Source organism: Diaporthe citri (genome assembly GCF_014595645.1).
Source record: "Diaporthe citri strain NFHF-8-4 chromosome Unknown scaffold_3, whole genome shotgun sequence".
In the NCBI taxonomy this organism is placed as follows: domain Eukaryota; kingdom Fungi; phylum Ascomycota; class Sordariomycetes; order Diaporthales; family Diaporthaceae; genus Diaporthe; species Diaporthe citri.
In genome coordinates this window covers 4569185-4686471 of record NW_025064848.1, presented here as the reverse complement: position 1 = coordinate 4686471, position 117287 = coordinate 4569185, and the positions used below count along the sequence as shown (strand labels likewise).

The 117287-nt window shown below is 40.4% G+C and overlaps 13 protein-coding genes and 1 non-coding gene across 14 annotated transcripts; 5 read left to right on the top strand and 9 right to left on the bottom strand.

The window, feature by feature from the left end:
• Positions 1-40458: 40458 nt before the first annotated feature.
• On the bottom strand, positions 40459-41349 carry INS49_008822 (uncharacterized protein; the record flags this gene model as incomplete). The annotated part of the gene is made up of 3 exons (XM_043169559.1): positions 40459-40726; positions 40810-41144; positions 41296-41349. The coding sequence occupies 3 exons, from the start codon at positions 41347-41349 to the stop codon at positions 40459-40461; spliced, it is 657 nt and encodes a 218-aa protein (XP_043027239.1).
• Positions 41350-42138: 789 nt separating this feature from the next.
• Positions 42139-42871, top strand: INS49_008821 (uncharacterized protein; the record flags this gene model as incomplete). The annotated part of the gene is made up of 3 exons (XM_043169558.1): positions 42139-42335; positions 42372-42473; positions 42544-42871. 3 exons carry the CDS (start codon positions 42139-42141, stop codon positions 42869-42871), a joined length of 627 nt encoding a protein of 208 aa, XP_043027238.1.
• A 1324-nt stretch (positions 42872-44195) lies between these two features.
• INS49_008820 (uncharacterized protein) lies at positions 44196-44704 on the bottom strand (the record flags this gene model as incomplete). The annotated part of the gene is made up of 3 exons (XM_043169557.1): positions 44196-44365; positions 44464-44490; positions 44542-44704. 3 exons carry the CDS (start codon positions 44702-44704, stop codon positions 44196-44198), a joined length of 360 nt encoding a protein of 119 aa, XP_043027237.1.
• A 2777-nt stretch (positions 44705-47481) lies between these two features.
• On the bottom strand, positions 47482-56482 carry INS49_008819 (uncharacterized protein; the record flags this gene model as incomplete). The annotated part of the gene is made up of 6 exons (XM_043169556.1): positions 47482-47517; positions 47586-53272; positions 53338-53512; positions 53576-54710; positions 54785-56191; positions 56247-56482. The coding sequence occupies 6 exons, from the start codon at positions 56480-56482 to the stop codon at positions 47482-47484; spliced, it is 8676 nt and encodes a 2891-aa protein (XP_043027236.1).
• A 6895-nt stretch (positions 56483-63377) lies between these two features.
• INS49_008818 (uncharacterized protein) lies at positions 63378-64872 on the top strand (the record flags this gene model as incomplete). The annotated part of the gene is made up of 2 exons (XM_043169555.1): positions 63378-63636; positions 63716-64872. The coding sequence occupies 2 exons, from the start codon at positions 63378-63380 to the stop codon at positions 64870-64872; spliced, it is 1416 nt and encodes a 471-aa protein (XP_043027235.1).
• A 1352-nt stretch (positions 64873-66224) lies between these two features.
• On the bottom strand, positions 66225-66674 carry INS49_008817 (uncharacterized protein; the record flags this gene model as incomplete). Its single annotated transcript, XM_043169554.1, has 3 exons — positions 66225-66233; positions 66316-66393; positions 66465-66674. 3 exons carry the CDS (start codon positions 66672-66674, stop codon positions 66225-66227), a joined length of 297 nt encoding a protein of 98 aa, XP_043027234.1.
• Positions 66675-70188: 3514 nt separating this feature from the next.
• Positions 70189-71335, bottom strand: INS49_008816 (uncharacterized protein; the record flags this gene model as incomplete). The annotated part of the gene is made up of 2 exons (XM_043169553.1): positions 70189-70812; positions 70973-71335. 2 exons carry the CDS (start codon positions 71333-71335, stop codon positions 70189-70191), a joined length of 987 nt encoding a protein of 328 aa, XP_043027233.1.
• Positions 71336-72325: 990 nt separating this feature from the next.
• Positions 72326-73393, bottom strand: INS49_008815 (uncharacterized protein; the record flags this gene model as incomplete). The annotated part of the gene is made up of 1 exon (XM_043169552.1): positions 72326-73393. The coding sequence occupies one exon, from the start codon at positions 73391-73393 to the stop codon at positions 72326-72328; it is 1068 nt and encodes a 355-aa protein (XP_043027232.1).
• A 4049-nt stretch (positions 73394-77442) lies between these two features.
• Positions 77443-79652, top strand: INS49_008814 (uncharacterized protein; the record flags this gene model as incomplete). Its single annotated transcript, XM_043169551.1, has 3 exons — positions 77443-77824; positions 77904-79344; positions 79418-79652. The coding sequence occupies 3 exons, from the start codon at positions 77443-77445 to the stop codon at positions 79650-79652; spliced, it is 2058 nt and encodes a 685-aa protein (XP_043027231.1).
• Positions 79653-82845: 3193 nt separating this feature from the next.
• Positions 82846-84872, bottom strand: INS49_008813 (uncharacterized protein; the record flags this gene model as incomplete). Its single annotated transcript, XM_043169550.1, has 5 exons — positions 82846-82853; positions 83369-84059; positions 84129-84514; positions 84585-84591; positions 84795-84872. The coding sequence occupies 5 exons, from the start codon at positions 84870-84872 to the stop codon at positions 82846-82848; spliced, it is 1170 nt and encodes a 389-aa protein (XP_043027230.1).
• A 6542-nt stretch (positions 84873-91414) lies between these two features.
• Positions 91415-94246, top strand: INS49_008812 (uncharacterized protein; the record flags this gene model as incomplete). The annotated part of the gene is made up of 1 exon (XM_043169549.1): positions 91415-94246. One exon carries the CDS (start codon positions 91415-91417, stop codon positions 94244-94246), a length of 2832 nt encoding a protein of 943 aa, XP_043027229.1.
• A 1545-nt stretch (positions 94247-95791) lies between these two features.
• INS49_008811 (uncharacterized protein) lies at positions 95792-98689 on the bottom strand (the record flags this gene model as incomplete). Its single annotated transcript, XM_043169548.1, has 2 exons — positions 95792-96633; positions 97165-98689. 2 exons carry the CDS (start codon positions 98687-98689, stop codon positions 95792-95794), a joined length of 2367 nt encoding a protein of 788 aa, XP_043027228.1.
• An 8745-nt stretch (positions 98690-107434) lies between these two features.
• Positions 107435-109540, bottom strand: INS49_008810 (uncharacterized protein; the record flags this gene model as incomplete). The annotated part of the gene is made up of 3 exons (XM_043169547.1): positions 107435-107683; positions 107829-108478; positions 108739-109540. 3 exons carry the CDS (start codon positions 109538-109540, stop codon positions 107435-107437), a joined length of 1701 nt encoding a protein of 566 aa, XP_043027227.1.
• Positions 109541-112153: 2613 nt separating this feature from the next.
• Positions 112154-112257, top strand: INS49_008809. Its single transcript has one exon. It is a non-coding gene; the product is annotated as a tRNA-Ser (tRNA).
• The last annotated feature ends 5030 nt before the right edge of the window (positions 112258-117287 follow it).

The following is a 117287-nucleotide window of genomic DNA, read 5'->3' as shown; positions in this document are numbered from 1 at the left end:
TTAATGCATACCATAAGAGGAATTATTGTAATGTTTAGATGTATAGTAATTTGGCGCAGAGTAGCCATTAATATTATAGCTATATTAAAGCTGTTAATTATGTTATAGATTTTTAAAGCTAAAACGTTTTGGGTTACTTTTTGGTATTTAGTTAAGGATTAATAAATGATATTGCCTTTAATGTTTTACTTAAAAGCTTATTAAGTTTATATCTTATTTATAAGTATAATAATAAAGTTAATTTATAAGCTAAGGTTCTTATTATTAGCAAATAAGCTATTAATAAAGATTATTAATTTAGCTTAAAATAGATTTAAGGGTATATATTAAAGTTTATATTTTAGGTTATTAGCTTGCTATTATAGCTAGCGATTTAGCTTATTATAGTTTTTATGGGAAGGCTTTTAAATTTAAGCTACTATTAATAAGTTAAATGTTGCCTTAGGTTAATAAATAAAAGCAAGGTATGCTCCTTATGCATATTGCTTTATATATTGTTAAGTATAATTATTAGCTTTGCCGTTAATAGGTATAATCTTCTTATCTTAGCCCTTTTAATGGAAATATAAAGTACCTTTATTAAAGATGCTTATAATTATGTTATTAAAGATAAGTAACTTATTAAGAGTAAGTGTTTTTTTTGGCTTGCATTAAATGTTTGCTTTCTTAATCTTTTATTTTTTTAGCTTTAAAAATGCTGGAGTGTTAAGGGATGAAGTATTGTTAGTTTATATAATAATAATAGTAAAAATATTTTTTTCTTAGTTTGTAATTAAAAGGCATGGGTTATATGCTAAGATAATTATACTTAAATTATTATAATGAAACTTATAATAAGTTGCCTATTAATATATATTAAATTTAGCAATGCTATAAAGCAGTTTAATAACTTATATAATAATTTTAGGAGGGTATTTATCTTAAATCTTAAGAGATAAGTAATATAAAATAAATTGCTTAAGCTTAAACTTTAATTAAGGGTATGCCTAAGTAATATTTTAAAGCTTTAATTAAAAGCTAAATATTAAAAGAAATGGAGCTAAAGTAATTAAAAGCCTTTGGTTAGCTTTTTAAATAGTTAAAAACTATATAAAGATGTTATGCTTATCTTTATTATTATATTTAGTAATGATAAGCTATAATTTCTTATATAGCTTTTTAATCTTGCCCTTAATCTTATAAATAATGCATAACTTAAAGAGCTAAATACCTTTATATATTTTAAAATTAAAGCATTTAAAGTAGAAGATATTATTGCTAATTAACTTTGTAATTTCCTTATAATTAAACTCCTTAAATAGGTTACTCAAAGTATTAATTATATTATTATATTAAAGCTTTAAAGAGAAATTATAATTCTTAACCTCTTGCTAAGTAAGATATATTTCTTTTGGCTTATTCTTTAATCCCTTAGGCTATTTATATTATTAAGGTTATGGCGGTTTAAGTATTGTTGAGATTGATTTTAATTTAAATTAAATGGGCTTATTAGGAGCATTATTTAGGTTAGAAATTAGCTAAACATTGCCTTTATTATTTTTATTTTAATAATATAGCTAAATTAGTATTAATTGAAAGATTATTAAGCTGTTTAAAAGGTTTAATATAAGGTTGTATTTATTAATACTAAGCAACTTATATAGTTCTTGCTAATTATGCTTTTTTCGCTATACTTATACATTACTTTATAATAAAAAACTTAATACTTTTGTAATATTTAGGCTATTGTAAGTATTTAAAGCCGTATTAACTTATTGTTTAATATAAACCTTATATAGCTTTCTTATAGCTTTTTAAATAGCTGCTGCTTTTTTAAGAGTTAAGGGAGTTAATGCAGAGTCTTTTATAAGTTTTGGATATATATTAAAGATAAGGAGTATTAAAATAATGCTATTAGGGTTAATTATATTATTTATTATCTTAATAGTTATTTATAAAATGGCTTTCTTAATATAAGTTTCTAAAAGTTTAGCATAAAGGATATTAAAAGCTTATTAAAGCAGAGCATAATACTTTTTAACCTTGTTAATAATTTAATATGCCTTTATTAATACTTACTTATAAGTAATGCCTATAATTTATGCAATACTTTGGAATTTTGCTAAGGCGAAATTAATTTTAGCGTTATAAACAATATGGTTTAAAGGTTTTAAATAGGTGTTTATTTAGCACTATTAAATAGCCTTTTATATATCCTTTGTAAAAAGAGAAACTAAAAAATATCCGGCTTAAAAAGAAGTTGCTAAATTAATAACTTGCAAAATGAGCAAAGCAAGTAGATATATAATATTTATAATAATTTCATAATTAAAGTTAACGTTATTTCAAAGGTTAAACTTAAAATATTATAATGCCGTGAAATAAAGTTAATAATAATAACAAAACTTAAAAATTGCTTTTAAAATAAAAAAATTAATATTGCTATAATTAGCATTAATAAAAAGGCGTAAAAAACGGTTAACTAAAGAGTATTTAAACCTATGGTAAAGTTATTAAAGCTTTATTTTTATTAAAAACATTGCTAGCATATTATTGCTTTCTATATTAAAGAAAATCCATAAGTATCCCTACTTTTAAGTAATTAAGAAGGTTTTCTTTAAATACCTATCTTTTTATTAAACTACCTTATTAATAGCGTTTTAAAGAAAGAGAAAGTTCTTATTTATATCCTAAATATAAAGAAGGAAGGGAGTAAGCTTATTCATAATATAAAACGTTAATAGCTCTGCTAAAGTGTTAACTTATATTATACTAAGTAACTTAATAAGTAAGCCTAAGCTAAATTATACTTATGCTTTGCTAGCTTATATAACGTTTAAATATATAAAAAACACTTAATATTATAAAGCTTGGAATTACTTATATTTAATTATTAAGAATATTGCTGCACTTATATTTAGCATAATGCTTTAATATTATTAATAAAAGTATTAATCTTAAATAATAAATATCTTTGCTAATAAATAGTCTTTAAAGTTAATATAAATATTAAAGCTGCTTATGCCGTTAAAGAAGTTATAAAGGAAGGCTTAGTTTATTAAAAAAGTATAATAAATATACCCCTTCTTGCCATTACTAATAGCCAAAGTTATTATAATGCCAATAGCTTTAAAGTTAAGACCCTTAAAGCTAATAAGAAATATATTAAACTTATTATTGCCAACTTATTATTTAATATCCTTATATATATAAATATATATAGCTTTAATACGCTATTAATCTTTAAGTAAATAATTTATTAACTAATATCCTTCTTTATAATATATAAAATACTTCTTCTTCCTGCATTATATATTGCTATTATTGCCTTTATTAAGCTAATATCCGCTATTATAGCCACCTTTATAAGGTCCTCCATTATAGCCACTGCCTTTAAATTAATAGGGCTAACTTAGGCGGAAGTTTAATTAAAAGCCATTACCCTTAAAAGAAGGTTAAAAGTACCTTAAGCGCCAATCATTATTATTATACTGCCTATTAAGATAATATTACTCTTTAATATTTATAATAGCTAAATTATTATTATCCTAGTTATTATAATTATTAACATAGCCTTATTTATAAGCTTATTAATTATCTCCCGCAATTATATACTATAATATAAGGTTTTAAGCCTTTAATGCCTTAATACATTATTATAAGATAAAGTAAAGTTGCTTAATATCTATTAGCGCTATTAAGATAGCATAATGGAATTTAGAAATGCTTTATATTGCTTATAAAATTATATCTTACAAAGGGCTATTCTTATGGGTAGTATACTTAAGTGCTTTATAGCATAGCTGCATCTTATTAATAAGCATTTAAAGAATATCCGCATAACTCTTATTTAAGTTTCTTTATTAAAGAGTAAAGAAAATTAAAGTATTCCAATCTATAAAATAGTTATAATAATTATTATTTATATTAAATTAATTCTTAAGTTTCTTATATATTTAAGCAAATAAATCTTCTTAGTTAATAACTTAAGTATAGTATATCTTTGCTAATCCTTTAAGCATATATAAAAGAGCTGCTTTAAATTATTAAAGCTAAATCCATAGGTTACCATAAGCCTTATAAACAAGGAGGATCTTATTATTAAGAATATTATATAATTTTTTAATAAATATTTTATCTTTATAATAATATTTACTTAAATTAGCTGCTATATTTAAGTTAAGTAGGAAGTTCTTTATCTTTATTAAAGGCAAAAGGATATAATAATTATATGCTATATAAAAGTTATTAGCTAAAGAAAGGTTGCCGCCTTTTCTTAATAAATTAAGAGGTCCTAAAAGGCCATTATTGCCTTCGCCATTACCGCTAAGTGGGCTGGGCGGTTTAGGTAATTTAGGATTAAGAGAATTATTATTATTAAGTAATTCCTTAGCTTTTATTAGGGCATAATTAAAGTTAAGAATAACGTAGGTATTTAAATCATGGCTTTAGATTTAATTAGTCTTAAATGTAATGCGATATTTTTGCTTTTAATTTGCTGGTTATTTAGGATAATTTAGTACTTTAAGGATATATATTAATTCCCTTAAGGTATTCGCTCTTTAAGTATAAATGCCCTTAACTTAAAGAGTCTTCTTAATAATGTGCAATAAATCTTTATTAACTTGCGTAAATATTAGCTTAATTTAGCCATAGAAGTCCTTAATAAATACTTTATATACCTCGTTACTTAATATATATGCTATAGCTTGGATTTAGCTCTAAACATAGATATTTAAGTATTATTTACTGCTAAGAAATCCCGAGGGATTTATTTATATTAAAGGATTAAGTATCTTAATAATGCTTCTAGGTATAGGAGTACAATTTATTATAGTTAATATTGATGGACCATTTTGGCTGGCAGTATTGCTTATTATATCTATTATATTATCATTATTTCTTATTATTTTAATGAAGTAATGATAAAGGTGTGTCTAATTTAGAAAAGAAAGTAATGGAAAGGGGAAATAAATGGTATTAAGGGAAAATAAAAAAGTTAAGGGTTACTTTTATAACTTAGCTATTAAAAGGTAAATTAATTCCTTTCTTTACATTTATTTATATAATGAAATATAAGTAAATATATTATTAATAAGAGTAAATATTAATTCGGTTCTTTTAGTTATAGCTATTAAATTTGGAAGTTATTATTAAGGTTATTTAAGGCGTGATAAATACGCGTATGTTAAGGGTAGGGGAGTTTGCCGTGGTTTCTTGCCATAATAACTACCTTTTTATACGTTAGGTATTATTATTATTATAAACTGCATTATGTAGATTTGCAATGTTAATAATGCTAATTAGCATAATTAAAAGGTTATTTCTTTAGGCCTTGCTAATTTATAATCGCCCTTGCAACTATTAATTAATGTTGGCTAGGTTACGTATTGCAATATAACGTTTAGTTAGTATAATAGTTAATTGTTATTAACTATAAAAGGAAGGAAGGCAGAAGGCCTGACTGTGCTAGCTATTTTGTATGCAGCGCTAGGGCTGCTGCCTGCCGGGCATCCTGACGGGCCAAAGCTGCCTAGTCCCAAACAGTCCTTCATACAAACAACACCCATTATTTCCACATATTAAAAAATATTAAATATAATATATAAGTAAAAATTTTAAAGATTATTATAAAGTTTTATTAATATTATTAAGTTTATAATTTTACTTTATAAAAATTTAAATTTATTTTAAAAGATAATTAAAATTTTAATTATAAAATTATTATTAATATTATATATTTTTTTAAAAATAATCTTATTTTTTATATTATTAATTTAATAATAATATTTTAAATAATTTAATTTTTTATATTACTTTTAATTAAAAATATATAAAAAATATTTTATAAAATATTAAAATAATATTTATTTTAATTTATTTAATTAAATCTTTTATAATATTAATATAAACTTTATACTTATTAAATTTTAAAAAATAATATAAATAATAAATATTATTAATAAATAAATTTTAATTAAAAGTTATTAATTTATTAATAAAATTAAATATTATTATGCTTTTTTAATAAATATTTTATATATTATATATTAAGTTAATTATTATTTATATAAAAAAGGTTATTTTTAAAATAATAATAAAGGCTTTAAATAATACTTATAATCTTTAAAGGATTATTTTTATATTATTTATTTTTAAAGCTTATTTAAATTTTATAAAAAATTTAACTTTTATTTTTTTAATATAAAAATAAATTAAAATAATTAAGTTAATAATAAAGTTTTTAAAAAGAAATATTAAATAATAAATAAATATAGCTTTTAATATTTATAATAAATTTAATATTATAAAAATTCTTAATTTATTATATAAAGTAATATAAAAATATAATAAAAAAAAGAATAAGTAATATAGCTTATATAAACTTTTTATTATTAATAATTATAACTTTATATTAAATCTTTTTAATAATTTAATAATTATTTAATTTATAATAATATAATTACATTATTATAATAAAATAAAAAATATTATAATTTAAACTTTATAATTAAATAATAAGTTTTAATATATTATATATTTTAAGTTAAATCTTTTAAATACATATTTAAATCTTTTAAAATTAACGTAATAAAAATAATTATTAAAAGTAAAAAATAAGCTAAGGATTTTTATTAAAATATATTTAATATAAATATTTATTATATAATATAAAAAAATAATTATAAGTTTATATTAAAACTTTAATAAAATAATATAATTATTATATTTAAAAACTTATATAAGGAATTTAATTATAATAAAATATTAAATTTAATTAAATATAATATTTTTAAGTTTATATTTTATAATAAAAAGATATATAATAATATATAACTTTCTATGTTTTAAATAATATATAAAATTAAGGATAAAATTAAAAAGCTTTATAAAAAGTTATACTTTATAATAATTAATTATAATAATTATAATAAAAATAAAATATTTACTTAATCCTTTATTATTTAATAATTAAATTAATAACTTTTAATTACTTTAATATTATTTCTTTTTTAAAAAGAAATATTTATTAATCTTTAAGATATTATTTAAGTTTATTTATAATTAAAGTTAAAGCTTAAGCATATAATATTTATAAAAAGAAAAAAAAAGAAATTACTTATATTATTTTAAGCTATTTTAAAGCTAAAAAACCATATAATATATAGTTTTTCTACTTATAACCTATATTAAAAAAACTATATCTTAAAAAAGCTAAATAAAAACTAATGCATTATATATTCCTTTATTTAAAGCTACTTTCTTTACATTTTTAATTAAATAATAAGTTAATTTTTACTTTATCCTTATTATTCTTATTTCTTATAAATACCTTTTTTATAAAGGCTATTTTTTAAAAGTAAATCCTTTATAATTACTTAATAAGGAATTATTAATTCCTTTTTAAGGGGTTATAATAGCTTTAATACAATATTGCAAAGCTACCTTTATTAATATAAGGCCTTATTATTAGTTAAATAAAGCTATATTAAAGCCTTATGTATTTATTTATTTCTTTTTACCCTTTATAATAAAGCATTTAATGCTTTTAAGTTAAAATATATTAGCTTATAGCTTATTATTTATTAACTTTAATAAGGTTTTCTAAGCATTTTATATATAGCTTTTTAGCTAGCAGGGTTATAAGAGAGCTAGAATAATTAAGGGGAAAATTCTTAAAAATGGTCTTGGCAGCTATAATAAGGTTTAAACCTATGCCCTTTATAAAGAAAAGCTAAACGCATAATTAATATATTACATAATTTAATATTTTTAAGGTTATTATAAAAGATTTATAATAAATATTCTTTTTATATAACTATATATATTATTAAACTTTTATATAATATTATTAAATTTAATATATATTAATAAATAATATATTATAAATATTATTATAAGGAATTAAATATAATTATTTTTATTTATAACTTTAATATTATAATTATATAAATAAATAATATTTAATTTATTATTACTTTAATATTTTTAATAATAAAAAAGAAAAAGATTAAAATAATAAACATTTAATATAAGCTAAAGATTATATTTATTTATAATATAATACTTAACTTTAATAAAATAAATATTATTATTATAAATAATAATAATATTAATATATATTAAAAGACATAAAATATAAAGATTACTTTTATATAAATAATATTCCTTAATTAAAAATATTAATATATTAAGTAATAAGTATATAATATTTATTTAGCCTTTATTTATTAATTAAAGGTTGCATTTAATTTCTTTATAGCTATTTAAATTATTAATTTAAATAAAGAAGATTATATTAAATTAAATATTAAACTTTAATAATAAATTAATTTTTTTAAATATAATATATAATATATATTACTTAACTTAATTATAATTAAGTTATTTATTTTTATTAATATGCTTTTATTAATAATTAAGATTTTAATTTATAAATTAACTTTATTATTACTTTAATTAATAAAACTTAAAATAAAAGCATTATAAATTAAATATATATAATAATATTATTTATTAATCTTTTATTAAATATAAGAAAGTAATTTAAAGCATTTTTATTTTTAAGATTTATAATATAATTTATAATTTTAATATAAACATTATTTTAATAATTACTTTATATTAAATTATTACTTATTTTTATATTAATCTTATGTTCTTAATAATTTATATTTATTTATATTTATTATATAAATATTTAATTAAGCTTAATATAATTAAAAAGAAATGTTTTATAATTAATTTAATAATATTTTAATAATTATATAAGAAGTATAAAAAGTTAGAAAAATTAATAAATTATTAATAATTATAACTTAATAAATGCCTTTATAATAAAAATGCTAAATAAAACTTAAGTATTTAATAATATTTTAAATTTTTACTTTTTAAAAAAAATAAAAAAAGATTATCTTAAAGTTTATAAATAATTATTAAACTTAAAAATAATAAAATTAAGATTTTAAAGAAAAAGTTTTAATTTTTTTAAATATAAATTTAATATTTTTTATTATAAAAATTTATTATAAGGTATTTTAAATATAAAAATAATTTAAATTTAATAATATAATTAATTAAAGCTTATATAGAAAGATTAATTTTATTATTATATATATATTTTAAAAGTAAATATAATATAATATTTAATAATTAAAGTAAGTAAAATAAATATAATAATATATTAATTAAATTTAATTAATATATAACTTTTATAATTATTTATAATTAATATATAATAATTAACATTTTTCTTTAACTTAATATATTTATTAAGCTGCATAATATATTAATTATATATTTAGCTTTTCTTTATAAAGGGTATAAATTTAAACCTTGCTATAGTTATTAAAACCTTATTTAAGAATTTTCCCCTTAACTAAGTTAATTACCTATAACCTTATTAACTAAAAGGCTATATATAAAGTACTTAAAAAACCTTATTAAAGCTAATAAATAATAAGTTATAAGCTAGTAAGTCTTAATATTAAATTATTAAATACCTTATTATAAGAGGTAAAAAGAGCTAAATTAATAAATTAAAAGGCTTTAAATAACCCTTAATTAACTTATATTAAGGCCTTATATTAATAAGAATAGCTTTATAATATTATATTAAAGCAGCTGCGGCCCTTTAGCGAAAATTAATAACCCTTAATTTAAGTTATTATAAGAACTTACTTATTAAAAAAAGTAATCTTTAAAGAAGTTAATAATAAAGGAGAATTTATTATAAAATTTAAAAGTAATTAGCTTTATATACCTTAATAATAAGTAAGGTAAAAGCTTTTAATTAAAGAAAAGAAAATATATTAATTTTTATTTAACCTTAAGCATAGTTTTTTAAATATTAATAATAATTAAAGAAATTATATATTATTTAATAAGCTTTTTATATATATATATATTATATATATTAATAGCTTTATATAAATTAAATTATTATTATTAATATATTTATTAAAGTATTAAATTTAATTTAAATTAAAGTTATTATTTATTTATTTATTAAAAATAAGCTTAATAATTTAATTACTTAAGAAACTTAACTTTATTATTTAATTAATAAAATAATAAGCATTTTAATTAATTATAAATAATAAAATTTATAACTTACTTATATTAATATATTTAATAATTAATATTTATTTTAAATTATTAAGTTAAATTAATATAATCTTTTTATATTTATTAATATATATAATAATTATTAATATAATTATTATGCTTATTATAAAGTTAATTTTATTAAAGTTATAAAAGTTATTATTATTAATTTAATACTTTATTAATATATTATAAAATAACTTAAATTAATTAACGTAATTTACTAATAAATAGTAAATATTAATAAGTAATGGATTTTTATAACTTTACTTAACTTTAATTAATAATAACATTACCTTAAGGCTAATAAATAAATAAAAAGTTAATATTAATTAATATTAATTACTTTTAATTCCTTATTTTTAATTAATTTAATTAATTTAAAGTAATTAAAAGTAGTTATATTAAAGTTTAAAGTAATTAACTTTTAATAAAGGGGTTTTATTTTAATATTAATTATATCTTAATTTTTTATATTAATTTTACTTTAATTCACTTACTTAAATATTTAATATGTTAAAAATTAAAAACTATTAATATATTCTTTACTTAAAAAAAATAAAATCCTTTTAATTATTTAAGCAATTTAAAAATCTAAAAAAATAATATAAAATTCTTACTTATAACTTAAGTTATTAAAATCTTTTATATTCTTAAAATTATACTTTATTATAAGATAAATTAACATTATACTTATAAAGTATTATATATTAATATATATAAACTTAATTAAATTAAAAAATAAATGCTTATTTAATATATTATTAAATAAAATGCTTAAAAATTCCCCTTATAACTTTTTAATATAAAAAATATAGTTAATTTCTTATTAATATTATATAATGCTAAACTTATTAATAAATATTAAGCTTAATACTTTATAAATTTATAACTTACCTTTAAAACTAAATTTAATTATCTTTATAATTATTAAAAGGCTCTTTATAAAGATTTTAAAATTATTAAAAATTAATTTAAGCTACTTTATAATATAATAGCTAAATATAAGATTATAAATAATAATTTTTATAATTTTAATAAAATTAATATTATAATAAATATAATTATTATATTAATAATAATTATATATATTTATAAGCATAAGAAAATTAATTTAATTTAGCTTAATAATTAAAAACTAAGCTATACTTATTAAATATATTAATATAAAGAGCTAATATATTTAATTATTTAAAATTATTTAAGGTACTTACTACCTTATAAGCTAAGCTATAAAGTTAAGTTTCTTAAATAATTAAGTTATTAAACTTACTTTAAATAAATAAATAAATAATAAAATTAATTTAAAATAAATTTAACATTTTAATAAGTATATTATATAATAAATAAAGGATATATATTAAATATTAATATTAAATAATTATAAAAGCTATATATTAATTAAGTTTAATTAATATTATAAAAATAATAATATTATCTTTATAAATATATTATTATATTCTTTTTATTTACTTTAGCTATTAAATATTATATTATATTTACCTTTAAAGTATATATATAGTAATTAAATTAATCTTTTTATTTAAGTATTTATTAATTATATTATTAAGTTTAAGTTCTTTCTTATATTTATAATAGCTTATAATAAGATCTTTAAAAAGAATAATATTAAGATAGCGTTTAAATGAATTAAAATTTTACCTTAAGACTTAGATTTTATTATTTTTAAGCTTAATATATGCTTATAAACTTTTATATAAACCCTTTTTATTTTTTCTTAATATTAAAAGTTTTAAATATTATTTAATACTTAGTAAATTATTAAGTAATTAAGCTTTATTAAAAGTAAAATCTCTGCTTATTAAGAAAGCTTCCTTATATTAATTATAAAGATTATTAATTAAATAATAAAAAATATATAAGTAATAATATATAAATTTAATTTTAAAAAATTAAGTTTATATTCTTAAGAATATTAATATAGCATTTATTAAATGCTAAAGGGCTAAAAAAACCTAAGTGTAGCTTAAAAAAGCACTTATTATTAAGGAATCTTAAGCTTTTATTTAAAAAAAATAAAAGAAAAAGCAATTAATTAATTAAATAAATAATAATGCTAAGGAAGCAATTCATAGCAAGCTAATTAAATAATAATATAATAATTATAATAAGATTAAGCATAATATAAGAACTTATAAAAAAAATAAAAAAAAATTAAATTAATTAAATTTTAACTATATTATAGTAAATCCAGCTTAATTAATATTAAATAATATAAATATATTTATTTTAATAATTCATAGTAAATTGCGTTTTTAATAATATAATTAATACTATTTAATATAAAATGCAAGTTTCTATTAAAAGTTGCTTATTTTAAACCTATATTATACCTATATTAATTACTTTAAATTAATTAAATTAATTAAAAATAAAGAATTAAAAGTAGTTAGTATTAATTAATGCTAACTTTTTATTTATTTATTAACCTTAAGGTAATATTAATATTAGCTAAAGTTAAGTAAAGTTATAAAAATCCGCTACTTATTAATATCCGCTACTTACTAATAAACTATGTTATTAATAATTTTTAAATCTATTTAAAAAACCTTTTAATAATTATAAGAATAATTAAATTTAATTTTTAAGCTAAATTATAAATTTATAAAGCATTAAGCTTAATGCTTATTAATAAATTTTATATTTTATAATATTAATAATAAGTTAATTATATTTTTTATATTAAAAAGTTATATAAAAAGTCCTTAAATATTTTATTTAATAATATAATAAATAAATATTTATTCTTTAATTAAATTAAGTTTATAATTATTAATATATAATTTATTATAATAATGTTTTTAATTTATTTTTTTATATAAAGTTAATTTTAAAATATAAAAAGTTTATATTATTTAAGGAATATTAAAGGGTTTTATATTATTTTTTTAAAAATTTATTAATTACTTAAATAATTAAAAAGGTTTTATTTTCTTTTAAGAAAAAATATATAAGAATAATATATATAAGTATTATATATAGCATGTTTATATAATAAGTGCGTTATAAGTAATGTATAAATTTAAAGATATAAGGTTTTAATTAATTTTATTAATAATAATTGCTAATTAACGCTAATTAGCTGCTTATTAATGGTTATATACTTTATGCATAAATTATTATAACTAGCTTATAGCTAAATAAAGAAAGGCTATAACTTTATTATAACTTACTCTTTATATAATAATTAAATTAATTATATACTTTATTTATTTATTATTAATTATATAAAAGCTAAATTAATATTAATTAATGCTTATTTTATAAATATAAATAATTAAGTATTAAAGAAATAAATTTCGTATTTTAAAAGCTTATTTATTTATAATAATTTTATTAAGGGATTTTATATTAATAATAATATTATAAGCTATTAAAAGCTTAATTAAGCATTAAAAGTTAATTTATAATAATAATACTTAATTTTTAATTATATTTATTAATATAAATTAATAATAATAATAATAATAATTATAATAAGCCTTAATTATAAAGCATTTCTTAATATATTTTTAAGTAATTATAACCTTTTTTAATTATTAAAAGCCTTATTATAATACCTTTAATTATAAATTAAATTAATAATAAGCATTACTTAATTTTATTTAATTTATAATAAATATTTAACTTTTAAGTAAGATTAATTAATTTATAATAAATACTTAACTTTTAATTATATTACTTTTATACCCCTAACCTTTCTTATAATACCCTTAAAAAGCCCTTACTTAACACCCTTAAAAAGCTTTTACTTTTAATTAACACTCTTAAAAAGCCCTTATTTCCAACCAACGCTCCTTAAGGTATGCATTTAATGCCCTTAAGCTCTTTAATTTTTTAAAAAATCCTTAAATACTTAATAAAATATAAGCTACTTAAATATTTTAAAGTATTAATAAAAAATATTTTTTTAAGTAATTTATATATTTAATTAATATGTTTAATTAAATATTTAAAAGCTTTTAAGTATTAATAAATAAATAATTAATATAACCCTTTTATTTACTTAATTAACTTAAAATTATTAAGGAAACTAGCTAAGAATTACTATTAATTTAATTATATAAATAACTTAATTAAACCTTTAAAATATTTATCTTTTAATAAAAATTAACTTATATATTTAATAAGCATAACTTTCCTTTTTATAATATCCTTTTTATTTTTTTTTATTAATGCTCTTTAATAAAACTTTAAATATAAATTATTTTAAAGTTAATAAAAGTTAATTTATTAAGTAATAATAATATTTAAATATTATTACTTATAAGTAAATAGTTTAAAAGCTAGTTATTAATTTATAAGCATAATATAAGAATATTTTTTCCTTTCCTTTTGCTTTATAATTAATTATTATAAGATTTACTTTAATAATAATAATTTTTATATTAATAATAGCTCCTTTCTTTAATAAAAAAGAAGTTATTAATATATTTAAAATTTATAAGGGGTATTTAGCTTATAATTAAGATTTTTTAAGAATTTTTAATATAAGTTAAATAAATAAATAAAGAAATGCTTTTAAAGAATTAATTAATAGCTTTTTTATAAGCTTAAATAAATGCTTTATCATTATAAAGTTTATATAAAATATAAATAATAATAATTAAGGTATTAATTACTTTATTAATTAATAATAAAGGTAATTAATTAAATATATTTAAATAGCTTTAAAAGGAGTTTATAATAATAACTTTTTACTTTTAATAAAAGTTTTTTAAGAAAAAGAAGCTTAAATTAATTAAGATAAAGCTAATTATTATAAAGCAACTTCCTTTTCCTTTTTATTAATTATAACCTCCTTTTTAATTAATAATGCCCTTAATATAAGCCTTATAATAATAACTTTTTTTATAATAATAACTTTCTTTTTATTAAAAAATATAATAATAATAATATAAAAAGTTATTAAAGTAATAATTAATTAATTAAAACATAGCATATAAATATTTTAAAGCTTTAAACTATTAATAATTAAATAATTTAACTAAGCAATTTTAATATTTAAATTATTTAAATATACTTATATTTAAATATTTATACTTAACTTATTAAAGTAATAATTATAAAGCATTTAATTATTTATAAGCCTTTAAAAAATAAGATATTTATATTAATTAAGCAATTTAATTAACTAAGTAATAATTTAAAGGAAAGCATAATTTTAATATATATATATATATATATAAATAAAAGACTGCTAATATAAGAATAATATATATAGGCATTATATACAGCATGCCTATATAATAAGTGCGCTGCAAGCAATGCATAAATTTAAAGATATAAGGTTTAAACTAATCTTATTAATAACAGCTATTAGCTAGCGCTAACCAACTGCTAGCTAATAGTTATATGCCTTGCACATAAATCACTATAACTAACCTATAATTAAATAAAGAAAGGCTATAACTTTATTATAACCTACCCTTTATATAATAACTAAATTAATTACATACTTTATTTATTTATTATTAATTATTTAAATAAATAAATTAAAGCAAGATTAATATAAAAAATAAGATATAATTAATATTAAAAAAAGCTATTTTATATAAACTTTAATAATTTTTAATTATAATATATTATTATTAATTTCTTTAAATTAATAAAATTAATTAAAAATAAGAAATTTAAAGGATAATTAATAATAATTAATATTAATGTTTATTAATTTATTTATATTAAATAAATATTAAGGTTAGCTAAAGTTAAATATAGTTAAAAGAATTAACTATTTATTAATATTAATTATTTATTAATAAATTATATTAAAGTTATAATAATAATTATTAATATTATTAAAGTTTTAATAATAATAATATTTTATATTAATATTATATTTAATTAAATAATATATAAAAGTATTTTTATTAATATATTTAATAAACTTATTAAAAAGGGATTTATTAATAAGCTTAATAATAAGGTTATTAAAAAGGAAAAACTTATTAATAAGATTATTTAAAAACTTTTTAATAATAAAATTAATAAAAAGAAATTAAATAAAAAAAAACTTATTAAAAAGAAATATTAAAATTATTAATATTATTAATATTAATTATTAACTTATTATAATAAGTAATAAAGATATATACTTTTAACTTATGCTTTAATATAAATATTAATTAATATTATTAATAACTAATGTTTTTATATTATATATTTATAATTTTTATAAATAACTTTATTATTATAATTTAAAAATTATAAATACTTATAAATAATGCTTAAAGATAATTATTTTTAAAGGGGTTTTAAGAAAAATTTAAATAATTAAAGAGTAAAGACTTTCTTATAATTAATAATAAGCATATTATTATTATTATTATTAAGGAAAAGGTAAAAAGCATTAAAAAGAAGAAAGGTTATGCTTATTAATTAAATAAGTTAATTTTTATTAAAAAGTAAATATTTTAAAAATTTAATTAAGTTATTTATATAATTAAATTAATAATAAATTTTAATTAATTCTTTTAATAATTTTAAGTTAATTAAAAAAATAAAAACTTTATATTAACTATTTATTTATTAATATTTAAAAGTATTAAATTAAGTATATTAATTAAATATATAAATTACTTAAAAGAAATATTATTTTATTAATATATTAAAGTTTTTAAATATTTAATTTTATTAAGTATTAAAAGGTTTTTTAATGGGTTATAAGCCTTAAAAATAATATATAAATACCTTAAAAGGTTTTAAAGAATATTAATTATAAGCACGGGCTTTTAATAGCTTAAAAAAGATATTAATTATAAATAAAGGCTTTTAAAAACTTAAAAATATTATTAAAAAAGCTTTTAAAAACCTTTTATAATTATATAAAGGTTTTATATAATTATATTTAGCTTAAAAAAACTTATAAGAAACTAAAAACATTGTAATAAAATCTTTTAATATAATACTTTTAAATATGCTTATTAAAATAATTAAATTAATTAATTATATATTTATTATAAAAATAATATATATTAATATAATATATTAATATAATAAGTATGCTTATATAATATATAAATTTAAAAGTGCATAATTTAAATTAATTTTATTAATAATAGCTATTAATTAATATTAATTAATTAATAATTAATAATTATATATAGCTATATATATAAATTATTTAAGCTAGCTTATAATTAAATAATTATAAGTTATAACTTTATTATAACTTATATTTTAATATTATAATTAAATTAATTATATACTTTATTTATTTATTATTAATTATATAAAAGCTAAATTAATATTTATTAATACTTATTTAATAAATATAAATAATTAAATATTAAAGAAAAAAATTTTATTTCTTAAAGGCTTATTTATTTATAATAATTTTATTAAGGGATTTTATATTAATAATAATATTATAGGCTATTAAAAAACTTAATTAAATATTAAAAATTAATTTATAATTATAATACTTAATCTTTAATTATATTTATTAATATAAATTATTTATAATAATAATAATAATTATAATAAGCCTTAATTAAAAAGCCTTTCTTAATATACTTTTAAGTAATTATAATTTTTCTTAATTATTAAAAACCTTTTTATAATACCCTTAATTATTAACTAAATTAATAATAAGCTTTATTTAATTTTTTTTAATTTATAATAAATATTTAACTTTTAATTATATTATTTTTATATCTTTAACTCTTTTCATAATACTTTTAATTATTAATGCTTTTACTTATAATTAATATATTAAAAAGCTTTCCTTATAATATCTTAAAAAAGCCCTTATAATACCTTTAAAAAGCCCTTACTTAACACCCTTAAGAAGCCCTTGCTTAGCATCCTTAAAAAGCCCTTATTTAATACCCTTAAAAAGCCTTTTTTTATAATTAATACCTTTTAAAGTACTTATTTAATATTTTAAGCATTTTAACTATTTAAAAAACCTTTAAATACTTAAATACTTTAAAATATTAATAAATAATACTTTTTTTAAATAATTTATATACTTAATTAATATACTTAATTTAATACTTTAAAATATTAATAAAAAAAGTAATTTTTTTAATTAATTTAAAATTATTAAGGAGATTAATTAAAATTTATTATTAATTTATTATATAAATGATTTAATTAAACTTTTAAAATATTTACTTTTTAATAAAAGTTAATTTATTTAATTAATAAGCATAACCTTTCTTTTTATAATACCCTTTTTATCATTTTTATTAATATTATTTAATAAGATTTTAAATATAAATTACTTAAAAATTAATAAAAGTTAATTTATTAAATAATAATAATATTTAAGCATTATTACTTATAAATAAATAGTTTAAAAGCTAATTATTAATTTATAAATATAATATAAAAATATTTTTCCCTTTTCTTTTACCTTATAATTAATTATTATAAAATTTACTTTAATAATAATAATCTTTATATTAATAATAACTTTATTTTTAATAAAAAAGAAATTATTAATATATTAAATAGCTATAAGAAATACTTAACTTATAATTAAGATTTTTTTAAGGATTTTTAATATAAGTTTAATAAATAAATAAAGAAATGCTTTTAAAGAAGTAATTAATAGCTTTTTTATAAGCTTAAATAAATACTTTATTATTATAAAGTTTATATAAAATATAATTATATATTAATAATTAAGGCATTAATTATTTTATTAATTAATAATAAAGATAATTAACTAAATATATTTAAATAACCTTAAAAGAAATTTATAATAATAACTTTTTACTTATAATTAAAAGTTATTATAAGCTAGCCTTAAGTTATTTATTATAAGGTATTTAAATAAAGTTTATATTTAAAGTATAAAGAAAGAAATTCACTCCCTATTTATTTTTACATTAAAGCTTATTCTTATAAGGTTAAAGCCCATTAATTAATTATAATAAGCAAAGCTTAAACCATAATATATCTTCTTTTTTTAAATTTTTATAATAAGCCTTAAAAAATAATTATATAATAAAAAATAAAGGATATTATAATTTAATTATAAATTAAATATTTAAGTTTTTATTATTTATAAATATTTATAAATAACTTTTAAAAACTTAATTATTTTTAATTATTATATAATTATTAATTAATATTCATTTAACTTTAATATAATTAATAATAATTAAATAAAGTATATAATTAATTTAATTATAATAATTAAATAAAGTATATAATTAATTTAATTATAATAATTAAATATAAGTTATAATAAAGTTATAACTTATATTTATTTAATTATATATTAATTAAAATAATTTATATATTATTAACGTAGTTTATTAATAAGTAATAAATATTAATAAGTAGCGGATTTTTATAACTTTACTTAACTTTAGCTAATATTAGCATTATCTTAAAGTTAATAAATAAATAAAAAGTTGGTATTAATTAATACTAATTACTTTTAATTCCTTATTTTTAATTAATTTAATTAATTTAAAGTAATTAATATAAGTATAATGTAAATTTAAGATAGGCAACTTTTAATAAAAAACTTATATTTTATATTAAATAATGCTAATTATATTATTAAAAACGTAATTCGCTATAAATTATTAAAATAAATATATTTATATTATTTAATGCTAATTAAGCTAAATTTACTATAATGTAATTAAAATTTAATTAACTTAACCCTTCTTTATCTTTCTTATAAATTCTTATATTATACTTAATCTTGCTATAATTACTATATTATTATTTAATTAATTTACTATAAATCGCCTTTTTAATACTATTACTTATTTCATTAATTAGCCGCTTTTCCTTTTATTTCTCTTAAATAAAAGCTTAAAATTCCTTAATAATAAGTACTTTTTTAAGCTATATTTAAGTTTTTTTAACCCTTTAATATTTAATAAGTATTATATTAACATCCTTAAAAATATAAACCTAATCCTTTAAAATAATAAGTTTATACGCTATTATTTATGCACTTTTTATTATTTAATTAATAATCTTTATAATTAATATAAGGAAGCTTTCTTAATAAGTAGAGATTTTACTTTTAATAAAGCTTAATTACTTAATAATTTATTAAGTATTAAATAATATTTAAAACTTTTAATATTAAGAAAAAATAAAAAGGGTTTATATAAAAGTTTATAAGCATATATTAAGCTTAAAAATAATAAAATCTAGGTTTTAAGGTAAAATTTTAATTTATTTAAACGCTATCTTAATATTATTCTTTTTAAAGATCTTATTATAAGCTATTATAAATATAAGAAAGAACTTAAACTTAATAATATAATTAATAAATACTTAAATAAAAAGATTAATTTAATTATTATATATATACTTTAAAGGTAAATATAATATAATATTTAATAACTAAAGTAAATAAAAAGAATATAATAATATATTAATAAAGATAATATTATTATTTTTATAATATTAATTAAACTTAATTAATATATAGCTTTTATAATTATTTAATATTAATATTTAATATATATCCTTTATTTATTATATAATATACTTATTAAAATGCTAAATTTATTTTAAATTAATTTTATTATTTATTTATTTATTTAAAGTAAGTTTAATAATTTAATTATTTAAAAAACTTAATTTTATAGCTTAGCTTATAAGGTAATAAGCGCTTTAAATAATTATAAATAATAAAATATACTAGCTCTTTATATTAATATATTTAATAATTATAGCTTATTCCTAATTATTAAGTTAAATTAATTTAACCTTTTTATATTTATTAATGCATATAATTATTATTAATATAATAATTATACTTATTATAAAGTTAATTTTATTAAAGTTATAAAAATTATTATTTATAATCCTATACTTAGCTATTATATTATAAAGTAGCTTAAATTAATTCTTAATAATTTTTAAATCTTTATAAAGAGCTTTTTAATAATTATAAAGATAATTAAACTTAATCTTAAGGATAGGTTATAAGTTTATAAAGCATTAAGCTTAATATTTATTAATAAGTTTAGCATTATATAATGCTAATAAAAGGTTAGCTATATTTTTTATATTAAAAAGTTATAAGGAAAATCCTTAAGTATTTTACTTAATAATATATTAAATAAATATTTACTTTTTAATTTAATTAAGTTTATATATATTAATATATAATTCTTTATAAAAGCATTATTAATTTATCTTATAATAAAGTATAATTTTAAGAATATAAAAGATCTTAATAACTTAAGTTATAAGTAAGGGTTTTGCATTATTTTTATTAAATTTTTAAATTATTTAAATAGTTAAATGGATTTTATTTTCTTTAAATAAAAGATATATTAATAATTATTAATTTTTAACGTATTTAATATTTAAATAGGTAAATTAAAGCAAGATTAATATAAAAAACTAAGACGTAATTAGCATTAAAATAAAACTTCTTTATTAAAAGTTAATTACTTTAAACTTTAATGCAACTACCCTTAATTACTTTAAATTAATTAGATTAATTAAAAATAAGGAATTAAAAGCAATTAGCATTAATTAATGCTAACTTTTTATTTATTTATTAGCTTTAAAATAATGTTAATATTAGCTAAAGTTAAGTAAAGTTGCGAAAATCCGCTACTTATTAATATCCACTACTTATTAATATCCGCTACTTATTAGTAAACTACGTTATATATAATTATTAATTAATAATTATTAATAATAAAATTAACTTAAATTATTATATCTTTAAATTTATATATTATATATATATATTTATTATATATATTATTTTTATATTAAGCTTAATAAGTTTAATATTATATAATATTAATAAAAAATTAATTATATTTTTTATATTAAAAAATTATATAAAGAATTTTTAAATATTTTATTTAATAATATATTAAATAAATATTTACTTTTTAATTTAATTTAACTTATATATATATTAATATATAATTTTTTATAAAAGCATTATTATTTTATTTTATAATATAATTTAATTATAATAATATTAAAGATTTATATAACTTTATATAAGTTAAGGAATTTAATGTAATCTTTTTTAAACTTTTTAATTACTTAAATAATTAAAATAATTTTATCTTTTTTAAAAGAATTTAATATTATAATTATTAATTTTTATTATATTAAATATTTATAAAATAAATTAAAAGGAAATTAATATAAAAACATTAAAATAACTTTTATTAAAAAATAATCCCATTATTAAAACTTAATTACTTTTACTTAAATTATAATTATTTATATTATTTTAAATTAATTAAATTAATTATAAATAAAGAATTAAATATAATTAATATTAATTAATATTATATTTACTTATTTTCTTTATATTAAGTAAGTATTAAAGTTAATTAAAATTAATAAATATTTTAAAAATATATTATTTATTAATAAATTATATTATAAAATAATTAATTTATTAAAAAGTATTAAAAATAAATTCATTTTTTAAGTTTAAGTTTACATTATAAAAGAATATATAATTAATTTATAAAATATTTTAAGAAATAAATTTAAATTTATTTTAAAATTATTATAAATAATAATATATAATTTCTTATTAATTAAGCTTATTTTAAGCTTAAAGGGGGCGTAAAGCCGTTTATAAGCAGGAGAAAAAAGGCATTAGCTGGAATTAAACCCGCGCCCTTTTACGTTTATTATTATGCAAAAGCCACCTAGGATATTTACCAGCTACATTATAATACATAACTTGTTTTTATAAAGTTTTATATTTTTTAATTTTATATAATTTAATATATTAATAAAAAGAAATTAAATATAAAAAGTTATTTAAATATAAATTAATAATTAAATTAATATCGTTTTTAATTCTTTAATTTATATTTTTATAAAAGCTTTTTTTAAAAAAAACTATAAAGTTATAAATATATTATATAACTTATAATTATTTAATATTTAAATATAAATAATTAACTTTATTATTAAGTTAAGCTTTTATTATAATAATTAACTTATTAATTATAAATAATATTTTATAATTATTAAGTTAAATTTAAATCCTTATTATATAAGTTATTTAATTAAATTAAATAAGAAAATTAATTATTTCTTTTTTATAATATTATTATAATATAATTAAGTTAAATTTAACTTATTATTATTTAAATAAATTATTATATATAAAATTAATTTTTTAAAAAAAAACTTTTAAATAATTTTTATATAATTAAATTAAATTAATATAAAGTAAAATTATTTATAAAAAAGTTTTAATTAATTAAAAAATATATAAAATAATTTAAGTCTTATATTTTTAATTAGTTTTTATTAATTAAACATTTAACTTTAATTTTAATTATAAATTATTAAAGAATTTTATAATATAAGTTTTTTAATTAAAATAAAGCTTATTAAATTATTATTATTTTATTATTATCTTTATTTATTAAACTTTATATAATTATATTATAAATTTATAAAAATAAAGAAATTTTAAATATATATTATAAGTTAACTTTATATTATTTTAATTAAATATATTTAAGAAAAGTTAATATTTAAAATAAAAAAAAGGTTTATCCTTTTTTATAATTATATTAAAACTTATTTTTATAAGGTTAAAGCTTATTAATTAATTATAATAAATATAAAATTAAATTATAATATATATAAATTATTAATATAATTTTAAATAAAAGTATTAATTAATTTAAAATAAAACATTATTAAATTTAAATTATATTATAATAAAATTTTAAATTAAAAATAATATATTTTAAATTCATATTTTATAATAATATAATATAATTAAATTAATTTTTTAATTTTTATGCTTTAAAACTTTAAATTTAAAATTTACTTAAAAAGCTTTTTTTAAATTATATATAATATGTTTTATTAATAAGTAATTTTTATTAATAAATATTTTTTTAAATAAGGTTTATAAACTTTTATTAATTTTAATACTTATTTATTATAAAGAATTTAATAAAAGTTAATATTAATTAATATTAATTATATTAAATTCCTTATTTTTAATTAATTTTATTAATTTAAAAACATTAATATAAATATAATTTTATTTTAAATTAATTAACTTTTAATAAGAAATATATATTTAATATTAAATATTATTAATTATATTATTAAAAATATATATATTAATATTAATTATTAGGGCCGTGTAGTTAATTATGCATAAGGGCCCTTTGGGCCCGTTTGGTTAGCTTATCTTATCAGCTTAACTAGCCTTTAAAACTACTTTAATTTACTCTTTTAATAATTCTTTCTTTTCTTTTCTTTTTTCTTAAGTAAACTTAATTATAAATTAACTATTCTTTATTATTATATTATGCCTTTGTTATTATTTAAATATAATAATTATCTTAATTTATAACTTTTTAACTTTATAACTTAAAATAGCAATAGAAATATTTATTTATTTATTATAATTATAATAAATAAACTATTTATCTTAATTAATTTAATTAATAATGGTTTAATAAATAAGATTTTATTATTAAGCAACCCCTTTAAAATAAATATAAATAATAATAAGTCCCTTTTTAATATTAATAATATTTTAATTAAGGATATAAAACCTAGCTTAATAAATATCTTTTCTTAAAAAAACTTATATATTTAATTTAATATAATTAATATTAATAAAGTTGTATTTTATAAAAATAAGTTATTTAAAACTTTATTATATTAATTATTAATAAGGGTATATTATATTATAATAATAATAAGGATATAAATATTAATAAAGTGCTTATATAAGTTAATAATTATTTTAAGGAATTTTAAGTAGCTTTGCAAGACTTTATTTACTTTTAAGTTATTATTAATACTTTTAATAATAATATTAATAATAAAGTTACTTACTTTAATAAGATTTATCTTAAAAAGCTTTCTTAAGCCATATTAATTAAAAATTAAAAATTAAAAATTAAAGGTCTTATTTTAATAAAGATTTTTAAAAAATATTTAAAGGTTAATATAAAGATAATATAAAATAAGTTTTAGCTTTTAAGCCTTTAAAGCTTTATAGCTTACGCCTTATTTATTAAGTTTTTAATAATCTTGTAATAAATTAATGCTAATTTTATTACCTTTAAGTTTTAAATAAATACCCTTATTAAATTAATAATTAATCTTTATAAGGTTATAATTAAGATATAAAAAAGTAAGAAAGAAATACTTATCTTATATAATAATATAAAAACTTATAATAGCAATTTAATAAAGTTTATTTTAATTATAAAAATCTTTAAGCAATTCTTAATAATAAAATATAAAAATATAATATTATCTTAAAATACTTAATTATTATAATTACTTAAGATTAAAAATAAAAAGCTATAATTAATAAACTTTAATTAAAACTTATATTTCGCCCTTAAAGCTAAGATTAGCAAGCCATTATTTAAGCCCTTTATAAAGAAATTATTATTTTTTAAGCAAAGTTAATCCTTATTAACTTTAATAATAATACTTAGCCTTGTATGTAATGCTTTATTAAGGTAAAGTTTCCCTTAATTTAGCATAAAAAAACAATAAGGATATTATTACTTTTAAGATATAATTATACAAGCTATAAAATAAGCTAAAAATAAATATTAATTATTATTTAAGTAATTATAATAAAGTTATTATTATTAAAAGCTTTCTTAATAAATAAGCTGTTAATATTATTGATGCCTTTTTTAATCTTAGCTATCTTAAGTATATTAAAACCTAATCTTAATTTATTTAATAGCTTTTTAATAAATATAATAATTTAAATTAAAAGTAAAAGGTAAAGATTATATTTATTAAGTTAGTAATAAAGAAAATAAATATTTTTATAAATTTTTATAATAAATTTATTTAAAAAGCTATCGTTTATTAATTATTAAATAATAAATAGAAAAATAAAATTTATAATAAGTTAGCCTTAATTTCTTAGCTTTAAAATAACTTATTTAAAAAGGCTTAAAATAATAAGGTAACTTTTAAGAAATATTATTATGCAGCTTAATAAATTAACTTTAATTATTAATGCATTAAATAAATTAAAATTAATATAAAAAGCTTATTAATATTAATTTTAACGGTTTTAATATATATAATATTAATTATAATAATAATATTAAAAGTAATAATTGCGGCGAAAGTACTTTTATTTATATAAAAAGCAGCTTTAAAAACTATATTAATAGCTTAATTAATAGCTTTTCTTTTAATAATATTATTAATTATGTTAAATAAAGTAAATTAAGTAAGAAGGAGGTATTAAAGCTCTTTTATAAGAATACTTATTTTTATTATAAAATGCTTAATTATATAAGTTATAAATATCTTATTAACTTAAACCATTTTATAATTAATATTAATTATAATGCTTAGCAAAAAGCTAATATTACTTATAATGCTTAGCTTAACTTTATAAAGCTAAATAATAAGCTAAATAATTTAAAAAATGCTTAACCTTAAGGTAAATAAACTCCCTCTTAAGAAATATATATATTTTTTTAAAAAAGGTTTATGTTAATGAAAAGATAAATAGCTTATTAAAGAATATTCCTTATAACTTCCTTATTTATACGGTTAATAAGGAGCCTTAAATAACCCCTTATATAATAATGCATAATAAAAATAATATAAATACTTAAAGACTTATAAATATAAGAGTAAATAATATAATATTTATTAATATAACCTTTATAATAAAGTTTATTTAAAACTTTAATGCTTAATATATCTTAAAGTTCCTCTTATATTTAATTAAAGGATTTAAAGGAGAAATATCTTAAGTAATTAATATAGCCTTAATAATTAATTTAATTATTAAGAGTTATTAATATTTATAATTATTTATAATTATAATAAATATAATATATAATATAATTATTAATTATAAATAATTATATAAGTTTAATATATATTTAAATATACGTTAATAAATAATAATATTTAAGGATAAAATGCTTATTATGCTTATAAGGGTACCTTCTTTAAATAAAAAAGGAAATATAATAATAGCTATATATAAAAATATAATAATGGCTATATATAAGAAATTTTATAAGCTTAAATTATATTAATTAATTATATTTAACTTATTAAGGTAACCTTTTATATTATTAAGTTATTTAAGCTTAATATATAAATATATAAGCCTTTATATAATAATAACTTATAAAAGATAAACAATGTTTTGCATAGCATAATTCTTTAAACTCTTAAAGCATAATAATTTAAATTAATTATTAAGAATTATAAGAAATAATAATAATAATTAAATAATTAATAATGCCTTAGTAAAATTAATAGCAATAATATTTATTCTTTAAGGAAGGATAATATTAGCTGGGTTTATTATTATAAAGTTAATATTAATATAATTTAAATAAAAACTTTATTCACCTTATTTAAATAAAAAAACTTCCCAGCCTTTACTACTTCTTTATATAAGATTAATTATTATATTTATAATTAACATAAAAAGGTAAAAGTAATGCTATATAATAATAAAGCCCTTTATTAATAAGCTTTAACTAAGATTTTTAAGTAATATTATTATTTATTATAAACCTTTAATAAAGCAAAGTTTAATTATTTAATATTATATTATAAGTATAATTTTAAGATTAAGCTTAAGCTTAAAATAAACCTTATTATAACTATTAAATATAAGCCTTTAAGGTAAATATTTTTAAAGAAAGCGAAAGTAATTAAAGCTTATATTATAAAGAATTTAAAAAAGGGGTTTATAAAATTAATGATAATGCTATAAGCATTTCCCGTCCTTATAGCCGCTAAATTAAATAAAGAATTATAATTTTATATTAATTTTAAGAAGTTAAATAATATTATAAAGAAAAAATAAGGTTTCCCGCCCTTAATTAAAGAAACGTTAAATTATTTACGCTAAGCTAAGATCTTTATAAAGATTAATATATAATAAGCATTTTATTATATTTAATTATTTAAAAAAAGTAAGTATATAATTATTTTTTAAATTAAATAAGGTTTTTTTAAGTATAAAATTATTTTATTTAACTTAATTAATAAATTATTTATATTTTAATAATATATAAATAACATTATAATACATTATTATTTACTTTAAAATAAAGGAAAAGTATATATATTATATTATAAGAATTATATAATAATTATATAATATTAAGTTATAAATAAATTTAAAGAAATATAAGTTTTATATTTAATATATAAAATTCCTTAAGTTTATTATAAATATAAATAATATAAAAATTAACTTTAAAAAGATTAAAATTATTTATAAAAAAAAACGCTTATAATACTTAAAGCCATATAATTATTTTTAAGGTTTTATAATTTTTATTATAAGTTTATACTTAAATATAGCTATATTATTAAGTTATTAATTGCTTTTATATATAAAAGCTAAGGATTTTAATAATCTTTAAATTATTAAATAACGTTTAACCTTTTAAAAATTGCTTTAATTAATGCTTTAATATTAATATATTTTATATTTAAATTGTTTATTTAATAAGTAAATAATAAATAATACTTTATAAGATATTTTTTAAAGTTTATAAATATTATATAAATAAATTATATTATTTATAATAAGGAGCTGCTTATAATAATTTATGCTTTAAAGTTTTAAAAACTAAAGTTAATAAGCTTATAATTAGCGTTATTTAAGGTTATTATTAATTATTACGTCTTAAAATATTTTAATATAAAGTATTTCCTTATTTATTAATAAGTAAATTAAGCAAGCTTATTAACTTAATTTTATTTTACCTTATCTTATTAATTTAAAATGTAAAATATATTAATAAATACTTTATTTCGTTATTTTAATAATTTTAATATATAAAAAGATTATATAATATGTTTATTTTAAAAGGAATTGAGGGATTTTTAAAAGAAAACTTATAATATATTTAATTTATAAGTAAATAATTTATTAAATTTTACTTTATTAAAAATGCTAGGCATATAATTATTATTAAACTTATTATTTATAAATATAAGGAATATAATAAATATTGATAATAAGGATGCTGTTAAGTTAAAGTATAACGCTATATTATTTATTCCCCTTAAATAATTTAAGCTTAAGTTATTAAACTCTTTATTATGCTTTAATAAGGATAATTTTATACTTAAATATTATTATAAATTAGCTTATTACAGTTATTTAAAATATAAGTTTATAAATAATAAATATATATATATATATAAAAGTAAATAATATTTAATTATAATAATTTAAAGATAAAAATAATTAAAGATATTTATTTTTATATTATAATAATGCATTTAAGTTAAAATAAAATAATATAATTAATTTAACAATAATATTAATAACTAGGGTTATATGTTAATATTATTATTTATATTATTAATTATTTTTATTACTTAATTAAATATTTATATAATAAAATTTCAAGTTTATTAAAGCTCTTATTAATATTTTATTATTTTTAAAGGCATTAAATTATTAATTTTAAGAATATATTAAAGAATAAATATAGTTTTAATAACCTGTTAATTATAATTAATTACCTCTTAAAAACCGCTTAATGCATTTCTTATAAGGATATTTATATTATAATTTAAATTACTTGCCTTTATTATAAGGGCTTTTTTTATATATTTAAGCTGCTTAAGTTTATTATTTTTAATTACGGCCCTTAATTTATTTCCTCCTTTATTAATAAGCTTTATTAAATCTTAAACATTAAATAAAAGCTTTTTATTATTAATTATTCTTAATTTTAAGGCTAAGTAAAGAACTTATTATAATAAATTAATTAAAGGTTATATATATTTATTAATTATTATTAAGATAATTAAGTAAATATAATATTAATATTTAACTTTATTTAAGCTTGCTTTTTATATAATTTGCTTAATAATTTCTTTTTTTAAGGTTTGCATAAGTTTTACATTAAACCTTTCTTTTAATTAAGAGTAATAAATTAAATAAGGGGATATAAAGTTAATTTAAAAATGCTTATTATAATAAAAAGCATAATGCATAATGCAAACCATTTAAAACTATATTAATAAGGCTTAGACAGCTATATAAGCTTTATAAAAATATATAATTAATTAAGTAAATTAATAAAAATATAAATTTAATTTTAATATTAATAATTATATTTTTATTATTAAGAAAACTTAAATAATTAATTATTTTAATAATAAACTTAACTTTCCCCTTATATAATAATTTTATTAAATTATTAATAATAATTTATATTATTTTTTTAAGCTTAAGGTATTACTTATTTAATAAGGTTGCAAAATATTTATATTTAATTATTATAAGCTGGCTTAAAAGCTATTAAAGTTACAAGAGCTTAAATAAGGTTTATATTTAAAGTATAAAGAAAGAGGTTTGCTCCTTATTTATACTTATGCTAAAGCCTATTCTTATAAGGCTAAAGCCTATTAATTAATTATAATAAGCAAAGCCTAAACTATAATATATCTTCTTTCTTTAAATCCCCTTAATAGGCCTAAGAAGGCAGGCAGCTATATAATAAAAAATAAAAAATATTATAATTTAATTATAAATTAAATATTACCCTTTGCCTAGTCATTTAATTACACTTTAATATTTTTAAATGCATTAAAAGCCCAACTTATTTTCCATAATTAATACATTTTTAACCCTTATAATTTAATATATTAATTAAAGTAAGTTAATAAAAGATAATTATTTAAGCGTAAGCCAATAACTAAACTAGTGGCATTCCTATAATTCTTTAATTCAAGCCTTTTATATAAGCTTCCTTACTTAAATTAAAACCTTAAGGTTATAAATTTATTATATAATTTATAATTAATTAGCGCTTAATTGCAAACAATTTACTTTATTAACAGGGATTCCCTAAGTTTTAAGAATTTCATAATATTAAATTAATTAATATTAGCTAGCTTGCTTTAAGCTTAAGCTGGCATTAAGCTAGCATTACTTTTAAGCCTTACTTTATAAATAAAATTTATATATTAAAAATAAACTTAATTAAATGCCTCCCCCTTATTAATAATAAGGAATAAAAGCTATATTTAAGTTTTTCCATAATAATTTAAATAATTATGCTTATAATAGCTAAGTTAATTATAAATATAATATTTAACTTTACCTATTAAGATTACTATAATATTAATATTTATAGCTTTTACCCCTTAAGTATAAGTATTATTCTTCCTTATTATAATGTTAAAAATACTCTTATATTGCTATAAAGTAAAGCAAAAGGCCTTAAATATATTTAGCTACTTTTTATAATTAAGCTAAGCTTTTATTATAAAGATTAAGCTATTAATTATTAATAACATTTTATATTTATTTAGCTAACTTTAAGTCTTTATTATATAGGTTAATTAATTAAATTAAGTAAGAAATTTTATTATTTTTTCTTTATAATATTATTATAATATAATTAAGTTAAGTTTAATATATTTTTATTTAAAAGAATCTTTAAGTATAAGGCAAACCCTTTTTAAAAAGCTTTTTAATTATTTTTTTAAATATCTTTATAAAATTAATATAAGATAAAAATTAATTATAAAAAGTTTTTAGTTAATTAAATATATAAAAGAATCAAGCCCTTTTAATATTAATTACCTCCTTATTTATTATAAACTTAGCCCTTATCTTTATTAATTAAGTTGCTAAATATTCTTAAGATAAGAGTTTCTTAAAATAAGGAAAGGCTTAATAAGTTATTATTATTTTTTTTAAGTCTTATTATATTGAGTTTTATATAATTATATTATAGGTTTATAATATAAAAGGACTTTAAATATATATTATAAGCTGGCTTAAAAGCTATTAAAGTTGCAAGAGCCTAAATAAGGTTTATACTTAAAGTGTAAAGGAAGAGGTTTGCTTTTTATTTATACTTATATTAAGCTTATTCTTATAAGGCTAAAGCCCGCTAATTAATCATAATAAGCAAAGCTTAAATTATAATATTAACTAACTTTATTATAATTCTTAAAATTTATTATTAAAATAATTATTATTATAACTTAAGAATAAATTAATTAAAAATAAGGAAGAGTAGGAAGTTAAGGAAATTATTGCTTTTAAGATATATTATAAAACGCTTTAATATTAAGTTTGCTAAAAGAGCTAAGATTTAAATCTTAAATAATACTTAGCTAATAATTTTAAGCATGCTTTAATAATATTAAAGATATATTATAATTAATACTTAAATTATATTAACCCGCCTTATTAATTATAAAAATAGCTAAATATATTGCTTTAAAAATAAAAAGTTTTTAATAATAATAATAATAATAATAAGCTTATATAATAAAGTTAATAATTATAACGCTTAAATTATTAATAAAAGATAAGTATTTATTTAATAAAGAAATATATTAACGGTAAAAATATTATTTTGCAAAATATAACCGTAAATAATATAAATAATGCTTTATAATAAAAAGAATTAATAAGAAAGATATTTATAATAAGGATATTGCTAAGGGTAATATTATAATAAGTTATAAGGAAGGTATAAATTACTTTTAAAAATAATATAATTAAAGTAAGGATTTCTTATAAGGTGTTAATTACATTAATTTTTTACTTAATATATAAATTATTATAATTTAAAGTTTTAAAGCCTTTAATATAATAGTAAATTTTAAGGGCTGTTTTTATATTAACTTAAAATGCATTACTTATTTATATTATGCTAGGGTTAAAATTTTAACTTTAAAATATAATATACTTTTAACTTTTTTTAAAGGAGGGAATTATTAAGGTTATAAGGCTAATTATATATAAGGGCCCTTTAAGCCCGTTTAATTAGCTTATCTTATTAACTTAATTAACTTTTAAAACCACTTTAATTTACCCTTTTAATAATTTTTCTATTTCCTTTCTTTTTTCTTAAATAAACTTAATTATAAATTAATTATTCTTTATTATTATATTATGCCCTTATTATTATGTAAATATAAGAACCGTTTTATTAATTAATAATAATAAGCTTAAAAAGGTAATAATTTATTTAAAATTTAATTAATTAAGTTTTTTTATATCTTTTTTATAAGTTTTTATATTATATTTAATCTTATTATAATTATTATATTATTATTTGTTTTATTATAATTATTATATAATTATTTGTTTTATTAATTAATTACTTTTCTTTTTATATTTCTGAAATAAAAGCTTAAATTTCTTAATAATAAATACTTTTTTAAGCTATACTTAAGTTTTTTAACTCTTTAATATTTAATAAATATTATATTAATATCTTAAAATATGTAAATTTACTTATTTATAAAAGTAATTAAATATATTATAACTTATACCTTTTTTATTATTTTATTAATAATCTTTAAAATTAATATATAAAAGGTTTTTTAATAAATAAAGATTTTATTTTTTATATAATTTAATTATTTAATACTTTATTAAATATTAAATAATATTTAAGATTTTTAATATTAAGGAAAAATAAAAAGAAATTATATTAAAATTTATAAATAAATATTAAGTTAAAAAAATAATAAAATTTAAATATTAAGGTAAGATTTTAACTTTTTTAAATATAAATTAAATATTATTTTTTAAAAAGATTTTATTATAAGTTATTATAAATATAAAAAAACTTAAATTTAATATTATAATTAATAAAAGCTTAAATAAAAAAGTTAATTTAATTATTATATATATATTTTAAAAATAAATATAATATAATATTTAATTTTAAAATAAATAAAAGAAATATAATAATATTAATAAAAATAATATTATTATTTTTATAATATTAATTAAACTTAATTAATATATAACTTTTATAATTATTTAATATTAATATTTAATATATATTTTTTATTTATTATTTAATATATTTATTAAAATATTAAATTTATTTTAAATTAATTTTATTATTTATTTATTTATTTAAAGTAAGTTTAATAACTTAATTTTTTTAAAAAACTTAACTTTATAACTTAATTTATAAAATAATAAATACTTTAATAATTATAAATAATAAAATATATTAACTTATTATATTAATATATTTAATAATTATAACTTATTTTTAATTATTAAGTTAAATTAATTTAATTTTTTTATAATTATAATGTTATATTTAATTATTATATTTTAAAATAGCTTAAATTAATCTTTAATAACTTTTAAATCTTTATAAAAATAATTAACCTTAATATTTATTAATAAGTTTAATATTTTAAAATATTAATAATAAGTTAATTATATTTTTTAAATTAAAATATTATAATAAAACTCTTTAAGCATTTTATTTAATAATATATTAAATAAATATTTACTTTTTAATTTAATTAAGTTTATATTTTTTAATATATAAACTTTTATAGAAATATTATTAATTTGTTTTATAATATAATATAATTTTAAAAATATAATAAATTTATATAACTTTAATTTTTTTAAAAGATTTTATATAATTTATAAGGCTTTTAAATTACTTAAATAATTAAAAGAATTTTATTTTTTTAATAAAAATATATAATATAATATTAATTTTTAATATAATAAATATTTATATAAATAAACTAAAATAAAATTAATATAAAAAATTTATAATAAGGCTTGCTGCTATATATATTTAATATATTAAGAATATAAAAGACAAAGAACTAAGGAAGCCAAAGGCATTGCTTTAGCTTTTAACTATATACCCATAGTATTAAGTTACATAATTAAATAAAGATTTATAAATATACCTATTATATTACCCCTTAATTAGGAATCCTGCCTTAGTTAATGCTTTAAATCCCTTAAAAACTGCTTAGTTTTTTAAGGAAATTGCATTTAGCTAAGATCCTTTAAGTTTATTATTATTATTTATAAATACCGTGCCGTTACTTTCAATTTTCACCCTGCCTACCTTAATTAGCGTTTTAATATAATTAGCCTTTATTAGCATTTTAAATTACCTATAGGCTGCTAGCTAAGGCATTGCTTTCCTTTTATTTAAATATATAAATTGCTTGGTTTTCATATTATATAGCCAAAATTAATCCTTTATTCCCTGCTTTTTACTTAATCTTTATTAAAATTTACTTATTAAGCTATAGTAATTATTAATAATTAAATTACTATTACCTTAAGTTCTTCGCAATACTAAGCAATATAGCCCGGCTTGCTATATTTAAAGCAAAGGCTTTTAAACCTTTTTATATAAGTTTTTATATATATATTATTAATATTTATATTTATTAATTTAAGGGCTGAAGTTTATTAAGGTTTAAATTTTATAAATAATATCTTGGAAAGCTATTATATAAGGTTATAAAACGCCTTATAATCATTAGGCTAATCTTTAATCTTTAATTGTTTCTTTATAAATATATTAAGAGCTGTAATTAAAAGAGTAATTTTAGCATTTAAGGGCTAAGCATTAGCTTTTGCATTAAATAAAGTAAAATTAAAGATTTATAAAAAGGCGTTTATAATGCTTATTTATTATATATTAGCTAAATATTATTATGCCTTTTTTAGCTTATTTAAGTCTTTATAAGTAGCTTTTATAAAGTTAATTAAGAAAGCTGCTAAAAAATTGCTAAATCCTGCTATATTAAATTCTTTTACATGGGTTATAAAAAATTTAAAGACCTTTATAAGGCTATTTCCTAATTATGCATATATATAATATAATTAAGTATATTTTAATTTAATTATTATGGTATTTATTAATATTTTTACGTAAATCTTAATTTATTAAGTATTAAAGTCTTAAGTACCTTAAAGTAAAGGAATGTTTAATAATTAAGTATAAGGGTAATTTAGGGAATTAATTATTTTAAAATAGAAATTAAAAAAAATAAAGTAATACTCTTCTTAATTAATTAAAGCAAAAAAGAGGATTTTTTATAATGTAATAAAGCTTGCTGCCGTATATATTTAATATATTAAGAATACAAAAGATAAAAAACTAAGGAAGGAAGCTAAAGGCATTGCTCCGGCTTTTAGCTATATACCTATAATATTAGGTTACATAATTAGATAGAAATCCATGGGCATGTTTATTATAAAATTAAGATATTAATATTATTAAAAAAAGCTATAAATATTACTTATTAATAAATTATATTATATAAATTGTCAATGGGTACCGTATGTATGGAGAGTGAGGGCGATAGCAGTTGACTATTGTATGGGTAATTAATTCGGCTATGGTGTGGAGGGTAGGTTGCAGCGAAGCTGCAGCCTTTCCCCGTCTGGCTATAGGCTAGCTATGGTGGTCCGTGCGCGGGGCACGTGACTGCTAGCTGGCAGCTAGCTAACACTGGCTGGCAGCTGCTATTAATAAGACTAGTTTAAATCGTGCACCTTTAAATCTATGCATTGCATATATGCACTTATTGCATAGGCACGCCACGCCTATACATATTATTCCTATATTGGCAGTTTTTTATATATATGCATGCATATGCTTTAAAATTATGCTTTTCCTTTAAATTATTGCTTAGCTAATTAAATCGCTTGGTTGATGTAAATGTCTTATCCTTTAAGGGGCTATAGTGGGTTAAGTGCCTTATGGCCGTTGCTTTAGTAAGTTAAGTGTAAGTGTTTAAGTGCGAGTGTTTAAGTGCGAGTATGCTTAAATGTTTTAAGTGCTTAAATCGCTTAATTAAATTATTTAATTATCAATACTTTAAAGCTTTAAAGTATTTAAATGCCGTGCTTTAATTAATTAATTATTACTCTGGCAGCTTCTTTTTTATAGCTAATGTTAAACGCTACTCTTATGGCTATGGTAGGCGTTATTTTTGCATAATAGAAAGCGCTACTTTTGCTTAGTGGCAAGGCCACTTTTGCTTAATGGTAGGCGCCACTCTTGCTTAATGGCAAGGCTACTTTTGCTTAGTGGTAGGCGCCATTCTTATATAATGATAAGGCATTATTGCTGCCGTTAAGGCTATTGCCGTTTTTATCGTTAGGGCAAATCTTATAATAATTAATCGTGAGGCAAAGGGAGGGAAAGAATGTTTTTACGCTGCGTTTATAAATTAACAATCAGCTCTTAAACTATTTACCCATAGATAATAGCGCCTAAATGCTATTATTGCCTGGCAAATTAACCTTTATTAGCTTTAGGGTAATTTATATTTAAGATCTTATTAAAGGGCATTAATAAAGAGGGCATTGAAAAAAGGGAAGGTTATGCTTATTAATTAAACATTGATTATCATTAAAAGGTAAATATCTTAAAGGTTTAATTAAGTTATTTATATAGCTAAACCCATAATAAATCTTAACTATCCCCCTAATAGTTTTGGGTTAATTAAGTAAATAAAATAATTGCATTAATTACTTGCTTTTGCTAATTAATACTTTAAAGTATTTAATTAAGCGTGCTAATTAAGTATGTAAATCGCCCAAAAGAAACGTTATTTATTAATACTTTAAAATTTTAATTTCATTAAGTGCTTAGGGGTTTTTAAAGAGTTATAAGCCTTAAAGGTATTGCGTGGGTGCCTTAAGGGGTATTAATTATAAACAAAGGCTTCTTAAGAATGCTAAGCAAGGGCTTTTTAAAGGTTTCTTAAGGATGCTAAGCAAGGGCTTCTTATGGCAGTTATAAGCAAGGGCGTTGGCAATTAAGGGTGCCTTATAAAGGGCTTTTAAGGATGTTGCAAGGAGGGCTTTTTAACGTGCCAGTCGCAAGCAAAGGCATTAGCAATTAAGGGTATCGCGAGGGCTTCTTAGGCTTCTTAAGGCTATGCACCGATTATAAATAGTCTTCTTTTACCACGCGCCCATAAATACCTATAAATAGCTTTGTTGATTAACTTAAGGTTTTATAAATGCTTATAAACGGCTTAGAAAGAGAGTTCTTAATAGTATATAATTACGTTTACTTAAGAAAATCGCGAGGAATTAAGGGTATATTAAGGAAGGCTTTTTAACTAAGGCTTATTATAATTATTATTATTGCTAGCGATTTACATAATAAAACGCGCCATTTAATTAACAAATTTAAGGCATTACTAAAAACTTATTAATTAATAAATTAAATCTTTATAATAAAAAGGTTAAGGCACTACTTATCCCTCCCTATTAGTTTCAATCTTAGCATAGCTATCAACACTTAATTAAATAAGTCCCCATTACCAATAGTTGCCTGCCCTTATAATGCCAATATTAATTATTTAGCGTAGATATTATAACTTAATTAAGGCGGTTTTCATTATTAATAATTGCCGCTTAATTAATTATAATAAAGGTTTATCGCCTTATTTAATTATTTATCGCAATTATCTTAATTAACAATTAATTAATATTAATAAGTATTGTATATACGGAAAGTAAGGGTAATAGCAGTTAATTATTATATAAATAATTAATTTAGCTATAATGTAAAGGGTAGGTTATAATAAAGCTGCAGCCTTCCCTTGTTTAGTTATAAGCTAGCTATAATGGTTTATGCACGGGGCATATAACCGCCAGCTGGCAGCCGGCTGGCACTAGCTGGCAGCTGCTATTAATAAGACTAGTTTAAATCATGCACCTTTAAATCTATGCATTGCATATACGCACCTATTATGTGAGCACGCCACGCCCATATATATTATTCCCACATAAATATATATTAATTAAATATATTTTTATTTATAATTTATAATAAATTTATGTATATTTAAAAATATAATTTAATTAAAAAAATATATTAATTAATTATATTATAAAATTTTATTTCTTATTATAAAAAAGATTAATTTAATGTTTTTATTATATTTATAATATTTAATAATTATTTATTTTTATTTTTATTTTTAAATAATAAATACTTTTAATATTAACAAGAAATTAATTTAATACATTTAAAAAATGGGTATCTTAAGCTGTGTTTATATAAAAAACATGGTGTGGCAAACTAAGGGGTGCGGCAGATCTGGGCTGGGGACTTTATGCAGGTGAAGTTGTTAAAGTACACACTGTTACTTATAGTAGTTGCGCCGAACCGTGAAAACAGTTATATTGACTTTAGTTTGCAGAGAAGGTACTTTTTAATGCGTTAAAAATCTCCTCGTCTCTTAACCCTCCGTTTCTTGCTCTGCAAATGTCCAAATTCTTTAATTAAGTAATGCATACTCAATTCTCAATTCTCCTTGTTAATTTAATCGGATGATGCCGCACCTGGCAGAACATCTACGCTGTGGTATGGCTTTTGGGAAGAACATACTTTCGAAGGAGGGGTTGACACCAGAGGATCTCAGCCTTGCCAACCGAGACAACCAACGCGCAAGCTATGCGCCGCCAACATTCGGCCTGACGTGAATCGCCCAGTTCCTCTGACCACAATCTCTAAAAATGTACGGTTCACGTCGGCAGTCTTTGATCTTGAGTCCGATAATGATCGTCTGACAGGTTTTGCTCTCCGGATGACCCCGTGAGGAACCTGGAGGTACAGCCTGCCCTGCTGGTGCCATCTAATTACAAGGCTTATTGAGGTGGAACAATAAAGTCCAGTTAATATGCAACATCTAGTGTCTCGGATATGCCGGCTTCCTTGTCATATCGAAGACCATTTTCCGTTTCTCCCGTCTACATTCTTGTGTCCTGCCCTATGGCCGCTTGCTGGAAACGCAAAATCTGGGTCCCAGAGGCCTGTATCAGCGATGCTTGGAGATGGCCCCCCCTCGCTGTGACATGCACGCTGAATGTAGTATGTGCGTACAGTAATTTCGAGAAATACATATACCCCTCCAAAGGTGTACTTGGCGGGGATGTTTTGGGTTTCCAAAATTGGTGGGTGTGGGTTTGACGGTCGCAGCAACTGGCCATGTCAACGGCGCTGCGGTGCAAGTCACAATCGCCTATATGAGCCAAGTCTGAGACTATGGTGTTTCAGAATGGTACCCTTTTGAGCGCGGGTGGCTCAGCTGGAAGCTCACAGATGATCTTTACAGTGAGCCGCCATTTTCAGATGGCCCAACACTGACACAGTAACTCTTTCTGAAACAGTGATCACGCCCTTGGAGCATGGTGATGGTTTCTACTTCACCAACCACGTTACAATCAATTGTTTATGATGAGACAAATCACATTAGACTCGTATAAGGAAACGTTCATTTTGAGTAGAGTTATTATTTAGCCACTCTACTGTGACTGGGTATTGAGTTCAGGAAGGCGTTGAGACAATGTGCAGCACTGTCAACCAAGACCAGCCAGGCACTCTCAGTGTCTTAACTCTTAGAAGGCAGCACATACCTATATACTAACCTAGTATGATACTTCAATCCCAAATATCATTGTTCTTCACAAGCCCCTGCCTCCAGGCAATGGGTGAGCAGTATTATATTACATGTAAAACATTGTAGATAATTCCAAACTTTTTATTCCTGTTGCTGCAATGTAGCAGCATAAGACACTGTCTTGTATATAATTGCCTCAGTATTTACTCTCTATTCACATTCCTATTTATGGGCATCTTTCTCCTGCGCCATCTTCCTTAGAGGCTCTTTATAGGAATTTTCTAAATCGCTCTGACGCTGATGCATCATCTCGAACCAAGGCTCATAAACCTTGTCCGTCCTCTCTATTACATAGCCACTTTTATATGGGGGCACATCATGGGAGTAGTGAGACTCATAGGCTGTCTCCATTGCCTGCCCATTCTTCTCGTTTTTGTCGTCGTTGAGGAAAGTGTCGTAAGCAGACATCAGGCATTCTTTCTTTGTCAGGCTAGAAGAGGGCCAGCATTAGCAGGCTAGTTCAAGACAAGTTGCTCCAATCAAGCTAGACTAAATGGCCTTGTCTGGACTTACTGCTTGTCAAGGTAGGACTCCTCAAAACTGGGCAATATGCCGGTGTTGTACGCATTCGGGGGCACAACATTAATCGTAATATCTTCTTTCCCTAGCATTGGAGCCATCACGCGCACCCACTGCAGGACAGCAGCCTTTGCAGCGCAGTACTCAGGAAGGGTGGGTAACGGGTAGATAGCCGCGATGCTCCCCGTGACAATGATATTTCCTCTGTTGCCGCCGGGATTGTGGCGCATGTAGTGCACTGCCAGCTCCGTCCCGTAGACCACGCCTTTGAAGTCAGCATCAGTGCAGCTGAGGTCCGGACATGGCGGGATGTCGTCGACAGACACGTCCTTGCGAGCCAGGTTATGTCGCGATCGCACGTCCCTAGGTGAGAGTCAAAGGGTCAGCATCTCGCGGAAGGGGGCTCGACAATGCTCGTAACGAACGTACACTATCCCGGCGTTGGCAATTAGCGCGTCGAGTTGTTTGCTTGTAACAGACCGTAGCCCCAGTGATGATGACGACCTTGCGGGATGACGAAGAAGTGGAATCCATGTTGACGCTGCTTGGATCTGAGTGGGCCAGAGTACGGTTGTCCGGTGGTACTCGCCCTCAGATTTGAGTTTCACAACATACTCCCACGTATTTATAGTGCACGTGGGCGAATTGCCGACATGCCAAGTGGATGGCTGAGAAGGCCTCAGTTGGAGGCGTGGTATGTCTTTGCCTGTTGGCTGCACTGCCTCACACCACCATACTGCATCTCTTGTGCATTATGCACAGCGTTATGCACTTGATCTAGCAACTCAGATCTCCAGACACCCTACTTCAGTATTACAGCCCAGATTCCCCATGCAGAATCTTTCCTTTTCCGAGGGTCCTGCATCCAAGCTGAGTTGGGAGCCACCTCCTGGGCATGCGTGGCGTGCCTGTGCATTCGGCACTCGTGCGTATTCCTACCTCAAGAACATCCAGTGACTTTTGCATAGTAGCAGCGCTGGTATGACATCTATATCACGCACTCCCCGCCCTTTACTTTCTTTCTGTCTTACCGTCACGACGTTTAAAGATGCAATTGACCATCCAACAATATTCTTTTTCTAGATCTTCGATATTGGCCTGTGTATTGTCGATTACTTCATGGTGCTGAAAGGCTGCTTTGGGTTCCACATCAAGGATATCGAGAGAAGGTTCGGGCCGGAAACCCTCGTCACATTCAATAAAGTGCGTTTGTTCAACACCCATCCGGCCTTTCCCAAAGCACTGGAACGCGGCATGGTCACAAGCTCATACAAGTCATTTCAGTGCATAGCAGCATGGCCGATTCTCTGGAGTTGCTGCGTCATGACTAGCAAATGGTCTGTTCTCTTGATGTACCAGACGCTGATACCCGTTGCGCGGATGAAGCTGGCCGTCCGAGTCGTGGGTACCTTCATCGTCTTGTTTGCAACCGGTGGAATCCTAGAGGCCTTTCTGATTTGTAGGCCCTACGCCAAGAACTACTACGTCAATCTGGAGGGCACTTGTGGGAACGTCAGGACGTTCTAGATCTGGCTGAGCGCTCTCAACCTATTCAGCGATCTCGTCATTCTCCTGCTGCCCATACCCTTCCTCTACAAGCTGCAGATGCCGCTGAGGAAGAGACTGGGGTTGATTGGCATGTTCATGGTTGGCGTCTTGTGAGTTGCCGCCGACCCAATAGATGTCCCGCCCGATTATCACGAGGGCGGCTATTGACTAGATCGCCAGAACCTGCGTGGTAACCCTCTACCGCCAGACCACTCTAGGTAACCTGGACCTCACGGACATAACCGCAAGCGGACTGCTCGCCTTCCTCGCCTCCACGATCGAGATCGCCGTCGCCATCTGCATAGCCTGCTTGCCCTTCCTCCGAGCACTATGGGGCTCGTTATCAAGCCAGCGTGGTGGCTCGTCCAACAATTACGACTCCTGCGGATCAAAAGGCCTCAAAAACGGTAGGAGGACCTTGAAGAGCGATGGGTTCGGGCACCTTCCTGACGACTCCTCCGAGATCAGGCTCCAGCCCATGGGGCCAAATAACAGGAGGCTCGTGTAGATGCCAAGCAGTTGGTTAGAGGATAGGTCCGCGGATGAAAGACCACAAGGCCACAACAAGCCTGGCCGACGTGTTGGTCCTCGACAGCCAGGTGATTGTTCGTGTGAAGGCCATTGAATGTCGGCATGTTGTTGTTGTGAATCCAGACCGTGGCTCGTCCAGATTTGTGGACGAGCCAGGACGAGGAAGCATGGCCCGGGCTCATTGCTTGAGCCCATGAGCCACGACTTGCAGGCAAATGCGTCGTCGCTCTCGAATCTGGGCAAGGAGAGTACCAGCCTGGTCAACGGACTAAGGTCTTAGTTTAATAACCACAAAATATCATATCCGGTCTTAAACGGAGGAGACCAAGCTGGACCTATTATAAGAGTAAAGAACTATAGCATATACCCGAAGTTATATAATATGTCTCAACTGGCCGAGCAAGTAGCACTGTCGAGCACATTGTCCCTGCTATGCCTCACCATCTGTCTTGTTAATCAGATGCTCCCGTTTAAGAAGGCGGGATTTAAACTGTTTTGCAACCGTCATCGTCTGGGTCGCCCCAGCCGCTGGTGCCGTCGTGTCTGCTGCTCGCAAGACATCACGGCGGGTTTTGGAATACCAGGCTGTTGATGTGGGAGGGGCAGGCTTCACGCGGACCCATTGCAGACTGGTGAATATGTTACAATCAGAGTGTCTTTGAGAGACTTTCAGTCAGTAGCATGGGGACGATTGGTAGAATACGGCGTAGACTGTGGAGCCGCAACAATTGGTCGGCGCGATTTCCCGCTCCAAAACGTGAATCCGCAACCCTACAGGAGAAGCCCCCTATGTCCCTGACACCAAAGGACGGCATGACAAACATCAGTGTTTGATCGAAGGCGGAATGTATGTCACTTGCGGGGTGGAGCCGCGGTAAATGAACCGCGGACAAAAGCCTTCTCCCTGATCCGGCAACATCCGGGGTTATCAGAGCATAACAATCCAGTGGTCTCTCCTGCGAAGACGTATCAGAGGTTTGAGACGTTGCTTTCATTGCCTCCGTCGCGTGGGGGCCAATTCAAAGAGAGAGGCCACAGACGGAGACAGGGTTACCCGCACGGCGCTGGTAGATGCCAAGCAGCTTATTATGAAATGGGGCACACCGAACAAACCCCACCGTCGATGATGTCATGCCTCTGTTCACGGTTTGGTAATGCACGACTGGATTCGAGATGGATCAAATCCTTTATTAAAATATAGCCTACATGGTATTCCTCCCCACTTGTAGAAACACTTGTAGAGATGATTTAGATGTGACGACTAGCCCCATTCAACCAAGAGCAGATAGCCAAGGTATGCATCATATGAACCCCATGTAGACCATACCGCTTATCACCCTCGCTGTCCTTCTTGTTATGTTGATAAGGCTTATGAGTCCGTTCATGTACACAAGTCGGACCCTGCCAAACTTGTAGCGAGTACCAGTCTTCAGCGGAGGGTGACCTGTTGTGTCCTGTACGCCCGGTACTCCTAGTTTAAGGAATCTTAGCTTTGATATACAGCAATGGAAGACTCCAAGGAAAAGTGGGCATAGCAGTGCTTTCTTCTTGTTTTTGTTGTCGACTAACCTTGTCCCATGCGGTGCTGCCATGTTGCTGCCGCCTGTTAGACCACAAAGGGCCCGGGGTCCTTGGCCCGTTCCGTACAGCAGGTGATGATTCGGCCAAGCAGTATTGTCCCGACGAAGACGCAGAAAACGAAGATGTACATGAACACAGCCCAGTCCAAGTCCATCTTGGTGTGTTGGAAGGGGAAGGGGAACGGCGTGGCGGTTGGAGCCGCCTGGCGTGCGATGAGGACAGCATCCATGGCGGGCTGGATAGGCGCGGCTGACAAGGCTCGTGGGGCGGGCGAGGCTGGCGAGGTCGAGGTGGGATTAGGCTGAGCGTGGTGGTGCAACCTGTGCACCTAGTTCAACGAGTGTGGTTCGTCCGTCGCCAACCAGGGCCTGGCAAGAAGGAAACGACGTGTCGTACGATGGCCTTGATGCACCAGGCATACCAAAGTATAATCTGCGCTTAAGCGAAAACAAAAAGTGGAATGGAGGAGACTTGGGAGGGAAAAGTGGCCTGATTTTCCTGCGAATGGACGGGGTATGGCACATGGGATAAATGGGAAGACCTGGGGAAAGGCTCACTTGGGACGAGATGGTGTGTGCGCCCCTGGCGGGAAGATCAGACCGAAGGTGTCACACCAACACCGTCGCCCAACGGGTGCCAACTACCCAAGCACGGCCGCCAAACCACTCGCGGCCTTGGCATCGAGAGCAACGCGTGCCGGTATTAGATTAGCTCCCAGATCTGCGCAGTGCTGGATCGACCAATTCTATGGGAGTCTTTGTTCGGGCCGCCGCAGGCTGACACGGCTGCAAGTCTCACCAGCGTCCACCCCCGTCCCGGACTTGGCGCCGATGAGGCACGACCCTGAGCAATGACGTCGATCGCATCGACGAGGTTCGTAAGGAGTTGTATGGCTGGGTCGCACCAGCAATATTGTTACCTGGTGGCTGTAACGCATTGGTTCCACCTGTGCTTGACGGACTGGACAACAGCCATCGCTGGCCCGTCTTTGGCCGGCTGCAAGACAACGGGACTAAGTACAGTTCGAAAGGGAGTGACGAATTTGCTGTACATCCATCGTCTCCGTTGTCCTTCCTTATTGGAATTGGAATGATAGCCCTTGCAGTGGTGCTCGACCTCGGAATTCGGACGTCGAGCCAGCCGTGCCTAGTCCGATCTGGCTCAGACCAGCCATTCAGGTTCCGTACTTCCCCTGCGGGTTTTGCATGAAGCCGTGGGCGAAAAACCCCAGTTGCCGCCAGTCGGGCCAACCCGTCTTTTGTTGGCAAGGCGCCAAAAGTTCTGGACATGGGCCCGCCGCTCATGGCGACCAGTCGTGTCCTTGTTATTGGCACCAGCACCAGCGCCAGGCTCATAAGTACCATCTTGATTTCCACACGCGGGTAGTTGCGTGCGACAATCCCTGGCCACGTGATCGAGCAACCACAAAGGGTCACTACTAGGCGACGAGAATGTCTTGATTTTGATCACGCGCTCGTCGCTCATTCATGAGTAGTGGCTCCTAGCTTGCAGGTTGAGTTCGTGAAAAGAGACGGCACTGAGGGAGCTGAGCTGAGCATAGTGCAACGCTGAATCAGCCGCCTGTGACAAGATGATGGTGTTGTCTTCCCTCCTTCATGGGTGTGGTTGGAGCAATTCGACATCCCCCCGAAGCAAATAGAGGCGAACTCGACAACACAGACCTTGGCGAATTGCCACAGATATGAAGAGACGGGTGGGACGTAGGGCCTCGCGCCCTTTCTCGCCATCACTTTGGATGCGCCAAGACTTGTGGGCCCTCCCACAATCTGGTTCTCCCATTTACACGCCAGCGTGGTTGAAAATTGTGATCGGAGGAATGCTCATCCGATCTCATCGGAGCCCAATGCCTCGTAGCAAAACTCCAAAGTCGCCGAAAGAACTCTGGTAAGTCCAGTCGGGAGGCAAAGAGGAACCCATGCGAACCGCCGCATCCTTTCACAGCGGGAAATTGATGCAATACTCGACCGGGAGAAGCTGCGGCTTATCGTGGACACTGTGAATTTCCATCACAACGTCCAGAGTCATCCCAGACTGTTCCCCGGTTTGATCCTATTTGTGCAAGTCTTTTGTTGTGTAACCATAGAAATGAAGGGTCATTTCCGAACGCTGTGCTTGACCATCACCGTCCGTTCTCAACAAGAGCATGAGTTGGCGGTGCCATCTTAGCGAGAGCTCAAATGCGAGGAAATTGACCGCTCACTTGACTCGCGCCTACATATACAGTGTAATATACAGCCAGCCGGAGGTGGTGGAAGCGGAACCCAAGGACCTCTTGGGCGGAAAGAAAGCACGATGATGCTCTGACATGGAATATTGAAACGGTCTGTGGTGCGTAGCTCGTCGGCCAGTCAGTCCCCAAACGGAATTGACCAGAAGCGGCAACACTGAAACCCCGACATTTTGGAGATTATCTCTGGTCTGCCCTGATTCGTGGAATGGATACAAGTCGTTGCGTCGTCAGCTGGCTTTTCCATGACTGATACTATCAACCTCGATCAGCAAAGGCCCCTTGGACCAGCATGAGTCTGTCAAGTTCTATATACACCTCAAGCCAACAGCACCGACACAGAAGTTGAGACATGAAAAAGAATGGGGGGAAAGTTTTCAACATTACTCGTGAAAGGAATTGCAGCAGAAGACATTGTCGATGGCTCCAGGGCCCGGAAATATCTGACATTCGCAATCAGATCGATACTGCAGTCCGCGGGTACGCCTCACCAAGCGACCCCCACGAGTCTATGCTCCCTCACATGATCAAGGCTGTGTGAAGAGCAAGAGACCTCTGCCCGGAGAAGCCGTAACTCGGCTGGCTGTGACAAAGAACCGTACGTGCCCGGAATGGAAGAGGCCCGAAACACACAGAGTTGGGAGCGTGAACGACCCACAAGCGGGTGTGTTGCTGACTGTAACATATTATTTATATTCAGTAGTAAGCTTGTCTCAGCTTATACCTCTCTAGACGAAATATAGGAACCTGCTCGCGACTCAACCCATGGTCTCCTCGGCTGTTTGCTCAACCTCCTACCCTCGTAACTCGAGAAGAGCGAGGTTCTGCTCATGTTGCTCGGAGGGAACTCCTGCCAACGAACCGACCGTTTCCTACTCAGCGCAAGAGCTGCGCCGTTCGCACGGCTCAGAAGACCGCCAGCGTTCCGACCCGCCCTCGAATCGTCCACAGCGCGGCTGCCGTTCTGGCCAGGCCTCTCGCTCACGTCCAGCACACCCCAGTCTTCTGTCTCGGCCCACATTTCCTCCTCGGAGACATCACTATACCGCAGCGGGACGGTCGCCCCGAACCTGAAGCTGCGGTTGGCAGGCGCCATGAGCGCCTCGTCGGCGCGCATGCGGGCCATGTGCCACTGGATCCAGTACATCTGCTCGTGCTCGCGCAGGTAACGCTCGCCATGGAACCCCTTGAGGACGACACCGCGCGAGAGCATGCCAAGCTCGCGGCGGAACTCGGCCTTCTCGTACATGCGACGGGTGAGCCACTCGACGTCCGAGTCCCTGATGACGTCCGGCAGGGAGAGGCTGGCGGGCACGGCCTCCTTGTCGCCGACCTCGCCCGTGAACTTGGACCACGGCCCCACCATGGACAGCATGGCGATTTGTGCGCGGGCGAGCGCCACGGGGTCGTTGGGTGGGACGACCTCGCCGTACTTGCGGTCCTGGTCGTCGGGGTCTGTCAGGACCAGCGCCGTGGCGCCGACCGAGGTGGCAACGATGGGCACGCCCGCAAGCGCAGCCTCGGCGATGGCGAGAGGCAGACCCTCGGAAAGGGACGAGTTCATGAACAGCCAGGCATCCTTGAGAACCTCCTGCGGCCGGCCAAACCCGCCCAGGATGACCTTGTCAGACATCTTGCACTGCTGGATGAGCTTCACCATGTCGATCGTATAGCTCGGCTCCCGGTCTTGGGCACCGTAGACGACGAGCTTGTAGTCCTTGAAGCCGAACTTGTTGATGATGACGTCGGCGGCCAGGATTGCCGTCCGCACGTCCTTTATGAACTGGACGTTGGACAGCATGATGACGGTCGGCACCTCGGTGCGGACGTGATCCACCGGCTCAAACGCGTCCATGTTCCCGACGCCGTTCACAATGGGGTCGATCTTGCGGCGGAACTGGTTCCTGTGGCTGACCTTGCCCATGTCGGTGCCAAGATCAGCCTCCCAGATGGGGTTGAAGAAGGAGGTGCAAGGCAGGATGACATCGGCGTGGAAGTAAGCCAGCTTTGTTGCCAGGCCGATTCCGGCAAGGAGCATGGACTGCACCGGGATCGAGAGCTCGCACTGCGCGGGCGAGATGTTGAGGCAGCACTCCCGCCAGAGGATGGCGTGGTCCCAGATGCCGAACGTGGTGCCTCGCTTGTACTTGAGCAGCATGCCGAACAGGCTGCTGATGCCATGGTGGGTGCTCTGGAACACCTGGGGGCAGTTCTCGGGAGACTGGACGCTGAAGATGAAGAAGTACGACTTGTAGATGGCCAGCGCGTCCCTAAAGTCCGTCATGCTCGGGCGGGACAGCTCGAACCAGTCGGAAGGGTCCGTGATGTCGGCGTCGTCGTAGCTCTCCAGCCATGCCTCGGCCCACGCGGCAGCGACCTCCTTGCTGTTGTATGCCTCGTTGTAGTCCTTGTGCTCAAAGAACTTGAACATGGTGAGCATGATGTTGCTGTAGTGCAGGAGCCCCGGCCGGTCTATGTGGCGCGACCTGGCCCCCTTGACAAACTGCTTGAGCAGGGGCACGAAGGTGTTGATGATGTCCCGCTTGATCTCGGTGTTCCCGATCTTGCGGTCAACCTCGGACTGGAGGAGGTTGTCGATGACACCATGGTTGGGCGTCTTGCCGTCCAAGCCCCACAGAGGCAGGATCTTTAGTGACTGGACGTTCTTCTCGATCTGGAAGCGAGGGATACCGTACTCGTTGGCAGACTCGGCAAGGACGTGGTTCCGGATGGTGCTGTGGCCGTTGACGAGATCGCGCCGGCAGTTGGAGACGCCACCAGGCGATTCGGGCCAGCAGCCAACGTCGTTGAAGATGACCGAGATGCGCTCCTGGGTGTCCTTGAAGCAGTCCTCCGGGCGAGTCGTCATCTGATTTGCGTCCTTGCCCAGCCCCATGGCATAGAGGTCAGAGGCCTTGATGGGCAGCATGCAGACCTCCGAGACGTCCTTCTCGAGCTCGATGGCGGCGACGATCCGCTCAATGTTCTCGTCGAGTTCTTTCTTCGCGGCCGTCAGCTGCCCGGACGAGCGGTAGGACCAGTACTTCAGAAGTGTGGGCTCCTCGCGCAGGATCAACTCGTCCATCCAGCACGCGGTGATTCCGTCAAGCGAGTTGGACTTGAGCCAGTTGTTCCAGAGCTCGGTCCGGAGCCACCAGGTGGGCACGCGAGAGTAGACCTTCTTCTTGTGCCAGTAGTTCCACGCACCGGGGTTGATGACGGTCCTCAGGGACTTGACAGCACGGTTGCTACCGATGTACTTGTAGATGCGGCGCACGTCAGCCCTGCGGTGCCGGATGAACAGATCGTCGTTCTCGAAAAATACGTCGGTCGGCCGCGTCTGCATCATCTGCTCCTCCGGGAAGACCTGCGGGGGCTGCGCAATCAGGCAGCGCGCCCCGTTCTCCTCCATGACGGTGACCATGGTCGGGTCACGCCGGTGGGCATAGTTGCTGGTGGTTGTGTACGTCTTGGCGTCGATCTTGCGCACCATTCGACAGACGCGGTCCGAGGGCACCCAGTCGAGTTTCGTGCCGACGTCAGCACGCAGAGGCACGCCCCAGTAGACGACCAGGCTGTCCTTCTTGTCGGACTTTGCAAGCTTGAACTCGGCACGGAGGATTTCGTGACTGCTCTTGGGGCTGGACTTGTACGAGTAGGTGAACTCGTATTCCTTGTCGCCAAAGATCATGTCGCCGTGGGTGACGCGCCCGTACTTGTCGTAATAGCACTTCTTGTAGTTCTGGCCCTCGACAACCTCCTTGAAGGCTGGCCACCTCGTGCGGGTGTCCTCACCGTAGTTGTACGTGGAGAAGATCCAGGGGTTCGCCTTCTTGTTCTTGCCAGTCGCCTTGTCCTGACGGTTCGAGAGTCGGAAGGCATTGTCGTACACTGCCGTGGACACGGGCTCTACTTCGGTGGGACGGGTCGAGAGCTGCTTGTCAAAGATCTCCAGGGTGATGGAGTTCTGCTCGTTGTGTGCCGCAAAGCCAGTGATGACCTTCCTCAGCTGTTCAACAACAACCCTGTCCTTGACGAGTGTCCTGGACGCCCCCTTCTTCGCGAGGCGGGAAATGCGCACCAGGTTCTTGCGGTGGTAGATGAGAAGGACGTAAACCCAGATGTTCTTAAGGAACCAGCAGAATCGCCAGAACGTGAGGATCACCCACAGGATCGGTCCGCGCGCGTACGAGTACCGGAAATTGTACCACAACTCCCTTTCCACGTCCGAGCCGGCACCGGTGATGATGCCGACCCACTTGGTGAACGTGTTCGGGATGGACGAGACGGTCTCGACAAGACCCAAGAAGAAAGTCTGCTGGCGAGGCCCCATGTGCACTGGCGCGCAGTGAAGCTCTGACTTGGAAAGCGGCGCTGTGCCCGTCTCCAGCGAGTAGTCGGCGTTGATGTGCTCACGCTCTAGTGTCTTTTGGTAGATGGTCAGGGCAGTCTCAAGGTGGAAATCCGAGGTCTGCAGGTCGATGGACTGGTTGGCCATGAACTGATGCAGGTCCCTAGACACCGACACGGGGTCACCGAGGATGCGGCAGAAGATGACCTCGCGGACATAGGGCGGTAGATCACGCCACTTGCTGTCGACATGGATGCCGAGGCAGAGGTGCTTCATGATCTTGAGATTGGTCTTGCGCTGGATCTCAAGGAGAGTGGGCAAGTCGGACGTCGACAGCTCGAAGTCGATGCGTCGAGACAATTGCTCCGTCTCGTGGAGGAAATGCTCGGCCTGGATGGCACGCTGGCGGTCCATGTGGAATATTGCACGAGCGGTGTGGAAAAGGATGGCCTCGGTGGCAAAGTAAGCGAGCAGGGGCTGCCATGTCGGAACATTGATCTCGTCCTCCAGGAGGTAACCTGTCGAGATCTCCAGCATGTTGCCGTCGTACCGGCTGAAGGACATTGAGCTGCCGAAGCCCATCTCGATGAAGGAAGTGCGGGTGCTGAGATTCAGCTCAATCCTGCCCGCCTTCCACATCTCGAGTGCAACCTTCAGGACGTCCTCGGACCACGCTGCGTTCTGGGCATGCACGTTGGGCTGCCCAATGCCAAGGCGCAGCAACTCCGGGATCCTATCGCAGATGAGGTTCGAAGAATTGACCGTGACCTTGTTCCCGGGGAGGTCTTTCCAGGTGGCGACCTCGGAAGTCTCCGAGACTGCCATGCTCGGGTTGGACAGACGGGGCTGCGTCCACCCAGTCGAGACCCCGCTGGGCACATGGTTCTTCCGCACTGGCTTCTGAATATGCAGGTCTTTCCACACGAAGAAGGTCGTCAGGACAGCGGCCATGATTGCAGCCGTGTTCAAGGCGATCACGTCTGTGTAGAACGGCTGCTGTTTGCCGTAGATGCCATGGATGGTGCAGCCGACGACGAAGCCCGCCACGGCGCCGGAGAGAATGGAGCCGACGTGGTATTTGACATCGGTGGTGAAGCATCGGTTGAACTGGAAAATCATGACCGCGGTGTAGGCAATGACGTAGGCGTAGTACAGAACGATGAGCTGCTGGTCCTTGACAAAAAGCCAGACAAAGATGGAGGAGAAGCCAAGCCAGAAGACCAGTCTCTGGGACAGCTCGAGCAGGGCGCCCACATACTTGCGCCGGCGGCTCCTCTCCCAGTCCTCCTGGACAAGCCGGGCGTGGTCGAAGTCGGTCAGCTTCTCCTCCGACAAGGTGTAGTTGCCCGACCAGTAGTTCTGCAGCGTCCCATCGAGCGTCATGACCGAGGAGCAAAAGTACAGGATGGCAAAGCAGATGGCGTAGCGGGCCGTGTCATCGGTGAAAATGATGATGGGTTCGTTGCGGGCGCTCATGACGATACTGACCCATCTGTCCATAAGCGCAACCAGGAAGAGGCCGACGCTGGACCCGATATCGAAGCGGGCGTATCGGAACAAGATGAAAATGTTGTGTTCCTTGAGACCCTGGGCAAGCTGCTCCTGCGTTTTCAAGGCCTGGTTAACCTGGCCGAACCAGCCAGTGGTCAGGGTCTCCGCCCTGGGCCTCGCAGGATCGTCCTTTTTCAGAAGCCAGTCCAGATATGGCATGCCCTGGGCGACACGCACCACCACAGGATCGGCAAGCTTGGTCTTGCCGAAGCCCAGTATACCGTCACTGTATGCCTCGACTTGCTGGCGGAAAGCCAGCAGTGCCAGTTTCTTTTTGGCCTCGGGAGACAGGTTTTCCTCCGTCTTCGTCCTTGTCCTCGCGAGGCACTTGCCTGTCTCTGAGACCATCTCGGATGATTCCTCCTCCGCGCTGGCCTCCATCTTGGTGTTGTACCAGCTGATGATATCTTTCTCTGTGATGCGAGGGATCTTGGTCATCCAATTCGACCACTCATGGCACAGCTGTCGGTATTGGAAGAGGATTATGACGAGAAAGCCGTAGATCACGGGTAGGTAGACTTCCACGTCGTGGCCAGGGACAAAGGTCGAAATGAGTGGCGAAAGGAAGAACACTGGGATCGTACGCCACAGGACGGTGCGGCCCGAAGTGAGTGGACTGCCATGCTGGTGCATCGTAGCCATGACGCCTAAAGAGTTGCTTGTTAGCGCAGGCCGTTCAAAGTCCAAGTAGATGAAGGGCAACGAAGCATACCTAGCACGTTCAGATACATCGAGATGGCAATGAGATACAGAATGAAAACAATGCCGGTGCCGACGTTGACCTTGACAGTGAAGATGATGAAGCCCACGATCCCAACAAGTACGGTGAGCACGAAGCCGCCTGAAAGTCGCTGCACATGGAAGTAGATCATGTTGTCGTAGGCGTACTGGCTCTGTGTCAGCTACTGCTCTCCTGTTTTCGGTCCGCGGCGCCGCTGGGGTGAGCTTACATTGCAAATATAGTAGTTCCCGATGCTTCCAACCCAGCCAGTGACACCGGCAGAGATCAGCAGCGACATCAACAGCGCATAACATGCGGCAGTGAGGTGCTCGTTACCAAGCCACGCGGTCATGAACAGGCCGCGGCCAAGGAAGGTCAGCAGCAGGATGTCGATGATGGCGGGGAGGCAGAAGATGGAAAGCGCGCCGAATTCTGCGAACTTCTTGCGGAGTTGGGTGACCGTCTTGACGAAACCCTTCCGCGAAGGGCCGTCTGGATCCATCTCATCGCTTCCCGCAGAACCTGGATCCGGCTTGGAAAAGACTGTCATGATCTTCTTGTCCTTGAACCCCTCCGGCGGAGGGTGCTCCCCAAGGAACTTGCGATAGCGGTCGTAGATGATTTCGCCCAAATCTCGAGGGGGCATGCCGAAGTAAGACTCACACTGGGAGCCGAGGGCCCAGAGCTCCGAGAACACGGCGGCCTGGTCGGGCTGGGAGAGGAAGAAGGGGCAGCGGTCCGTGGTCTCGATGTAGACGTCCTCAAAGGCGCCCTTTCGCAATGCGGAGAAGAAGATGAGCGCGAAGAGATCCGCATTCACGTCGACGTACTCGCAGTCCGACGTCCATGAGCCCCAGGGGTCATAGGCGTGCAGCAGCGAGTCGTTGAGCATGTTGAGCCTCTCACGGTCTCCCGCAAACAGGGCGTCGACCACGATCCTGTCGACGTAGCGGGAGAGCAGCAGCAGGTTAGCGATGGAAGGGAGCCTGTTTGCCCCAAGCCGTACAAAGTCCTGAGACCGGCGGCGGAACAGTGTCTCCATGTCTGCCGACCCGCTCAGGATCCCCTGAGACGCCGCGTGGTTCCATGACTCCGTCGCGGCCTGGTCCAGGAGGACTGAGCGGCAGTGCTCCTCGATGCCGTACTTGAAATGGTGTGTCATGTCGGACACCTTGATCTGCTCCAGCAAGAACAGCGTCTCGGCCGGGGTGGCGGTCTCGATCTGGTTCCTGATGCTGAGGGGCAGGGCGACCTCGTCGAGCCCCGGGTTGAGCGTGCGCTCAAACTGGAGCTCTTCCTCGTACCGCTCAATGCGGGGGACGTCGTGGTGTGCCAGCCACGTGTGCAGGATCGTGGCGATGTCGCTGGGGCAGCGTCGCGAGATGAACAGATCTATCTCGCCCAGCGTCGAGTCCCGGTGGGAGTGTGCCTTGCCGACCTTGTGCGCGGCGGAAACGCCCCAGAATTCAGCAGTGTTGTCGGGCATTGTGAACCCGCGCTTCCGAGGCCCTTGTAGATGAAGATCCTCCGCTGCTTGAGCCCACCGACGAGGTTGCCGACGAGGTCGGCGTACTTGGAGGCGGCCGAGAACTGCTCGAGGGCCTGGATGAGCTTCGTCAATTCGGCATCCGTGATGCGCTGCAGCATCTTCAGGTTCCGGAGATGGATCTGGGTGTCCAGTATGGCCTCGTGCTGGGCAGTCGTGGGCTCGCTCAGCAGAGGCACACAGCCGTAGAGTGATATCTGCTCCCCCTGGGATGTGCGCTCCCAGTCCTCACGGTACGGCCCGTCGGGGACATAGTCCGGGGGCGACACTTTGATAGGTCGCTCCACCCTCAAGGCCTGCAGGTCCTCGGGCAGAGGGAGCGGCCTGAGGAGCTCGTCGATGTTTGGGATGAGCTGCTGCAGTTCGCCAAACGGCAGGCTGGCGACCTTCTCGATCGAGTCCCGACGCCCATTTCCAACGTGTGTGATGCGCTTTCGTTGCATCCACGAGCTCTGCAGCTCGGACGTCTCAGTCCGCCGCAGGTATTCGAACGCACTCAAGCTCGTCGGCATCCTGACGGCAGCGCTCGGTGAGCTCGTCGGCGACGGCACCGGCCCATGCTCGAGTACTGCCGCGAAGTGGTCGGCAAGCTTCGCGGACCTACGCACCACGGCCGCCGACGGGCGGCTGTTCCAGCGATCAAAGAAGCCGACAAAGAAGCTCGGTCGCTCTATCCGCTGGTCCGCACACTTGGCCATGACGTCCCGCAGCGCCAGGGAGCGGAAGTAGTCCCTCCTCTTCCCGTCCTCAAGGATACAGGCATTCTCGACGATGATGCCTGCAAGGAACTTGAGGTTGACGGCCTTGAGGACCCTGCTGTCGTGGTGGCACTTGAGCACCACGGGCACCTGGAGCTCGCACAGCCGGATGAGAATGTCAGGGACGGATGCCACGTCATCGTCCCTGAGCAGGCCGACATCGATGACAAGGCCCACCACAGCGTTGTCGCTGTATATGTTGAAGAGGTAGTCCACCGTGTGAGAGGCCGCGGGCCCTGACACGCTCTCTGAGGACAGGTCCTGGCCGTCGACTAACCCGAGGACCGGCGTCGATGCCGGCACGCCGGCGATGGTGCTCGACGTCTCGGAAAATGAGCCTTGGTCCGTGTCGTCGAGGGCGGCGGCCGCCGCGAGGAACGGCAGGGCGACGACGAGGAGGTCATGGTCAGCACTCGTCTTCCCCAGGTTCGGGACAGGGCTGTCCTTTCCAAAAATACAGTAGGACTGCACCGCCGACAGATCCAAGCACGGCGACGGCTCCAGCGCCTTGGCCCTTTCCAGCGTTTTTGCCTTATTTGAGCTGCTATACGGTCAGCCTGGGGCCCTGATGCACCTTTGCGTAGTTCTGCACGCACCTTTTCCTCGACTTGTTCCACGCCCGCAGCGACTTTAATGACCGATCCCCCAGATACAGGAGGGTCGGGATCCCGAGGGAGACAACGGCCAGTACGAATGTGAACCACTGAACCGGGCTGACGAGGCGGTCCTTGCTTGGTAGGATGGAGTTGCAGTAGATCTCCCAGGGTGTGTTGTTGTTGCAATTCTCGATTGCTGGGTCTCCTGACAGAGGAGGCTGAAAGAAGGAGGCCATGATGCTGAGCGAGTGATGGCGAGGGCGAGACTGTTCAGACGCCCGTAGTGAGGCCTAGCTATGCGGACACCCGACGACTAAGAGCGTCCAAGGGGCGAGGACGACCAGAAAAGCGAGGGTGACATTAATGATTATTGGAAGCGACACAGGACCTTTTGCGGGTATCAAAACATGGCTTGGATGGAATCAATACACATATGCCGGCGAAGGGGGCGATTGTGATGGGGCCGAGTCGATGAACCTTCTCGTCGTTGTGGGATAGGGACGGGCTTGATGGGCGAGCGACTGACGGATGAGATAACCGAGTCCTGGGCAGTATCGAAACAAGGGGCCGGGAAGAGAGGGGGGGGGAGGACAGAAGAAGTAAGTGTAGTAGAGACGGAAGAATATAGGAGGGGAACGATCAGACTTGCTATCCGCACATATCAAAAAATGGCCACGGTTCGGAAGGGCAGGATACAGCTTCGGGAACGAGAATGGGACAGTGAGAGGACAAAGACAAGAGAGAGCGTATGGTAGGCCTGGCTGAGCAGGCAGCGTGACAGGCAACACAGACGATGGACCGGGCCAACAAAGCAAATGCTAGCCCATCTCAAAACACGAACGAAATCGTCAATCATCCGAAATAGAACCTGGCCCTGGGCACACTGCCCGGCTGGTTGGTCGGACGTGCTCTGTGAGTAGCAAGTGGGCCCCAGTTCTCGGTCCCCAGCGAGCCAGCAGCCAGCAGGCGGCAGCAGGAGGCCCAGGTCGGTCGGCCAAGAGGACCAGGAGCGAAGTTGCTCAGGTGCTGCGCGCTCGCCTTGACGCCGGCTGGACCGACCAGGGTCCGTGATGGCATGGCAAGGGTCCGATGAGCCAGCATCTGGGGCACGTCAGGGATCTTGATGCTCTGGTATAGGGGGTTGCGATTCGTTGGTAGCATATGATCCACACGAGGTACACGTTACCGTACTGGCCGTGTGTATATGCATGTATGGATGTGGTCTTGTCCGGTGCGTTGCAGTCCAACCCATTCCCCCCTCCCCCCCCAAAAAAAGCACCCAGTCCGGTAGGTGCTCGTACCAACATAATCGAGCGGTGCCGTCTGTGTCACGCCACTAGGGCGCCGCCGGCGCATGTGCTGGTATAATTACACTATAGGCACCACGATAATCCAACAAAGAAGATCGTGGGTGGGCCGCAGCGACGGGCGGAATAGTCCAGGTGGAAACGGCACGCTCGACGGGCACGGCTCACCAGCATGGTGGGAACTTTGGGACTCGGGCTGAAAGGAGTCAAACCCACCTCGATCGCCCCCCCCCCGAAATCCTTTGGAGGTGCAGCAGTGCGCAGAGCTGAGCCCGAGCCCAAGTGGGCTGAACTGGACTGGACTGTATGCGAGCATGTAGCCTGATAGATGGAGATAGTCCCGACTTGTTGAGCTCCAAACAAGACAGTTGTCGAAAAGAAAAATCGCAGGCTTCGCTCACCGCTTCTGGAAGACGAGCGAGGCCGGGAAAACGAGGCGCTGTTCTGCAGATGCCGATGCAGATCTCACCTGGCCACCGAGACAAAATTCGAGGGCTTGCGCTTGGCCGCATTCGGGCTTGTTGAAATCGCCCCGATAAGGCAATGCCCCCATAGTGTCTCCCGGTCCTCGTTCCTTCGCCCCGCGGCGCCCCTTTTTTAATTTATCCCCACATGGAGGCAATGCCGGAATGGCATCAACGGACATGCAGGCGTGGAAATTACCCGGATCGCTGATGAAGACATAGTACCTGATATCGAGGATCCGCCGAGGGACGAAAACAGAACAGGCCGGGCCCGTACCACCCTGTCTGAGTGTCTGACCTGTAAGCAATGCTCAGCGTTGCGCGCTGGCTGCGAGGGGAAGGATGCGTGGGCTCCCGAGCATTGCAGATATTGCCCAGCTGCCACTTGGGCCGGGCGGGCCGCTGCCGGGAGCGACTGGCAGCAGCTCGGCCTTGTGGTGAAACATATGCGTCCAGTAGTGTCGGTGTTGGTAGGCTGCGTGCGAGTCGACTGTGGACTCTGCAGCAAGACTGCGGAGGCCTGAGCATGGCATGATCAACGATGATCAACACTGAACATCACGGGGTGACACGTCAATGCCAATGTTGGGCGCGTGCGTGCAAGGTTCGGCGCCACGCGGGGGCAGATCAGCGTGGAGGACGACAAGACCAAGAGAGGAAGCGAGAGACATGCGCACACGAGGAGGCACCTTTGTCGCCGTGCCGCGCTGTGCTGCGCTGCGCCGTGCCGCGCTGACGCTGACTGACGCTGGTGGTGCTGGGTGGTGCAATTGAAGGCGGTGGCCCATTTTTGGGAGCCGGCCTGGTGGGCTTGGTGGTGCTGGTGCAACCCCGGATTTTTGATGGAAATTGCTAGGTTACACGGCACGGCGCCCCCCAAGTTCGGAATTGCGAGTGCGAGTGGCAGGGCCCTTTGGAAAGAGGCACAAGTGGCTGCAGATCGATCATCCTGATCCGATCACTGCTACCTGCGGCAGACCCACGCGCAGACCACGAAGGAATAGGGCACGGCATTCAGGGCAGAGACAAGACACACAACACACACACACACACATATGTTCCACCTGTTTGTTCCATATGCAGGTGTCAACATGTAACAGGCTGGGGGGCCCTTGAGTGGCCTTGAATCCTGCCACCGCATGAACAGGTATACTGCGTCATGCTCACTGGGGCATTGGGTGTGGTACCTTGGGTGCTGATGTAAATACGGACATGTAAAATGAGGGTCACTGCAGAAAAGGGGGGGTGTGCTGCCATTGTTTGGGACTGAGGGACGGAAAAGGGGAGCGGGGTGGCTGGCGTTGGGCCGGGAAAGGGCCCTTGAGAAATCACTCCCCGACCGAGCATTGTGTGGTACGAGCCGCGCGGTATGTACAAGCCCGGTACACACGCTTCCTTTTTTCTGGGGCGTCTGGATTTTTAAGCTTATTTTAGTGTGTGTTGTTTTATGCCAGAAACGGGGAGCAGGATGCCCCTTTGTGCCACACATGCATGCATGCATGCTTGACTGCCACCCAGCGACGATGGACGCTATACGCATATCTGCATGCACGGCCGCGTCCGTATATGCATGTTTGCCCCCATACAGGCATGGCAAGTATCGCACAGAACCTGTCGACCAGGCCCCACCCGCGTGATACCCGCTCCACTCGAATTGAGCCTCACCTGACCGGCATGATGGTTACGGTGGGTCACCTCCGCTCGGGGATATCCCCATGCCGATGGGGTCACGGTCGCAGCACTGCAGTAGCGCCTCTGTTGCAGGCTCTCGTCGCCACACTTGACTGGAGACTGGACATGGCAGAGAGCGAGTACGGTGCAGGTGCAGGGGCCGGATTTGTGGGAACAGCCACACCTGGCCCCCTAGGCACGCACCGGCTGCTCTTGGCATAGCTCGTGTTGGTTTTCTACTTTCACTCTGCCCACTTGATCTCACAGCACTTGCACCCTGACGGCGTGCTGACCAGCAGGGCAAGCAGGACGAGCAGCGCGTTCGCGACTGTCGAATCCAGTGCTAGCCGCCAGCCGTCGGCAGCAACGTCCAGCGAGCGCCGGCTCGTCGTCAACATGGCATGCTGCACAGCCACCGACCAATGTGCTTGCTGTGTCGAGGGCATTGGACATGGACAGACCACCGGCGTGCTGACTGTCCAGCTGTGGCGTGCGTCGCTCTCGCCTTGCCTCGCCCCCCACCAGCCGATGGCTTTGCCCAGTTCGGCCGACCCCTTTCCCTCCTACCCGCCCCGGCGGCGAGAACCAAAGCACCATCAGGGAATAGAGTCCTGACTCACTCACTCACTCACCCACCCACCCACCCAGCAACCGTCCCGGCGTGTGTGGACGTGCACAGACTTCAATGGTGTTGTCTTCCCCCGTCGACTTGGGCCCCCGAGAGCCACCGGAGAGCCACCACAGCACACCACCACAGCACGCTACGCTGTGCACCGCACGGGCTGTCTCCTCCCTTCATCTTATTTGGTTTCCGCCCTCCTCGCCCACGTGTCGTGGTGCTAGCTAACATGTGGCGGCGGCGAAGACATGCTTCCTTCTTCAGCGCGGCGTGACCGCCATCGTCAACGGCGACGCAGCCCACTCCAATGCACTCCACTCCACGTGCAGTCTTGCATTCTGGACTCGGCCTGACGCCCAGGAACACCCGTCCTCACCCGTCCTCACCCGTCCTGCGAGCCTTTGACCTTCCTGTTTGGCTTTTTTTGTGCCCGACATTCGACATTGTGTGGGTGGAATGAATAGATAGCCTGGTCCAGAGAAGACGGCCCCCCCCCTCCCCCCAAATAAATCTGCAGATGGCTTCCCAGGGTTCCTGCACCAACACACCCGCCCAGAGAAATTCTAGACTCCAATTTCAGAGCGCGCCCCCCCCCCCCAAATTGGGGAGGAGGGGCCTTCAAACCACCCATGATACCACGGTGGACCTTGCTCCGTGCGACTGTTGACGGACCCGAAACGCCGAGCTGCCCTCGGATGACAAAGTAGTCGGTCTGTAGTTGGGATACACAGCACACTGATGACTGCGCCCCACATTCTGGACTGGTAGTGACTGGTAGTACAGACGGCCAGGCCCCTGGCATGCTTCTACCGCGTTCTACTGCAGCAAGCTGAATATGCCCGTACGCCCATATGCTCATATGCCCCTGACACCAAGCTTATAACGGCATCGCGGGCCCATGTGCGGCACCACTAGTGTACGTACCTGGCTCCCCGTCCGAGCTCTGGCTGACTGGCCGCCTGGCTTCCTCACCTCAGCCTCTCCCGCAGCTATTCCTGCTAACTCGCGGTGGCGCCAAGATGCCCCTGGCTAAGAGGGCAGAGGCTTGATTTTCGCGACCAACGAAAAAACAAAAACAACATCCAAGTTTTGATCCGTCATCACACCTCGGGCGCCCTCCAACGTCCTTGGCCCGTCAGAGCGCCTCTACTAGGCCGACCTCGTAGCGCGCCGCTGCCTGGCTCTCTCTCGCTCTCTCTCTCTCTCCCTCGCTCTCTGTCGCTCTCTCTCCCCGTCTGTGTATTTGTGGCTCTCGTCACACAATCTCCCTGGGTCTCGGGACTTGGACCCGACGGCAGACCGAGCGAGGCCGCTTCCCAGCTGAACTCGCAGCACACACGCATGGCCGCCGTGGCGAGACCCGACGCTGTTTTCTTCTAGTGCCCGCCTGAGTTTGGGTTCTACAGCATGCACTGCTACCTACATACAATGCTCCTCCGATGCCTGACTGTATCGGGGGCCGCTCCTACCCAGCAGCAGCAGCAGCAGCAGCAGTAGCAGCATCATAGCTTCAGCGTCGTATCCAGATCACGCATTATCCCTCCAATATCCAGCCTGTGCGCTCGACTATCGACTGCTCAGCTGTTCGCAGCCCGGGGCAGCCCTGGCGGGTTTTTCCCCTCCTCACACCCCCCGACCCCTGCCAGTCAACTGGCTGTTGGCTGTTACGGCATGCGGCTCTCACCACCACCCATGCACATGTAGTGCTGCAGCTTGCGACTTGCAGCAAACAGCTCGCCAGCTTGCTTCTTCTTGCCCTGTTCGTACGCCAAGCGGCTTCTTCGATCCAGCACACCGGGCTCGTGGCCCAGTGGCTTGCCCTGCGCCTCCTAAAATCGGCCGTGCCAGAAATCTGCAGAAGTCTATTGCGCCCCCCCCCCCCGGTGGCGTTCGGTGGTTTCCTCAATGGTTTGCGGCCCCGTTGTGGGATGGGATCCCTAGCGTCGAAACATTCTCTCCTCGCACCTTGCCCCTGGACCTGGTCGCCCGCCCACTCGGCCGCCGTCATTACGAGGTTTGGAAGGAGACAAGCGCTTGCAGCTAAACCCCTGGTGCCCTGTGCCATGTTCTTAGCTTCTTGGCGTTACAACAATTCATCAGCCCGATATTAGCAATACCGCCGTACGGTCTCTCCTATGGCCGGCACCAGCACCAGCAAAACTCTTCACCGGAAACTTATCCGGGGAAACAAAGCGGACAGGGCTCCCGCTGGGTGTGAGTGAGAGAGAAGGGGGGGTGTGTATGTCCCGTCTCGATGAAGCATCGAACACCATCGTCCACCGGGTGGGGCCACATCTAGTATGGGCTACATAGTACGTGCAGAGCGAGGTGACAAGGCCATTGTCGTCCACGCCTCTGGTCCGGGAGCAGTTCTGAGTATCGATCGGTCCACCCGACTGTGTGGTGCGGGCTAGGGAGGGGGCCTGCCAACCTTTCCTGTTTGTGCTGGTCTTGCTCGGGCACGTCCATTGCTCTGTTTCACCAACACCCGTTTTTCCCTTCCGCCCATGCTGCTATTTACGGCTGCCTACCACCATCTGCAGGCTATGGCCCGTGGCTCGCTTCGCTCCGGCGGGCGTCTGGTGTTGGATCCACGGGCGAGCTGACCGACCTATCGCGGAGCGTCACTACTCAATATTGGATTTTGTGCTCAGGCTGAAATTAATCTTTTACTTCTCTCCCTGTCCTACCTTAGCCTGTATATCATCGCCCACCTTACCGTCCTCCCAGAGACGATGCCTTTCTAGCGCCGCATCACCGGCCTTCCCCCACCGAGACTATCGTCTTCTGCTTCCGCTTACCTGCTCATCATCTTGCATGGCTACGACGTGATCTAGAGTCTAGAACCTCCCTCGCTCGTTACAAAAGAAGCCCTTCGTTTCTAGAAAATCTCCATCATCCTCCCCGCCCATCTCATCCAAGCCCAGCATCCTCATCCTCATCCTCATCCTCATCTGCACCCCCGTTGATCGTCATCATATCACTCGTTCTGCCCACCGCTGAACCATACATACACTCATTCATAATGGAATCACAAAGATCACAAGTATCACTGCGACTGGCTTCAAACATGGACAACTACACATCATCACAGGGCTCTTCGGAAGGCTCGCCCCTCTCCGCGGGCTCCCCCATTACCAACTCCCCCCTCAGCACACCAGACACAACCGACCTCGAGGACGCGCCTCCTCTGAATGTTGCAGACAACCATGGGCTGGGGCTTGGGCTCCACTCCGGGACGTCTGACCCGACATTCGTCCTCGTCATCGGCGGTCTTGGCTTCATCGGGTCACACACCGTCCTCGAGCTCCTGCGGGCGGGTTTCAATGGTATGCATACACATCGTCCTACCCGGAACATGGTGCCCACGCCAGCACGTCTTGGGTCCCCATAGCTGACAAGAAGCAGTGATCGTGGTGGACAACCTGAGCAACAGCTACGAGAGTGTGCTGCACAACATCAAGACCATCGCTGCCAAGGAGTGCAAGCAGAGGAACGCACAGATGCCGCTTGTCCACTTCCACCGCGTCGACTACAGGAGCCGCTCAATGCGATTCCTGCTCGAGAGCTACACAGACCTCGTCCCCGTGCGGGAGACATCGCCATCAGACTCGGATGACACTGACAGGCAACGCATGACTTACCAGTCGCGCATCACAGGCGTGATCCACTTTGCCGCATTCAAGTCGGTGTCCGAGTCGATCGACAAGCCGCTCCAGTATTACAACAACAACGTGTGCGGGCTCGTATCCCTCCTGGAGCTGCTCGACAAGTTCTCCATCCGGAACTTCATCTTCAGCAGCTCGGCCACCGTCTACGGCTCCAAGGCCAACGCGGGCGTCCGCCTGCGCGAAGAAGACCTCGTCCACCTTCCAGAAGCCGCCCGCGACCCGGAGACCAATGAGACGGTGCAGCTCACGCCCGCCGTCGCGGGTCTGACGTGCCCCTACGGGCGGACCAAGTACATGGCTGAGGCAATCCTGGCAGACCTCGCCGAGGCGGACGACCGCTGGCGCATCATCGCGCTGCGCTACTTCAACCCCGTCGGCTGCGACCCGTCGGGCCTGCTGGGCGAGAACCCCCGCAACGTCCCCACGAACCTCTACCCCGTCATCACCCAGGTCCTCACGGGCGACAGGCCCAAGCTCGACGTCTTCGGGTCTGACTGGGACACCCGCGACGGTAGCGCCGTGCGGGACTTTGTGCACGTGCTTGACGTCGCACGTGGGCACATCGCCGCCCTGCGGCCCGCACCAGCGGCCCAGGAGCAAGAGGAGGGTTCTGGCGCGGCCGCTAAGCTGGCAACGGGGTTCCGCGCCTACAACCTCGGTAGCGGCAATGGAACGACCGTCATCGAGGCCGTGCGGTCACTAGAGCAGGCGGCGGGCAAGCCAATTCCTGTCAACATGCAGGGCCGCAGGGCGGGCGACGTTGGCAGCTGTGTCGCCAGCAACGAGCGCGCCTCGCGTGAGCTCGGGTGGCAGCCGCGCGAGAGCATCACGCAGTGTGCCGTCGACCTGTGGAACTTTGTGAGCAGGGTGGTCACGGTCAAGCCGGCTGCATGATCTGGATCTGGATCTGGATCTTGATCTTGATCTTGATCTTGCTTGATTTTCGATCTTGGTCCGCCAGAGCTGATGCCGATCATTCTCGTCCAATCAACGCAACCATCAAGTGGGTGTGAAAGGTCGCTTGAAGGAACAGGAATCTATCAGCGACGATCACCTGCGGGCCAGTGGGCCGTGGCTGGTCCGGGCCGCCGATCCTCAACCCCCGGCCCCGAGCAGAGCTGATGAAGGTACGGAAAACAGTACAGTGTGACAAGGAAAGCTACGGTGTGGCTGGAGGTGAATGCCCCCGCGTTCTAGTCGCGCGGGCCACTCCAGAGTACAGTCAGCACGCCCAAAACCTGGGGCGTCTTGCATGCGGGCTTGGGCGGTCTCTGTCTTCTCTCATTTGCGCTTTGCTTTTTTTCCTCGTCACGTGTCGGCCATGATGCATCTCCTGCATGAGCCGCGATCTGGAGTTGGTTTTGTTCAAGCTGGATAGACTGCATGCACAATGGACGGAGGCAAAAAGGGCCGAAGCAAAAGTCTGGATTGGGATAGCGATGTTTTTCCTGTTTTCTTTTCCCCCTCCAAACCGTCACGCAGCGCTTTCATTTTAGGTGCCGAAAATTCATAATGTCTATTAAACACAATCTATTAATAAGAGTCTACCACAACATGGCTCTTGCGCAGTTGATTCTTGGAAACCACATGCCCCACGCCGACCGGCCATTAAATTGAATGCAGGTGGCTGCAGCACCCGTAGATGGCAGCTCAATATTGGAAAACGTCGAGCTCGACGCGCAAGCTTCACATCTTCTACACTACCACTTTCCGGTCCTGGACATCGCGCCATCACGTCAGACCTCATCTCATCGATAGATTCCGCAAAGCTGCTCTGTACCACCCTCCTACTCGGAGACCGAGGATCAACCGACTTGCGTGCTTAGACGCAAATCAGAATTAGCTTCTAAACGTCACCTGCTGCCGGACAGGACAGGCCAGGTCACCGAGTGCCAAAGACCAACGCTGTGCCGTGCACACGTGTTCACGTCGAACGGCAAATGCAGTCGCCATGACCCGTTGCTGTCGTTCACAGCGGGATGCGGCCCGACATCAGTAGCTAGCTGAACGGCCTGTTGAAGATGTATGCGTATGTAGACTAATATAGAGTGCTTTTGATTTCCCATCTACCGTCACATTGCCAGAGGACCAGATCTTGGAAATCACCCTGTCCTAAATCCCAATCCCTGATCCCAGCCCAATTAATCCGTCGCCTCTATAACGCCAAACCCTGCACATGCAGCATGGGGAAACGACCAACCTTCCAAACCCGCAGTAGACCAACGTCGATCACAGCCCGAGATCCCTCAGCAGGCCTGCACGATATCATTTGTCAGGGCCAGGGCGGTGAGAGAGCCGCGGGAGCAAAATCTAGCCATCACAGCAGGGTGCACTTACAGCAGTCTTAGGCTCCGGGCAGCCTCCTTGGGATTTGAGGAAGCAGGCTTGTGCGGCCGAGGCCTTGCACTGACAAATCTGTTTTTCGCAAATACACATCAGACCGCGGTTCCGGCATGACTTGGGTGTGGCGTGGGTGTTATACTGACGCTCTTCTCATTCATCCTCGAATCGCAGATTGGCGTCGGGCAGACGCATTCCTTCTGGAAGGTGGGGACGTCCTGGTCGGCGTGGTCCGTGACGTTGGTACCATTCTGGTTCACCCGGGGCAGGATGAGGTCGTGCTCATCGAACCGGGCACGGGGGTGGGCAAGTGCCAGGGCCTGGAGGCAAGAAATGACGACAAGGGAGAAGTGCATTGTGTTTACTTGATGTGAAACCCAAACGCGTATTGTCCAATGCCAAGGGGGCCGTATACTTTGTTTGCAACGTAGGGAACGAACGTGTGGAAGCGAACGACGGGTATGGAGTTCAAATAAAAACACAGTCAACTGGAAACAGGCCAGTATTCACAACCTGATGATCATACCCCCAGGTCGACCTGGCCATGGAGGCATCGAGGCGAGGGCGCCCTTTTTGTGTACGGCCTTGGACGGCTCAAGCTTGCGGCTGGAGACCAGAACACGAAGGCGCCCACCAATCCCCTTTCCATGCTGGAGCTGGCGAGGAGGCCGGCTGTGTCACCAGTCCGAGTGGTCAGGGGCAAGTCATTCACCAGCGTATCTGCTCAGAAGAACTGGGAACGTCAAAGCGGGTAGAGTCGTAGGCATACGAGCCCGAGCTGAAGGCGCCCACTGATCCGAGTTTGCAACACGTCACTCGTGGTCTGGTCTGGTCTGGTCTCGCCCGAGGGGCTGAGGGCTGCGGTCTGTGAACCCGTGGCCAGTGGCGCCGATGAAGACACCGGCGATGGGAGTAGCCAGGCAACTGCGTAGGGCTGGGCCATCGGCCCAGTGGGAGAAGCCGTCTTGGAGCACCGGCAGTGGAGTGTCCGAAAGCCAACTCACCTAGGTGCAGAGGCTGAGGACTAGTCGTTCCTTGTTAGAGCTGGAGCCACTCCTCGCTCGGGCTCAGCAACCCCCCCCCCTTCCCCCCCCCCAACCCCAAATGCTCACCCCCCTCCCTCGTCTAAACCCCAAAAAGAGGAAAAGCACCAGCAGGCGTGCCATGCTTTAACTTTAAGCACTGCATGGCCCTACCGAGGCGGCGTCTGCCAAGTCTCGCAAGCAAGTCGAGCAGGTTTTCCGTTGTTCTAGAAGGGAGAGGCAGCCAGCTATGCATGTGGCATCCCCGATAATGAATTGATAGACACACGTGTGCAAGAGGACAGGCCGGCTGACCCGGGCTGCTGGACAACCCTGCCCTGCCCTGTCCAACCCGACGCAGGATCCACGACAAATTAGGAAGTAACACAGACAGAAGGACCCTCAGATCTGACGGCCTGTGAGATGACGACCTCAGCAGCGGCCTCGAGCTCTCCACGGCATGGCCCCCATACATTCAAAAGGGGTCAGACCGGGTGCCTGGTTGCAGCCGTCCAGGATGTGACACACATGTAAGACCGGGCAACAGCTACCGGCCCAAGAGCAGACATATCGTCACCCAGGTAGACCAGTCGTGTGTGTGTTGTGTGGCAGATCGTCCGAGGTACAGGAGTCGTCGTTCTGGTCGGGCCCAAGTTCGGAGGATTGACATGCCCGCGGGGGGGCTGCCGAGCAATAATCCGAGGTTTTGGTCATGCCCTGGCCGGCATCTTCCCTCCAGAGCCTGACGACTGAGCGCACGGATGCTGTTTCTCTCCGGACGAAACATTGGATACATGCGCTGGCACCCTCCAGGAGTTGGGGGTTCTGGGATAGAGTTTGCGTTCCTCGTATCCAGCTTGGCTGAAGAGCCGCATGCTGCTACTGCAGCCGCAACGCAACACACTACTGGCATTCTTGTGGCCTTGGTTGTGCGGACAGCGTCATGGTCTTGAGACGAAGGATCGCGGTGCGGCCAGCAGGTGCAACCCGTGGCAAAACCTTGTGCTGTGTGATCCGCAGATGGAATCATGGAAAGCACGGCATCTTGACCTTGGTCTTGACATGGCCCATGAAGCGCTCCTTGTCTGGTCCAAGGTGGCACGGTGGGACTGCTCATTAGCTCGGGCACTCAACACGAACCAACGTGCCGACATGCGCTCGTGCATCATCACGATAGCTGTCCCGTAGCGGGGCGCCAGGGGGCGCCAGGGGGTCCCAACATGCACATCCCCCGTTGGCAGATCATTGCACATGCGGGACCACGCTGACTCCCTCGCATACTTGCATAACGGATTCAGAGTTGGATTTAAGCTTGTTCGGGTTAGCTGTCGATCAGATTCAGGGTGCCCTCTGATCTCCAGGAACCCCCCCCCCAGCCTTCGGTTTCATAATGGAGTCATGGCTGGGCCAACAGTCCCACGGGCCGCACCTTACTTGCTGACTGCTCGTATTCAATCTTTTTCTCCTACTCGCCCCCATGTCCTTCTCCACCGCCTCCCCGGTCTCCGCTCGGATCTGGTCGCTCGATCGAGAGTTCCATTGCTCTGGTCCCTCACTTCCCTGCCCGGCCCACTACGGATGCAAGTACGTTCCGTACTTGGACAAGCCAGTAGATTTTTTTATTTTTTTATTTTTTTATTGATTTTTTTTTTTTTTTGATTTTTTTTCATTGCTGGTAAGTATGCGTCTATCGCAGCGGTGGGGGTGTGAAGGGGGCAAGCAATGCCCAGGTACTATGTATCTATCGCTCTGGTGCCAAGGTCGTGCCATGGGCCTACTGCAGCTGCCTCACCCCAGCCTTCCTTGCTCCCTCAACTGCGTGCTGCACGGTGCGTCCAGTACCCGTGCCCACCTCCGGTTTTCTTCAGCCCAGCCGTCTGCACTGCGTCTTTCTTCTCCTTCCCCGCCCTCCTAGCAGCTGAGGATCACGCCATCTATTCCTGCGCTGGCTTACGGGGTAGGCAGGGACCAGTCGATTTTTTTCTGTCCGGTCTGATTGATTGGCGCGTGGTGATGCCGTCGAGAAGCTTCAGCTGGCAGGTCTTGTTAGTCCTCGCCCCGTTGCGCCACACTTGGTTCGGGATCGTGGTGCGTGCCGCGCTGCCCAGGCCCGGTATTTCCGACACGACCGCCGCTAGATTTACGTAAAAGATTGGCCTTGTGCATGCCGTGGCCACCAACGACCGGCCTCGGCCTCCCGTGGGTGGCCCCCGGCAAGCACGGCGACTGCTGGGCCTGGCCTCTTCTGGCGCCTTCCCAAGCCATCAAGCCTGTTTGGAGGCTTCATTGTCGTGTTCTGCTGGCCAGTGAGAGTGAGATTGTACGCCACGGTTCATGTCGCAGCATGACCGCAGACATGTCGTCGTGAGGGTGTCCGTCAGCACTACAGCAGACAGCCCGTGTGCTACTGCCGTACATCGCACCATGGCGTCTTCCCGTCGGGTGAATATATCGTGCAATTTGAGACGGGACCCGTCGAAAGCTTGTGAAAGCCAGCCCAAGCACTGCATGTGAAGAATGCGCAGCGCACCGCACCGCTCCGGGAGTGAACACGCACCATCCTTCCAAAGTCTTTGGCGCTGCGAGCTGGGCCATCGTGTGCGCGACCCGAGCGCAGCCCAAACCTCCCTGGCTATTACATGTACACACCCGCGTAGTGTAAACGCACCCGAGACCAGCAGCAGATCCATGACCACAGCCCTCGGGCGCTACCGTGGACCTCCTGCCCAAGGATTACGCGGGCTCCGCATCGAGGGCCCTCGACAACCGACACATCGTCTCCACCACGCCTGAGAGGCGCCGCGAGAGCTAGTCTCGCGCCGACGCCTGTTGCACAAAAGTGCGACAGTCAGACGGCTGCTCGCCGCGCCATCTCCTTGACGAACTCGGGCCAGGAAGGGCACCAGTCCTCGTACCCGGGCCTCGTGGTGATGAACTGGCCCGGGCAGCCCAGCTCGAAGCACTTCCTGCTGAGCTGCCCGATCTCCACGAAGCCGCCTGCCGCGCTGTGCGCCACGGCGATCGACTTCTTCCTCAGGGGCCGCGGCAGGCGTGAGAAGCCCTGCGTCACGGCCGGCGCGTTCCACTGGCGCGAGGCGTTCTCAAAGGCGACAATGTAGTCTGCTGCGAGGTAGAAGATGGGGTCGACCACTACGCCCGGGTTGTAGATGACGATGGCGGTCGAGTTGGGCGGCGGCGATGGCGCTGCCAGCCCCGGCGGCGGCCGTGTTGCTGCTGATGCCGGCGAGCGGGGAGACGCAGGGCTGGCGGTCGATGTTGGCGGTGTGGGATCAAGCTCTGCGGCTGAGACGTCGTTCGCTTCGGCGCCCTCGTCCGCATCGTCCCCGGCATGCCCAGGAGCAGGACTCCGGTTGAGAATTGTCTTGGTGGCATTCGCCAGCGAGGTCATGTACTGGACAAATAACGTACTCGACGGGACCTCGTCGAAGAAGATGCCGTCCACCACGATGGTCTGCAGGGCCAGGTCAGTTGTTGTAGATACCATGTACCCGAGCCTTTGGCCCTCGCCGGCCCCCAAACTCCCCCCTTCCCGAGGTCTATTCTGTCTGAGACACGCGGCGGCAGACGGGTACTTCAACGCCGCAATGGACGGCTACGGTGGGAAAACATACCTTGCCATCCTCCCTGCGCTCTGAAGCGTGCGTCCACCCGCGGTACGCGCTCACCTCGGCCACGAGCTCGTCCAGCAGTCTCTTCCCGTAGCTGCAGTGGACATAGCCAATGACCTTGACGTTCGGGGCCGCGGTCAGCCTGGCCAGGGCCTCGATGTAGTTGGCATCGGGGAGGATGCCGGGTCCTGGCCCGCTGTTCGGGTTGACCACCACGAGAAATTCTAGCTCGGGATGGGAGTCGGCCGCCACGTAGAGGGGTTCCCAGGCCGTCGGGAACGGGTAGATGTACAGCGGGACGAGCACAAAGGGCTTGTTCGTGGCAGCCGAGGGCTTGGGTTTTGAGCCCGGGGCCGAGGTGGCCATCACTGCTCACGTGTGTTGCGGTGCCGAGAGGGCGGCGCTGCCCTGGAATATTTCCTCGTTGGGCGGTGAGGAATGTAGTGAGGAGGGAGACTGCGTATGGACAAGATCGGTCGCAAACGATTCGGCTGCTACAGGTCTGCCTAGGTAGGTCGAACATGAGCTGGCTCCCTCTCTTTGTCTTTCACAGATAAAAAAGCGCCTGATGCCGATGGCTGTACAGCCACTTTGGACTGGGCCACGGACTCCTCTATTTTCCCTCTCCTCTCCTCTGCTCGCCCCCCCCCCCCTTCCCCTCCCCCTTCCCTAAGCCCACAGGCCGGTCTCGATGCATGAAAGTAATTAACCGGTCCCATCGGTTGACCAGCCAGCCAGCCAGTTAGTCAATCAATCGACCTACATCTGCCGGGCCTGTCAACCATACATGATGCTTGATATGCCGCCGCCAAGACAAGGGGCAAAGGCTTGGGGTAGGCAGACAGACAGATCCAGATAGATCCAGATGCCTTATCACTGTCATGAGTAGGATTCGTGCCGGACCATGTGGGTAACCAGGTAGTTTCTGCCAAGTCAAGCACAACCGAGTCGCAATCGAAGCACAGCAGCAGGACGCCACTGGCCGTCGACCCCGCCCAGAGCTGCCTCCGGTGCAACCAATTCTCTCTCTACCTCGCCAGCCGCCTTCCTAGGCGTCCGGCTGAGCTCCGCCACGGCACGGCACGGCTGAGTCTCGGGAGCTTGGGGCCGTGACGTGATAGTGCACTATGTTTATTGATTGACATGCAAATGTCATGGCCGCCCAGAATAAAGTCGGCACACCCGCACATTACAAATTTCTAAGTTAGCCTAAGCTCGCGTGCTGGCAACGCCGCGAAAACCCGTCTCTGTGATGGAAGTCCCCAACATTTTATGCACCAAATCAGAACGCTACTGTTTATACACGGTGGCTGCTGTCCTTGCGGGGGCCGTCTATCCGGGCTGAGCCCTGCCGCCCTACTGCCCATCGGTCGTGTACGTGTCTCCGTTGCAGTACTGGACCCACCCACTGAGGTTCATGTACTTGAGGACCGTGTTGAAGCCCTCGCCGTTGTCGCTGGTCCCCTTGTCACAGCTGCTGCTCACGGTGCTGGTGGAGAATGCCTTGACGTCCGTCTCGCCGTCACCGGCGGGATACTCGATGTTGAAGACAGGCTTGTCATTGTCGGGGAAGGCAGAGAAGTCTGCGCACTCGTTGTACTGCACGCACTGTTCGTTCACTGAGAAGTGCACGACGTCGATGACGCTGTTGATGATGGCGGCGGCGTTCTTGAGGCCTGTGATCATGCCCTTGTCCGCGGCCTCCTTGGCCAGGAAGCGCATGAAGTTGACCGAGTCTTCCTCGCTCAGGTCGAGCCCGTTCTCGTTGTCGTAGCCGTCCACGTTGTCCGGGTCGATGGCGTTGCAGCCCATGTCGGCAGCTATGGCGATGCGGTCCGTCATGATGTTGCGGACATTCTGGCTGTCCAGCTTGAGCCAGTACTCGCCGGGCCAGCCGTCCAGCTCCTTGCCCTTGTCGTCGTCCTGAAACCTCCACGAGTCGGGGCGGTTCGGCTCGTAGGACCCGGCGCTGAAGTAGCAGATGACCGTCATGTTGAGCTTCTGCAGGTCGCGTACGACGGTCAGGTTTTGGTGGAGGAACATGTCGATGTCGTAGACGGACACCTGTGGGTTGCTTGTGTTGGTGGGGGAGACGTTGCCGTTGTCGTCTACCGAGAGGGTCTCGCTGAGCACTATCTGCCACTGGGAGTTCAGCGTTAGGTTGCTCGTCGGGGTGTCGAACGTGCCGTTCCCCGGGCCGGTTGGCTGGCCGCCATTCCCATTGTCATCGTCGTCGTCGTCGCCGCCACTGTTGCGGAGCCCAAGGCCGAGCCCGAGACCAAGTGCCAGTGCCAGTACTACGATGACGGCGACAGCGACAATCGCCCACTTCTTCCAGCCGAAGCGGCGATGGGCCTTGTGGCCATCGACAAGCTGGGGCTTGTCATCGGAGATGGACTGGGTGGCTCGCTGCGGGTCTCCCATCTTGGAAGGGGGGGGGGTCTACGTGTGCAGCAGTCAACAGACCGGAGGGCGGTAGGAAGCGGCGGTCAAGGACCGGATCGTAAGCAACGCGGCGTGGAGGAAATTAGGGAGGATGATGCGGGCAACGATGGGCACCAGCAGTAATGATGCGTGCGGGACAAAGAAGAAACGCCGTGCAGGGCGATCACCAGCCGGAACAAGGAAGCTCTTGAAGGTCTTGGACAGAGGACAGAGGGCAAAGCGCGGAGGGAGAGAATGCGGTTGAACGGATCTGGCCGGATGATCTAGAAGAATTGGGCATGAGGCAGGGCAGCATCACCACACGGGGTGCATCGTGAGGAGCTCAGAGCGCAGCATAGCCACAAACGACGGGCGCGGGAGAGTGGCAGACACCAGTGCAGGTGCAGGCGCAAATGCAGGCGGGATTGCAGGCGCAGTTGGGAAAATGCGAAGATGCCGTGCTCACCTAGCTACCTGGCAGTCCAGGCTAGCTGATTTGCTGGCTAGCTGAGGCCGGGAGATTGGTTGGGACTGCCCGTGCCCGTGGCTGACACTGGCCTGGACCGTCCGGTTCGGTCCAGCTCCAGCTCAGCTCAGCTCAGCTCAGCCCAGCCCGGCCCGGCACGGCACATCACAGCACGTTAATACACAAGTATTACTTCTAGGTAGCAGCGTAAGCAGAGAACCCAGCCATACGGTAACAAGGAGTGCTAGAGCTTATTGTCGTTTGTCATAGAACACATTGTAGGGCGGGTATTTGGTGCCCCGAGAGACAAGTGGCAGACAGACTCGACCTGAGGGTTCTGACAGGAGAACTCTGGTAGCCAGCCAGCAGGCTAGCGCGCGGGTCAAAGAGCGAGAGCAGCCCCGAGCGAGTCCGGATACGGAAAGGAGGCCAAAAGCCAAAAAAAAAAATTAAAACACAAAAAATTAAAATGTTAAAGTGGAATACTCGGAAGAGGTCGAAATTAGGTGTGGAAGGAAGGAAGGGGAAAAAAGGGACGGGCCTGCAGGGGGCACGGAACAGGAAAGGGCGGTGGATGACAAAGAGGAAAACAAGCACGGTTCTGGCCTTGGGTCAGGTCAGTGCGGCACCGCAGTAGGCAATAGTATGGGGCCTTGCCTGGGGTCTGGGGGCCCAGGGGGCCCAGGGGGCCCAGCCTGGATCTCCGAAGCATTGAGCTCACGACCCACCGTCCTGCCATGACGGGCCCACAGCTCGACTCACGATATGCAACTATCCAGATGACAGCCCACCTCTCCCTCGCAATGTACCGCCAGGTACCTCCCGCCCACAGTTTGGTTGGCTGCAGCTCTACCCGCCCGCCTGGGCATGGGCCCACAACACGGGCACGCACGCATGGATGGACGGCATGGCATCCCATGTCCCTTTGCAAAAAAGCTCGGATCATTGTCCCAATATCAATTCTTCTTGCTGCATTCTCTCTCAAGTTGACAAAGCATGCAGTCCCGTTTTAGCCTGCATTTGTTTCAAGGGTCCTGCTTACCCTGCCCCAGCCTGCGCGCCCTTCTGCGTCTCTGCTGCTGGCTGTCGCTGGCTGCCGCTGGCTGTTGTTGCTGCCTCTCACCTGCAGCACATCAGCACCAGCACCGGCACCAGCAACGCAAGCAGACCCAGTCCTGGTTCTCGTCGTCCCCCTGATGTGCTCTCCTCTCCTCACCTCCTCCCCTGCTGCCTGGGCTCTGGGCGCCCGTATTCAATCGCCAAGAATTCAATCCACGCTCCCATGCCGACACGTCATCTCCATGGCCAACCACTCTTAACCATACCACCCCTGCTCGCGACACGACAAGACATGCCATCCCATGCCACGCCATGCCATGCCTGCCATAGTGGCCCGATGGCCCAGTCGACCTAGTGGCGCCAGTCAGTCCCCGTGCTACTGCGTGTCAAGTCGCAGGCATCTCTCGGCCACACATTTCGCTTGGGGCAATTCCAAAAATACCATCCCGCTAGAACCTGAATTGCACACGCAGACACGGCCTCACGCGCAGGCGACGAGCCGGCCTGACGAGACGGGTCGACAACCTGAAGGACAGGACGTCGTTGACTCGTTGACGAAGTGACCTGGAGCCAGATCCTGCGCCCGACAATCGATAGCGCCTATCGAAACACCAACCAAACCCGCGCCAGACAAGACCACTCCAAGGCCACACCACACCGCCGGGAATTGGGGCAGCGACTTGGACCTCGAGTCTCCATGTTGGAGACGAAGCCGAAGCCGAAGAAGCCCAGGTGGAAGCCGGATTAGAACTGGTCGGGGTGTACAACCAGCTCAATATCGCACCAGGCCGTTGATACTAAGCAGTAGCTATCCTGGAATTACCAGCAAGTCGCACGATTGTCCTCCTTTCCCCCCCCCCCCCCCCCCCCCCCCCCCATCACCCATCACTCCCAGCCCCACGGTCACGGTCTTGGCCTCGGACTCGGCGTGGCCCTTGCTCATTTGTTTTCGCCGTCTGTTTTCATCGAGGCTGAGCGGGCACGGTCGGTGCTAAGCTAGGCGTCGTCTTGACCCCTGGCTTGCCCCTGGGTCTATCCGTCACCATTAGAGCAGATCAACCGTCGCCGTCACCATCACCACCACTATCACCCAGCCAAGCCCAGCTCGCTCAGCCAGCGCGTCCGAGCAACAACTATAGAGCAGCGAGTATAGGCCCCGCCGGCGGCGCTCTTGCTGTCGCCCACAATAGGCATGCTGGCGTGGTGGTTGCCACCCATGCCGAGCCCCAGGATCACCACCCTCCCGCTAGACTTGGTCCTTGTATCCGATCATCTCCAGCGACTGGGATGCGTGCCGGGCTACCCGCTTTGTTCTGCCATATGCGCATTGCGCGTGGGTCCATCCAGCCCTCAGACTTTCTCTCTGCTGACCTCTCTCGCACACTCCCATCCCATGTGGGTTACGAGTTCGTCTAGGTCGTCAGGTCCTGCAAGTGGTGTAGTGTGTGCCACCATCATGGCCCTCGGTCCTCGTGCGGCATCCCGTCTCCCGGTCGTCCATTCGGTTGCCATGCTCACTAGCAATCCTGCCCGTCGGGTTCCCATATGGTGCACCTACCCTGTTCCGTACAGCTGGCCTAGTCTTAGTCTTGTTTGTTGTTGGGACTCTTCCGTCTGCTCGTCACCACCGACCGCCTTGACTTGGCTGACGCTGCTGTGTACTTGACTTCACTTCACCTCACCTCACCTCACCAACCCTGCCTGCCTCGCGCGCCCCCGGCCCAGCCCAGCCCGGCCCATGTCCTAACCGTCTGCGTACTGTAATTACAGTGCGGCACGGTCGGTCACTTCAGTAGCAAGTAGTACTTGCTCGTCACTCCTATCCCCTTCCCTTTTCCCTACGTCGCCCCCAGTCCCTGTCGCTAGCTAGTGCCGGCTCCTTTCCGCCCCACATCCTCCTGCTGCCACAATTTCTCTTTGTCTGTCCGATCGTTTCGTATTTGGTGCTGGGACGAACATGTTTAGGCGCCTGCTCTTGGGCCCTTCCTACCCCTTCCCATCCTCGGATCACAAGCGGCGGCCCTAACCTCAGCCGCCCCAGCTGGGTCATCCCGACGCCGGCGGGCGGATCAAGCGCGGCTGCAAGAGCAGCAGCAGCGTGCGTCTCTTGACTCCATCGGATCAGGCAGCCTTTAGGTCCATGGCCATCTATCTAGCTGCCACGAGGCTTTTGCCTGCGCTGCACTGCACCACTCTCACCTCGCTGCGGCCAAGGGGGAGGGGGGGTGGGGCCAGGGGACCATGCCATCCATCAACTTCCTTATAATACCCTCCGCCTCGCGGATGAAACCCTGTTTTTATTTTCTTGTTATAATCCTCATCACTCGCTATTTCCTTGACTGCACATCAGTCTTGGGACAACTGCCTCGCATTCGCTTGGGCACACTCTCGTTATCAACCCAACCCACCTTCGTTGTTCACTCGTTGTCGACGTCGTCGTTATTGTGTTTATCCCCTACAACATTAATATTGTGTCTCTGGGTCTCGACTGCCCCCGGATCCTGAGCCAAGCAAGACCTACAAGATGAAGCTTTTTTCCAAGGCTTCCGCCCTGTTGGCGCTACACGCAAGTGTGGTCACCGCTGCGAACTCCGTCGCCAATACCATCCTGGTCTTCGCCAGAGACTCTGCCTCCGCCAATGTTGCCACACTAGGGCTGCAAGGTTACGGCATCCCGTACCAGACCGTGCTCGTGCCCCAGTCCGGTGCCGCACTGCCTGTTCTCAACTCCTCCGCTACCCAGGGCAACTATGGCGGTATCCTCGTGCTCAGCGAGGTCTCATACCAGTACTCCACTGGCTTCCTGAGTGCCCTCAACGCTTCGCAATGGCAGACAATGTACGACTACCAGACCGCTTTTGGTGTGCGCATGGTCCGTCTGGACGTTTATCCCACCCCTGACATGGGTAAGCCCGCGACTCAGATCCTGATGCTCAAAGCCTCTCACGCACAATTTTGTCTCTGACATTTTATCTTCCGACACAGGCGTCACCACATACATTGCCGGTGCTGGCTGCTGTGATGCCGGTGTCGAACAGCTCATCAGCTTCAATGACAGCTCTGCATTCCCTGGTGCTAACATCAAGACCGGGGCAACCGCCAGCACTGCAGGCCTCTGGCACTACCCTGCGCAAATCACCAACAGCAGCATCGCCACCGCCGTTGCCAAGTTTGCTCCTGCGGGCTCTTTCACTGCCGATACCACCGCAGCCGTCATCAACAAGATTGGCGGCCGTCAGCAGATGGTCTTCTTCATCAGCTGGGCTACTGACTGGTCTCTGACCTCCAACTACCTGCAGCACTCGTACATCAACTGGATGACCCGTGGTCTGTTCGTAGGGAAGCGCAAGGTCTACCTGAGCACACAGGTCGATGATATGCATCTTGCTACGGGCCTATACTACCCCAACAACACCAACTTCCGCATCCGCACCCGGGATCTTGATGCCCACAAGGCTTGGCAGACCGACATCAACACGCGTCTGGCACCCGGCTCCAACTACTTTGTTGAGATTGGCCACAACGGTAACGGTGATATTGACAATGCCACCAGCCAAACCAGTGGCGCGACTCTGTGCACCCCTGCCTACGCTGTTGACTACGACTCCCCCCCTGACACTGCGCTCGAGTTCCAGAAGCCCCTGGGTTCCGGAACCGACCTGTGGCCCGCCGAGTTTAAGAACTACACCTGGAGCCTGCCCTGTGCCCAGCTGGACCCCATCGCCAGCTGGTTCCAGAACAACAAGGATGTTTTCGCTGCCGTATCGCACACCTTCTCTCATCAGGAGCTCAACAACGCCACCTACTACGATGCGAACCGCGAGATTTACTTCAACATCGCGTGGATGAAGCAAATTGGCATTTCCGCAGGCAACAAGTTCTCTGCGAACGGTCTCATCCCTCCCGCCATCACTGGTCTGCACAACGGTGATGCTATCAAGGCATGGATGGACAACGGCATCAAGTTCGTCGTCGGTGACAACACCCGCCCCGTGCTGCGCAACCCGAACCCCTTCTATGCTCTCACGACAACCGTCGCCGGCAACGGCTACGCTGGTCTGACCGTCATCCCTCGCTGGGCAACAACCATCTACTACAACTGCGACACACAGACCTGCACCACCAATGAATGGATCGCCACTTCAGGTGGCTCCGGTACCTTCACCAACCTGCTCAACGACGCCAGGACTGTCAACACTCGCTACCTTCTCGGTCTGCACCCGGATCCTTACATGTTCCACCAGGCCAACATGCGCTGGGGCGACACCGACCAGATCACCGTCGGCAACCAGTCCGGCAGGCTTTCCCTGATGCAGATCTGGGTCGAGACCATTACCCAGGAGCTTCTCCGCCTGACAAACTGGCCTGTTAGCTCCCTGAAGCATGATGCCATTGGCCAGCTCTTCCTGGACAGGGCCACCCTTGAGTAAGTGACTCCCTCGTGGTCGTACTATTTATCCAATCATGGCGATTCCCATTGCTAACCCCGTCTCCTCTAGTGCGTGCAACCCCAACCTCAAGTACAACTACTCTGACGACGGCAAGTCTATTGTCTCGGTCACCGTCACGACCAACGGCAATGCCTGCGCCGTCAAGGTGCCTGTTACTGTCCCAGGCACAGCGACCTCTGCGGCCGGTACCCTTGACAAGGTCGGGAGCGAGCCAGCAATCTACTGGACTCAAATGTCCAACGCGCCAGTGACCTACACACTGAGCGAACCTGTTGCTGTCTAATCCTGTGGTACCTGGACCATGGTGAACTGAGAGAAGAAAAAAAAGGTGGTTGTGGATTTTAGCCGATGTCGCACAAAGCACATTACATCTTCTTGTCATTCGTTCAAGTATTTTAACTAAACAATTTATAAGCGTCTACTGGGGTGGAGGGAGTATAAAATCGGTTAAGCTCATAGGATGTGTTCAACGGCCGCATAAGGGTATGGGTTACTTGCCGAACGAGACAAGCGTTCGACCAAGCTTATCAAGCTTGTATGGGATCATGGGTTTGGCGTCTCAATAGTGGCTAATATTAATGGCTTCATTCGTTGCGTGCATCGATCCGCTGCCCATGGTAAAGAGGACTTCATGACTGCGTGAAGATGCTGCGTGACACTGGGCTGTTCCGCAAACAGTTCTTGCTGTTTAGCCCATCCGGCTCCTCTAAAACTTGTATCTGTGGAGGTTTGGCATGAAGGTGATGAGGCTGTACACGAGGTCCCAAAGCCTGTGTCTCACCGACTGCGCCTCGTTTGGACCTACCCTGCCCAGGAATGAAAACTACCTCCGCCAAGCTCGGTAATGCGCGGCGCGATTCTCCGCCGAGGCCGTCGCCACTCGGTTGCGGACCATTGTTAAATAAATAGCTCATGGACCCCGGGGCCGCGAAATGCTTGCGGCCCCCCGCTTTTGATAGTGTCATGGTCTCGACAACTATTGCGGCCGCCGGAAAGGGTAACGCCCTGTGGCGTTCTCACAGAGATGAACATCTAATTCCTGGGCGAAGTCTCTGCAGCCACTAGCCTCGGATACAGGGACAATTCCGGTGAGTATCTCGGGAGCTTTGTGGACACAGGACATGGCTTGTGGTTGCGTGTCCGAGTCACTAGTCTACGCCAGGCGGGGAGGGAAGCGATACCAGTCACAACCAGCTCGCAGGCATTTCCTAGTCGGAGGGCATCACATTCGGAAATCAAGGGATAGAGACCATTGATTGCTCGGACCTGTCAAAGGGAATGTCGACCTGGTTGATTTGAGGGACTTGAGGTGAGGTTAGTCATGGTCTTTCTGTGTACATTCGTCCTTGACCCTGCTTCCCAACCGACCGAGGGCGGAATAATGCTCCGGTATAATCTTTTTCTGTATCTCTCGAACCCCACCGGTCGGCTGCCATGATGGTGGTCATTTCTTGTCCCTTATTACGTGCCTAAATGCTTAGGCTGGGTGCTGGCGATGGCCACTATATTTAGTGGATGGGCACCGCATCTGACACCATACTGCTGTGAAGAGCGAGACCACCGTGAGAGGCGGCATGCGCATATTCAACCACGTCTCTCCAGATGTGACACTATTCTATCATAGCCACTTCTTCCGTCGTATATGCTCTAGTCACTCGGTCTGGCCTTCTTTCCATCACGATTGGCACAGAAGTGCTGACAACCAAGGACGAGGCAATCGAGCAACTGACTGGGCTGAATGGCCCAGTAGGTGGCAGACACCGTCAAAGCCAGGTATTCGGGCCCTTGTTTGGATGTGCTCTGGACACCGGTTTGTTCAGACGCCTATGTTTACAGTGATCATCGCTTGCCTCTTTCCACATGGCACGTTCCGCTTGTTATAATGTGTTGTCCGAATGGAGACATATGGTTCAGAGGCCTGCTCTTAACGCGACTTTGCGGGGAACGTGGAGTTCCTAGGAGTCCCCCCCCCTCCCCACCCAGAATGTCACCGTGGAGTTGGTATGAACTGGTATTGTTTTGTCTGTGTGCGTCAATGAGTGTTGTTCTATGATCTCTGTGTTTGCGTCTCCATGATATATGCACGTGGTCACTTAAGCCCACCCTCTGTGGTTGGGTCGTAGCGAGGCACAGGGTCAACCAATAGTCATTGCTTGAAATACGGGAGGGCCCCTTGGTGGACGAACCAACATGTTTGACGAGCACTTACAGGCATGGATTGGCGGATTCAAAGGTGAGACCACGTGCTAACATACAAACGCGTCACGCGGTCTCATCAAACAAAAGAAAACAACAGTAGCCATCACATTTATTTAAGGAAACAATAGAAGCTCAAGTAACAAACTACCTACATTGAAGTAGGTAAAGGACTTATCCGTAGAGACCAAGTAATATTATAGGAAGGTTATTAAAAGGCCTAGATATATATGTATAAGATGGCCTAGATGAGCAGAGATTATATGAATCTGCCTGGGCTGACTCGTTTCTGAGTGCGCTGTCTGTTAAAGCCACTGGTGAGTCCAGCTAGAGAGGGTGCCAGCCTTTATTACGAGTACACTGATTCGACGGACTTTGATCAATAGGAGGCTGAAACAGAGGATGCCACGGCGAAAACAAAGAGACTTGTAGCGATACCACCGCATTTAAGACCTCTTCCCAGCTCATAACTCTTCTGACGATGCGTCAAGAGTTTCTAGCACGAATTTTGGAACGAGGTCATTCTACACTGTGCTGTGGCCCGGCCAACGGGGAAGTTTGGACAGGATCACAGTTGAAGATGCAGCATTGAAATTGACAAAGCGGAATGCTCACACCCTGTGTGCTCAAGTGGCATGGAAAAAATGCCACCGAACCTCACTTTGCCTTACACCCTGCAGTGTTTCCAGACTCAACATCGTTATTGGTCCCCGGGAGCCATGTTTTTCTGTTAGAAAATCAAAGAATCATTCTTTTTCAACAGGGCAAAATGATGAACCACCCACATGGACAGGACGTGTCCTAGCCGCCCATGAAACCTGCTTATTCGGCATGAGATGCTCCCTGCTGATGGCCGAGACGCCAATTATGAATCGCACGCGACGAATTTGCACGATGAATTTGCTTTCGTGCCACACTGGCACAGGTAGACTTGTTGCCATGATCCGTATGCTTGGATGGGGTGGTATGATGTCGCCTCTGTTTCCATGCAAGGAAAACCCATTGTCGAGAGTTGCTAGAATAGAACAGACATCATATCAGGCTGAAGGAGTGCGCACAATTTCAGTGCCCCGTGATTGGATCACAGGACAATTTTGATCGCAGAGCCGCTATCAATAGTGTTCAATATACGGACTGCCCGGCGAGCATGTCGGTTCTACCGAGGCCGTTCCAATGGATAGCAACCCCCGCGAGTGAACAATCACAAAAGGCCCAATGACCAGTACTCGCTGCAACAATAGAGAGGACAAGATAGTGTCAAGTATGAGAAATCCCATGTACTAGGCGACTGTGGCCTGTTAAACCGGTCAAGGACGACGAACGGGCGAAGGTCCCCAATATTGAGTGAACAATCGCGCAGGCATGATGATGTATATATGCGGTTTTGCATACCAAGGGAAGGTACACCGAGAGGCCCATTCACGCGAGTGATTACCTCGGTTGATCTGGACGACCAATAACGAGTCTCCAGCCTACCTGCACTCGATCAAGCACCGGTGCCCCTTGGGCTCAGTGAAAGCAATCATCTCAGGTTCCATGTCCTTCTCTGACATGCCTTCTAACGAAGACATTCGAGCTGCCGGAAATGCGCGAAAGAAACAGGTCGTACCTAGACGCAGCTCGGTCCTGGCTAGATGGACACCCAGGCATACTATAGACAGAGTGTCAGCCATTCCTGGACATTTAAGTAGGAAGACCTTGCTCTAGTAGTTCATGAGACGAGCAAGACCATTGACAAGCACCGCGAGAGGACCGGAGATTTGACGAAGGTGTAACAAGGCCCGGGTCGCATTGGTTACTTACCTCGTGCCCCCCCGCCCCAGACCATCATCACTTGCTTCATCTCGTTTGTGGGGCTTGCCCATCGGGCTGGGTCGAACTCGTCTGGCCTCGGGAAGACTTGCGGGTCGCGTTGCAAGCTGTACGCCTGACAGCTCACGGTTGATCCGCCTGGAATGTGGCGCCCAGCAATGTTTGCTCCTCCGGGAGGTACAACTCTCAAGAGACCCGTCGCAACTGCAGGATAGAGACGTAGCGTCTCCTCAATGACCTGGTTCAAATAGCTCAGAGACTTGAGATGCGTGTCGTCGAAGTTCTCTGGCAGTTGACTCAGCTCTTGCAGAAGTACTGCTTTTACTGGTGGCCTCTGACAGACGGCCCAGACCAGATAGGTTAGGGTGTCTGCGGTGGTATCGGTGCCGGCCACAAGGAATGTGAGAGCATTGCTTCTGACCTCTTGCCAGGTGAGCTTCTCTTCACTTTCTGCCAAGAACAGTCTCGTGAAGAAGGACTGCTTGGGGTTCTCCGCGTCTGCCATGACGGCCTGTCGATGCATTGCGAGCATTTCATCGGCGCGTCTGAAGGTCTGCTTCCTGGCCCTGCAGGCTGCAGTGACAATCCCGAGCGGTATGTGTTCGGCGATCTTGATAACGAATGGCAGTGTGAGTCGTAGAGCAGCCAGTACCGCGCCCCCATTGCCCAGGTCGCTGGTGAACTCATCTTTCTAATGTCGGCATTACGTTAGGGATGCCATCAAGACTCGTGCGAGCTTCTGCACACTTACCTTGCCTTCCTCAAGAATCCTGAAGGACTGGCCAAATGTCAGCTCCCCTGTGATCTCCGAAGTCATGAAAGTCCACCACTTGTAAACGTCCGCAGCTCCTCTCTCCTCCGTCTCTTCCTTCATCCTCTGGACCGCCAACGCGACCTTCGAGTGAACCGATGAACACATCTGGGACACCGAGGTCTCAGAGAGGCCGGGAGCCAGGAGCCGTCGATGTCGCCTGTGCAATTCGACATCGGCAGTGCTGAAAATGGAGGGCGCGGGGGAGTCGGTAATGGTCTCATACAGCGGAGACTTGACAAATGTCTCCTTGGTGTTGTATATCTGCCTGAAGGCCGACGCGTCGCTGAAGCACACTTCCTTGGGGCCCACCCTCACAACTGGCCCTGCAAAGGTGTGAGGACTCGAGCATGGCGATCCGTCGACTGTCTAATGGAAAGGTACCCTCAGACGTACCGTATTTCTGGAAGAGAGAGTGTATGTACTGCGGCTGCTTTCCTCTGACCAACTCGACCAGGAACTCGATATTTGTCCACCTGGAGAGCCAGGTACCCGGAAGGTTTGAAACTGGGTCATGCCGGGAGCGGACCCACATCTACTCCCTGTCAGATGACTGTTGAGGCTGTGGGACAAAGTCGTGCATAGATGAAAGCAGAGTAAGCTCACGTAGAAGAATGTGGCAACAGAGATGAAGCCAAACAGCATGGTGGAGAGGCTGCTGGCACCCATTGGAGCGCCGCCCATTGCTTGAGCACCACAAGACTGTATTGGCGGGTTAGTGCTGCGACGGGCTGCAGGGAGGTCCGAACTATCGTGTGAGTCGACGTCACGGGTTGCGAGCAGTGTATTGATGGCAAAGGCCAGCAGCCAACGGGCACGTGTTTGGGTTTGCTACCTACCTACCAAGCTGGCTGAGTGACTGCCGGCCGCCGTGGACCTCGCCCGGGTCCCGACCGCCTGTTTTCAGAGCAGCGTTGGCCCTTCCCTGCTTACTCTGAACTCTATTTCCCACTTGCCCCTGACTAGTCGGACCAGGAGAGCTAATCACAGATGAGAGCCCACCTCCACCGCCCCATGTGGCCGCGCTGGCAAATGCTGCAGACTGCCGCTCCAGCTTCCAGCTTACCTCCCAAGACTGTACCGGTATCAGCAGCATGTCGAGCACACGAGCTGTCACAAAACCTACCTTCGTATGTGGGTACTCGCAGACGACTGGGTCCCAAGACCCCGAAGCTTCACTGTCGTAGATGCCACCATAGTGGCCCCGTCCCGTAGCAAAAGACACCGAGAAAGGGGCCCTGCCCCGAACAAGCACTTTTTTTTCACGGCCGATCGATAGAGCTACCGCCGAACCGGCCCCGTCTTCTATATATATGTATATATATATATATAAGAGAGAAATGCCAGAACAGCGAACTTGACCGCCCTGCCCGGACATTCTCGGTGCCATTCACGCGGCCACACCAAAACCGACGCCGGGCTCCGAATCCTCGCAGAATTGGATGGTGTAGTGGCTTCGCGGGCGAGTCAGCCCCCCCGTCCGGGCCTCCGCAAATCCGCCCTAGCTACCAGCTCTAGGCATCCTCAGGGAGATCTCGATGTGCATAATGAACGACACGCAATGCAGATATAGACCTGCCCAGGACAGAGCGCTTAGCCATGTTATCTTCCTGCATGCCTGCTGCGTGTTGTACGGCCGACGGCACAACATTGGCAGACACGCTATGCACAGACATGTCAAGCGGGGCGTTGTTGTCTGCACACCGTTTTCCGTCACGGGAAAGAGGCGTCGATAGCATCTTGGTCTGCAATGTCTATCAACCCAGACTACTTCCTTCTTGATCATGCCTGCCAGGCCCGATTCAGAGATAGCATTGCATCTGGGCCCACAACACTCGTGCATAGTGAAGCCCATCAGGGCTCACGGCTTCAAAGTTGATCACCGCCAATGCGAACGAACCCTGCCGTAGATGACAGGCTTGGGCCAAGCCAGCGGAAAGGTGGGCCACAACGGGCAAGACCCCCAGTAGACTAGAGCACGGAGTAGACCGCCAGATCCGCCATGCTCTAGAGACGACGGGGCGCCCAGTAGCTCTGCGTGGCGTTGGATCTCGTTGGCCCCTGACAGGTTTTGCGAGTTAGCACTCCTTGACGTAAAGAGGTCGAGCGGAGAGACGTCAGCGAGTGGGCTGACGAGTGTGCTAGTATCTGACATGTTGAGTACTGCACCTCGGTCCGTCCTGACAGGTGGATGAGTCGAGTCGACTTCGCCCTCGGTGGGCTATTTCAGTGCTATGTAGTGTACATGTGCAGACAGAGATGTGGACCCCTCAGTACGTAATGGCCAAAATGCGAAAAGAGGGATCCAGTGACCCGACCCGATTTCTTTGTTGCCCGTGGGTTCGTCTCGCAGGGTCCGAGTGCTCGTGGGCCGGGCGCAGATACAAGTACCGAGATGCCGGCCGGCGGAGAAACCGGGTGCTGGTCACTCTCGGCTTGTGGCCAGTCCACCTCTGCGAGAAAAGATTCCATTAGTGCGGAGGCCCTCAAGGCTGCCCGGCGCCATGCGCTGATTTCCCCCCCGTGAAGAGCACTCTGCACCGCACAACTGGCGCCGGGCCTGCTCTTCTTGGCATGGCGGAGACAAGGAGATGGGCCCCGTTGAGGCAAGGCATGTCATCTGAGTGTATACTACCCGGGTATGTGTACCCAGCGTTGACGCTTCCGCTCAGGCCTCGCCGGTAGCGAAACCATCAGATCTCGAACTACGGAGCTTGACGAAGCCAATTCATCAGGGTGTGGGCAGTGCGCTGCAGGGCCGGGCCAGCATGCAGGCATCCAAGGACGTGACACTTCCTGGCAGGCTGTGCAACGTTCAATGGACCCCCTTTGTGAGCACGAGCCCGCTGGACAACAACATGCCGGTAATTGCCCAAGTAGGGGAAAGGCAGGAAAATGCCATGCCATGCCATGCCATGCAGCATTTCGCTGTCAGGAGACTGGAGAAGACACATCCAATTGTGTACAGTAGATAGCGCCCAGACACGTGAATCCAAATCTGGACCGCGTAGAAGCATACCGCACGTAGTATGTGGAGAGAGTGCAAAACACAACTTTATCCCGGCAAGTTTCCAGGGCTAACGAAAGTCTTACGATGATCACCAGATTCTCTAGATAGCGCCAACCTTGTCGCAACAGCCCATACCCTTCGTTCCGCGTTGGTTCCTCGAGGTTGCGTAGGCTGGCAGGTATCCAATATGAGACGATCGGGGGGGGGGGGGGCATCAGTGCGTACTACAGTAGGTGATGGGAGGACGAGGATTCAAATGGCCCAGGTCAGGGTCCTCAGCCCATTACCCACCCTGTCTAATAAGGTAGGCCACTGCCTGCCATGTTCATTTGCAGGTACATGGTCAGGCACGCAGTGACCGTGGCGTTCTCATACGCATGAGGTTTCCAGCACGTGGTAGTGTCCACCCCCCCCCCCGCCGCCCTCTGAACCCGGGGCAAGTCTTGTTGTGCTTCCGTGCAGTAGTCGGCCGCCATACAGCAGTAGTGCATCTGATGCATGCACGCACTAGTCGATTTGGTATGTGGCACTGCGTACCGCAGCAGCACATGCAAGTACCCACACTCATGCGAGTCATGGCTGTCACAAAAAGCTGGGGGACAAATATGAGAACCGATAGCCTTACTGCACAGCACAGGACATTCGACGTGGCTGCTGTGGCGACAGACGGGGCTTCTTCTCACAGCTCAGCTCCATGACGCGCTAGCAAGTACCAGTGGATGCCCTCTCGTCAATGCGAAGCAGATGGGCCACCCACGGGTCTGTGAAATTCAATCTTGAGCAAACGCACGGCTTGGACGTTGCCGACCAGGGAGGAACAGGGTGAGTGTGGGTTGCATCGGGCATGACCCCCGGACGTGACAGGAGGGCTCTACCCTGAGCCGGCAGAAGCCCACAGGTTCGCGGGTCCACGAGTAATTCCCCGGGAGGTGTGTGTGCATGCAGGCTGGGATGGCGCCGTCACGGTCGGTCACGGCAGGCCGCAGAGTATGCTCGGTCAGGTGTGGGTGGCCCTGTGGCATGGCATGTTGCGGCATGGCTTGAGCTGGTTGACGATGGCGTCGAGCTTGAGGGAGAGGGAGAGGGGAGAGGGAGAGAGAGGGAGAGGGAGAGGGAGAGGGAGAGGGAGAGGGAGAGGGAGAGAAGGGGCGAGCGGCAGAATCACCATCCAGAAAGGGCGCAGGCCTGCCGTGGAAAAGGCAGGATGAAAAGGCAGGATGGCATCTAGACCACACAGCTGCTTGCTTCCCGGCGACGCTGCGCCTGGTCACTGATCTCCCCCATGGCCGATCCTTTCTTTGCCCCAGCCCCTGAGGGTCAAAGCCACAGTACGTTATACGCCATGTGGAGACGCCAGCCGAAGCTCATTTTGGTGCCGGCTCGCCAATCTCCCAATTGACAGAAGATCAGGCAGCCAGTGGCTCTTGGGCTAGCCACAAGCAATTAGGGCGTGGCGGGCGGTTGGCCCCAAGATGAGTTTTTCTTTCTCTCTCTTTGGACCCTGCCGGCAGGGTTTTTCTCCCGCTTGCCTCGGTCTGATGAAATAGACGGCAGCCCGTCCGCCCTCCCTCAGGCACAGGGGCGCACTGTGTGATCGAGATTGGGGAGCTGGCCTGCCACCAGCCCCTGGGAGCCCTTGTCGGACACTTGGGACGGGTGTGCAGCTCCCAAGTGCTGATTGATGATCCGACTCGTGGCTGCCAGGACTCGGTCGCGGAGTGTCGAAGGATGCCAATGGCATCAAAAGACGCGGTGGCCCGGGCGGGCCATGGCCAGGCTTCCCAGGCGCCGCAGGAGCCGCAGGGGTGCCTCGTCTGAAGAAATCCATATCTCGTTCAGCTGCAACTCGAATCGGATTGTCAAGATACCCGATTCGACAGCTCACATCCGGCCCAGCAGGCCGGCAGGCTGGGCCCCTGAAACCTGGAGATGCTAGCGGCCATCACCATCGCACCGCAGTTCGCTGTGCCGGATAGACCCAGAGTACCCAATCTCGCATTCTCTCGTGGGCGCGACCAGAGAGAGAGAGAGAGAGAGTCTCTGGTCGGCTGGGTTGCTGGCACGAGTCCCCTCCTCTCCCTTGTGTCGCTCCCTGCCCTCGCTCCCTGCCTCCCACTTCTCCCACCTCACTCGAGTCTTTGACCCCGAGACATATCCAGTCTCTTGGTGCTGTGCAGCTGCAGTGCACACAGCACGAGGGCGACAGCGCTGGGCTGCGTTGGCCCGGATATTAGACGGACGAACCTGCTCGGGGATTCCTGCCGGTAATGCGCAATCGGGATGGCCTGTACTGTATATTTACCTGTCAGTATGGAGATCAGTGCAGCCTGCGTTGCTTTTTCTCCAGCAGCCGGGACCCGAGAGACAATGGAGGCTCGAACGGGACTCGAGGCGATGTCACCCCCGGCGGAAGCCAGTCCTCTTCGAGCCACCCTCCCCCCCCCGGCCGCCCTGGCTATGTTCCTTGGTCGCTGGACAGCGTCGCATAACAACAGCAAGATTCGGCCTCGTGATGGAGGACCAGAGTTCGACGACATGTCAGCGCTATGCCACATTCCAACCCACCAGTCCACGGGCCACGAAGGGCTGCCATCGCCTCGTCGGTCGAGTGTGCTCCTGCGAGAGTCTGTTCGCGTGTCACACACATGGGAAGCTCTGGGGGGGGGGGGGGGCGGGGACGTGGACGATGCGGGGGTGGCTGCATTGGGCCTCCTGGACCTGCCTTGTGCAGGCGGCATCCTGGCACTTGCTCAGTCGATGTGGCATGTGAATGTCGCCATCCATGACCCTGGCCGTGTGTTGCTGATCTACAGAGTATGGATGGGTGGATGGGCCCTTTTGGCTCTGGTACATATAAATAATTCAAGCCTTGGGATGATGGGCACGGCTTCTTGGTCTCCCGTCCGCTGGCCAGGCCCGTTCTGGAGAGGATGCACATAGGGAAAGGGACTCGGGACACTGCACTACGCAGCACACTAGGTCGCCATCTAGGGGGGGTCAAAGTCGTCCCCTCCCGCACTTCCCGCGAGTCTCGGGCGCGGCACACAGTAGAAGCTTGGTCTCTCCGGGTTCTTCGAGGGCGCATGTCGGGCCCAGCCCAGCCCTTTCTGCCCTCGAGGCCATTCGCGACAAGAGGGTCCTCAGCAATCTCTCCCAGTTGGCTGTCACCACAACGCGGGCCCAGCTGAAAGTCTTGGTGTTTCTTGACACTTGCGGGGCTCCTTGGCCCGGGATGTCTGTTGCTACCCAGTAACTCCAGGGTGACGAAGATTATGTTCTCTCCCAGAACCCCCCCCCCCTTTCCTCCCAGCATCCCTCCACCCCGTCCCATCCACACGTGTATGTGTATATATATATGTGAGGCGTCGAGTCTGGGGGGAGAGGCGTGACTGCAAAGCACCTGGGGGCCCAAGACCCTTTGATGATGTTGGGGCCCAGACTCGGGCGACAAGCCTACTCACTACTGGACACAGGGCAACTCACTCGGTGACTTGCAAGACCCATTCAGGCAAGGCACGCGCAGAGAGCCAAAAGGTACTACAATCGGGCCGGGGGGCAGAAATCAACAACGGAAGCCTCCTGTGCCCACTGTGGCCAAGGGTCATATCAGGAAAGCCCCGTCTCCACTGTTCGTGCGCAGCAGGGGGGAGATGCCAGACCTGACTGCCAGGGATTTACTTGCAGTCGCCTCGAGAGAGGGGCACGCACAGGGGTTGCCTGACAAGACGGACAGAGCGCATCTGTACTGTCGGTGGAGGCGATCCCGATGCCATTGGGACTTGACGGACGGGACGAGAGATGAAGCTTGATAAATAACGAAGCAGCTCTCGCCCCGGGGGGCTGTCTGTCCCAGCACGCGAGCCCTCCTTCTCTTGGCCTGATCTCCCCTTTCTTTGTCTTTTCCCCTCGCTTATACCCCATTTCTTCCCTGTCGTCCCACCGGTCCTTTGTCACAAGGGGTGTGTGCGTGTAATTATATCAAACTTGCTGCCGGACAGTGGCCCCCGCCCTGCCCATTGTCTCTGTCCCCATCCCGAGCCCACACAAGCTTGAGCAGCGGCGGTATCCTGTTGTTGTTGTTGTTGTTGTTGTTGTTACTGTTGCTGCTGCTGTTACTGTTGCTGCTGCTAGGCGTCTGTCCAGAATCCCGAGTCGACGACACCCACCACGAGAGACTCGGTTGTAGGAGCTTCCCGCCCAGCCACAAGCAGCAGCCATGGCTCCCCGGAAGAAGGAGACGGCTCTCGAGCTGTGCGACAAGGCAACGGTGCTCGGCAACACCATCGCCATCCGGATGCTGGAGTACCTCAGCACGGTCAAGCACCATGTGCAAGGCTTCAAGGAGCTCGCCAACGAGTTCCTCGAGGTTTGTCGGATCCTGTGGGCCATCGAGACGGGGCTCAACACCAACAAGCACTCGAACCTGCCCGCCGACATGACCGTGGAGCTCGAGAAGCGCTTCCGCCAGGCCAACGACGACTTTATTGTGCTAAACCAGCTGGTGACCAGGTTCCTCGACAACGACAAGAAGCACGGCTTCGCGCGGCTGTCCAAGGGCTTCAAGATGATGTTTGCCGACTCGGACGTGCACAAGATGCGCGCGAGCCTCGAGAAGACGCGCGAGGCGCTGAGGATGTCGGCCCTGGTCTTCCGGTGGTCCCTCGGCGAGGCGGACGTTGATGCCACCATCGGCATCGGCTACACCGGCCTGGCCGCCGCCCTGGACCGGTTGAACGGCACAAAACGGACCAACTCGGCCAACACGATCCAGCCCACGGCGGCGCCCTCGCAGCAGGGCCTGTCGAGGTCGACGCCCCAGCCGGCCCCCTCAGAGGTAAGCCGACCTCGGACATTCGACCCGGGGCACGATCTCCCCCCCGCACTGCCGCCGCTGAACATCATGGACCGGCAGTCAACGACGAGCCACGACTTCATGGGCAACCGCATCACCGGCACGACGGCCGTCGACGACCTCCCGGACCTGCCGGACCTGCCGGACCTCGGCGGTGGCATGCCGGACCGCGCCCCCTCCCGGTCGGTACGAGATGGCCCTGGCAGCCTGCGGTCCTCCAAGGGGCCGGCGCAGAGCTTGGTAAGGGAAATCCCGCCATCGGACATGTCCAGCCCGACAGGAAGCAGCAGCCGTGGTAACAGCACCACCCAGACAGACAACGCGTCCACCCACACGGCCGAGACCGAGACGCTGCTCGAGGACCTCCTGTCCGAGGCCGACCTCAGCGACACCAACAAGATGCCGCAGCACGTCACCCGCATCAAGGCAGACCCGGCCACGGTCCCGCGCTGGACGCCGCGGTACAGCACCGGCAGCAACGTGCCGCAGTACAAGGCCGCGCTGGCCCAGGCGGTGCAGAAGAAGAACCACGGCGTCATCGAGCAGCTGCTGGACCGCGGCGTGGCCCCCGACACGCTGGCCGAGATCAACCTCCTGCGCGAGGCCGTCATGAACCGCGACCCGGAGTCGGTGCGCCTGCTGCTGCTGTTCGGCGCGGACCCCAACAGCGTCGACAGGAACGGCTTCTCGCCCCTCTTCACCGCCACGGAGCTGGGCTACCTCGACGGCGCCAAGATGCTCATCAAGTACGGGGCCGACCCCAACCTCAGCGCGGGCCCGGACGCCGACTCGCCGCTGGCCATGGCGGTGCTGGACAACAAGCTCGAGATGGTGCAGCTGTTCCTCATGTACGGCGGCGACCCCAACCGCGTCATGGCCAACGGCAACACGGTGCTGATCCGCGCCATCAACCGCAAGACGCCCAAGCGGGTCGTCGAGCTGATGCTCAACTACGGCAGCGACCCGGACGGCAAGAACGGCGAGGGCACCAGCCCCATGTACCAGTGCGTCAGCGTCCAGCGCCTCGACCTCGCCATCCTGCTGCTGGACCGCGGCGCCAGCGCCGACCTGCCCGGGCCCAAGCACCTGCTGTGGCCCAGCGCCTACCAGCCCCAGTTCCTCAAGCTGCTGCTGTCGCGCGGCGCCGACTTCCGCAAGGCCCCCGGCATCATGGAGCTCGCCACCAGCATCAACAACATCGAGTCGGTGCGCACCCTGCTCAGCGCCGGCGTCGACCCCAACGCCAAGAAGGACGGCGTCTACACCCCGCTGTGCTCCGCCATCCGCGACAACCGCGGCGACATCGTCACCCTGCTGCTCGCCAGCGGCGCCGACCCCAACCTGCCCGCGAGCGAGTACCCCTGCTTCAAGTGCGTCACCCACCACCGGAGCCACCTCCTGCCGCAGGTCATCGAGGCCGGCGGCGACCCCACCGAGCCCAAGGGCATCGTCGAGAAGGCCGTCCAGCACAACAACAAGGACGCCCTCGTCTACCTGCTCGACTTTGGCGTCGGCGTCAACGTCAAGTCGCCCGAGGGCTACACCCCGCTCACCACCGCCATCCGCGAGGACCGCGCCGACATGGTCGACCTGCTGCTCGCCCGCGGCGCCGACCCGGGCATCCGGGGCCAGGACTGGCCGCTGTGCATGGCGGTCAAGCGGCCCAACATCCTCAAGAAGCTGCTGCCCGCCGTGTCGAACCCCAAGATGTTCAGGGGCGTCGTGGAGATGGCCGTGTGCGCCAACCAGCTCGAGAGCATCAAGCTGCTGCTGTCGGCCGGCTTCTCGGTCGAGGCCAAGAACGGCGGCGTCTTCTCGCCCCTGACCAGCGCCATCCGCGAGGGCCACAAGCACATCGTGCACTACCTCATCGACGAGGCCGGCGCCGACGTCAACGCCCCCGGCGAGCACCTGCCCATCATCAAGTCCATCCGCCGCATGCGCAACAACGACACCGAGATCCTGGAGCTGCTGCTGGCCCGCGGCGCCGACATCAACCTGATGTACCGCGGGTGGAACGCCGTGCTGCAGGCGGTCGAGAACGGCGACGCCCACGTGCTCAAGATCCTGGTGGAGAAGGGCAACGGCATCGACCTGGAGCAGCGCGACGAGAACGGGCGGACCGTGATGGACATTGTGCAGAGCCACGGCTGGGAAGAGGCCGTGACTATCATCAACGGCGGTGGAAGGCGGTAGGTGTTGCCACGCCACTGTATGTTGGCTCCAGATCCAACCCGCCCTCCGCCCTCCGCCTCGAACAAACCCCTGCCCCCCTCCCCCTCTTTATCTCTCACCCATGTCACCGGCCAACCTCATGACCTCTCACACCCTATCCAACCATCGACTGATACGATCTGGCGTCGCCTTGTGCTTGGATCCCATGCTGACCTCGGCCTCTTTTCTCGTCAGATTGAGTGTCTTCTCGTCTTTGTCGTGGGGCGTGATACTGGGCGAGAACGGAGAAACCATGTCAGTGTCCAGGACATCAATGGACACGATACGAGAGCCAGAAGACGAGTGAGTGAGGGAGGAACCTGGATGATCAGAATGATGATGACAGAGGGCGTCGTCGAGGTAATAGGGTTGCGTCATGCACCGGTAGGACCAGGTGTCCAATTTCTCTTTTGTCGCGGTGAGTAATATACCACAAACGTGTTGTACGATTCAATGTCAAATACCTAGTGCCTAGTCAATGTTGGGGGCACTCAAAATCAGATCTCGGCCACCGGCGGGATCTTGTATGTATTGCAATGTTCATGCCGCAACCGTGCAACGCACGTGTCGCGGCTTGTTGATGCCCACGTCGACGTCCCGTCTCCTTCGGACCCCGATATTGTGAGCCATGTGCCTCGAAACTGTCCATTGACCCGGCGTCGTACGACCTGAGTTGTTGGCTTTGGTGCCTCTTGCTGTCCCGCTAGGTGTGTGCACGACACTTGACCCCGGGGTTAGGCGACAGGGAGAGGACCGCTCTGCTGCAACGCTGCGGAGGAGTGCAACTAGGCATGCTTGGGATTGACCTTGGCGCGAGCAAAGGCTCGAGCTGCAACACTGCAACAGATCGTGAGCTGTCTGCTTCATACACCTCGGAATAATAATAAAAAAATCTCAATCGTTGCCCGCCCCCGGCAGGATCCAGTCTCCGTATTCCGATCTGTCGTCATCCCCTCGGCGGTTTGCCACCCCCGACCGGTACGCAGAAACACACCAAGTCGCCGTCCTTACCCCGTCACACACGACCATGGCCGGGGCAGCCAGGCGGTCACGCATATCTTCTCTGGAGACCTCGCAAACTTCATCATGGGTAGTGGCATTAAATCTTATAAATAGTTGTTGGCTCCACCCTCATGACGCGCACGACATGATCATGAGCCCGCGCTTGTACAGCCGTCCGTCGCCGTCCATCGTGACATGAATGCACCATTTGATACAAGCCCAGCCCAAGCCCCATCGACAAAAATTGATCATGAGCTACGTTTGCCTTCCGACCCGGCCCCGGCCCCGGCCCCGTGATATCGTTGCCCGAGTAGTGGTACACACATTTACAGATGTCCCCACATGTACAATCAAACGCCTGTACTCATCAATGATGTCTTCCCGTGATTTCCGCTCGCATATTCTTCCATGAATACCTACAAATACAATGGTGCGCTATGCTGAATGTAGCAAAAATCTGACAGGATGAAGAGAGATTTAAAAGAAACAGTGGTGTTGGTAGTGCAGGGTACTTTTCGTCAAAATTCAGCCATCGTCGCCCCACTCCGGAAGCATCCCTACGGCACTAATCCTTGCGGCCTTCTTTCTCGTCTGAGGCTGTGGTTCCTCAGGCTGTTCCTCGATCTGTGAGTCGTCGTCGTCGTAGTGGCTCGAGGGCGACTCGGGCCTCTCCATGACGGGCGTTATATTGTGGTGAGAAGCTTTGCGTAGATCCTGGCCTGCTTTGTTGTACGCCTGCTCGGACGAGTGCCTGGTGTGGGATTTCGTCGATCCGTGGTCTGTTCGCGACTGGCGTGCGGACTTCGGATGAGTATGGTAAGTATTTACAGCGGCAGCCGACGATGCGCGGCTGTGTGACGGCGTTGATGTGCTCGCGGTGACCGTCGATGAGCTTGCAGGAGCGGGGAACCGCTCGGTGTTGTCTACGAGGAAATCACGCAAGTCGGGATTGGACTCGACCACATCTTGTACCTCGCTGATTGTGCCGCCAAGATAGAGTGGAACCTGCTCGTGCTTCTCAGTCTTCGTGCCTGCGTTGTCGGGGCGTTTTGAACTGGGTTTCGTGGAAGGCGGTCGAGGGAACAGCATGGTTGTGGTATCATTTCTGTTGGTGCGGCCGCTGGCGGCGCTCGACACGTGAAGACTGGCTGGTGGTGGTTGCAGAGTCTTAGCCTTGACCGTCTTGATGCTCGATAGCGACTCCTTCTTCGAGGCTTTCCTGTCATCCTGCCCGCAATCCAGCTCAGGCTCCAATGGTTCGCCAATCTGGTGGCTCTCACGCATGCGTGCCCGTTTTGCCCTCATGGCGGCAAGGAGCAGCTCCTCTTGCCGCGTGACGGCCATGAACCTCTCATCTTCAGAAGTGCCTGTACCACTGAGGGTCAAGATTGGACCACCGTGGTCAGGGGCGGAATTGTGTTGGCTCTGGATTACGAGCTCCATGCTCGAAGGGCTGATGGGTGGTGTGGGCTGGCTCATTCTAGGGGACAAGCGGGTTCGGGGACTGTTGTGTTTGTTCTCCATGGCACTGGCCAATTCGTGATGACCATGTACTGTCGGTGCAGCACGGGACTGCAACATGGCAATGTGGTGTACCTCCGAGGCTTGTCTTGAGCCAGCCAGGTGGGCTGGGGCAGGATGAGGACGTGAAAGCTGACTCGCGATTGATTCAGACGTCGAAGTGGACACCTGGGACAGTCGAGATGGCGATCGTACCGACGAAGCTGTGGTGGATGTGGAAGGTGCAACTCCCGGCCGTGGACTGCCGGACGCCATTGCGCTCGCAAGTGAGCTCGCGAGCGAGCTGGTACGAGGATTGATCGGTGGTGGAGTCGTGGTAGTGCTTGTCATATTTTCGGGAATGGCGAGGAACTGCCCTTGGGGGTTCATGCTGGGACGGAATTTGCTCTTTGGGTGTTTTCGTCCTGGGTCCTGCGAAGAGGAAGTACTCGATGGCCTCCGACTGTCAATGGGACTAGAGGCGCTATCAAGCGAGGTGACGCTGGGGATGGACAAGGCTGTCCTCGGTGGTTCTGCGTCGTCATCCTCTGAGTCAGATGAAAGGGACAGCAGACTAGTCGTGTTTGGATCAAAGTCGGTAAAGCTCTGGTCCGTCCTCTTGGAAGCCTTGGAGGTGCGGGTGTGTCTGCTGGACACACTGGCGGCATAGTCAGCCGGAGGCGAGGCCAAACCCAAATTCGTGACGGCAAGCGGCGAATCCGATATTGGAACATGGCTGTGGTCCTGAGGAAACACGGTGTACGGCTGGCGGGTAACTGCAGACAAGGATGGCGAGACGTGGTGGCGGGGCTTGTTGAAGGGCTGCGATGCTGTCGATACACTCTGTCGAACACCTGGTCGCGAGGCAGAATGTGGTTCTGGCTCAGTAGCGCTGACGCTCTGCCGCGAAGCCGGCCTAACACCGTCGCCATTCATGGTGTCGCGGAAGGAAGTGTCTTCGTAGTGTTGGTACAGATTATACAGCGTGCCGGTGTCCGTGGCCCGCTTGCGCAGATTTGCGTTCTTGATGTCGGAGCTCGATACACTGGTCCGATCCGGCCTCGGGCCTCTCAGGCTGCGCAAGCTCTCCTTGGTAAGTTTTCTTCGCAAGCCCTTTTCAGGCTTTGGTTCGCATTCGGATGGTGACGAAGCCGGTGAGGACGAGGACATAAAAGATGGTGACCGTGTCATCAGATCGGGCCCCAACACCATGCTGCTGCCCTTTTGGGTCAGTTTCGTGAATGCCCTCCTAGATGACGCCCCTGCGCTGGGCAACAGGTGTGTGAGATCCAACCTGTTCGGTTTTTTGCGCTCAGGTTTTGGGGGCGCCGGTGCGGGCCGGGGAGAGTCCATGTCCAGGAGCTCCCATGCCTTGTCCGGCAGACCCTTGGCTATTGCCGAGTTGGCGGTCTGCTGAGATATCGACAGGGGTAGCTTCGTCTTGTCGTAGTAGGAAACGATGGTGGAGCTCGACCGGCGCCGCCTCAAACTCGATGCATCCGTGATGGTGTCCGGGTTGTGGCTGCGCCCAGCGTTGCTGTCGCCGACCCCCAGCCCCCTTGGTATTATGTCTGACTCTTGCTCCCATGCCGGCCGCGAATTGGCCCTGCTGGGGGCCACCGTGGGACTCTCCTTGACGGTGCTCAAAGGCGAACGGGACCTGGAGATGCTGCCGGACGCCGTGGTTTCCGAAATGGTAACGCTGATTGCGCTGACGCCCGAGACGGCAGAGTGTGTCTCCCAGAGTCTGGACTGATCGCTAGTGCTGGATATGGGTGAGGCCGTGTCGATGTTGATCTCGGCCGCTCCGAGCAGCTTGCTGGCCTTGTTGGTCATGGGCGCGGATATGCTCTGCACCTCGTGCGTCTTCTCCTTCTGCCGCCGGTGCGGCAGAGGGAACTTGAACTTGGTCGTACCGCCCATTGTGTTTAATGGTTACCGAGGAGCCCCGGAGCCCCAACCCAGCCTTCCCCCCCAACGATCCCCGTGCGTGTTGCTCTCGTCTGTCCCGGTAGGTCTCAATGTGCCCACAGCTGTCGCAAAGATGGGTGGTGGGCGGTTTGCGTTAAGGTTGGACAGGACAGAGCAGAGTTCCTCCCCCGGATCCATCTGAGGACTGAAACCCCAAGCTACAACTTCCCCAAATTCCCAGAAAGAAAGGACCGAAACCCACGAAAGGACAGGACAGAAAGGGACAGGACAGGAGGAGGCGAAGACGCTGGGGAGCGATCGGTAGCTATATTAAGGGTGAGGATACCGCTGTCATTAAAGCATGCGTGGAGGTGGGTCCTGGCCCTGGACTGGTGAGTGGCACGTGGGGTGCGATCGCCGACAGCGACGGCGACGGCGAGGGTCAATTGTATCCCGGGCGGCCCGGGGGGCACCAAGGGACAGCGGTGGAGCTCGCAGGTGGGAGATTAGCGATGTTGCTGCTGGTGATGGCGATGGCGGACGCGACGAGGGCAGTGCGTGAGCAGAGCTGACGTGGAGAAGAGGGAACAGGCCTCAAAGGGCACAGGTTGCTAGCAGCAGTGTGGTATCCTGCAGAACTCCCTTGCCAAATGTTGAATAAGAGCTGATTCTGGGTATTGGTAGGGGGAGGGAGCGGGTGCAGGGATTCGTGGGCCGTCAGGTTGTGCAGAAGCAAGCAAGCATTGCTCATCTGGCCACAGACGACATGTTCCCTGACCCTGACGGGTGGAAATTCGAAATGAGTCGACAAGGCACGTCAGTCTGATAAGACGGACGCAAGCACTGGAACGCGACGGACCCAGGGAAAAGGTTCCCCATAAGATTTGGTTATGACAGGTCGCGTGGGTCGTGCTGAAGGCAAACAAAGCCGGAGCCAGCGTGTGGCATGGGCTGAGCAGAGACTGGCGCAGGACAGACTGGTCGAGACTGAGAGGTGACGGCAATCACCTCATGCCTCAAACGAGTGCGACTGACGGGCTGCCCAGGTACTCAGGCAGCGTGGTGGACGGGCAGGGGCACGGGGGGTCCGCCCGGGCCAACCTTGAAGACTCTCACAGTCGGCGCAGGGCGCTGGACAGAGCGTGTGCAGCAAGAACCCTGCGGTAGCGTGCGGTGCAGATCCACTGCCGGCGTTGTGTTAAATTACGCCCACGAGGGAAAGGAGGGATGTGAGTGGGAGAGGACGACTTGTGACGACAAAAGTGGCAAGGCTCGGGGAATGATCGAGGTCGCAAATTACGACCTGGCCACTTTCGGACAAAGAACAGAATAGTCAGAATCTTGAATACGGAGGAGGACAGGTCGAAGGCCAGGAGATCCCGACAGGCTGAACACGATGGGCAGGCTGGCAGGGTTGGCAGGCTGGCAGACTGGTGACAGTCGGGGCGAAGAGAGGAGTCGTCTCTGGTCCCGTCCCGTCCCGTCTCGTCTCGTCTCGTCTCGTGTTGGGAGGAGGGGGGTTAGGAGGAGGCTTGGATGCTAGATACCAAGTGCCAGGTGCCAGGTGCCAGGTGCCAGGTGCCAGATGAACAATGCCAGATCAGATCCCACGTTGACAGTTGGATGGTGGGAATCTCGGAACTGATGGGCAGTCAGGATGGATCATCAGCAGAGTTGCCAGTGCCCAAACAGAGCCGACTCGAGTATATGTGTATGTAGAGTGGCAGAGCAGGGTGATGGAAGCGACGAAAGAAAAGGGTGGGGGGCGGGTGGGAGCGAGAGGGAGGGAGAGAGGGAGAGGTGCGCTTGCAGGCGACCCTTGCAGGCTTCCAAGGTTGTTTCTCCATCAGTTCCAGTCTTGCCGTCGCAAGTTGCTGTTGATATAACCTACTTCACAGGGGAAAGGGCGCTCGCGGGATATGCATGGGCTGCAGTTGCCGAAAGTAAACCCACCCAGCACTGCTGGGGGAACAGGAGGGAAAAGGGAAGAAGAGGAGGGAAAAGGGTAACATGACCGTAACATGACCGTAACATGACCTCTTCTGGCCCAAGTGCAGTGCCCGCAATGCTACATGGTCAAGGAACAGTCCCGGTCAAGCCCACGTTGAGTGCCCTGGTAGAAGCCTGCCCATATTGCATTGCCCAGATGCAGCAGCAAGACAGCAAGCAAGAAGCAGCAAGCAGCACGCAGCAAGCAAGCAGAGTAATAACATGCACGAAGGGGAAGGTGGGAGTGGAGTGGTAAATTACGGGTGCACAGACGGGGCCAGGGGAGGTGCGTCCGCTCCGTCCGCCTCTCCCCTCCGTTCTCTCCGTTCTCTCCGTTCTCTCCGTCTTGCCACTTCCACCGGGTGTCTGCGAGTGAATCAGCCACACAGTCCTCGATTCCCTCACGCGACTCAGTCGGGCTCTGCCATCGCTGCCGGCCCGCGCACCTCTCAGGTCGATGCCGTTGAGGCTACGTACCTACCTAGGTAGGTGTGCGTGTCTGCCTCTAGCCCACTGGCCACAGATATGCAGCGAAGCCGTTGCATCAACCCGCCCTCGAGCAGAGCCGCACCTGAAGGCTCTGCTACGACTCCTTCCACAGCTCTGGCAACATCGGCCGGTACACTACTGTAGTCGCCCAGGAGAGTCCTGAGAAACGAGCATGCAGAGCTGAAACACCATCCCCGCTTCCGTCGCGGCCCCCTCACCCAACACATGCCTCCCCCGCAGTGCCTTCGATTTAATCTATCTGAAGTTGCTGCTCATGTTTGACGCTGGCGGACCCCGTGCCGTTCGACCACTCGGTAGAAGAAAGGGAAAACCGGACCAGAGCTTGCACCTCGACGCTCGAGGAGCCTCTCAGGTGCGAATACGGCGACCTCCATCCAGAGGTCGGGACAGCATCATGGCACCTGGCTCAATGCCAGGGCAGCCACAGCAGGCCCTTCCAACTCCCAGCAAGCCCAAGCTCACAAGCTCCCGGGCTGCCGGACTCGTGTGTCCAAAACCATCACAGGTGGCCAGACTCTCACCTTCACCTTGCTGCAGCCGTGATGGTGTGCGCCACCTTCTCGGCACACCGCAAATCCTGCTCTTGGCCATCTTGACTCGCCCAGCCCCCGCCTGGCTACCTGGGTGCTCGAGCATCTGCCGAGGCACAGTAGTCAAGAGTCCATAAGTCCGAAGATGCATCGCACCCAAGGTATGGAAGCTGATCCCGGTCCGGAGACAGGCAGGACCTTGAGTTGAGGCCATTCCCTCACCTGCCAGCCTGCCAGTTGATACCGCCCCTCTAGATTGGGTTATGTGGACGCAGACACCGCAAACACTTCGTCAGGTCGCACTGTGATCACAACAGGATGTTCCAGCCTGAAGATGATGTGCCTGCCCTCGGTCGGAACCCAGCAAGCCTGGGCATCGCCGAGCTTGGAGCGACAAGGCCGCGCGCGAGAAGGCGCCACTGCCGGTCGATCGATCTGGGCATGGCTTCTCAGTTGGGCACTGCCGGCGCCCCGACAACCCCCACAGCATGCAGGTACCTACTGCATTGTCCGCTTGCGTTCCCAACACGCAGTGCTTGTGCCGTGAAATCAGATTGCCGAGCATGCAGGCGGTCTGAACTCGGGGGGGGGGGGCGCGGAGCGGGGGTGTGAGGCGGGCGTGGGCAGGCAAGCATTGTGCGTGGCTTCACCACTACGACGGATGCAGTAGATAGTTGCTTGACACGTCGTGACGCGGTGCCTCGACATGACAACATGATGCCCTGCCAATCTCACTCCCGTCGACCACGCACATTGCAACCCCCTTCATTTCACAGTCACAGACAGCGCCCTGGTGTCTGTGCCCGTGCTCGCCACGACAGCACTTATCTCAAAGCCATAACGGCGAGCGACCAAGTACCAAGGTGAGTCTTGGTCCGCGTACCGGGTTCTATTCTTCCGCCGCCACTGGTAGCATTGCTACCATTGCAACAGTGCGACGTTCGAGGTGGCAGTCGGACTTGGTTCTGAGGCTCGAGAGTCGGAGCGAGGATCCAGTCACCCACTTCCCTCCCCGCCAACCGATCTTGCCCTCTGTGGCAAAGGTGTGCTGTAGTGCAGCCACGAGTGCCATTATTATGAGGCGACCACCTAGAATGTTAGTTTATTACACACCAGCTGGCCATGTGCAGCCGGCGTGAAAGGATTTCTTCCCGGTCAGCCGAGTTTCAGACCGTGCACTCAGCTTGGCCACCTGCCTGTTGTCAAGCAGTCCTGCCAGTTCAGGGTGCGTCTCGAAAAGCCTGAGTAGCTTTTACACAAACTATCCTATCCTATGATCTCGTCTGCCATACTCCCTGCTGTAGGACCGACCAGCTGAGGAGCGCCGAGGGGAGACACCCGACTGGGTGCCTGCTGGCTCTTTGCCTACGGCCCCAAGCCAAGCAAGCAACCAAGGTTAGGGCCAGATCCAGATCGTCATCAGCGTTCGTCTACCTTGGGCCCGTAGTCCCGCTCATCTCAAAAGTTCAGGTGTCCATCAAACGCGCCAGTTCCGGGGGCCTGAGCTTTCTTAGTAATTTATATGGCTGGTATGGTAATGTAAAATGAATGCATTAAATGGATATTTAAAATTAAAACGCAGAAAAATTATAAATTTATAAGTAAGCTATAACTTTATATAAAAATAAGAAAAATATTTTTTTAAAATATTTTTTACTTTTTTTTTTTTTTTAATACTTTTAATATAAATAAAATATTAAATAAAAAAATTAATTATTTTTTTTTATTTTATAAAATATAATATATTTAATTTAAAAAATAATAATTAAAAAAATATACCTTATAAAAAATTTATTAAAATTATAATAAGCTTAAATTATGTTATGAGCTAACCTTGGGTTGTTTGCCGTAAGGTGCCTAAATGAGGTTTATATTTAAAGTGCAAAGGAAGAGATCCGCTCCCCATTTATACCCAGAGTTGTGAAATACAAACCAGATACAAGATACAGATACAGATACAGATACAGATACAAGAAAAAATACAGATACAAATACAGATACAAATACAGTATTTTGTATTAGATACTGTATCTATATTTGTATCTGTATCTAGATACAATATATATATATATATATATATATATAAAAAGAAATTTTTTTAATTCTTTTAAATTTTTAAATAAATAAATAAATTTTTAAGTAAATAAAATAAAATTTAATAAATTAAAAGAAATCTTTTAATTCTTTTTTTTCTCTTTTATATATATATTATTATTTTATATCTAATACAAATACAGATACAAAAAAATACAGATACAGATACAGATATAGATATAAAAAAAATACAGATATAAATACAAATACAAATACAGTATTTTGTATCAGATACAGATACAGATACAAGATACATAAATACAGTCACAACTCTGTTTATACCCGCGCCAAAGCTTATTCTTATAAGGCTAAAGCCCGCTAATTAATTATAATGGGCAAAGCTTAACTTATAATATATCCTCCTTTTCCAAGTCCTTATATAAGCCTTAAAGGGCAGCTATATAATAAAAATAAAAGATATTATAATTTAATTATAAATTAAATATCATTCTTTGCCTAGCTATTTAATTATACCTTAGCGCCTTTTAAATATGCTAAAGGCCTAGCTTATTTTCCATAATTAATATATTTTCAGCCCTTATTATTTAATATATTAGCTAAAGCAAGCTAATAAGAAATAATTATTTAAGCATAAGCTAATAGTTAAATTAACGGCATTTTTATAATTCTTTAATATAAGCCCTTTATATAAGCTTTTTTACTTAAAACCTTAAAATTATAAATTTATTATATAATTTATAATTAATTAATGCTTAATTATAAGTAATTTACTTTATTAATAAGAAATTCTTAAATTTTAAGCATTTTATAATATTAAATTAATTAACATATAACTAGCTTATTTTAAGCTTAAGTTAATATTAAGCTAGCAATATTTTTAAGCCCCACCTTATAAAAAAATTTTACACTCTCTTAAATAAACTCCTTTTCCTTATCAACCTTAATTAATAAAAGCTACACCCTTATTTTCTTATAATAATTAAGCTAGCTATATATAAAATACTTAACTTTACTTATTAAAATTATTATAATATTAATATTTATTACTTTATTATTTTAAAATTAAGTATTATTTTCTTTTATTATAATATTAAAAATACCCTTATATTATTATAAGGTAAAATAAAAGGCCTTAAATATATTTAATTACTCCTTATAATTAAGCTAAGCTCTTATTATAAAAATTAAATTATTAGCTATTAATAATATTTTATATTTATTTAACTAACTTTAAGCCTTTATTATATAAATTAATTAATTAAATTAAGTAAGAAATTTTATTATCCCCTTTTTATAACGTTATTATAATATAATTAAGCTAAGCTTAATATGCCTTTATTTAAAAAGGTTCCTAAACGCAAGGCAAACCTTTTTTTAAAAACTTTTTAACTACCTTTTAAATATTTTTATAAAATTAATATAAGGTAAAAATTAATTATAAAAAGTTTTTAGCTAATTAAATATATAAAAAAATTAAGCTCTTTTAATGCTAATTATTTCTTTATTTATTATAAACTTAACTTTTATCTTTATTAATTAAGTTATTAAGTATTTTTAAGATAAAAGTTTCTTAAGATAAGGAAATGCTTAATAAGCTATTATTATTTTTTTTAAGTCTTATTATATTAAGTTTTATATAATTATATTATAAGTTTATAATATAAAAAAACTTTAAATATATATTATAAGTTAATTTTAAGTTATTTATTATAAGGTGCTTAAATAAAGTTTATATTTAAAGTATAAAGAAAGAAATTTACTCTTTATTTATATTTATATTAAAGCTTATTTTTATAAGGTTAAAACCTGTTAATTAATTATAATAAGCAAAGCTTAACTTATAATAAATTAATATATTTAAGCTATATATAATATAATTAAATAACTTAAAAAAGCTTAAATAATTATATATTTTTTAATTTAAATAATTATAATTATAAGATTATTAATAAAATTAATTTATAATAAAAAGCATTAATTAACTTTTAATTTTATTAAAGACTAGCTTATAATAAAATTAAGTTTTAAATTTTTAAAAAAATATTTATTTATTTTTTAAAAAATTTAAGGAAAAAAAGTTAAGTTTAAAGTTAATTAAAAAAAGGCTATATTTTAATCCTTATATAAGCTATATTTTAATTATAAATCTCCTTAGCTGCAAAGCTATCCCATTCTTTCAAGCTATACCTTATGTAAGTATAAATTCTAAGTTATGCTTAGCTTTGCAGCCAAGGAGGTCTGTGTGTCCGAGATAAAGTCCCGCCCGATTCTTGCCGTCCCGCCCCCCGAGAGGCTTTTTTTCGTCGGCTCGCGGTTTAAGCCGAACCAGTTTCGAGTAGACTCTTGTGGGTTCATCCTCGTCCGCTCTTTCAAGGTTGCTTGTTTCCGGCTGGAATGAGCCATCCCTTGAAGAGCAAAAGCTCACGTTTAAGGGGTAGGGCTTGTCACATCTATGCCTGGAAATGAATGAGTCCGCCTTGTGCCACGAAGGTTTTGACAAATTGTTCTGAGTGTGTCAATATGTTTTGATTTGGCTTTTGGAAACTTACCTGAATAATGCCACTTATAAGTCAGGCAGACTCACGGCGCAGTAGTTGACCCATACTACATATCTCGTTTCCATTTTAAGACCTCGTTCTGGCAACATCCGAGAAACGGTTCCATGTCATGACACAACTGGGTTGGGAGACCAGAATAATCAACCAGGAGCAGTGGGCGCCCGCGGTCGCGCAGTGGCTGCGGGCCGACGGGAGCGTTAGGTTTGGCTCGAACACTACGAAAATCGCAGCAAGTCAACTTGCTGGACGTGGACATGGCAGTGCAGCTCCTGTAACAGGAATCTTCTTCGGGCCGGGGACAACTATGGATCGCTCTTGATTGTAACGTCCAGCCCGGGCGATCAGGCGAGAAGAACCTGGCAACATCTCGACGAACCAGTGTAGTCCTCTTACTACTACGTAGTGTGATGCAAAGAACACGCGACTTACCCAGGTAGCTAGGATGGGACGCTTCAAAGTTACCCATACGTCCAAATGCGCTTAGTGCAAAGTCTGCCATACCAAGGCAGTATCAAGAGAACGAGCCTGCATTGTCGACTGGCCCGAAGCACTGCAGATTGAAGGACTCTGGTGTACTGTTGTACCCACAAATCGCGGGAGAGGTATAAGCATCTCCAAAACTACCTGGGTAGTGCGTAGTATAATATTATTTGACAAGTACATTGTCTTCTGCATAGTTCCTCGCTCGGGCGGCTCCCAGCCCGTATGAGCTTGCATCGATGGGGTAGCCACCAAAAGAGATGCTGATCTTGAACGACTACAGGCAATGAGAACAATGTCCCGGTTGCGATCCGAGCTCTCGAGAATAACTGTTGCACAGTTATCCCGTATCTCGACGTAGTGACGAAAGCACAAACTTGTCACATTGGCAATCTCACGTAGCCAGCGATACTGTCAGATCATTTGGTTTATAATATTTTGACCAAACGGATTGATATCAGGACGGCTTGCCAGCTTATGTATACCTAAGTGCAACGTGAAGTATCAATTCGGGAGCCCGTCAGCATGTAGGCTCGCAAGACAATGCTTCAAAACGGCCTGTTGAAATGGCCAACGCGAAAATCTCGACTCGAGCCCTTCGAGAGGCTTGGCTTGGCACGAAATGAAGCCAAATCTCAGATATGGACTCTCATCCTTGTGCGATGAAGTGAAAGTCCTAGGACATTCGCAACCTCTCTCGCCATGTCGGATTTCCGTCCCAGGTACCACAGAGCCTTCACACAATCTTGACAACGGTCAGAATTGTCCCTCAGGTCAGCAACCGAGGTTTCTGACACAATGTTGCCATCAACATCAGACAGCCCCATGCCTTCCAGAAGGATTACCGCCGCCCGAGAAAACGTCCTGATCAAGATCATAGTCCACTGTTATGGCACGAGTCAGTGAATATTCGAATACTAATGCACAGCCCTATTCCAGCCCGTCAAAAGGCTCTAGCCCAAGCTTGTCTCATGTGTTCGAGGTGACTGCTGTGCCACTAAATTGCAGGGGTATCGAGATAGTACTCACAGGCTCTGTCAACAAAGCGCCATCGCTGACTGCATGGTGGAAGTTAACCAGTTCTCCGTAGTCGTCGTGGCGGGGCGTAGAGGCTTTCGCCAGGTCAGATATCATACGGACGCTGGCAGAGCGGATGTGGCGAGCTTCCCTCGTCTTGGTCCGCGCCCAAGATCCAAACTCCACGCGCGAAGCTTGCTGATCCACGCACTCGATCAGGTCCGCCATCAGAAGAGTGGCAAGCAACCAGTGTCCAAGCAGACACACGTACCAGCTCTGTATCCGAGCAGAGAGGGAGAGGTGGTGGTGTATGCAGTCGGTAAATAACGGTTGGTATAAACGGTCCCAGTGCCGGTAAACCATCAACGAGTCCTCTATCGCGTCCTGGATTGTCTCCCCGTCTACATCTCGGGCGATCAAGGACTGGAGGCGGGTGACCTTTCGATAGAGAAGCACCTTGACAGGCGCAGCATCTATCAGCTCCTGTGCAATAATCTCATCCGCGAGTGGAAGACGCAGCCCGGCGGCCTTTGTTTGCTGATCCTTGCTCAATATATTGTTCCATTGCTTTGCGACATTCGCCGTAACAGGGGAAGAAGACTGTGCAAAAGCCACGCTGCCACTGTCCTCGTCTGATATGGTGAGAGGTCTTTCTGTCATGGCTTTGTATAAGTGGTCAGCACATTTCTGCGTGGGATTAAAATATGATCCAGCAAAATTCGAAACTCTCCCAGGAGGCCTTGGCCTGTCAAACCCGGATTCGCCGACATCCATTCTCTCAACCAAGCGTGGGAGTAGAAACAAACTGTGGGCAAGATGGAAGCGAACAATGCAAGCGTGATGTGAGCATTCTCAATCTGACAAGTACCAGCGAGGGAACCGGGGGCGGGGAGGGGCGCAGCAAGCAGGGAAAGTTGATTACCAGCGCTGATTGTGTCGAACATGACTGCCAACCAGAAGAGAAGGTCGATTGTCTTTTTAGACTCGTCATCGCATCGCCTGTGACCCTTGTCCTCTTTCGTCCGAAGGTTCCTGTCGTGCAGCTCGACACGGCGTCGTAAAACGTGCAGTCGCCTCGTCGCTCGTTCCAGCCAGATTTGTTGACTGTCATCCCGCAGAATTTCCTCTACTGCTTCCGGCGTGTCAACATTTCGAGCCGCCCCAGGATGATCCGGTTGTTGTGCAAACTTCTCAGCATACTTCTGAGTCAAGCCGAAAATTATCTCCGCGAAGACCACCCTGAACGAGTCGATCTCGCTACACTCATCCAGAGCTCTGCGAGCCTGATTCCAAAATGACTTTTGCAAGGTCCGGTCGAATTCTTCTTCTAGGTCAGGCTCCGGTGGCTGGAATATGTGCGAAAGATCCAGGCTGTCGCCGGCAGACCAGCGCGCTTTGCTCCTCTCACTCGACTGTGCCCACTGCGCCGTAAAAGCCATGACCGCCGAATTCAGAGCATGCGCCACCTTCCTCTCCTCAGCGGTGCTCAGTTTCTTCAGGCCCAACGAAGTTGCCATCCGGTCGAGCCTGATGACCCGTCGATACACGCGGTTAGACCAATCTGGACCCCAATCCGTCTGCATGTTCTGGAATGCCCCAAACTGCTGCTGACTGTCACTGCTCGTAGAGCTCGGAGTTGACGGCAGAGACTTGTACGGGCACGTGTGCTCGACCAGCCAGCATGACAGCGCGCCTTCCATCACGTCGTGGTAGATCTTCATCATTGTCTCCCCAATTATGAAGCTATTGGTTGTGGCAGATAGCCGGTTCCCCGACATTAAATCCCAAGGGGGGGCTGAAGTTGGCATATGAATAACTGCCCGGCCTGTGCTCGTCCTGCGCCTTTTCCGGACAGGATTAAGGTCATCTGAAGAAGAGGGACTGCTGACAGCCAGGGAGGTCGGGCTCGACCAGACATCAGGACCAAAGGAATTGAGCGTCTCAGGGGCACTGTGCAAGGCATTCGGTTGGCCCGTGGGTCCCGTGGTGAATGAGCCCAGGCTGTAATCGGTGAGCTGACTGTTGGCGTCTATGAAATGAGGCTGCATATGTTGCCCACTGTCCCTCATGTCCATGGGCAGGAACGGGGAGGCAAGCGAAGCGTCCCTAAAGGCTGCAGCCGGCTGGAACCTCTCCGGATTGGGCACCGGATACGGGCAACTCTCAAGCCCAAGCTGATCCTGCGCAAGGGTGTTGTCCGGGCGGTGGGCATAGGGCGCATCGAATGTTAGTATCTGGGATGATGGATGGAGCGGACGCAAGGGGATGTTGGAAGGCGCGGGCGCAGCGGCCGGTCCAGGCGGCTTCTTCGCTGACGGCGTCGATACATCAGAGGCAAGCTGCTGCTTCTCCTTCCGGTTGACCTGTTGGCTGTGGACCCACTCGAAGGTGCATTGCTTGTTCGTCCTGACGCAGTTTGTACATGGCCCCAGAAGGTCAGGCTGGTCGTCTGTGCCTGGAGTCGTGTTAGTCTCATCTGAGAGGGAGAGATGGATACAACCGTTCCTGTCTCTCTCTGTTCCCGCCTGCGCTGCGGCCGGATCTAGGTGAATGAATGAATGTCTCTGGGTCAAAGAATACCTCCATGACTCGAAATGGCTGCGTTGCCCGGGGCCTGCGGGGGCTTTACAACGGTGCTGGCCGCATCGAGCGCCCGCTGGTCGCGCAGCCAGACGGCGTCGCAAGCTCTTTTACCCTTCCTGCACTGGTCGCAGCTCGAGTTCTGTCGCCGGCTCATTGTCATCGATGCGCCATAAGGCCATGTGTATGTGTGTCCAGCTGTTGCGAGGTCGCAGAGGCAGGGCGAGGCGACGGAGTCCGACGCACGTCGGATCTAGCGCGAAGAGAGTTCGGCCGGGATGGAACGCCTCGCTGACGGGGCACATGACCTTCCACTCTAGCTTCACCCTGGGCAAATGCAGACAAGCATGGCCCCTGAATCTCTCGATAGCTGTCCCCGCACTCAGCTGGCTGCGCGGGCAGCCAGCTGAGACGCAGGGCGGCACCATGTCTCAAAAAACTGGACTGCATCTGCACTCGATCCGCTCGGTTTGTATGCCTATGTACTGTCTAAGTGCCACAACGGACATAGATCCTGTGGAGACACAGCAGTGGGAGCTGATGTTGGCAACCTCACGGGCCTCCCCCCCCGGCCTATCCACCTTCCCCAATCCCCAGGTGCCCCGGCTCTTAGGTCTCCGGACCCCACGGCCCGTCCTAGGCCTATTCCCGACCCGTGTGGCACAGTGTACAACGTCCCTGCTGTGTTTCTGATGCAGGCAGACTCGTTCTAAAATCTTGACGCTCAGCCTAGTGTTGGGATTGCAACGCAAAATCTTCATGTCTACTAATTCGCTGCTGTCAGAATAGACCAGTCGCCACAAAACACTTAGGTATGGCATCAGCACTTCATTAATGCCCCTCGTAGATGGGAGGCAGACTGCGTGCGAACGACTGAGTGCGGCTCAATTGCAACTCCCAAAATTGATAATAGTCTTACGAAGTCAAGAACTCTGAGACCATGGCATTGGCAACTGCCATGAACCTGACTCTAGGTTCGGCGGTGCTCTTTCCATATGTGTCATTGCCTCCTTGGCCCTTCAACACAACAGAACTCATTTGACCGTTGGTTCATTCTCGACCAAGCTGCTCCAGGTGCGTCGTACTCTGCGGCCCAACACATATCGTGATACCCGCGGACATTCTGCTACCGCGGGATACGTATCCAAAGATATGTATCTACCAAGGACAATGTGGACGCAGAGCCGCTGACTCTTGCGAGAGTTAACTACGTAGTGAGCGGCACGGGACAGACAGAGCTTATCAACAGACACTCAGACCAAGTAAATTCTCGCTCGCCACCAGAACTCTCTTAATCGATGAAAGTACTATGAGGAGGGACAACAAGTACCTGAGCGAGCTCCGCCTGCTTGTGCACGTCGCTCCAGAGGCACATATATGTATGGCCAGACGACCTAGCTTGGTTGAGGTATGCTTGAAACGTCAGTCAGACAACAGCCTTTTCTCCCTGAAGTCACCCATTATCTCTTGCAGAGCGTCCCCATTATGGTGGCTGAGCTTTTCAACAGACTGATTTGACTGGTTCCAACTGTGTCACGTTGCGCGCATGTACTCAAATCAGTGGCGTCTTCCCCTGTTGAGAAGCGGCCCACAGTATACATCGTCGAACATGGAACTGTCCTGAACTCAATTCAAACTTTTAACACACACCTTGGCCTCTGTGCCAGTCATCTTGTGCTATGGGTAGGATCATCAGCTGTGTGTCCAATTACCTATCTGGATATAACATACTTCTGTCACTGATTATTCATCGTCTGGGCGCCGTGGCAGAGTGGTCTAATGCGATAGACTAGAATACTTGAAGAGCCATTCTGGTTATCTATTCTCTTCGGAGGCGCATGTTCGAATCATGCCGGCGTCGCAATTTCTTTTGCTCAATTCCAGAGAGTCGAGATCCTAAGCGTTGTCCTTTTTAATATTTAAGCTCATTTCAAACTTTCCATAAAGAAAATATAAGTTAAGAGTATATAAATTTATATAAATAATAATTATATTTAAGTTAATATTAAATAAGCTTTATAAAATTAACTTTAATTATATTTAATTTTTTTCCTTAATATATATAATTATAATATTATATATATTTATTTATTATAAAATAATATTATAATTATTTATATAATTAATAATAAAAAAAGTAATTTAATTTAATTTTAATATTATTAAATATAATTTATTAATTAAATTAATTTAATAATTATAAAAAAAGTTTAAAAATAATTTTATAATTTTTTTTAATTTAATATATTATATATTTTTTAAAAATAAAATAAATATTTAAAAAATTTAAAATAATAATTTATATTTATTAATTATTAAAAAAAAAATTTAATTTTTTTAATTTATATAAAAATAATTAATAAAATAAAATTTATATATTAATTATTAATTTATAATTAAAAAATATATAATTATTATATATATATATTATTATATATAATAATAATAATAATAATAATAATAATAATAATATAATTTATAAATAAATAAATTTATTTAATAAAGTTTATAAATTTTTATTAATATTAATTATATTAAATATTTTAATTTTTTATATTAATTTTATTTTAATTTATTTATTTAAATATTTATTATATTAAATATTAATATTATATTATATATATTTTTTTATTAAAAAAAAAAATTATTTTAATTATTTAAATAATTTAAAAGCTTTAAAAAATTATTTAAAACTTTAAAAATAATTAAAAATATATAAAATTTTTTATATTTATTTAATATATTATTAAATAAAATATTTAAAAATCTTTATTATATTTATTTAAAATAAAAAATATAATTAATTTAATATTAATATTATAAAATCTTAAATTTATTAATAAATATTAAGTTTATTATAAATTAATTTAAAGTTATTTATAAAAAATATTTAAATAAAATTTATATTTAAAATATAAAAAAAAAGTTTATTTTTTATTTATATTTAACGTTAAGCACCAACGAACGATGCATATTAGCGAGCAACGCACTTTTTAGTATTAAGAGCATAATAACTTAAATTGCAGCACCATAATTAGAAAAAATTAATTAAATTTAATTGGAATTGGAATTTATAGATTATTTTATATTTTTCTTATAAGTTTGCGCATTATGCCCGGTTTCATTGCAATTGCCATATTATCTTTTTATTAGTTTGCTATAAATTAACTTCTTAATGTTATTATTTATTTTATTAGCTAGCCGCTTTCCCTTTTCCTTTTTATTAATTAACTCTTTAGCCTTTTATATAATAAGTGCTTCTTTATTCTGCATATATATTTTTTTAGCTCTTTAATGCTTAAAAAGTATTATATTTATAGCTTAAAGATTATTAATCTCTTAGGTTAAAAGTATAACTATATAAGCTAATAATTATATACCCTTTGCTAACTTATTAATAATAGCTAAAATTAATATTAAGGAGCTTTCTTAATAATAAAAGATTTAGTTTTTAATTAAAGTTAATTAAGAAATTACTTATATTAAGTTATGTAATATTTAAAAAACCTAAGGTATAAGTAGTATTAAAGAGCTTAATATAGCTATTAATATTTAAATCTTGATATTTAGCTTAGAAAGCATAGCTTTTTGGTTAAATAAGATAAGGCCTGCTTCTTTAAAACCTCCCTTAATGCTTTTTAGCTTGAAAACCCTCTTATATATAGCGTAAAAGGCAAGGAAGAACTCTATTTTATTAATATAAATAATTTAAGCCTTGCTAAACTGGCTGATTTCTACATTATATATCTTTTTTAATAAATTAAAATACTTAATATTTAATGGCTAAAGTAAATAAAATAAATAAGGAGGCATATAAAAAGTAATAATATTCTTAAATTTATAATATTGCTTAAAATTTATAAAATAATAGCTTTTATGCTTATTAAGAATTAATAGCTAATAAATGCCCTTTATATATAATATAATATGTTTTTTAAAGTGCTAAATTTATTTTATAATAATTTTATTACTTATTTATTTATTTAGGCTTATTTTAATTACTTAATTATTTAAAAGGCTACCCTTAATATATTAGCTTATAAGGTATATTTTAGCCTTAATAATTAAGAATGGCAATTTATATTATTTATCTTTATTAATTAATTTAATAATTATTGCTTATTATTAATTCCTAAGTTATATTTATTTTACTTATCCTTGCTAATTAAAACATATAATTATTATTTTAAGTAATTTAATGCTTATTATAAAGCTTAACTTATTAAAGTTATAAATATTATAATTAAGAATATTATATTTATTATATATATTAAATATAAGATTAAATTATATATTTATTATATTAAGATCTTTATATAAAGCCCTTTAATAGTTATATATATAATTAATGCGTATTTTAAAACGTGGTTTTAATAAGATAAGTTTTTTTATCTAATTAATCTTAACGGCATCGCCATTATAATTACAAAGTAAAGAATTCGCTATATCTTTAATATCTTTAAGAATAAGTAAGTATCCTTACGAATCTTAATTAAGTATATATTAAATAAGCACCTTTTCTTTTATTTTTATTAATCTCTTATTATTAAAGTAAGTATTGCATTATATGGTTTAGCCGGCCATTTTATAATAAAGGGTAAACTTAGGGACTTAATAAATATTAACTATACATTATTTACTTAATTTTAAATTATTTTAAAAAGCTTAAATAGCAAGTTTAATCTTATCTTCTTTTATTTTATTTATTTTAAAATATAATGCAAGAAAACGCAGTTATAAAATACATTATAATAGTTCCAGGAAAAGTACGTCGCTCGCTAATATGCGTCGTTCATTAGTGCTTAACGTTATATTAAAGCTTATTTTTATAAAATTAAAATTTATTAATTAATTATAATAAATAAAACTTAAATTATAATAAATTTAATATTTTATAAATTTATAATTATTAAAAAACTTTTTATAAAAATTTAAAAATTATTAAAAATTAATTTAAATTATTTTAAAATATAATAATTAAATATAATATTATAATTAATAATTTATATAATTTTAATAAAATTAATTTTATAATAAATATAATAATTATATTAATAATAATTATATATATTAATAAATATAAAACAATTAATTTAATTTAATTTAATAATTAAAAATAAATTATAATTATTAAATATATTAATATAAAAAATTAATATATTTTATTATTTATAATTATTTAAAATATTTATTATTTTATAAATTAAATTATAAAGTTAAATTTTTTAAATAATTAAATTATTAAAATTATTTTAAATAAATAAATTAATATTAAAATTAATTTAAATTAAATTTAATATTTTAATAAATATATTTAATAATAAATAAAAAATATATATTAAATATTAATATTAAATAATTATAAAAGTTATATATTAATTAAAGTTATATAATATATTAATTATATATTTAATTTTATTTTATAAAAAATATAAATTTAAATTTTATTATAATTATTTAAAAAACATTTTAAAAATTTTCTTTTTAATTAAATTAATTTTTCTTAACTTTATTAATTAAAAAATTATATATAAAGTATTTAAAAAACTTTATTAAAATTAATAAATAATAAATTATAAATTAATAAGTTTTAATATTAAATTATTAAATATTTTATTATAAAAAATAAAAAAAATTAAATTAATAAATTAAAAAACTTAAAATAATTCTTAAATAACTTATATTAAAGCCTTATATTAATAAAAATAACTTTATAATATTATATTAAAAAAATTTAAATTTTTTAATAAAAAATAATAACTTTTAATTTAAATTATTATAAAAACTTATTTATTAAAAAAAGTAACTTTTAAAAAAATTAATAATAAAGGAAAATTTATTATAAAATTTAAAAATAATTAACTTTATATATCTTAATAATAAATAAAGTAAATGCTTTTAATTAAAAAAAAGAAAATATATTAATTTTTATTTAACTTTAAATATAATTCTTTTAATATAAATAATAATAAAAAAATTATATATTATTAATAAACTTTATATATATATATATATTATATATATTTATAATTTTATAAAAATTAAATTATTATTATTATATATTCATTAAGTTTAATTAATATTATAAAAATAATAATATTATTTTTATTAATATATTAATATTTTTTTTATTAAATATTATATTATATTTATTTTTATATATATATATATAATAATAAAATTATTTTTTTTATTTAAGCTTTTATTAATTATATTATTAAATTTAAGTTTTTTTAATATTTATAATAATTTATAATAAAACTTTAATAAAAATTAATATTTAATTTATATTTAAAAAAATTAAAATTAATATTTAAAATTTAAATTTTATTATTTTTAAGCTTAATATATATTTATAAACTTTTATATAATTTTTTATTATTTTTTTTAATCTTAAAAAAGTTTTAAATTTTATTTAATATTTAATAAATTATTAAATAATTAAGCTTTATTAAAAATAAAATTTTTATTTATTAAAAAAAACTTTTTTATATTAATTATAAAGATTATTAATTAAATAATAAAAATAATATAAATTATAATTATTTAAAAATTTTTATAAATAAATAAATTTATATATTTTAAAATATTAATATAATATTTATTAAGTATTAAAAAGTTAAATTAATTTAAATATAATTTAAAAAATATTTATTATTAAGAAATTTTAAGCTTTTATTTAAAAAAAAAAAAAATAAAATAATTAATTAATAAAATAAATAATAATATTAAAAAAGTAATTTATAATAAATTAATTAAATAATAAAATAATAATTATAATAAAATTAACTTAATTAATTTAATTAATATAAATATATTTATTTTAATAATTTATAATAAATTATATTTTTAATAACATAATTAATATAGTTTATTGTTAAGTAATTTATA